This window comes from Poecilia formosa, unplaced genomic scaffold (assembly GCF_000485575.1).
Source record: "Poecilia formosa unplaced genomic scaffold, Poecilia_formosa-5.1.2 Scaffold63, whole genome shotgun sequence".
In the NCBI taxonomy this organism is placed as follows: Eukaryota; Metazoa; Chordata; class Actinopteri; order Cyprinodontiformes; family Poeciliidae; genus Poecilia; species Poecilia formosa.
In genome coordinates this window covers 1-144,179 of record NW_006800002.1, presented here as the reverse complement: position 1 = coordinate 144,179, position 144,179 = coordinate 1, and the positions used below count along the sequence as shown (strand labels likewise).

Here is a 144,179-nt window from a genome sequence, read left to right as displayed (position 1 = left end):
GCATTGCCGTCAAATTCGTTGTCGTGGGACACTTGGATGCGGTTCCCCACCAGATGGCTTCCAAACGTGCCCGATTCAGGGAGGGAGTCTCCCTGCACGGTAGAGCTGTGGGCGGGGGCGGGGAATGGGTTACAGCCAACTTGTCTGCCAAGGCCAGAGGAAGACGCTGGCTCCAGCCGGGAGGACGAGCTGAGGCTGGTCTCTGAGGTTCCCTGGCTCAAACTCTGAAGATAGGACTGGGCCAGTTGCCAGACGAGTTCATGATTTGGGACCAGTTTCCGAATGGCAAAGTCACCTGTTGACAGGATACAGAACAATGAGCTGTACCACCAGAGAACCTATACATTTAAAGAAAGAACATTATGTTTTGTCCAGGCACATAGAACCATTTTACAATCAAGTAACCATGTTCACTTCAGTTATAAAATGGAGTATATATATATATCAAACATGACGACTTCGTATTTGACTACCATTACTTTTTCCGACACTCCCTCTTCAGTGCATCATCACAGCAGTGCTTCTCATTATGCAGTTTACAACCCTTCTTATGAGCGTTGGACTGAGATGACTTGGTATGATGACCTCAGCAGACTCGCAATTCCACCAGGAGTTTGCTAATTCTCAAATCACATTTTTGATTATGCATAAATAGGAAGAATGTTTTAAACCCTTAATCTCCAGTTGAAAGACCAAACGTCTACCTCTACTAAAGGACTAGCAGCAAAGTTTTTCTCTTGTATATTACATTTTCTCAATGTCAAAATCAGCAAGTCAGACCTCCACAAAAACTAAAATACCCTTTCATCTCTATATTTATACACACAACTTTAACAAATGCCCTTTCTTCTATTTTATTTTCAACTGAGGAATGCGTTTTGTCAAATGATGAGGAAAGCGTTACCTATGAGACAGTAGAAGGGGATGTAGGAGGCATAGGCCATCTCGGGGTTAAATACGGTGTGCAGCTCCTCCAAGACCCCCGTCTCATACGTCACATTTGACCCCTCGGGTGTACAAACATCCACCAGTGTTACTTCTCCCACAACTCTCCGTGGGGCATGATTTAGCTGCAAAGGTAAAGAGACAATGGTGTCACTCTACTTGGAATCAATTTAGTGTTATTAAAGAAAAATAAAAAAATTAAGTAAAGGCATGTCTGAAATTCTCTTTTTCTTTCTGGTTAAACTTTTATATTAAGTCTATACTTATTGAAAACTAGACATTTGTTAGTTGATGCAAAAGTATTCAGACCCATTTTTACATTTTATCTCATTACAACCACAAAATTACATTTATTTTACTACAATTATATGTGGTGAACCAAAATAAAATGATTGTGGAGAAACAAAAATGATTTGTGGTTTTCAATTTGTTTCCCACATAAACAGAGTCTGGCGTATTTATGGTCAGCCTCTATCTTGGTTTCTAGTCCTCTACAGATTTCAACAAGTTTTATTCCAGAGTCTACTTGAATTAAAACCAGTCTTTTCCAGTGTGAGCTGCCTATATCTCTAGAGCTACTATAGTTGGCTGCTTCTCTGATTATCACCGTCTTTGTCTGATTAATCAGTTAAATATAGACACCAATGTTTTGCTAGTTTTCTGAATAGGATTTAACTCGAAAGATCGATCAGCCCTTCAAGTTCAAAGCTTTTAATATGATTTTATAACCAATCCATAAATTTCTCCACAATGTTAATCCCAGATTAAGTTTTATCATTTATCTTCTTTAGTCAACATTTGAAGCAATTGGTTGCACAGAATTTCATTTTAGGGTATTGGCATTAAGAGCAGTGAATACAAAAGGAGACCAGATTTTTAATTGTATTGTTTGTTTTTTTTCCAACAAACATGTACCATGTTCTTCTGACACTACCATGATGTGACCAAAAACCTGAATGTTCAAGGAGTATGAAAACATTTGCAACATACATTTACAATGGGAGTTGAGATATAATGTGACTTATTTAAGGGCTTCTGGAGTCTGACATTTAACTTCCATAAAACTGTTGTCATGAATGGTTGCAGTGCAGCTGTACCTGGGACTGGAGAGAATGCAGCAGAGAAAAAACAGCAAAGAAGCGACGCAAAGTGTCAGCCATGTGCTGCTGCACCATCTCCCTCCCGATGCGCAGACAGATGAGAGCCATTAGGCTCAGCGTCTTCAGGCAGACAGCAATGCGGGTTTGTACCCCGCTGGGGAACCTACCCAACAATACAGAAGTGAAAGAATCGATCAGAGGATGACTGATATCTACATCGCATGGTTTCTGATTCTATTCTGTTCAGTTCAACCACAAAAAAAATTCTTTAAACTTAGACACATTTTTTTAGGAGCAAACGACAAAGATAAACTGTATTTGGGATGTTTTGGCTGTACAACGTCTGTAACTGTAATCTGAAAACTTCTTGATCCACAATGTATGCATGTTGTGCTTTACCCCATTCGCGGTGTAGTAATCAGATCTAGAAGCGGAAGGAGCACATCCTGATTGATTTTCATAAGCATGTCCATTAGCGTGGTATCCGAGAGAAAGACAATGATCTTCTGGGTAAGTGCTACGGCTCCGAGCAGACTTGCTTCCTTGCGCGTGTTGAGACGCTGTGAAGACGGTGGAGACACCTGGAAAACATTTGAGAAGCATAAGCCTTTTTGGCTCCTTTTTAGAATAACTTTAGCTTAAGCCTGGGTAATATTTCCTAAAAATAAAACCTCAGATTTCTTTTTTCATACCAAAACCAGTTTTCTTTTCTGACAAATAAATTATAAATGACAAACCTGCTTTTAATTTAATCATCCCTTCTAGGAGTTAATCTGAATTCAAACTCCAAATAAATATGTTGTAAAAAACTGTTTGTAAAACAAGAGGACAAAAGGCTCTGAGTGGGCTAAAATCACTGAATTATGGAAGTCCAAGGAGTGGGTTGGTGAAAAATGAAAAATAATCAAGATTTTCCAAAAATTAACTCGTCATAAACAGAAAAAGCCATTAATCGAGAAGACTGATTTTTCTCTTAGCGCTGCTTGTTTGTTTTTTTTTCGCTATTGTGCTTGTTTCATTTCTCAAAATCCAAGCCAGGGACAGGGGTTGCAAACTAGCAGTATCCGGCATAACATCTACTTTATAATATACATAGGACAAATATTCCCTGTCAAACAAACTAATGAAATAAACAAAATATCGTGATATTTGGGTACTCTAAAAACTAAGATTTCAAGTTGGAATACAGAATATATATATATATATTTTTTTTAGTCTTACCAGATATCCTATGTAAGGCAAGTACTGGTAGGTGAGAACAGGTTCTCCATAGAGTTGAGCTATGTATATGAGACAGTCTAAAACAGGGCCTGCTGTTTGATCACCAACAACAGGTTTTTTCTCATACACACTGCCCATTCCCACACTCTCCAGCTGGCTTTCCACAGATGGAGGGGAAACAAACTGGTGATTTTCAGATCCTGTAAAGAAATAGTAGTTGATGTAAAATGGAGACCATTTCTGTTGATATTGAAATAAAGCAGCAAATATGTTTGATATAATGAATTCACACACCAATGTAACAGTTTGTGAGCAGTCTCAGCAAATTTCTGGCAACATATCGAGACGTCACTGTTGGGCCGAGTTTTGCTGATAGCCATCGAACCGTTTTGCAGACTGTATCTGTGAATAGCAACACAATTAAAGCATTAAACATTACACAGCAATAAAAAAGAAAAAGCTAGGAACAGGTTCATTACTGGCTCACCTAAAAGAATCTTTTGCTCTTTCTCCTCTGACTCCTCTGATGGATCTCTGTCGTCTTCCTCTTCCTCCTGATCATCTACAATTCCTTTGTCTGTCTCATCAAGTCTCATCCCGTTAACAGTCTCTCCTTGAAGAGTTGTGAGAGTGGAACCTGACTCTGTGAGGTCAAGATTGAGGGACGCTCTGTGAACTGTCCCCTCCTTCCCATCGCTGGCTAGCTCTTCTTCCTCTAACTCACCGATTTCCTCTCCCTCACTAGCATGTTTCAGATCCTGGCTGCTATCTGCAGATTTCAGACTTGCTCTGTCCCTCATGGAATCATCACCCAGAGAGAGTTCACTTGTGCTGCTTTTGTCACTTAATTTCCCCACACTTAAAGATTCATGATCTTGATCCTTGCTTGCAGAGTTCTGGTTTTGCTGCTTCCCACCACCAACACCGTCTCCACTGTTGACATAAAATTCATTCTGAAAGTCCTCAGCTTCTGAAAGAAACACTTGGTCATTGAGACTGATGCCAGAGGAATAGTCAACTAGTCCGGTGTCTCCGACAAGCCCAACTCCTCCACTCACCCCACTGTTACTGCCCATGTTGCCACCGACAGACGCAGATGATGACCGCGCTTTGCCATCCTGGAAGTCCTCTTCCTCCTCCTCTCCGAGGTTACAAATGCCAGTTCTCAGGCCTTTAAAACCTTCTCCACCAGTGCCCGAGCTTTCGAAGCCAGTTAGAACTTGCAGCACATGTGGGAGTAGGCTTGAGAGGAAGGCCTGGAGACCAAGCCTCATAATCAGCTGAAGGACAAAACAGTCAGTGTAGAGATAGAAACGTCCTTTGAGACAGTGGGGGTTTTCATAAACGTTGATCAGCGGCTTTAGTAAATACTTGTTTGCATTTCTGGGACCTAAGACTGTAGAGATGGGCTCAAAAAGGTACCAAGCAGCATAGACCGCAGTGGACTCCTCAAGCATGAGGGCTAGAATGAAGGGCAAGAGAATCTCAAGACCTTCAGCAGTGATGTTAGTCTGCAACAGTGCTTCAAGCTGCTGCCACAGGTGGAAGACAATGTCTCTTCCCTGAAGGCTACACATAGTACCCATCTTGCCGTGGTAGGAGAAGATAAAATCATGAAGTGCAGCAAAATAGGAAGGGAAGGGAAAAGGACTAATGATGGAATTCAACAACTGGTGAGGGCTTGGAGGAGGGAGGCCATCGTAGATAGGGTCATAATTGAAAACAAGAGGCTCTGGGCAAACTGGTTCTTCTCTATGTGCTACTTTAGCATGCTTTTCTAAGAGCAACAAGGACTCAAGAGCATGGTGCAATGACAGAGGCACATCACGGAGGTTTGCAGAGCACAGCTTGAGGACGGCCTGGAAACGCTGTCTGAGTGGAGTGTCTGCTTTCAGGCCTCTAAGTTTGGCGGCATAGAATATCTCTGCAGTGAAAACACCGAGTGCCTGCACATCTCTTTGGAAGAGGTTGGTGAGAGAAGGTCCAGTTTCAGTTTTCAAACCCTCTCTTCTTGAGACAGAAGATGTTGAAGGATGCAAAATTTCAGCATGAAGACTTTTTACCAAGAAATTATTTAACTTCTCCAGTTCTTCTAATGGTTGAAATGGGCTGAAACCTTCAGGTAGAATGATTTTGACTTCTTCTGTGTTGGCAGTAACAACGTTTTCTCCATGTTTTTTGTTCACTGAGCCACCTTTTTGTAACACTGCACTTCTTAAAGCAGGAGCTATGCCACTTGAGAAATCATTTGTCAGTGGACTTGGAGACTGAGATGCATGTGCTGTGCGCTCGCCGCTAATTTTACCTCCCCCTGTGCCGATAGTTGGCAGATTGACAGGACAAGGTATAGAGGTGGATGAGCCAGTGGAAGCTAACGAGTCTATAGCTTCTGTACCTTGTTCAAGATCATCATCCTTATCTGCCGTGGTCCAACCAGAGGACTCGCACCCTTTGGATTCTGGTATCATTCCATCCACAGTGTCGACAACGGTGTCAACAGAAGGGATGTGTAAGGAAGGCACATTAAGAGCAGCAAGGCCAAGAATAGGAGGTTCTGCTGGGGCATATTGGGAAGCAGATAAGCGCGGTGGGTGGGGCTGGTCAAATAGCTGAACTACACCATAGGTAGTCAGATTTGTGTGGTTGTCCACAAGGTGTAGGCACACATTCTTGGCCTTGATAGCTTCTTTACCTGACAGCTTATAACCAAACGTGAGATCTATCCAGTGATGCAAATGCTGGGAGACATCTCTGCTCTCCAGAAGGTCCCGATGGACCTCAATAAACTCTTCACATGACTTGCACCAAGAAGGCACATCCAGATCAGGCATGTCTGGGTGGATTGAGCTGAAAATGGATGGATCTGTGTAAAATTCTGGAATGCATTCATCAGGAGTCCAGCTCTGCATGCGCTCCATAGTCGCTGGGTATTCATTAGGCTCCCACTGTGACCTAACATGGCTACAAAGCACTGACTTGGGTGTCTGCCTGGCTTTGTAGACATAATAGGTAATGTCTGACAGAACATCAGATATGTGATGAGGCACATGCAGGTGCTCAGACTGTGCAGCACCTCCAACACCGACACTGAGATCTCCACCTACCCCAATTCCATTACCCGTTGCAGCTGCCAATGCCTCTTTGGTCATCTCATATGTGAAGTCCAGCTGCTTGTCCCCCTTGTTGAGCCTGAACTTTGACCTCCTGAGGTCCCGAAATTTCCCAAAAGGGACAGTAAAATCCACGACCCAAGGTAGCACTGGGTGATAGTTAGGATCCCCTTCCCGCCGTCCGGCCAACCTGTTCAACTCCATCAAGTAATGGAAGTTACTGACTCGTCCATGAACCCAATCCAGAACCAGTGTCTTCAGCTCATCAAAGCAGTCTTTACACAGTCTATTGTTCTCTTGGCTCAAACACTTAATTTCTGTTGGCAGGGCATTTTTTGGTTCTTGGCTTACACGATCATCCCTGTCTGCCTCTTCTGATCCCAGGTCCTCATAATGAGAAAGGTTGAGTTTGAGATGGCTGCAGAGTTGCTCATCGACTGCTATGTCCTGAAGAGACAGCTCTCCACAAGAAAGGCCCGCTGTATGGCATGCCCGCATAGCTACTAGGACCTGGTAGATGATAAACAAGACTTTGGCATGACTGTTGGCAAGCTTTGCTGGGCTGAAGGACACAATGTCGTGAAGCGAATACTGAGTGTACGGTAGAATCACATACATCATTTCTGCTGTCTCCAGCAGACATTCTGCAGGCAGGACGTTAGGGCAAAGATTGTCTGACTGGGACTTTGAAAAGCAGGATGAGCTGGGTGGCAAAAAGATGTCTTTTTCCTTCTCTCTGGCTGGAGAGAGGGAAGGTGAACCTTTGTCTGGTGAGATAAACGTCAAATTGAAGAGTTTCTCCAGTGCGTGGCGTACTGCATCTACAGCAGTAATATGCATTTGCTCACTGGGGCCTGTATATGCTTGCACAAGTTTGTAATGAGCTTCTCGCCACAGATTTCTAGGGGAAAAGAAAAAATAGAGAAAAGACCAGAAAGTCAATAAAAACCGTGTCTTGTAAATGTGTATTACTCCATGAAGATATTTAATTTACAACTTTCATACATTTCCACAGAAGAAAAATCATTGCATAAATCATTAACTGTCTTTAAGTAATCGTGCCTTTGACTGTAAGAAAACATTTAAAGAACACAATTAACAAAATATTTAAAATTTTGAGTTAAGTATGCTAAAAGACAACTGTACATTATTGCAGGTCAGAAGCTCACACAAATGTTTAACGACCATATCATAACTTCATCAGTGGTGCATCTTATATACAAAGTATATCCATATGAATAAACAATAATGGTTATATATTTATAGCTTAGTATAAATGTGTGGTTTATTTGCAACTTGGAAATGGGCCAATAACATGAAATTCAACACAATCATAAATGAAAACTTCCAATTAGAAAAGTATTTCCAATTTAGATACCCAACAATTGATATTTTTATTAACATGATATATTTACAATTTAGAAATGTATTTGAAATACAAAATGACTTCTTTACTGATTAAATTAAGTAGGTCACTAAAGACACTTTAAAAAGTACTAATATATTTGTTAGAAAATTATCTCTGGATCACAAACCTTTTAATTTGGCCTAGTTCGAACACTGAAGCAGAAATGAGATTTTACTGTACCTGACATTGTGCTGCGACACACTCTGCATGGTTTTAGCATACGAGTTCTGCGAGAGCAGTTCCATTTCACGATGGCACGGATCCCTGGCCAATCTGTAGCTCAGCTTGCTTTTCCTCAGACCCTGAATGCACACTCGTGTCCAGCCAGGTGGCAGCTTTGTCTGTGAAGACCAGAGGTGTGTGGAGATTTCTGTCGCGCTGCTGCTTTCAAAGCGAGCACAGCGCAAGACCCTCTTCTCCCTGAGGCCCATCACCCAGCGAGTAGGGACTAAGGCTACGAGCTCTCCAGGACGGGGCCCCTGGCCCTGCTGCCGCCGGTCAACTCCCAAGTCTCGCTCCACTGCCTGCATCACCCCATCCATGGTGAGTATTTAAATGCTGGTTAGCAGTTGCACTCTCACCACAGTTTCTCCCACTAGCTACAGGATTCAGAGCTCCATGGAGAAAGCTTTTAGAGCCGAGCCGGTCTCCTTTTACCCCTGCAGAAACGGCAGACAAAAGAGAAATACGACAAATATGTGAAAAAGGTACCAACGATGATTTTAAAGATCAGTAAAAGTACCTTAGAATTAACTTTGACAACATACAGACACTCTAAAATGTGAGCTCTTTAATCAAGTCTCTGTTGGGAAAGCAGTATCCAGCATCCAAGCAGCATGCAAGAATATTAATGGGAAGTCAAGAGGAAGAAAAAAGTGCGGGACGAAAATTGTATAAAAACATATAGTTATATGACATATCTGGGGATTAGGCTACATATTTTTGCACTCCTTGTGTTAACCCACTTCCAAAGAAAGTCTTGTCAGGGTTAGGAAAAATTGGTAGACTATTGATCAGTGGTTCTTTTTAGATTAAGCTAACTTTTGTATTTCACTTGGAAATCAACCCCCACCTACTGGTGTTGCATACATTGTTAACACAGATTTATACCAGGATAATTTAGAGTAGTTAATACTTCCATCTCCTGAGAAGAATTGCAGGACTTATTTTTTTAGCAGGACTTGGCACCTATCCAGTCTGCCAAAGGAACCAATGCCTTCTTTGAATGAGAACTGTATCATTGTGTTTGACTAAACAGAAAGCTTTCCTAATGTAAACCTACTGAGAATCAATGTGATATCAAATGTCAAGAGGAAGATGACAAGACACCAGATTCAATAAAATAAATGACCTAAAGGTTTCTGTTAAAGCAACCTGGGTTTTCCTTACCACCTCAGCAGAAACAAAGGCTGATGGTTTCCATGCCGTGATGCACTGATGTAATCATTAATCCAAAAAGGACCCCCAACCAAAAATTGAGTTCGTTACATACTTTCAAGCAGGCTAGCATTTCTGTTTTGAATTTTTTTATTTTAAATTCATCTTAGCATTCTAATTTTAGCATAAGCCACCACATCAAATGTAACTGAAATAAATTTGAAGTTAATCACTCTGTTTAATGAATCTAGATCTTCTTCTTCACTTTTAGAATAAAATTGCTGATACTGGTGATATTTTATCCTATTGACATGCATTTGCATTAAGATCTTTGCACTTGGCCGTGAAGAGAAATGGTCAAACTTTGCAAATGTGGGGCAAGATACTTTCCGTTTCTTAGAGATAAGCAACTTTAAAACATGATCTGATGCCAATAAAAGAGACGAATAAAACTTTAAGTCCAAGGTCTTGTCTTGCATAACTGCAGTAGCTCCTGATTAGCAAGCCATCTATTTAAACTAAATTAGATGTGTTTAAATAACTGCCTCCAAATTTGTCTGGAAAAACCTGAAGGTACTTCAGCACAATGAAAGTTCTACTCACTGCATCTGACCTATAGAACATCTCTGCATACTTCAAGCAACATATATGCGTTGACCACTAGACAATACCCACCAAAAATTACCAATAGTGCAAACTTGATATACTTCTAAATCATTGTTGAGTAAACGTTAAAATAAAGCACCTACAGCGAGCTGAAAGGATGACAAGTCTTAAGAATTTTAGGGAAGTGAAGCTAGCTATCACGTAGCTAAACAAAGAGGCTAACGTTACATCAAAATGAGCTACAAGATAACACTATTAAGTCAGTTGCGAACAAAATAGACGAAGCACTTTAAATGTTAACCCCACTGTAATTACAGACACCAGCAATTGCGCTAACTCCTCAACGCTTAGCTCACCTCTCACCACTTGTAGCAGTTGACAGCTAGTTGGTGTTGAGCTAACTGTGTGTCCCCGCTTCACGCATGACGGCTCTGTCACGCTATGAACCCGAGACACACTGCGAAGGTAGCCGAGCTTGCTTCATTTTCCAGCGTTTTTCCAGACGTGAGTACGGACAAAGAGATAGACGGACGGACGGCCGAGAGTCAGTCAGCCGACAGTGTTTTGTTGTGAGCTAGTCGGAGCCATATTTCAGAAACGGCGCCTCACGTGACACAGCACCAGCCCCGTCTCATGTGATTCCAGCTGCTGCCCTTTAGCAGGCAGGATCAGCTTCCTCAATGACACCCATTCAGACGTCTCCGAGGAAATAAAAGAAGCTATTCATGCCTATCTAATTTAGTTTAATACTATCTTTTTGTTGTTGGTTCGTTTCTTTGTATGTAATCTAGTTTTCTTCTTTTCTCCCCCCGCCTTCTTCTTCTTCTTTTTTTGTTTCTTTCACTTACGTGGAAGCAGTGCGTGCTGGCACTTTTTCCAAGTTGGGAAGATTTTTGATATCGACGCCATATTTGTCGATATCAAAATAATATATTTTGTATATATTATATACAAACTATATAAGCCTTATATATATTATGTAAAGCCTCTTTTTTTAGTAATAAACAAATAAATAAATATACAAATATATAAACAAATAAATAAATCCAGATAATAATAGTCATGAAACACAATTGCATATGAATTAATTTGACGTAGCAAAAACGAAAACAAGCTGTATCACGAGGTAAATGCACAGTAAATTATTCAAACAACCTTTATTAACGGAACCCTCTTCATTGAGTCAGGCGTAACACAAATTGTTTAAAAAAAAAAGATATAGGCTATATTTAACCGACATTCACATAGCATGATTGAACTGATTAAACCAATAGCTATGTTATCAAATCACAAGTGTGGATTTTAGGTTACTGCCAATCCAAATAATTTGTTTATTGTCTTTATGTAGTTGTGCAGAAAATGAATACATTAGTGATTATTAGCTGCTTGAAAATATGAGCTGCATTGAAAAATAGCACCGGTGAATTTCCTTTTTTTTTTTTTACTTGCAATTAAAGAGTAACAAATTAACAGTAATTTATTACCGTCGAAGGTCCTTTTGTACTCACCTGATTTAAATTCTCCAGGTTTTGACTATACATGCATTTGAGGCTCAGCCAAACGGCTGTCGTTCTTATGTTAAACACTGGAGGGCGCTGCAGGTAAATCCTGTCTGTATATTCAACAAGTTCCTAATAAATCTTAAGAGATATGTTGTAGGGACAAGTTATTAGATAACAAACATATGTCATTACGTTTTATTAATAACATAAATTGTGTCCATTAGGTCTGTGGACACTTAAAAGTCTATTTTGAAATGGATTTTTATTTATTTATTTTTATCTTGAGCAGAGTGGGAAAATATACAAGAAACTTGGAACTATTTAAAAGCCAGTAATGTAATGATGTAATTTTTTTTTCTGTGCAGTTAACAATCTAAAGTTTTGTGGTCATTCTGACTATTCTTCCATTTAGCACTTTCTGTAAAAGTGAAAAAAGTGTCAAAATGAACAAACAGGAAGAAAAAAAGAACTTTATATACACTTTAATTAGTGTACTTTGTTATTTGTGTTTATTCTTAAAGCAGTCACTGGCTTCACATAATTAAATGTGCTAAAATGTGCTTAAATTTAATCTTTTTCTTTTCCCAAATAAGATAATTGTGATTTCTATACAATTTTTTTCTTTTACATAGAATAACCTTTTGAAGTCCTGGTTCTGATAAATATCTCTGGTCTGAATTAAATCCAAACAGGATCCAGAACCTTCTTCTAATAATAGTGCCCTGGATTTAAATAATAATAATATAAAAAGCAAAGACAAACCTTTACACTTTAAACATGTTTTTCAAGCTTTCTGAGACATTAAATGGTAAAAGGCGCCTGACTGGGGTGTTGTGTGAGTTTTGTCCACAAGGTGACAGTATAATCTTGCATACAAACTTTAGTTCAGGTTTCAAAGTGAAGCTTCCTGTCTTCACAAAATGTTCATATCAGTTTCATATTTACTGCAAAAATAATAACTCTGACATATATACTTCCATTTTAGTGTCCTCTAAATTTAATCCCAAGATTTAGTAGATCTTTAGTAAGGATGTACTAAAGATCTTAAATACTTTTTTAAATGGAAGTAAACTAATTGAATTATAGAAATTAGCTGTGCTTCTTTAACAAACATTTTTGGATATTAATTTGATCTTCAGTCACGTTGACATACTGGCAACCTGTGCAGTGTGGGTGTGTAAACACTGAATAGATCACCATGAAGTCATTTAGTCTTTGGATATTTTTGGAGTTTACATAGACTAATGTTTTCGAACTTTATTTTTGTTGATCGTGATGACCGTCCACTTCCAGCTAATGAAAATTTTATATTTAAGATTAAAACATTACATCAGAACAGCGAATGTATGTATGTATCATTTATTTAACCAGGGGGGGAAAAAACTAATTGAAATGAAAAAAATCTTTTCCATGAGTGACCTGGCCAAGACAGTGTCATGAAACATACAACAAATCAACAACAAAATACACAACAAAGAGAAATGACATAATTACTCACCAGGGCAGAGACAGAAGCCAAGTGATGGGGTCTCTTAGTCCAGTTTCCCAAAGGTATACAAGATCATTTCCAGTCATTCTGCAAATGATTTCAGGTGGAAAATTGAAGAATCTTTTTTACCAAGTTCAGTTCTGCAACGGCAGACCACATTTCTGAATTGGAAAAAAAAAATAAAAAAATCAAAGCAGAAATGTGGGCTGAATGAAGATTATGTATTTTACCATCAAAACACTTACATGTAAGTGGCGCCATGGCGCCACCATTGTTCTCATGACAGTTAAGGGGCTAAAGGCTATTACTTTCACAAAATATATACTCTAAATTTGACAGACAAGTCTCATCAGAGTGCATGTTAATTCTACTGAACATGAATGAACTTGGTAGAAGTCTATCAGCATCCCACATGTTGGTAACATTTTTCTGCCCCATCTTCAAAAAAGTCTCCAAATTTAACAGATTCCAAGAACATCCACAGTCCTCCTCAGGTCATTGCTGAGACTTTAAATGGATTTGGTTCTGGACTCTGCTAAGGCTATGGGGAAAATGTATGTTTTCTTCTTTTGAAGCCATCTTCAAGCTCATTTGTAATTAATGTGATGTTGAAAAATAAAATAAAATCCCATCTTCACAGTAAGGTTTCCAGCAGACACCTGTAGGGTTTGCATAAAGACAATTTCAGACCATGGTCAGAACATAAAAGGTAAAGTAAGGTCATTTTATTTGTATAGCACATTTTTAGCAACAAGGCAATTCAGAGTGCTTTACATGAACTAGAAGGAAATACAACAAAACAACAAACCAAAGGAAAGAGCAAAAGAAGAAAAGAAAACAAAAAAGTCGAACCCCATGTTTAAGAACAAGTAATCTTTGTTGATCTAATACCTTAGATCAACTTTCCTTAGATAATGTTGATCTAAGGCAGTGTTTCTCAACCCTGGTCCTCACCGCCCCCCTGTCCTGCATGTTTTAGGTGTTTCCCTTCTGCCACACACCTGAATTGTATCTCTGGGTGGTTAACAGGCTTCTGCAGTACTTGACGGTCATGCAATCATTTGAATCAGCTGCTCTGGAATAGAGGCACATCTAAAACATGCAGAGCAGGGAGGCGCTGAGGACCAGGGTTGAGAAACACTGATCTAAGGTAATAAGTAGTTGCTCTAGATAAACTAATCAGAATTTCTCTGAATTATAAATTTGCTCTAATTCTAAAACAGAACAGTCCCACACAAGATCTCGTAAGATTTTCACCAAAACTAGGCATTTAAAAAAAAAAAAAAAAAACATAAATTGCTTCTCTTTTGCAACTTCCCTCTTTATTTTAGGCACACAGAAAACATATCAGATTTTTCTCTTTTAGACAACACAACCTAAACTTGCTGTATCTTCTGCAGCATCTTTAGAAGGATTTCACGTACCTTGCACAGAATCAAAAACCGCTCAGGGTTTTTGACTCTGTCATCCAATATTTTCTCAGAATGCTGAAGACTATCTAAATATTGAGGTTTTTCTGATGTCCTTCTCCTGACTGATACATTTGTACAGTGAGATTTTGTTTTTCCAATTTAACAACTTTTATATCAGAAAGTTCTGTGAGATAAAATCTTTTTCAAGGGAGATCCAGTGAAGAGGCACAGCGTTGAACAGTATGCAGAACAATAATTTAAACAGTATGCACATTTAAAATACTATAAAATCAAACTAAATAAAAATGTATAAGAATAGAGCACAATTGCAAGAGTTAAAAAATAATATCTTTATTATTTCAGTACTTTCTAACCTCTGCAAACTGTGGTTTTAGCTACAGCACGTCAAAGAGCATTTGTCAGCGTGGCTCAGCCAGGACAGCAGAACCTTACTTCAGATTCATCAGATTCACTATAATTGATGACAGCAGTTAAAACATAGCAGGTAAATGCTGAAATGAATTAAAAATGTGTTTTAGCAAAGTAAAATTTCGAGGGCGCTAAAATTTGTGACGAGGTTATTGCAGTTTCCTACTACAGAACCATTTTGACAGTAGTTCGTACACTCACACTGTATGTTTGCAAAGAATATAACGCACACGTGTCAAAATGGCCCGGGGGCCAAATTTGGCCTGCTGTAGCATTTTATGTGGCCTTCTAGTCTCCAAATTACATCAATAACTCTCTCCAGTTTTTCACAAATCCACAAAGTTCACGCAAAAAATTCACACAAAATTCAACAGATTCCCACTTTTTTCTCATTTTGCTGACATTTTTTTCTCAAAATTGGCCAACAACACTGGGTTTAAGTGACTGCTGCCTCAGCCTCACTCACACCTCATAGTCATAGACTGTGACTTGATGTCAAGTCACAGTCTATGACCGACGCAGCGATTTATGAAAAGTCACATTTAACATCATACATTAGCACAAATATCGTAGAAATTCCTTCCAAAAAATTCTAAATTAGGACTGAAAAATCTGTGATTTTGACTGCAAAAAAGAAAAACACAGAAACAAACGCAAAATCTTGGATGGATTGATCAGTGTGAAAAGATGTTCAATATAACACTTATTAAATTCTGAAACCGCTATTTATTGATATTTTAGCAATTTAATGGGTTTTATCAATACATTCTGGCACAGCTGCCCCTTTTAAGAACATTCAGAGTTTTGATACGACTCAAAATGAAAATGAGTTTGACACTCCTGATATAATGGGTGGACAATACATATTTTAATATTTTAAGCAAAAAAACAAAAAAAAAAGATGTAAAGCAGCTCAGGAGCCAGTACAATATTCTGGTTGCTACTGACTCATGGAAAATCTATTTTTACGGACGGGAGGGGAAAGTTCACCTGAAACTGTGTCAGTGCATTTATATCAGTTGTGTTTGGATGTAAAGTGCGCTTGTGGCAAGTTGAGTGTGTAATGGTGTTTTTTTTTTTAAACCAAAAATCCAAGCAAAAGGTAGAAATAAAGCAAATTCTACCCAATTTCAGACAGCAGACCGTCCAAAATGAAACGGCCGGCTGCTGCTTCGCATTTCATTCGGCCTGGACGTGGCGTTTATGCACAACCGCAAGAGGTTTGAAACCCTAAATTACAGGCGCATAAATTAAAAGCTTCCCTCGTCCGAGCATACCACCAATGCAAAATAATTACTGTCAGCACTTTTACAGTCAAAGATGCAGCGGGAGAACATGACATTCTTTGGTTTGGTATATCATGTTCAACTTTTCTTTTCTTTTCTTTTTTTTATTTTGTTCTGCTGCTGGTGAAGTAAAATAAAGACAAAAAAAAGCTGTGTTAAAAGTACATGCAAAAGTGCACTTTTCCCTAGAGCCAATCAAATTCTGATTATGTGTCTCTTGAATCAATTTCCACTGATTTCCTTTGGCTTCCATGAATACTGGATTTGAAAGCTGCGTAAATGATAAAAAAGATATTTAACTATCATAATGAAAGTGTTTCATTTTGAGCAAAAATTACCTGTGTGTGTCGTCTTTAAATAATATCCAGAGTAACAAGAATCTTCGTTTGCATTCGTCAATGCCTTTTATTAAGGTTTTATTGTACATCTCCTTATAGCCGACGTCACATAGAGCTGCTGCAAACATAGGCAATCTGCCCATATTTATGCTGTTTTTGTAACATTTTTATCTTATCACTTCAAAACATATTGCTAAATTTAACATGCTAGCTTTCTAAAAAAAATCACATTTTAGAAAACTAGAATTGCGGTGAAACGTGTAAGGAAGTGGAGGCAACAACGGGACTCAAATCTCCTGGACAGCTTCAAAACGTAGCAGCTCTGTGAACACTCGCTTGTTTTTGACGACAGGCTGACAGTCTTTTTTACATGGATGAATGTAAAATGATGTCTATTTTGGTGTCTTTTTTTTATTGTTTTCACGCACAAGTTCTATGACAAAATAAGTTGGGCAAAATGAAAGTAAATTGATGTTTTCAGAAAAAGAAAATTTTTCCTGATAACACGTGACTCTCATACTGTACTGGCGACGACTCTTCTTAAGAATCCTCCCATTTTCTCCATTAATGTGATAATGATGATGATGATCACATTAGTTCACAGCTATTGATGGATTAATGACATAATACTGTATAGTGACAGAGATGACCACCCACGTGAAGTCATGAAGTGACCAGTGCACTGAATCGACTACATTACAAATTCCTGACAGCGATCCAGAAACAAGATGATATTGCAGCATTAAAATGTGTCATTGTGTTGATTGTAGTCCCAGATTACTTATCTAATAGTTAGAAAAGATGTTCAGCTTAGCAAAATGCCTTGCTTATTATTTTTTTATTTGACTATTGCTTAGTTTGTAAAAAAAAAAAAAGAAAAGAAAAGAAAAATACTGGTAATTGATTTAGCAATAAAACACAGATTAAATAATGAGCACAGTTAATGCAAAAATAAAATATCTACCTTTTTGTGTACCTGAAGATTACAACACTTATTTGAAAAAAACAAAACAAAAGACTGCTGTAGTAAAAAGAAAGTTTATTTTAAAAGAAAAAGGAAGGTAAAGTGTTTCTTTCTTGACTCTAAACTTTGAGGTCATTAAGTTCAAGGTATGCACATTTCTCAAGAAGGTAAAGGCATTAGTTTGGATCTGCCAAGGCCATGTGTAAGGCATCAGAAGACCCGATACTGGGTAGATCAAAAGCTCATTATTTTTTTGAGTGTTTAGGATCAAGGTACTCGCATGCAAAGCGTATCTCAAAGATAATTCACGATGATTAACGCTGACGTACGTTTAAATACAAATCGCATTTGGTATTAATTTCTAAACCTTTTGGTGTTTTTACCTGAAAAAAAAAAATCCTAAATGTGTACCTTTTGTTTTTTTACTTGCTTTTTTTATTTGGACCCCACTGACAAGTACAAGGAGAAGAACCTTTATGTGCAGTGACAACCCAGCACACGTGGGTTGATAACCTTGTGTTAAATACCACACTTTTGCTCTATTTGCTCAGAAATTCAAAACAAAAGTGAACGCCATAATCTCACAGAAAGGCAGTTGTTCTCAGCATGGTAACAAGCTGACCGTTAAAGTGCACACAATGATAACTACACTACATATTATATATATATATATATATATATATATATATATATATATATATATATATATATATATATATATATTGAATTTAGCACATATTTTATTATACCCTGGCTAAATTTGCAGCTTTCAAGGACACTTGAAATGTTTCAAAATGTTGTTTTGTTTGTTTGTTTGTTTTTTGTGCGTGTCTTTGCTGTGGAAAAACGTGCAGCTAAAGTGGATTCACTTATTTATTGTGAATCATCTACACCACAAAATTTATTAATAAGTAACACCTATATTACAAAATTTAAATCATTTTCCTCCTCTGTTTTTTAAACCAATGTGTCATAAATGTGAGTGTGTGTGTTTTTTTAATACTACTCCCACAATTAGCTTAAAATTGTTTACTCACCTCTTGACACTGCCTGTGTGCTTATGCACACAGGCAGTGTCATAAGGGTTGATAGAGTCTTATCATCATGGATAAACTGATAACATTCAGATAACCGTGAAGAAATGCATTTTCCTTATTTTTTTCCCCTCCTTCTTCTTCTGATTAGACCGAATCAGCACTTTCTCTGCAGGTGATCAATTTGGAAAGGGGCTTATTAGACAGTGTGCAAAAGAGTGCACTAATTATGCGGAAAACTCACTCTGCTGCTGACTAGGAAGGCCTTTAAAAAAATCTCTCTCACTCTCAAACTCTCACTCCTCATTGTGATTCGGCTCCCTCTTTCTCTCCTTTATTCGCTGAGGGACTCTCCTCCCCTCTCCTCCTCCCTCCTTCCCCTCTCTCCCTCCGTGCGTCAAATTCTCGACCCATGGTGCTCAGGCTCCCTGTTTCTCAGTTTTCCTCCAGGATGGGTTTCTTCAGGTTCCTCAGGTCTGTTAAGAACGACTGTATCCTCTTTTTAACTCCGTGCGCTCTCCTTCCTCTGCCTTTGGTGATCGGGACATCGGTATGTACTGATTTGATGTGTCAATAGATGGTGCACTGACTAATAAAACTGTTTCAAAGAAAAAAGAAAATGTCAGGACAGAACGTTGTTTTGCTTTTATTTTTCTTTCTTTTTTTAGTAATTGAATGAATAAAATGAAGCAGAGATGGGATGGAAAAGTTCTCTCTTCGTTTATTGTTTTTCGGGGGGCGCGGAGGGGTTGCACCTGTTGTTACGCACGAGCGCTGTGCGCGAGGCTCCCGGAGGCTCCGCGGTGCACCCCACGGTCCTGTTGTTTTAACTTCGTATTTTTGTCAGTATCAACTGTCAAGTGCAGCCTTGGGAACTCGCAAAGTCAAAGGGGTTCTGTCCACATCGCCACCTCTACTTGTGACAGAGACACATACGGTCTGCAAACATGTTATGACAGCAGGGATGGACTTTAATAATGCGCAGCGACCACAGGCAGGAACACAAATTAGTTTTGGACCAGCAAACACGCGCCTATTGCTTCTGAGAGCAACAGAGCAAAACATTTTAAGTGTTTTAATTGTTTAAAATTGTCTGATTAACAGGTAAAATAATATTAAAGAGGTTCATATGTGCCGCTTGAAAAAACAACAACAAATTATTAAAGGGTCACTTAAATGTGTATGTTTAAAGTTGGGATTAGACCGAATCAGCACTGCGAAGTTGTGAGAAGGCAAATGTCCATTTATGGACATTGACTTTTGGACTTTCTCCCAAAAGTCAATGTCTTGAGTCTAACACGTTTAGTCCTCTGTATGCATTTGGTGTTTGACATTTTTAGGGTTTTAATTATATGAACGTTTGTAATGTTTGCAGATGACAAATATTTTTTGTAAGGTAAGGTAATTTTATTTATATAGCACGTTTTCAGCAACAAGGCAGTTCAAAGTGCTTTGTGGTCATTTAAATTTAAAAAAAAGTTACCCGATATTAAAGAAAGAGATAGTTTGACACTGACAAGTTATCACTGAAACTATACAGAGCTCCTTCACTGACAGTCTGCTGCATCCTAAGTGCACAAAGGAGCATGATAGGAGATCCTTCCTCCCAGTAGCTGTTAGACTCTGTAACCATCACAGCTCCCAACAAAACCAGTAAGTGCTTGCATCCCTCCTGGTATTTGAACAGTTTTACAGCCCATTATACTTCACTTTGTTTCTATATATTTAAATTATTTTTTATTTTTGTGTTACCATGCATTCCTCAATGCTGCTGTTACACCTGGCTTTCCCTATGGGACAATAAAGGATATTTATTGTACAGATGTAAGGGGAAACAGTTTTGCAAAACAAAAAAGTAATATCAAGTAATATCAAAATACTCATGATGATCATAAGAACAAACTATGTTTAACATCAATATTATTAAAATTAACTGATCTGCTTAAAGTTTGATCAGCATAAAATTGTGTGGCTTTATGCTTTTTATATATATATATATGTGTGTGTGTGTGTGTGTATGTATATTCATATACATGTTCAAATTGTTAAGTATAAGCATGGAGCCACAATCAGAGTTTAAATAATTTAGTGGGCATTGCAGAACATGAACTTTGAGAAAAAAAAAAAAAGAATAAATATTGATATAATTCAATATGGTGTAGCATATGTACATAATTTAATGTTTTTATCTATTTATTACATTGTGGCACTTTGAGCACTACATAACTTTCTGCGAGGTCTGCAGTGGGAAAATGTTTGTGTAATATAAATGCATGGATATGTCATAACTTTAGTTAGTACTAAAGTTATGACTTTAGTTATTACTTTTGGATCTAAAGAACAATCTAGTGTCAGCATATATAAATATTTTTCTCTTGTAAAGCACTTTGACCTGTCTTGTTGCAGAAATGTTCTACACAAATAAACTTGACTTGTGTGTGACCAGAAAGAATAGAACACTCTAATCTTCACCCTTTGAACCATCATAACATCCAGTTTAAATGTTTGTTGCTTTTTATTGGTGATTTTGTCTGAGAAGTTTTAAACCAAATTAGCCATTGTACTGTAAAAATATACCCGTTTTTTTTTTTTTAAGTTTTACATGTCTTTATGGGTTTTCTATACAGGAGGCAGAATGTGCGTATGTGATCATCTTGATGGCGGTGTACTGGTGCACTGAGGTACTTCCACTGGCTGTGACATCACTTCTCCCAGCTGTCCTTTTCCCTTTGTTTGGCATAATGCAGTCTAAAGATGTAAGTCAAACAACAGGCAGAAATCTGGTTTTGAAAAAAAGAATTAATTTGCCAGAAATTGAATCAACTCCCATATGATCTACCGTTCCCAGGTGGGCATGCAGTACTTGAAGGACACCAACTTGCTGTTTGTGGGAGGCCTGCTGGTCGCCGTGGCGGTGGAGCACTGGAATTTGCATAAACGCATCGCTTTAAGGGTGCTGCTTCTCGTTGGTGTGCGTCCAGCGCTGTGAGTAGCTCGCTGACAGACTCGCATCCGCCGTCTTAATCTTTCAGACCTACATGTCCTAAGCTTATCTAATCGGCTATCAGAAGAGCAAGTATACTGAAGATTAGGGCGCTATGTTCAAGGTCTTTACTGCATCGTAAAACTTTGTCACTGTGGTGATAAAACACATCCTAAGTTTACGACTTCAGTTCCAAACAACTTTAATTTTTCAATTTTGTAGGAATACGAGGCTAAATTCACCACTCAGTGGCTAGACAAGATGCTGGGGCATCATAGGACACGTTTACTGGTTTGTTTTGTTTTTTTTTGTCTTGTTTCTGCAAGGTTGATGCTGGGTTTTATGGGTGTCACTGCGTTCTTGTCGATGTGGATCAGCAACACGGCTACCACGGCTATGATGGTGCCAATTGTCCAAGCGGTGCTGGATCAGCTTAACAACAGTGACAGAGAAGTGCCACAGATCCTCAGTTCAGACGAGCATGTCCAGACATCAGACACCGACTGCAAGCCACCTGTGCAGACAGAAAAAGAGGCTGAGGGAAACGGTGAGTGAATGTTAAATAGGGTGGCATTATGTGAAATCAACTTTTTTTGAGTTTACATCATCACACAAAGTTATTCCCTCATCAAAAACATACCCAGAGTGTTGCCTTGATTCTTCCTCTTCAGAGCTGCAGTTTCCAAGCTTCTGTAACTCCCCCCACTCAGCTCCTACAGACTAGCCAGCAGCAATTAGCAAACACCTGGTGGAAATGCGCATCTGCTGAGCTCCTTATACAATTTGCGTTAGGTCAGTCATCCCCAACCCCTGGGCTGCGGATCAGTACCAGTCCATGGACCAATTGGTACTGGGCACACAAAAAATAATTAAATATTCCTGTTATGTATTATCCGAGTCTAGAGGATCTTTTATTTTGAAAATTCTTTAACCGGATTCTCTTGGTTACGTCTTGCCATCGTCTTTGGAAAATTTATTTGCAAAGGGAAAAAGACCCAGAGAAGAGACAGGAGAATGGCTTTATCCCGGTAGGTGACTCCCACATTCCAAGCCCACACTGCATGATATGCGACGACCGGTTCGCTAACGACGCAGCGAAGACTTCAAACTGCTTTGCCATGTAGAGACCAAGCACTTTGTGCTTAAGCAACACTTTGGGTGTCATTGTTTCCCATCACTCCCTGATGGAAGCGTCTTGTTGCAGAGAAACAAGCTCAGGGCTCCCATTAATTTGTTGTTATTGTGAGTTAAAATGTTCATTAAAGTAAAATGTTGGTTTTTGTTGCACATCTGTATCTTACTTTTAAGGTGTAAATGTTACCATAGCAACCAGAGTCAGAGAGTGTTAGGGCAGTGGTAGAGACGAGAGGAGTGGAGTAGAGCTTGTGAGTCTTAAGGCTTAAGTCTGGTTCACACGGCACGATTTTAGAATTGTCGGCCGATTTTCCAAACCTCTGTGACCACACACGAGCCTTGTGGACACACAAACTACTGTTCGTGCTATTGACACACAAACTAATGTTCGTGTGTCCACGAGGCTTTTATTGCCTTGTGTATAGTGTTGTTCCAGCCACACGGCAGGAACAACACACCACACACGAACCAACTCCAGTCACGAACATCCCGATTCCAGAAGGAAATCCCGTAAAACCCCCAACATACCTTACGTGAATTTAGAATAAACAAACACGGGTGACGATGTAGAAACAATAGTGACAGTCTGTGGACTGATTTTAAGTGAGCTAGTGTCAGCGTCAAGTTCTGACTGAATGAATAGCCTTATCTTTATAACCTATTTGTGTCGCGTTAATGATGAAAAGTTACCGGGTTTATCAACTGCGGTACCAGTTTCGCTCCAGTTCCTCTCATTATTGTTTCGGTTGATATTCCTTGTACAAAATGCTGAATAAACATTCATGCTGTTTCCACATATCATCTCTGATGTCACGGACTCTCGGTTGCGCCATGTCAGCTGTTTTGGATTCCCCTCTGTGATTATGTCACCGAGCTTTCTGATTGGCTACCTGTCACATTCAATAGGTTGCGTTCTCGCTCCCGGTCCAACATGTTGAATATGCCGGATTATAGATCGGAGCGGTCCGACATTCTACCCAACAACACACCACACACTGCAGGATGATCGGTTACGAAATCACCAGCGACCAACGTTCTAAGATTGTCGTAAGGGGAAAATCGGGGCAAAAAATTGTGACGTGAACTATGTTTTAGTGGACACGCCAACATGCAGAAGCCTTGTCTGACGGTTCATCCCCCCCTGGGCCGCAAAGTCTTGACCGGCCCGTGGTGATAAAAAGGTTGGGGACTACTTTTTTAGGTTACTAGAGGAGCGATGTTGTAATGACTTCCTGAAGGCGCAATTTCAGAAAGAGCAGAAGCTTTTAATGACAGAGGCCCTATTTAAAGGCGTCAAGTTACAAAGAAGTATATAAATCTATATATATATATATATATATATATATATACACACACACAACATTTTTCAAACAACCCAAGGCAGCATGGTAACAAATTGTGCTACAAAATAGCACTATTTGGCCTGAAAGTACATAATATGACACCTTTGAATGTTTCAAGACAAGAAAAAAAAAATGCATTCCATAACTACTGATGCATTTCTTTGCTATACTGTTTCTTATGAAGACACCTACATCTAATGTAGTCTAACATTGCTTAGCATCAAATTCTTTTTTTTACATTTTAAATCAGAGTTGGGCAGAACTGAAAACTCTTTTCATTCCTTCCTCTTTGTTTAAAGGCCCAGTGGTTGTGACTTTCTTAGATGCCTCAGTCGAAGTTGCCAGGCACAAGGAGGCAATGGAGAGGCGAAGAATGGGTAAAGGGATGACCTTGTGTGTTTGTTACGCTGCCAGCATCGGAGGCACCGCCACTCTGACAGGAACTGGTCCCAATCTGGTGCTTAAGGGACAAATGAACCAGTGAGTGCGTAATTATGATTTACAAGCTCAACTTTTTTTTTTTTTTTTTTTACAGCACAGCTGACTCTATTTCCATGTGTCTTAAAGGTTGTTTCCTGAAAATGAAGAAGTGATTAACTTTGCCTCCTGGTTCGGATTTGCGTTCCCAAACATGATCCTTATGCTGACACTAGCCTGGCTCTGGCTGCAGTTTGTCTTCATGGGGTTCAAGTGAGTCTGACAGAAAATGCAACGTCTTTCCTGCGTTAGCATCATGTTTGACAGTAGAGACGACATGAAAATTCTGACTCCCGTGCGATTCCTCTAGTTTCAGAAAAACATGGGGCTGTGGGGCAACCAAAACAGAAAAGGAGATTGCTGCGTATAACGTGATCCGTGAGCAGCACCGTCAGCTGGGGACTATGAGTTTTGGAGAGATAAGTGTGTTGAGTCTCTTCGTTTTGCTGGTAGTCCTTTGGTTCTCCAGAGATCCGGGTTTTGTTCATGGCTGGGCTACAGAACTAAACTCCACAGCAGAGTGTGTACTTATGATTTTCATTTCTGATTTTACACATTTGCACAAATTTGTACATGAATGCAGCTGATGGCAGAATCTCCCTGGTCTTCTAACCTCACAGATATGTGACAGATGCCACAGTAGCGATCTTTGTGGCCATCCTGCTCTTTGTCCTACCCTCTGAACCACCGCGATTCTGTTCACGCAAGACCCGAAGTTTTGATACAAGTAAGGCATCATTCTAGAAAAAAAAGCTTTAGTTAAAAGGAGGCAATTTCTGTAATGTTTTGTCTCTTGTGGGTGTTTTCATTCAATCTCTAGCTACGCAACAGTCCTCTACCTCAACACCCCGACTTCTAACTTGGAAAGTTGCCCAAAAGAAGGTGCCATGGGGCATTGTACTTCTCCTTGGGGGCGGGTTTGCCCTCGCCAAGGGGAGTGAAGTAAGTAGCAAGAACAGTTACATTTCTATGTTATATTGTCACACACTGTTGTGTCAAGCTAGATTATGCTATTGACCCTTTACAACGACATCACCAAACCCCTTGACAGACATCAGAAGTGAAGATCCAGAGTATTGAAAAGAGTGACTGCAATCGTTTTCCCAAGTTATTTTTGCTAATATAGCCATGGCTTCTACTTGTTCAAGTCGAGCTAATTTATCTGTGGACTTAGCACACTTGGGGCTCATAGGCAGTGGTTTTACGGAGCGGACTTATGAGCATACAGAAATCTAGTTGCTTACCAGTATTTTTTGATGGGGGGCATTCTCTCCATGGTTACTGATGATTAGATGAGTACCTTTTCCTTAACACAGTATCTGATTGCATCGTACCGATCTTACTTGATTATGAAGTACATGACCGATAACCTTTTTATCTTGAAAAAATTGTTAGCTTCAAATCAACAAATACAGGACTGCCAATCCTTCCAACTGAATTCTGCTATCCATCGCCATCTTCTTCCCTTAACAAAAGTTATAAGATAAAAAATGACAAGTTTGGTTTGTGTCCTTGTCTGTTTGTTTGCAGTTGATGGCACATCATCTAATGACCATTTGTGAAATAATCAAAACAAAAGTGATTAGACACCAACTGTCTGTTTTTTGACAAGCTTTACAAAAATCAAGTGCAAAGGTTCCATCATGGCAGAATGGGCTGAAGAGTGTGACATAATATTGACCCTTATTATGACACAGAGAGCATTAGAGACAAGAGGAGAGGAGTAGAGCTTGTAGAGCTTGTGAGTCTTAAGTCTGGTTCACACGGCACGATTTTAGAATTGTCGGCCGATTTTCCAAACCTCTGTGACCACACATGAGGCAATAAAAGCCTCATGTGTTCGTGGACACATGAACATCGGTTCGTGTGTCCACATGGCAGGAACAACACACCACACACGAACCAACTCCAGTCACGAACATTCTGATTCCAGAAGAAAATCCCGTAAAACCCTCAACATGCCATACGTGAATTTAGAATAAACAAACACGGATGACAATGTAGAAATAATAGTGACAGTCTGTGGACTGATTTTAAGTGAGCTAGTGTCAGCGTCAAGTCCTGACTGAATGAATAGCCTTATCTTTATAACCTATTTGTGTCGCGTTACTGATGAAAAGTTACCGGGTTTATCAACTATGGTACCAGTTTCGCTCCAGTTCCTCTCATTTTTGTTTCTGTTGATATTTCTTGTACGAAATGCTGAATAAACATTCATGCTGTTTCCACATATCGTCTCCGATGTCACGGACTCTCAGTTGCGCCATGTCAGCTGTTTGGGATTCCCCTCCATGATTAACCCACCACACTTTCTGATTGGCTACCTGTCACATTCAACTGGTTGCCTTCTTGCTCCCAGTCAGGGAAAACCCCACACGCTGCGATAAAAGGGCCAAGACAATCCAACATGTTGAATATGCCTGATGTTAGATTGGTGAGGTTCTACGTTCTACGTGACACACCACACAGTGCAGGATGATCAGTTACGATTGTCGCCAGCGACAATCTTAGGACTTGGAAAGTCCTAAGATTTTCCAAGATTGTCATAAGGGGAAAATCGGGGCAAAAAATTTAAAATTGTGCCATGTGAACTAGGCTTTAGCGGACACACCAACATGCAGAAGCCTTGTTTGACGGCTGGTGTAGTGTATACTTGACAGGGGCATTAGAATCGTTTTACTGTGAACACTGTCTACAATATTGTGAGCATCTAAACAACTTGAGCAACCTGGTTTAGTCACACCAAATCAGCACAACCTTCAAATTACTGAATTTATTTATTTTTTTGTCTAAAAATAAATTATTTTGTATGTGACATATAGTGTTTTTATGGTTCGTTCAACTTTTTTTTTTTTAAATGCAGATGAAACTCAATCCCATCTCACAAACAACGGTTAATTTGGTCACCCTGTGTTGAGATGCATTGTATTGTGTCATGTTGTGTTGCACCTTAGCTTGCCTTATGTCATATTTTTCTGCTTTCAGGTATCAGGGCTCTCAAAGTGGATGGGGGACCAAATGGCTCCTCTGCAGAACATCCCTCCCTGGGGAATAGCTATCATTTTATGCCTATTGATTGCTACTTTCACGGAGTGCACCAGCAATGTGGCGACTGCGACACTGTTCTTACCTGTCTTAGCCTCAATGGTAAGAGCTATCACAGAGACAGTTACATGAGATATTGGAAATCAATGTAAAAACTGGCTGGAGACACAAAATCATGCCTGACCGCAGTGGTTCAATTAAGTTAAGGTCCGAACTGGAGTTCCAGCACTCACATCACTCCCAGTGAGAACTGGCCTACTTTCCCATGTTTGGCAAGCTCTCCAGTTGGTTATTCGGGGTGAATATGTTCTGCTCTCCTCAGTGGGGCCCTCCTCCCATTAATAACCTGCCAAGTACACCAGAGCAGCCCACTGCCCTGTCTGGCTGTCACAAAGCAACTATAGAATGACATTATTGTGCCTACTGACTGACCACTACACAGAATTACAAAGATCACGCCACAAAAGATAGTTTCTAATTGGAACAATTAAACTAATATCTATAAAAAGCAAAGCTAAGAATATGTACCAAAAAAGTGACTTGTAAAAAAAGTATTTATACTTTAGTTTTTTCTTTCCCTTTTTACATTTTGTCATGGTTAGTATATTTTTATGTGGTAAACCAAAGTTTGTGGTTTCAATCTGAAAAACTGTGAAACAGTTATAGGAGAATGTATATTGTGTCGCCGAATGTGAAAACTAGTTTTATGTAAAAATAGAGGGAATGAACAATTCAATCCAATAAGCAAAGCTAAAGCTTTGGAAATGAAAAACCTGGAGTAATAATGGTTTTACGGTTCATTGCATTGTGTGCCATGATGTCAAGGAAATCTAGATGATTAAAACAAAATCTATTTACATAGACAAAACACTATCATTGCGGTGACCTGATATACAGTTTAAATGTGAAGTTTAGTTCTTTTCACTGTTTATTTTGAGAAACAGAAATTACTGTGCACTTGTTCTGAGCCTCTGTGCCTCGTGACATGTAATTCAGAAGCAAATTCCACTCAGCAACGTTCCCTTAGTTCCCAGCAGTCTGCCATTATTGCGAACACATGTAGCGCCGTTCTATTTTGGACGTCTTGACTCAGCACAAGGCCAGCAGGAATTACATCTTAATTATACCCACTTAATGAGAGTTTTCACTCCGGGCAGAACTGCAACATTTCATTCAGAGTTATGAGTCAATGGTTGTGGTTGGAGGGAAAAATAGCCAGATAGAGTAGCAGAAGATTATGCGATCACGTCTGTTTTCATCCCAGCCTTAGAGTCTTAAAAACCTCCTTTGTGATTACTGCAGTCTCAGTCCATTGGAATCAATCCGCTGTACGTCATGGTACCCTGTACTCTGAGCGCCTCGTTCGCCTTCATGCTGCCCGTCGCCACCCCTCCCAACGCCATAGTCTTCTCTTATGGACACCTCAAGGTTGCTGACATGGTGAGTAGGACGGTTGATTGTGGGGGTTATTTTGTAAATGATATGCTGAATCTGATGGTGCTATGACTTTTGCTGAGCTGTTATACAATTAGGACACAAGAACCTGTATTTAATGTCGTCTATAGTTGCAACCCAAGCAGTTTTATAAAACGTGGTGAAAAGCATATATTTCCCACAATGTTCCAAACTGATAAAAGATTATAAGTCTGATAAAAATTTTAGTGACATCTTGTCACTAAAATGTAGCTTAAAAGGAAATAATTACCCTAACTTTTGTGCCCGTGTCTCCTTCCAAGCGTGTGGGAGAAACTGTGCTGAATACTGCAAATGAGAAGGACCTATACCAGGGAAGCCTGATAAAAAAGCAGCCCCTTGTTTTACGCTTCACTTGTACAGAGTCTGGTCTCAGCTATTGAGAAATGATCGCTTCCTGGAGGCGTGGACAGTGTTGAGATTTTAAATTCTACCCATTTGCTAACTTTTGACGCTCCATTTCGACTCTTAAGAAGCTTACCGGAAATTGCCTGCGCCGTAAACAACCATCCTCCTCTGCCAAGAGAGAAGTGCCGGGTCGAACAAGTTGGCTGTTAATGCTAATTCAACATTTGGAGGCGTGGCTAGCACGGACAGAACGACTTCGTTCACCTCCACATCTGCCATTGCTGAATCTACAGGTAGACTGGTACAATTCTAAAAACCGCGCAAAAAAAAAAAAAAAAAAAAAAATCAACTAAAAAAAAGAGAAACAGAACATTTAGACACCGAAAAAAAAAAAAAAACTGACAATAACGTCATTCACAGCTTCTGCTTCTGTTTGCTAATTTGCCTGGTTGGTACTCATTTCTCAAGAGCCCAGGCCTCCTGTACATAGCGAAGTGTAGGACACAAGTTTGGTTTTTACGTTCTCGTTCTGCGTTCTCATTTGTCCTCGTTGAACACTACACACCGCAAAACTGAAAGAGGACATAATTTAGTTTTACCATTTTTAGCCAATGGAAACTTTTATGTGATGCAGGTAATTTATTTATTTTTTTTCTGTTTGAAATTTGTTTTATCAAGCTAACCACTCAGCGGACAGTTTGGACAAACTGTCACTGAACTGAAAGCCTTCAATAAATTGAACAGAGCAATATTTTCAGATTTATTGACTTCAGGTAAATAAAGCACACCTTTAAAAAAAGTATTTGTATGTATTTTTGTCCCCGACAGGCTAAGACTGGGATAGTTATGAACATTATCGGCATCATTTGCATTACACTGGCCATCAACACCTGGGGCAAGGCGATGTTTCAGCTGGACACTTTCCCTGCCTGGGCCAATGTCACAGGCGTCTGAACGACTTCTGCGACCACACACCGTGTATGCATGCCCTCCTCCCCCAGACCCCGTCCCCGGGTGACAAACACCTGAAACCAGATTGAAAGCATGGGACCAAACAGTGAGCTTAATGTGTTGTACCGCTGTCTGGATTTTATGAGTGTTTTGTGACGGAAAGTGGAGGGAAATTTGACTGGAAACGACACACGGCAATATTTATACATCACAACGAAGGGATACTTGAATGAAAGCCCCTGATGCCTTAAATTACATGGCACAAACCAAATGCTGTCTATTAACTTAAAACCAGAAAATATGAATTACCCTAGCAGCTAGTTCTGGTGGTGTAATTGAAAACAAGTCTTATATTTTGTAGAAGGCATTGAATTTTTTCCTTTTTTTTATTTTTTTGCAAACGTAGCCAGATGTTTTTAGAAATTCTTTATTTTTAACATACTGTATATACATGGTCTTGCAAAATTATTAAAGCAGCTTGAGCTTTTGTCACCAAACCACAAACATTGATGTTTTAAAATTGGAATTTTTTTGTTAGATTGAAACAAAGTATCACGTAATATCTGAAGTCAAATGAAAATGCAACACGGTCTTAAATTTTTGCTCTGATTCTGGAAAGTGTGGAGTGAGTATGTTTTCTGACCTGTGTGGTGTGTCTCTGTTCTCTAAACAACTGAACATTAAAATCACATTATTGATGTATATACTGAATATATATGCCATACTTTTAAGACTAAGGTATGGCATATACTGCAGTTATCTCCTACTGTGTGTTGATCTATCAAAGAAAAAGTTTGTGGCTGAGATATGACAAAATCTAAAATTGTTAAAGGGATATTAATATTGTTGCAAGGCACTGTAATTTATTCTCAAGGAAGCATTGTATACTTAATATTTTTTATGTAATTCACTAAGCAAATTTTCCTGTTTTATTACTTATAAGGTCTGACAACCTCATTCTTCTTTCTCTTCTAACTTGGAATTTACACTGAAAAGTCTACATATGTTTTTATTGCTGGTGTATATAAATTTTCCCCCAGTGCGACCAAATGAAATATTAAAATTCCTTTTTTAAATGTAAATAAATTTCAGATCATATTCAAGACACTGTGACAAGAACAATTCAACTTTATAAGCACTTTTAAACTATCAAATGCTGCATCTCCAGTACTGTTATACATGTTTAGCATCTGATTTTGCCACCTTCCTTTAAATTAAAGCATATTCCACCCGTGAGTGTTTTAAGCTTCTATTTTCTGAATATGGTAAATATTATGAAGGTTATCAATGAGCTTGGTGTGTTTGTTATATGGGAAAATGTGTAAGTATATATGAGACTTTATTAAATAAATGAACCCAAGCACCATTTGGACTTGAAAAGCCTATGTTAAAAGTCTTATTTGTCTCACTGTAATTGTGATTTTGATTTAAAAAAAACAACAACAAAAAAACACTTTCACATTGTATTTGTGCATAGTGGTTTTATACATATTTTGCACAGGAAATAAAACAAAAAATGAACAAAGAAACTTTTGAGTCTTTCTTAGTTTGCAAATGTATGTCGATTTATCAATCTAATTTAAATTCATGATCTGTGCAGTCTGATTGGCTCAAAATTAATCTTTTGTTTTTAAGTTGTTGACTGGTTTCATTCCTCCAGAGACTTTTTCACAACACCGAGGCTTAAATTGGGCAGGAATAATGAGAAACAAAACTCAGCCGAGTCACCGCCGGCTTATCGTCCCAAACAAAAATTAATCTCACTTTTATCATCCTCTGCTGTTTCTCAACCATACACGACAATTATCCGTGTCTTTAAGCACCTAGCTGTGTCTCTGCGTCTTGCTAACTGACCTCTTGTCTCAAGCACAAATCAGACCTAATCCTGTAAACACTGTGTGGAAAACCACAGTCATCCTGGACTAAAGCGCCACACCTCATGTATGTAGGCATGCCGCCATGTGTCATTGTGCTGCCGTGAGACGTTGTGTAAGCCCAGAGTCAAAGCGGCAATATAGTACTCCATTGTTTTGCGTCATAAACATTATGGGCTCAAAGATGACATTTCATTTGGGTTTTACGGTCCCATTTTACACCCTTTGATCATTTCCACCTAAAGATAATTTCCTCAGATTTTTATGATAAAGCAACACAAAGAAGTGTTTTTTTTAAATCATGTAATCTGAAAAGTTTACATAATTAATGTAAACTTTGAAGTCACAATAAGAAATTGATCACTTGACATAAATTAAAATGACCTCGATAATTTCCACTGTGATGATTAAGATTTTTTTTTTAAGTGCAATTTTGCTCGCATAGATTTCATGATCCATTTTATTTATGGTTTTGGTTCTAAGTGGGGTTTTTTTTCCATTTTATTTTTTGGTTGTGTTTTATTTTGGATCTTTAAAATGGCTTCCTGTTCCGGTGTTAAGTGTTCTTTAGAAAAATAAAGTTGATTGGTCTTTGAGAGAGACGAACTTGTATTATCATGCCATTGTCATTGACTTAAAAATGATCCCAAAACAACAATATTATCGTTTATTGCAAGGATCACTAGAACTATTTATTGTGCAGCAAATTTTTATTCATGGTGACAGGCCTATCTCTTGACACCCATTAATAATAAAAAACAGGCCGTCAGACCTTTGAAACATGGTGGAAGAATAGATCCAGTTGGTATTGGGAAAATAGATGGAGAAAATGCAGGATAATGGTAGAAGAAAACCTGTTCGAGGTTCCGAAGGTTTGAGACTGGGTCAAGCTGGATAAAGACCCTAAACAAACAACCAGAGCTACAAAGGAAACGTTATCGCCAAGTTTGTTCCAGATTTGTGGTGTAGAGGAGCTGAATGCTGCTTCTCCATGTTTGGTTCTGGGGATGCAGAGCAGAACCAGAAGACCTGAGAGATCTGCTGGGAGGTTGATACAACAACAGCAGATCTTTAATGTAATGCGGTACTAAGTCGTTCGTTTTTCTTTTACTCTATGGACCTATTTTGCGTCTTTAAATAAAGTTGAATAAAGTTGATATAAACGATCAACAGTATTTTAAACTCTGTTCTCTGAGCTACAGGGAGCCAGTGGAAGGACTTCAGAAATGGGGTGACACGTTCCATCTTCCAGGTTTTAGTGAGAACGTCAGCAGCAGCAGCTGTGCCGTCTGATTTTCTCCGGCTGAACCGTTGAAACACCGCTGCAGCAATCAATGCGACCAAAAGATGAACGCCACATGACTTCTCTGAAATTGCAGCAAACTTTAAACTCTCGCATGTGACAGAAAACTGCACCTGACCTCGCTGCTGGCAATGTGCTCAAAGAAAACATGAATGCAAGGGTTACAAAAAACAACAACAACAAAAGTCCTGAACTCTCTGCTGTTGGACAATTATCAGACGGTCGTCGTCTAACAGGCGCTCGAGTGCAAAGAGTCGTTCAGACCTCTATGATCTCGGATCCCAATTGGGAAGAATGCTTTTGTAATTACAGTGCCTTTCTCTTTCTTTGCTGCCTCCGTGCCACCCACTCATTATCCAATTCCAACACATCCCTATGTATTATAGTCCACTCTATTGACTAAATATACATGGGTGGCTTTGAACTCCTGCTTGCTTTGATTGGATTTCACGCAGCTGAGCTGACATAAGCAAAAAAGAAAAAAGAAAAACAACAGCTTTTTGTAACCCAAAATGACTCAATGAGGAATTCCTTTTTAGTTGCAGAGTAAGCAAGGAGCTAGCTTAATGAGTGACCACCACACAAACAGGCGTTTTTTTGTTTCATGCACCTGTTGTATTTTAAAAGTATCTTTGCAAAGAGGATGCTTTGGAGCCACCTTCCCGTCTCCGCTGTATCGGTTACGCCCAGGCACAATGCGCTGCTTGTCTGATAAAAATCAATCCTCGGCTGAGGATAAAGACGTTTGTGAAAACACGGGCCTCTCTTAGCAATTGGAGAGCCCAATTTAGAGGCTAAAATATCCAAGGGACAGGACAGAGATTCTTTCTTCCTTTGTCTGCCGGGGGCCAAAGTACATTCATGAACATCCTTCCAGCTAATGTTCCTTTTATAATCATTTACCTCGATGGGATTCTTGGTAAATTATTACACTTTAATAGATCTTAAATAACAGATAAAAACCATAAATACTCACAAAGACAAATACAATAAAGAAAAATAAAAGTGCTCAAAAACTTTTGATTTCATTGGTTTATGATTAGTACAGGATTAGATTTAGTGCAACATAAGGGCTTATGCGTGTGTTATCGCCACAAGGGAATACAGAGTGAGATTTATTAATATAGTGTTTACCAGAACATGCAGATTTTTATTTAAACAGCATCACCAATAAAACCATGAGGAATACAAACTGTTTAAAATGATCTCCATCTTTACAAACTTCAACAATCCTTATGTTTTAGTGAAATATTAATGCAATACATGCAGAAACCAGAAGCTATGTCCTGCACTATTGCCGTTTTAGTGCTTTAATCATATTTCTGCCTTTTATTTGTTCTGGTTAAAATTTGCTATTAAATTTTAAGCGTAGAACCAGAGAACTATTAGTTATTTGTCATAGATACAAACTTGCAGGTCTTGAGAGTTTTTCCCCCTACTGCTCAATTCTATTCAGTTCAAACGTACGAGTCATTTCAGATCAGTTCAATTAAATTGAGTTCACTTCAACTTGACTCAGTTTAATCTGATTCAAATTAATACAGCCTACTCAAAGTGGATCAAAATTCTAAAATTAAGTTGAATTCTGGAGCACAATATGAATTTCAATCCGATTTATAATTCCATCAATTTAGTTTGGTTTATTTTTGTAAATAAAGGTAATTTAATCAAAATGAATTTCCCACAGAGCTTAACTAAACTGAATTCAATTTCAGTCCCCTAAGTGAACAACAAATGTCATTAAACCTCATGGTTTAAAAAAAGTCTTTTAAAAAAAGGTCTGGAAGTGAACTTGTATGAGATACAAGATCATTTCCAGATTCTGTTCAACTATGTTAGAGAAAATGTAGGGCAAATGTGGTTGGAGTGACTTCTTAGAGGGAAAAAGAAAAAAAAAGCCTCCAGGAGTTGCCGTGCTAGGGAACGTTCCGTTTCTGGAGGCGTGCTTTGCCTGCACCACAAAATTGCTCAAACACAGGGTAACAGATGATCGTATAAACACAGTTCATTTATGTTCTGCTCCGCAAACCTTCCACTAGGTTCCTCGCCCTGAGGTTCTCAGTATTGTTTTATTTAAATGGCACTTTTACCAGCTCAGGAGTTAGAGTTAAGCTATATTTATGTAAGCGTCTTACTTCTTTTAACTTTAATCATAAAAAAACGTGCAGGCATAGGTCATCTCTAGCTGAAGTTCATCAACCTATCTTTATTTATTTATCTGTATCTACAGGACCGATGCAGATAAAAAAAGCGAGATGAGCTTCTTTGTTCTTTTTATTTTTTTTATATGCTCTGTTCTTTTGAGAAAATGTAAATGTAGCTAAAGCGTGAGTTGGTGTTTGCTGCAAAGCTCCAACTCTGTGATAAGTTTTGCTTTTTGTGAATTTTATATCGGCTTGAATTCACTAAAAAACCTGCATTTGTGCCACAAATATAAAGTTAACATATTATGTTTCCTTAGTCTAAGAGAAAACTGGCAAATACTTTCAGATTTCGGTAGCGCAGCAAAGCTAGCATATTATTGTTCAAAACAAAATACATTTTTTGCTTACCTTTTTGTTTAAAAACGTAAGTCATTTGAACTAATAAACACTCAGATGATTAAAAAGTATACTTTGAGATGCCTCTGATGTACACAATATTTCATCTTATTCAATTTCATAGATTCTTTTCTTTACCATATTAAAGTAGTGCACAGTTGCAACAGTCATTCCAAAAACTAAAATATACTAAAAATACTTTTTTTCTACAGTCACTACTTTACTTAGTTATGAAAATTAACAGCATTTTTTTTAAAAATTCAAACCTTTTTTTAAGCAATTATGAAATAAAATATGGTCACTAAAGAAAGTTAAATGAAATTAAAATGTTTTTTTGTTGTTTTTTTTTACATCGTATTTCATTGAAATGTGTAAATAATTTTAGAGAAGTTATTCGCACAGATTTTGACTGAATGAAGCAATCATTTAATTCAGTTGAAAAGTTTTTCCTGACTCTAAGTATTGTTGATGTTTTGTTGACATCCCAACTTGAATCTGTTGAGAGTCGGGTGGGAGCTAAAAGTTTGGGTGACGACAAAGGTCTTCCAACCTCAAAAACTGGAAACATTGCAGAAAATCTGGTCAGCTATTATTGGGTGCTTCATTACTGCAATGATGATTTCCAACTGATTATTAAAAAGCCTTTATGAACTTCTTGTTGAATGAAAATAACTTCAAATCAAAATCTGTTAAGGATATAAGTAATTTTGATTTTAACCATAGATGTGATCAAATTATTAAGTAATGTGGTGCTATTTACACAAGTGATTGGGTTTGTTTCATTAGGTAATGTTTTATTGGTGCTGATACGAGCCTCATAAGTTTCTATGAAATTAAGCAAATTCTCTAGGAAAATTGCGCTTATATTCGTGGCTTTGTTTTATTTTTTTTTTATTTTTGAACAATTGTAAACTAAATTAATCAATTAAAACTACTAAATCATTATTTAAACCCACCGTAACATGGGGTAGCCTACTGTAAGGTTGGTTAGCTGGCATTTAGCTCCCTCTGGTGGTCGCTTACAGTTGCTACAGGAAACATTTCTTCCCCAGAATTCGTAGGATCACTGTAATACCTTGCTGCTCAGAGGACGTTTTGTTTTACTGACTTCATTTGTTCAATTGTTTGTTAGTATACCTAGCAAATCAGCCAAACCATATGGCATTATCTATAATGTCTTTTAAACTGAATGATGTGGGCAACAGGCTCAGCAGACAGAATCAGAACAACAAAGCATGTGTTCAAATTCTGTGACTTGGACATTTTGGTTAAAATGTTTGTTTTTTCCTTATTCATTGAAGTTGGGTTGAATATCCACAAATTTTACTCAGGTAAGAATAGTAATGCTTAATAATAATATTGCATCTACTGCTACAGCTCAGTCCAGCTCTCCAAATAAAGGTTAAACGATATTAAGAGTAGCATTTGTTGTGATGACATACTGAAGCGGGAATGTTGGAAAGAGTAGGAGCATCTCAAAGGGACATAAGTCAATTTTAAGGAGTCAGCTGTGCCGTCAAATTTGTTTTAGGTTATGTTTGATACATACAGTATGTTTATAAAAATTCTGAAGACAACATTGTATATGTTCTGTAAAAAAAAATACATACCATCCCTTTATAATTTATTGTAATAACTATATCAATTCTATTTTGCGAAAAGAAAGAAAGAAAGAAAGAAAGAAAGAAAGAAAGAAGGGAAGAAAGAAAGAGGAAACGAAAAGAAGGTGAGTTATGATTAACTTTCATATCCACCGGAATTGTCCTACAATTTAGAGGGAATGGTTCACCCGCGTGACGTTATACGACAGTTTACACCGGGTTTCATCAGTCGTCGCGTTTTTTCACGTTCACATTCCGCATCTGACCAGGAGAGCTTTCAAGGAATCGTGTACGCTGTTATAACAGGGCAAAAAAACGTTCCTGGTAGGCGAAGTCACGGGCGATAAACTGGGTCACCTGGCAACAGCTTCTCACAGCTGACCCACATAAGAGGACCACCTATAACAGCGGAAGACCAGAGAACTAGCGGATGTGCGCTGACTTCTCCAGAAGCTCTTCCTTGTCATTTTTTCCTCATAAGGAAGAGAAGCTTAACGAATCAAAAGTTCTTACTAAAGACGCGCCGAGAGACTGTGAAGCTAGTTTTGATCTCAGACATGGACGGAAGCGCTCAGAGGACACCTTTTCCTGCGTGGACCGAGTGTTGGGCAGTAAGACAGATCCGCACGCTGGTTCCGTTGGGTTTTAAAGGTGAAATTAAAGAGATGTCCAAGCTGGCCGCACCAGTGGTAAGCGTTCTGTGTTTAAATGAGCCGTCGCCCCTTTATTAGTATACGTTAACTAAATCATTTTCTAGCCCTCTCTTGAACTTCTCAGTTCAAGAGAGAACTTGTAACTTCAAGTTCTCTCTTGAACTTCTTAGTTCAAGAGAGAACTTGTAACTTCAAGTTCTCTCTTGAAGTTACAAGAGAGAACTTCAACTTCTCTCTTGTAACTGAGAAGTTGAAGTTGCTGAGAAAAATTCTTTAGGAGTTTTGTAATTGTAGATTCTCCCACCCTTCATTCTTTCACAAATACAAAACAGCAGTTACAACCATTCCCCCTTTTCAGCACAAAACACAAATTATATTATTTGAGTCACACTTAAAAAAAAATCTTAGTTATGATCCAAATGGTGCAAAATTAATCTGCATTCTTATGTCAGAAAAAAAAAAACTTGCGAATATTTCTTTATCATTCACAGACACAAAACTATACTGTTCCACTTCACAGATTATGTTCCACAAATGATAAAATGTAAAAGTATTGCTCTAATATTTTTTGCTACACTCAGTCCAATACATTTGCAGCAAAACTAATGTATAATAATCTTTCTGTATTAAAATCTTCATGCAGATATTTATTTTGTATTTTTTCTTTTCTTAACGCAGACACAAGTCAGTGAATGCAACTCCGCAAAACTGCATATGCGAGTCACTAATCCTCCACAAATAGTTTTGCACCAAAAATACCTCTGTATGTGTGTTCTATGAGAAAGGTTAAGCAATCTACATGGGTACAATTGTATTCTAAGTAATAACTTACAAATATGTTTGAGTTGTCTCCGATTTCTGTGTATGTTGACTTTCAGATGTTGGCCCAATTAATGGGGTATGCTTTGAGTTTTGTCAGTACAGTTTTTTGCGGCCATCTTGGGAAGACAGAGTTGGCGGGAGTGTCTTTGGCCATAGCTGTAAGTAAAAAAAAAACAACAACAACTTCCTGTTGAACTAAATGTCATGAACCAATTAAATAGTTCAGTCCTTGTTTTGTTTTTTGTTTTTTGTTACTTCCGCAGATGATTAATGTCACAGGTATATCCATTGGTTTTGGGTTGGCATCAGCATGTGATACGCTGATATCACAGGTATGAGCATCAACCACTAATAACTAGACACATGTACATATGCATAGGCCACACAGAAATATTTTAACATTTAATGAAATATGAATCGGTAACACAAATATGTACAATAAGTAGAGATGCACCGATCCACTTTTTTGACTTCCGATACTGATATCTGATGTTTAGTATCAGGCAATACCGAACCTAATCAGTGCTAAACTGACTTCGAATGTCTCTTTTTAAGAAAAACAAAAACACAGACATAAATGTACCAAATTACAAATTTATGTGCCAACTTTGCACCAATCCAGCAGACTTAGATTCACCAACAGCTTCACAAGCTTGGTCAAACATGTAAAAACAACAAAACTTTAGTTTTCTCAGTCAGTGCAATTAGGATTATAACAGCCAATGTAATATAAGAAACTGATGAAAGCAATAGATTGACTACCTTTAATAAACCTTCTTTCAAATGGTTCAGAAGGTGGATTAGGAATTCTAAGTGAAATAAATAAAGCATGATGTTGCTCAGAGCACAAAGCATAGATTTAGACTGAGTAGATCTACCCTTATAAATCAGGCACGTTGTCACCAATACCTGATCTAGTATTAGTATCAGATATCTGTATTTGATACTGATACAGATATCGCAAATGCGCATTGTTAAAACCGTGTGAAAAATGTTGCAACTTACAGTCCGTACATATTATGTACATATTAAACAAACTGGCATGGCTGAAGTTTTCTTAGCATTCTGCATTGGATTGAAACATCCCCTCTATATTTTTAGACCTATGGGAGCGGTAACCTCCTGAGAGTCGGAGTCATTCTGCAGCGGTCCATCCTCATTCTGTTGCTGGCTTGTTTCCCCTGCTGGGCCATTCTCATCAACACAGAGCCCATTCTCTTGGCGGTCAGACAGGAGCCAGAAGTCGCCAGGTCAGCTAGCTGTCTCTTAGGAACCACTCCATCCTTTGCTTCTTGGACTTGATAATAATGCTTGCTTTGATTTTTGACTGTGAAATCTCTCCATAGTTTGGCTCAGATGTATGTAAAAATCTTCATGCCATCACTTCCAGTGAGTATGTTCTACATTCCAGGCCTCCAATTGGCTTATTTAAGATAGAAAGTCCTAAAAGTTTAGTACTGTCACAGTCTGGATGTTGGGCAGAGAACAAAACATCCATAAAACACTAAAACTTTGGTCATTTCTTAATTCACACTATGAAGAAAGATTCTTTTAGCTGCATTAAATGTTCCCCAAATTTAAATAAAACGTGCAGACATGACCTGCACTGGTCTGTCGGTCAAACTTCTCTCATGGGAAAGTAGAAGAGAATAGTGGTTCTTTGCTGGGGTAGATGAGATCGATGAATAAGATTGGCTTCACATGAAAGTATTGACCGATAACAGATCTCCCAAAATTAAGGACATTGGCGCCGATAACTCGGCTGGCTGATAAATCAGTGCACCCCTAATCTGTTGACTTGTTTTGCGTCCATATGCTTGTGTACCTTTATCTTCTGTACTCTAGTCTGACCGGGAAACAGAGACTACACAGTTATATAAAGTTATATATTAACCCTCTAATCATAAATGAAATTTGTTTCATAAATGAAACAAACACTGTAAAATCATAAAGCTTAGAGTAGTTCCATATACTTTACACTATGGGGCTTAAGCTGCCTCTTCATGTCATGTAAAGTTCATACGCTAATGTTCACATTTGTTCTCTCATTGCTATAACCCACATAAGTAAGCTACTTTAAAAGGGCAGTATTATGTACAATCAACTTTTTTTAGCTTTACATCATATTATAATGTTATTTCTTCATTAAAAACACACCTGAAGTGTTGCCTTGATTCTTTTGTGCTTTTTTGAGAAATCCTTTAATCTCCCATGGTAACCATTCAGCGGTGCAAAACGCCTTGGTGGACCTAGTCCCCCCTTGGAGCTGCATCTTTCAAGCTTCCTCCTCACCGAGCATATCTCCCACTCGGCTCCTTCAGAGTAGCCAGCAGCAATTAGCAATCATCTGGTGAAACTGCACATCTGCTGAGCTCATTATACGAGCTACTTCTCAGTGTAATGCTGGTAAAAAAGTTGCTAAAGGGTTAATAGAGGAGCCATGTTGTGATGACTTCCTGAAGACAGAGCAGGAGTTTTTAAAGAGACAGGCCCAAATTGCAAGGCGTTAAATTACAAAGTCAAATTTCTTATATATATATTTGATATATACAGCATTTTTATAACAACTGAAGCTAACAGTTATTTGATTGTGCTACAGAATAGCACAATATAATTGTATAATACATAATACTGCCCCTTTAAAACGTTATGGGGAAAAAAATCAATGAGTCATATCTATTACCATCATTCACATGTTATGAGAACTACAACATGAGACACTAAGAACTGCCAGACAACAAACAGAGCAACAGTTGCATAGTAAGGACAAAAGATGATAACATTAGGGAAGACAGTCTGACTCCTTTTGCAGATGCTGAACAACATCTCCAGGAATGTAAACCTTGGCATGTCGGCTCAGACAAATTCATTCTGTGACAGTTCACAAGCAATAAAATAAAGACATAAGAATCAGATTAATAAAGTCAGTAGACGTTATTATCCTGTAATAAAATTGTTCCGGCATAAAAGCAAAACCTGGTGTTGATGCTGATTAAAGTAGATCTTTTGAAATTATGCCAACAACTTCAGTAAATCTTTTTTTTTGTCATATTACAGGCTACTTTCATGTTTTCCTTAGAATCACGATATCTCCAGAACCAGGTAGGTCCATTATTTTAACCCTACATAAGCTGAAATATTGCACTTAGATCTGGTGGAGTTGAACTATATAGTGATTCACGTCCCGTTTCCTAAAAGATTAGACGTGCAAAATGTGATATTAATTTATTATGTCAGGTCAGATATAAAGGGGTTTTTGTCAACTATGAATTCAAATAGCAAAGAGGTCAGAGCGTCCTAAATGAGTATGGTACAAGAAATGAAAATAAAAAAGAAAAGAGAACAAAAAGTAATTCTATCCATCAATTTTTATGTCTGCCGGATTACAGATGGTGGATGGAGTGTATACGATTGAATTTTTTATCAACTTATGTCCTTTCTTTGTTGGAGACAAGTCACTTTGAACGTGCTAAGTTGCTAATTAAAAACATGTGGCACTTTTATTTCAGGGCATCATCTGGCCGCAGGTCATCACAGGTCTAATTGTCAATCTGCTCAACGCCCTCATTAACTACATTGTGCTCTTTGTATTGAAAATGGGAGTAGCGTGAGTGTCTCACACATTTATTATTGTATTTTACACAAATGCATATATTTACATATTAAACAAGGGCATATTTATATGATCTTCAGGGGCTCCGCTGTTGCCAACACTTTGTCTGAGTTTGCCTTGGCTGGATTCCTTTATGCTTACATCATGTGGAAAGGTCTTCACAAGAAAACCTGGGCAGGTGACTAAATAATTGTGATGTTATTTAATGGTGAATAGCAGGACCCAAATGACAGGAGGGGAAAAGCAGCAAACAAACTATTTTACTTGAAAAGGGAATTCAAATACTGGGAAAACCAAAATTACATATCACTACAGGACCATAAGAAACTGATTGGTGAGAAACAGGATGAGCTGACCAACAGAGATATTTAAGCTGAAGAGTTAATTACAGAACAAGGAGCCAATGGTTGATTAGAACAGGGGAAACTGAGGGTGGAAGGGGCGATTAACTGAAGTTGAACTGAAGAGATGGATGAATGGCTGACAGAAGCTGTGTTTCCATTACAAATGTGCGGACATTTTTGTCAATATTCTGTTAATGTAAAAAAACAAACACCATTTTGCAATTGCATTGTTTCCACCAATTAAGAAATAAAATTAAAATTACATGTGAATAAGACTGTGAACATAAGTCATTAAAACGCATGGTGGTGACAGATGTAAACAGGCTAGCTAAACAGACACTTAAGCAGCCAGCTAAACAGCTAAGCAGATACTTAAGCCAGCTGGCGCTCATCATCTGTCAACCATCAGCGGTTGGCGTCTTATTCAGGCGTTGGCGTGACAAACCCCTTATACCTGGGAGTGTCAATAACTGTTTTGGGTTATTGTAGTCTGCCAATTTACAGAAAAGCTGTGGACTCAATACACTTGAATGACACGCAATTTTTCATGAACTGTGATGCTAAGAGAGCTCTGGTGGAGCCAGCTGAACATTGTCCAAAAAAAACTAATCATTATCCTCCTACTACTTCCTGTTGTCGTCTTTTTCATCATTTTCACCAGTTGTGACATCCGGCTGTTGATCATGTGACTTGTGTGATGCGAACAGAAGTGTTTCCATTGCAGTTTTTCCGAACACATCTAGTTATGGGTTTAATTCTGTCTTCGTCTGGTCACATGTTACTTACTAATCTGCGTATCAGTGTGTGAATGTGGCTCTGGTCTAAAGTGCTTTGAGTGGTCAGTATTGAATACATAACACCTAACGGTCATGCCAATCTTATTTGTTAATAAATTAGCCTAAATTTGAAACATGAATGTGTTTTATTCATATAATCCATGTGAGCTGAAGAGTTTGAATAAGTTTTTGTACAACACTAACCATGTATAATATGCATTTAACTTCCTTTCTTCTGTCATATATAGGCTGGTCCAAAGAATGCCTCACCGACTGGAAATCTTATATCCAATTGGCTGTTCCTGGAATGGTCATGATGTGTGTGGAGTGGTGGACATATGAGATTGGAGGTTTTCTGGCAGGTAATGGCCTATCCCAAATTACAAATGTGAAGATGTTTTACTTTCTAAAACAACTTTGAAATCTAATACCTGTATCGGTTTGAAAGGTCTGATAAGTGAGGTTGAGCTTGGAACTCAGTCGGTCGTATACCAACTGGCAAATATTGCCTACATGGTGAGCTTTTTGAAGCTAGCAGTGAAGAAAAGGTTTTCAAATTGGTAACGTTTTTACGTTGTGGTAGTTCCCGTTGGGTTTCAGCGTTGCAGGCAATGTGAGAGTCGGAAATGCTTTGGGAGCCGGAGAAACGGAGCAGGCCAAGCTGTCTGCGAAAGCTACAATATTCTGTGGAGGTCAGTGAGCACTTAAATCATATACGCATTTAGACTTCTTTCTCACTTTTTGAGACATTTTAAAGTGATCCAATCATCTGTAGTAAAACGCTGAGTCAATGCTAGGGCAAAAGAAAAAAAAATCTATATATATATATGAGCTTTTTACTGCAAAAACACAAAATAATGCCAAGTGTTTTGGTCTAGTTTCTAGTGTAAACATCATAATGTGGTTGAAGTACGGTTAAATTACATTTTGGTCCCTCCCCTCCACCCCAATTTAACATTTAGACACACATGTGGAAATGGGTGCAAACGGATGTGAAATTATACAACTGTAGATCTTTGAAAAGCATTAGTTGAGCCTCCTGCACAACCAAGAAAACCAGCTTTTCGATGTTTGGTAGCTCTTGGGCTGCCTTTATAAGCAGTAGAAATCCAAATGGAAGTATAAAAAAGTGTAAAATTTCTGAATTTGGTATAATATGTCCCCCATTTAGATGCCTTGAGCAAAATTATTATGGCATTCATTCACATGATGAGTTTTTTCACAGGATCTGAAAGCTTGGAACCTTTAACGTAATATGTGAAAACATGATTTAATAAAGTAAAAGTTCGTCTTTTCCCACAATCTCTATACATGTTCTTTAGCAGCAGCATAGTAAGTGTGTGTTGTTAGCTCACTTGGCATGTTGCCCTTTACAACAGGATCGGTGTCCGTTTGCTTGGCAGTCCTCATCGGGTGTCTAAAGAATCATATCTCTTACATCTTCACATATGATGAGTAAGTACATGTTTAACATTAAACCAACTGGAGTCAGTCCTGTTTGTGAAAGGTGAAGTCACGCTCGACTACTGAAGAGATAACTCAGAGTAGGCCGCATCTAATTGTAAACCTGTGAACCTGGCTGACATACTGTGCGACATAAAAACTAGGTCCAAAGGTTTGTGTTATTTGTAACCAGGTGCTCTACACCAGTGTTTCCCAACCCTGGTCCTCAAGGCACACTGACCTACATGTTTTAGATGTTCCCCTGCTTCAACACACCCCAATCAGCCATCAATTGAAATCAAGTGTGTTGAAGCAGGGGAACATCTAAAACACCAGGGTTGGGAAACACTGATCTACACTGTGCAATTTCAGGAAGAAAAACAGTCACTTTTGTTAATGAGATTAATAAGAATAGCTTTTGTATCTTCATGATTATCATAATAGTACTACAGTGATATTTACTATATATAATTTTGTTTTCAGGCAAATTAGGGAAAGGGTTGCAGAAATTATATCTTTTTACGCTCCATTCATCATCCTGGATGCCATGTCTGTAAGTATCTTTGTCATTTCCTACAGAAAAATGTTTAAAAGATCACAAAAGTATACTCAAAGAAAAGCAGATCTAAAAAATGCACATACCCCTGAAGCCTTTGTGATGACAATTATATCATTGTAAATCACTGAAAAACATTTTAGACCTTTTAATGTATGTGTTCAATTGAAAAACAAATCTGTTAACGTGAAAGAGTAAAGAAAAGATTATGCTAAGATGACTTGTTTGCATAAGTGTGCACACGTTTTATCCCACCAAGACAAATGACTTAGACTAATGTCTTTTCTCAGATGTGCATTGCAGCTCAAACCACAGTTTGCATCAATCAGGAGAGGGTTACAAAAGAATTAACAGCATTTCAGTGTATGTACTCTGTGGCAAAGTGAGAATAGTGATCAGTAAAAAAGAACGATGTTGATGATGCTGACATAACAAAAACTGGCACAGATAAAAGATAAAAACTTTTTGGCGAATCTTCCAATCGTCCAACAGGAACAACGAAGAAGCTGTAGGACTTTTGGGCAAGCGCTGGTTGTGTTCCTTTAGAGTAAACGTTCCCTTTGCTCTCCATGTGTACTTTTGCTGTATTTCACCCTAATCAGTCTAAATTTTTACATTACGAGAAGCTGCCATTTTTAGAGGGGTGTGTAACTTCACTTTTTGTGAAGTCTAATCTTTTCTTTTACACACCACACAACCAGGCTGCCTCTGGTGGGATCATCAGAGGGGCGGGTAAACAGAGAGTTGGGGCTATTTGCTACTTCTTGGGATTTTATGGCATCGGATTTCCTATTGGAATCCCCCTGATGTTTGCTGCCAAACAAGGAATAAAGGGTAAGATTTAAAGTTAAAAAGTGTCTCAAAACAATGAAATTCTAAGTCTTTATTTAGATTTTAAAATTGATCCGACATGATGTATATCTTTTTTTACCAAGGTCTATGGACTGGGCTGTTTACCTGTGTGTCACTGCAATCCACATTCCTGATTTTCTATCTGCTCAGGATGAACTGGAAGACGGCTACAACAGAGGTTCGCATTTCAAGTTAAAATGTTGCTTATTCTAAAACATCAAAGATTTTTTTTTTCTTCAATAACATTTGATTTAAACATGATTTTATCTTTCAGGCTCGGATCAGAGCAGGCGTGATGGGCAGTTCTTCAGACACAAGTAAGAAAGAAATACTTTACTACTTTTCTCCATTCATGTAGAGGATTTCTATCAATGTGTACCAATATGAGACCATCAACACAATGCAGTCACGACTAACAGACATTTATTAATCAAAGACAACAACAGATTATTCGTCATTAACAATCACCTACAACAGCCCAAAGAAGGTTGTAGAATCAGTTTCCCATCTATAGCCTTAACCCAACAACAAACAAACAGGGAAAAACTTAAACAAGGCCAACAATCAGTATTATCAGGAAGCTTGAAAAGAAGAGAGCAATAGTTCTCCTTTTCCTTTGGTTTCTATCATGTGGTCATCAGACCAGGGTCACCTATAGGAGAAAACAGACAAAGTGATACGTGATCACCTTCAGAGGGAAATGATTATTCATTGGATAGCATCCACTGTGTGTGCACGGGTGAAACCAAGACAGTGGGAAGCAAGTTATACTGCAGGTTTAAATGTAAGTTTCAGTCACAGGAAAGTTGTCAGATGCTTCATAGGCATCGTCTCAAGAATGGTTTAGTTCATACAAATGTCTCATTTTCTGCAAATGTTATGATTTTCAGTTAAAGATTAAAAGAAGTCGGCACATAATGTTCCATTAAAGTTTCACTTCCCTAATGTTTAACACAATTTACTGTGTTAAACATTTTTGCTAAGTCATCCTTATAATAGCCCATAAAGCCAGACATCCCTAAAGACACTCTCTGGGGCTCCAATATTTTTCCAGTCCAGAAAGAATATAAAAATATAAGAGGGGTAGAATTTAGTAGACAAGCCAGGTTTTCAGAAGTAATTCCTAATATCTGGGAAGTAACCTCTAAGTTCAAGAACTATAAGTACAGCAAAGTAAGCTCCAAGTTCAAAAAGTATAATTAAAGTTCTAGAAAATAAGCTCAGAAAGTACAGTTTAAGTTCAAGAAAAAAAACCTCGACACTTTAATTCTGGGAAAGTACAAACTGCATCGTGTATAACTACCAATGCTTACTGTACAAACGTTTGCAACAAGGCAGCCAGAAGGTACTTTCCCCAGTTGACTTCCCCAAAATAAGCAGCAGCTCTTCCCATGGTAAAAATGCTAAAGGCCTGTACTTGTACACAAGTCCAGAGGACCTCAAAGTGCTTCACACTACATTCAGTCATTCACCCAGCCGTCTCCACATGTATCTTGTGGCACATCAAAAGAACTGTTCTTCCCCTCAGCTCCTTCTCAAGCATGTTGACGAACAGTGTAAACGAGCTCAAACCCAATGCTTCCACAGAAAATACCCAGCAAGCAGCTCAGCCAAAAGCCTTGCTCTCTCTGTGGGTAAAAATATGGTCTGTTGTTCCCTAACCTGGGGAGAAACTACTTTGCTTTTCCTACATGTAAAATTTTCACAACCATTGGAATCACTTTGTCGAGGTCTCTGGGTGACGCTTAACAATGGACTCCTGTCTGTTTAGTCCTCATTAGCTGGTCTCTTCTGTTTTAATAAAGCTTCAGACAAGCTAACAGTTACACATCATGTTCCAAAAGAGTCTAAATGTGCGTCTTTCACATTTCCATGAACAGGTCCCCAATCAGAAGACGCAGATCATTCGCTAAGCGTGAGAGACGCCATGTATCTGGTTGACACAGAAGAGGTTTCGCTGGAAGTCCAGCCCTCCTTCAGGAGCCTGGTTCTGCGAAGAGGTTTAGCTCTGGCTGGGATGCTATTGATCCTGGCTGCTGGAATCATCATAAACCTGCTGATCACGAACTTGACTATGAGTAAAGTGTCATTGCAGTGAGCGAGCAAAGTTCTTTGCCTCAACCGGAAAGCAAAACATAGACGTCTGCGACTCGGGACGCAGCCTGACAGGGGAAAGGTGTAAGATGATCAGCAGGAAGCAAAGAGAAAACAGACAGAGCAAAAGTAGCATGATTATGATTTTTAAAGCGAGATTGTTCTCTAGAATGACAAGAGTTATCTCTAATTAGTATATGGATCGTTACAGTCACATATTGTCAGAGAGAGCTGAGTCAAACTGAAGACTGTTCAAACATCAGCTCCGACTCACTTTGACTGTCCATTAGGGACCAGCACAGTGGAGAAAATTGGATCAGGCGGATGCGTTGCATTGATCCGACCTGCTGCGGTGCGGTTGCCCTCTGCAGACCGGAACTCTGGCAAAGGAACAAGGAAGTGCACGACTGCTCCGACAGCTAGCAGAGCCACCGCGGCTAACACGGCGAGGCCTCTGCGGACGATCAGCTGGGTGGTGGAGAGGTGGCCGTCTGTCCGGCTGACCTCACGGCCACCTGGCCTTTCAGCATGTCCGTCCTGATCCTCTGTACCAACACATATGTATCCATCTGCTGACTGTGGAAAAGAATACCATCACGCTTCTATTAATTTTCTTCTGCTAAAGACCAAAATATGGGTGTTAATTTATACAAAGAAATTAAACTGATAAATAAAAATGTTTTAAATTTCAGAGTGTGCTTACTTTTCCATTCCAGGCCATCTGACCTGTTCCCTCAGCGTCTGCGAGGCCAGAGGTGCTTAGTAATGTCATGTTGGTGGTTTTCTGAGCTCGTTTCAAAGCCTTTAACAGAAGAACAGAACGTCAGAAAGTTTCTACGCTCAAGCATAAAGGATCACATTCACTCTGAGGTTTTACGTGATCCTTGAAAGATTATTTTCACCCTGTGAACTTTGTTTTGCGATTTGTCACACCGCAACCACAAACATCCACGTCCTTTATTGGCAAGTAGCAACAGAAAAGTGCTACACTGAGAAGTGATCATGGTTTTCCTGTTTTGGAGGGATTTTTTTGTACAAATATAAAAACTTGAAAAGTGTAGAAGGTATTTCTAGCTAGCACACCTGAATAAATACATTGTACACGACCCCATTACTTTAATTACATGTGCTTTGTTTGTCTTTTCAAGTGAGGCTCTACTTGGAGATTGATAGATCATTTCTGCAAAGAGTTCAGTTCTAGTGGATAGAAAGCCTTTGTGAACAAATATTTTCAAAACTTTGTCACCGTTTCCAAATTTGATTTAGGTTTGGACTCTAACAGAAGCATTTATAGCTAAAAGTAAGAACTATTTTCTGCTGTGACTGCAGTTTATTTCATGTAAAAAAAATAAAAAAAAAAATCTTGGATTTTGCAGACACTCTGTGGCAGTAGAGATGATCATACTTCCGTCTTTTTATTTATTTTCTGTAGCCCATAGCTTTAAGTACTAAAAATCTATCCATGTTGTCTCTGGTGTAGGCTTGGTGAGGTTGGTTAAATGTTTGCTGTTCTTGTTTGATTATGTTCCTAATGTTCTCAGCAAATTTTTTCAATCTATCTTCCCATACGCTCTTCCCAGCTGTTGATTTTGCCACTAATAACATATAACCCTCCTTGTTTAAGTTGAACTTCAATAACCTACTTTAAAATTTGTGGGTGCAATGTGATGTGATGTTTACCATACCTCCTCTGTCACTTTCTCCCAGTTCAGTCTGAAGATAACGATAATGTAGAAAGTTGATTGCAAAATGACACAAACCAGCAGTCCCAGCCAAAAACCTGTGCAGAAAACAACTTGGGTAAGTTCAAAATGGCTTCGTTCTCATAAAAAAGAAATCATAATAAGAAATCTACAAACAAGTACCAGAGTTTAAATACCTAGAACTCTCAGTTTAGCAACAAACATGAAAGTGACGCTCAGTGTAAGGCCTATGCAGTAGTATCCCACGAAGTTAGCCACAGCAGGTATCTTCTGCTTGCCTGTGCCCAAGAAGATGCCAGTGCAAACCCCCTGCAGGTATGAAACGCATGTCAGTCTGCATGCAGCTTTACTTCCTGACAGTTTCAGGCTGGACATTCCTGAAGTTATGCGCAAATGTTTAAGAGTAAAAAAAAAAAGAAAAACAGCATTAGAACTCACCACAAGTCCATCAAAGAACTGAAGGAAACAGTAGGCATTCATCAAATGAGAGACCAAACCTATGATCTTCCTGAAAGTAAGATTTAGTCATTTGAGTATGTGACAGTGTTTTAAACAGAGTGTTACCGTTATTGAAAAGTAAGTAGAGCTGAGTGAAGGTGTGAAGTTTGACACAAAATTGGTCTCAAATTTTTGTTCAGCAAATTTGGCATCAAATTCACAAAATTTGACACCAACATTCATGCTGCAAAAATGTTTTATGCTGCTGTCATTTTAAAGATATTCATAAATGTTTCTAGAGGTCATCAAAGAGGTCACCAAAGGTCATCAAAGCAGTCCCACCGCATTTACAAAATCAAGCAAATTTGGTTTATTTTGCCACTAATATATTTATTAGTGGTGCTACAAAGGTTTTAGCACAATTTATATCACTTTTGTTAGAATTTTTTTAAATCTTAAAAATCATAACGCCACAAATGATTTTTGCTGCGCAAATGTAGCACAGTTGCTTGACCCTGTATTTCATTTGATTTTGTAAATGTGCGAGGGAGGCAGGTTGACCTTTGATGACCTCTGGAAACATTTATCACCATCTTTAAATTGACAGCGTCACAAACAAAACATTTTACAGCACAAACATTCCAATTAAAATGAAATTTGGTGTCGTTAAATGGAACTAATTTTAACGAATCGTCCAGCTTCACTTAACGACGCCAAATTTCATTTGGTGTCAACATTTGGAGGGCTGGGGGAGTTACTAGCAGAGCTGTCCAGACTCACTCGTCAGACGTGAAGATGAAGCCGATCACCGTTTTGGAGCACCAAAGCACAACTCCTTCCACAACCGCAAAGGTAGCTGCACGACAAGAGTTGAGGAATCTAAGAAGCAACACCCGTGAGAAATGGAAAAAGCTGTAATAGAAACGTTTTCACTCACCTGCGAGACAGAGGGACACCTTGCTGGTCAGAAGGGCCCTGGCGTGGTCTCCTGCGCCGAGAGCATTCCCCACTCTAGCGCATGTCGCTGCTTGAAGGCCGAGTGGAAACTGTGTGTTCAGGAATTACAACAAAGTGTTTGAGTCGATAACTGTTGAAAAACGAGTCGGCACTGCTCTGAGGTCCAGTCGGTCCTACCATGTAGGTGATGAACGCGATCATTATCACAGCATGCTGGGCTGCCAGCTCGTCCTCACTCAACATTCCTGATTGTTACAAACAAACAGGAATGTCTTATGTTTTTTGTCGTTATCATTGTATACGATGTGAGTTTATGCGGTATCTATATTACCTGCAAAGAAGCCACCAAGTTCATAAACCCACCACTCAAAACACTTCATTAAGGTACTGGGGAGGGCCAGTTTCATGTAGGAGCCCCACTCCTGTAGTGATTCCACAGACCAGCCTGCAGGGGGCGACACAAACCCATTTATGTCTTTGAAAAATTTGTTTAAAATCTCAAAACATTTCGAACGCTGAGGGTGATACTGTCCCTCACCTTCCCATGTTTTTACATGCAGCCTCTTCCACCGGATATAAGCGAACAGGAAAGAACAGATGTATATCTGAGACAGAGTGTTTGCCGCAGCAGAGCCACTGCAACACACACGCAGCAGCGAGATAATGAGAGTGAGCGTTATCGTCCTGTTCACATTTGTCTGGAAATGAGTGTGCATGCTGACCTCACTCCCAGGTTCAGGCAGTAAAGCAAGAGGTAGTTTGTGGCGACATTCGCTACGTTTGCCACGGCGGCTGTGTAGAGCTGTGGCAGGATTATACCCTAAGTACGCAAACAGAAAAATAAAAAATAAAAAAAAAATAAAAAATCAGCATGAATTCAACAAGATTTGCGACATTTCAATAAGCAGTGTTTGTGTCAAACCTCTGGACACACCTGGTTCTGCAGGTAAGACACTTGAAGGTTGTGTAGAAACATTGCCTAAAAAGAAAGATGCTTTATTTGTCCTATTAATATTTTATGACACAGACGCTGGTAAAAAAAATTAAATCATTAATGAAAGCTTGTGTTTGTTAGAATAAATGTGTGACTCACTGGCACAGCGGGGAGGAAGGCTGTTATATACAGCTGAGCAATTCTGTCAACAGACACAACAGGGTTTGCTTAGGAAACAGCTGGTTTTTATTCAGCTGAAAAGTCTTTTTAAAAAATCTCCACTGTATTGTTTAAAAATGCTCTCAAATCTAAAGAAAATATCATTTGATAAACAGGGTAGAATTTTACACAGAAATACATTAAAAATAACTTGATAGAGAAATTGAGCAAATTCCATGTGAATGTGTTGAAACTCTTGGTCATAATTCCAGTTTTAAAATTCTTGGTAAATTCTGTCCATATGCAAGATTGAAAAGCTCTGGTGTTCACGTTTTAAAGAGAATAATATGTATATTTTTTCATTATAATAGATAGAGAAAAAAACAGACTTGTGCCTTCGAAGTAATTAAAAGTTACTTTCTGTAATTTATGAAAAACGTTTCTGTAACTTGGAGATAATTTATTTATACCAACAGTTTACGTTTTGGGAACAAAATGAGTTCTTTATCTCAAGTAACATATGATACAAAATTAATTCCCAGAGAGTACCCAGTAATTACTGTAATTAGTAATTAGTGAGCTGTAAGCTCCAGAAAACTATATGAACTAAGGTACCAGGACATTAACATGTTAATTTCAATAAATTCGTTACATCGATTTTGACCAATTAAATGCATTCTTTTATTCTGGGCGGAACCTTTGTGTTTGTGTGTTTCAGGTACACCTGTAAATCTGATGCACGAGTGACATCCTTTATCAACAGCATTGGATGACACAGGCGCTTCTCTTCTCTTGGCCCACAGAGGGTTAATTTTTGCTTCATAAAACAGTCTGATGGGACGCAGTGCAACATGTTTATGTCAGTGAGGTACCTGGCCACCTCAGGGTCCTGCCCCACACACAGCAGGACGGGCTGTGCGTTGATGAGCAGCCCCCAGCAGGGCAGGCAGAACAGCAGCAGGATGATGACGCTCCTCTGAAGGATCACGCCCACCTGCAGCAGGTTCCTGCCCCCAAACGTCTGTCAAACATCACACACATTTTAAACTCCAGACCTGAAAGAAGCTCTGATGAAACTGACATATGACAAAATGGCTTCCAGACCTGAGATATGAGAGTATCACACGCCAGGCTCAGACCATACCCTGTGGCTGCAGTGGTAACGTTGATGGTCTGAAAGGAATCCGCAGTGTTTTACGTGACATTCCTTTCACTTTAAAGCAAAAGGTATGATGCAATACATTTAGAAACAACCGTCATTTCTGTCCACTTGTTGTTAGGATATTATATGACGAAATCTTACAAAGTATTTTTGGTTTAGCGTCTACTGTAAATATTTTAGTACAACTGAAATAAAACAAAACAAGTAAGTTTTTAGTAAAAGATAGAAGCTTGTTTTAAGTAAATAACTCCTCAACATTGATGAAACAGTGCCAGGTCCACTAGCAGATTATTTCACTTATAATAAACAATTTTCCCCAAGTTATAAATGTAAATAATCTGCCAGTGGAATTAGCACTTTTACATCAAGAGAAAGGAATATTTGACTCTCAACATGCTCCTATATCTTGCTGAGAAGTTACTGAAAAGTTAGTAAGTGTACTAAGACATTTGCACTAGAAAATGTAGACCAAAAAATACCTTTTTTGTGTTTTGGCAGCGTATAATCATTGTTTCATTTTTCTGATCACTTACAGCAGAAGCCAACCCGTAGCCGGCCATCACGTTGTTCCCTAGACGCCCACAGAACATTGTGACCACAAAAGGCAGGAGGTAATTGAGGATTCGAGACAGCAGCTGGAAAGAAAAATGCTAACATCAAAGGTGAAGCAGCCACCAGTGACAGATGATATTACAGTAAGCACAAGTTGCAATTAATTATTGTTGTCAACAGCTTTGGATTTGATAAATGAGCTTTGACAATGGCATTTTCTTTCCGCTCCTTCATCAGTCAGCGACTAAATTCTGCCAGATACTGTCCTGGCTGTAAGGCTTACACCTCTTCTGTCTTTCTTTGGCCGAGAACATCGATCGTCTGGTGTTACCTACGCGGTCAGAACGGGGCATGCAGGCAGTGCAGGTCCTTACCAGAGGCCCCGTCATCCTCAGGATGTGGTACAGTTCCTCCCTGTGGAGCGAGGGAACCCTGCGGCGCAGCCAGCTACAGCAGAAAAGCCTGTCGCTGGACGCTTCCATGTCTCAAGTGTGCATCCCTCCAGCGCAGCCCCTTGTTTTTCCTCCAACATGCGTGTCTTTGTTGTGTTCTGGATGCTGCCAAGGATGGAAATCTTGCTGTGATCACAGCTTCCCTGGAGGTAGGCCAGAGCCGGCTGAAACAACAGAGATTGAACAACAAAGACGAGAAAACTCTGTAATCACAACAGAGAGCGAAATGGGGGGGAAGAGACTTGAAAGTGGGGAATGTTCAGACCTAGGCAATGAAATATGTAAGGGACAATGAACTTGTTCTGGTGAGGGGAGGGGGATTTCTGGCAAGAATCTGATTTTTATCACTTCATTCGAAGGTTGGCTCCTTATCTAATCAGTACAGCGGCGACAGAATTAATGTGACCTGATGCCACATGCAGGAATGAGATGAAATGCCCCCCTCAAAACATTCTTTCAATCATAAAGGAAGATGGGAAAGACAAAAAAAACACACTTTTAAAGTAAGGCAGATGAGTGTTGATCTTTATGTGTAAGGATTTTGCTGCAGTAATACAGGTACATAAACTTGCCCACATCTGCAGTCAGAACTATCACCACAAAGTTCAGAATAATTTTAACTGTGACACACGAGGTTAAATGAAGACATTTACTCACCAAATGCCATCAGCTAACTGTTGGGGAATTGGAGCAAAGAGTAATATGTTACCATCTTAAAGTGTGTGATTTTTAAAAACAGGAGGCCCCACCATCCTCAGGATGCGCTGTCATTTGATTGACATCGCTAAGACCCGCCTCCTGTCTCTAATTGGCTGTTCCTGACCGAGCTGCAGAAGGCGGCAGAGGAGATCCATGCTTTCACAGATTATCTGTCTCATACTTTATTGTCATGTCATGGTGACAGTTTTAATAAATAAGTGCATTAAAACCAAACATGTTTTCTAAAAGTTACATACTGCAGCTTTACTGTCTGTAGCAACTATAAAATGCTGCTTACCAAGTTTCCCTTCCTCTGTTTGCTCCAACTGTAGGAGAATGTAGTTAGTGGTGTCCTACAGGCAAAAGACGGTAGTACAACTTAGGCAACGGTCTCAAAAAGTTTTATAATTCTCCACGAAACAAATACACTCAAATTGAACACTGAAAGGACAGACAATGTCAACTTAAAACAACTAGTTTTTATTGGCTCAAATAAAACAAGTGTTTAGATATTTTTTTTTTTTACAAATTACAGGCTAAATAGAGATGCATTTTCTTGTGGTCAGGTTTTGGTATTTTTATAGTTGCTTTGAGGAGTCCCATAATCACAAGCATGACACAATCTCTGCATAATGGATCATCAAGGTTAAGTTCGTCTTTTGTTAGGTGACAAATGTGATCATCCATTTAACCTCTTAAAGTCCTAAGCAGGATAAAGTGTCTATGGAAATATCTTGGAGAAAAACATTCTATTTTATTTCTAACAATATTAATTCTCCTCATTTTGAAAAAAAAAAATCTGAAAGCACTTTTTACCCTTTGGCTCACAGTCCATAAACATTCAAATCTGACTGAGAATTAAGATACCATATTTCATTTTTAGAGGACAGGTGAAGAAGTTGTATGAGGAGTAAATGTTGTGTTGATCCCGTCAAGAGTAGAGTTGGTTCCCATCTCTGGCAAGGGGACCAGGAAGTGGACGGCTGTTCCCACCGCCAGAAAGGCCAGCGCCGTAACCATGGTGAGGCCTCGCCTGATGATCAGCTGGGTGGTGGAGAGGTGGCCGCTCTTCTGCTGTCTCACCTCTTGCTCGACCCATGTCTCACTGTTCCCGTCATGTTGCTGGATTTTCACAGGTGTGTACCCATCGGTGGACTTTAAAAAAAAATATATAGGGAACTGATAGCAAATCAGCTTAGACTGTTAAAGAAGCAGTATTGTGTTTTCCAGACAGATAGTGTTATTTTATAGTAAATAAAGTAACTGTTACCTTCAGTAGCTATAAAAATGTTGTATATGTCTGTAAAGAAATTTTACTTTGATATTTAACACCTTGAAATTGGGTCTCTATCTCTTTAAGAACTCTTGCTCTTTCTGAAACTCCACTTTCAGGAAGTGATCACAATATGGCTCCTCTATTAACCCTTTAACAACATTTTTACCAGCGTTGCACTGAGAAGTAGCTTGTATGATGAGCTCAGCAGATGTACAGTTCAGCAGGTATTTGCTAATTGCTGCTGGCTAGTTCGGTAGCTCCAAGGAGGACCTAGCTCTTGAAGGCGGAGCTCTTGAAGGCGGAGCTAGGTCCACCCAAGCGTTTTGCAGAGCTAAATGGTTGCTATAGGAGAATAAGCGATTTCTTAAACATGCATGAGAGTCAAAGCAACACTCCAGGTGCGTTTTTGATGAGGGATTAACATTATAACGTGATGTAAAGCTCAAAAGAGTCGGTTTTACATGATACTGCCCCTTTAAAAATAGCAGTTGACTTACATTTCCATTGTTTGATGCTTGACCGTTAGCTGTGCTGTTGTCTGACGGGTCATCTGCTCCTAACAGAGTCAGGTGAGTCTTTTTCCTGGCCCGTTTTACAGCCTGGAAACAAAAGCAAAAAAGCACAAAATTTAGCAATTAGCCTTTTACTGTATGCTTTATAATTGCATAATGAAGGAAGAAGGATACATGGTTTTCTTCTTTTTTTTTTTTACAATAAAAGAAACAAGTGTGGCATTTATTTGTATTCAACCTCTTTTATTCAGATACTCCTAAATAAAATCTAGTGCTACCAGAAGTCTTGAACAGCCACTTAATTGGTAAATAAGGTGACCCTGTGAGTAATTTCATGAGAGCAGGGAACCCGTTCATAACTGCTTGCAGTTCTAGTTTAATCTTAGTATTAATCCAGATATACTGTGAAAGCTTCTAACATTAGAAAACAAATAGAATTAAGAAGACCAGTGAACACAACATAAAAGTTAAGGGTCAGGTTATAAAACATCCCCACATTGAGACATCTGACAGAGAAATGTTCAAACCATCATCTGAAAACAGAAGCAGAATGCCAAAATCGCACACCTATCAGAACATGGCTGTCCACTTGAACTGACAGGCTGAGAAAGAAGAGCACCGTCAGAAAAGCCACTCTAACTCTTGAGAAACTGCAGAGATTCACAACCTGGGTGGGAGAATCTGTTCATATAACCAGTCCTGCAGTCCACAGGTCTGGCTTTTATGGAAGAATAGAATTGTCAAAAGAACTGGAACTGAATACAAAGCTCTCATGTGACATCACATTTCTGGGAACTTTGTAACTGACAGCCATCTTGGTAGGTATCTGTAACTTAACTGTCATGACGGTTGCTATGGAGTTGCTCGCCTCGTTCCGATTACAACCTGCATTACAACTATTACTCTATTGCAGAGGAATTAATGCTTTTGCAGGCCACTGTATGTTAGCAATACACTCTAAATTTGTGTCCTGCTGTATATTTTGGTATCGATCCAACAACAAGTAAATACGTAACCAATATGACCGATACCAATACAGATACCAACACTTGTTATTGAAGTATATCATCAAAATTAGACTTTCACACTTTTTTTTTCTTTGAATTGTTTTGCTAAAATTGGGTGTCTTTATAGTAGACATCCAACAAACAAAGTAATTAGCCTTTTACTGTATGCTTTATAATTGTGTAATGAAGGAAGAAGGATACATTTGTAGACACCCAAAAAACAAAGTATTTTTGGGTGTCCACAAAATTCTTTAATATCATATTTCCATGACAAACTGAAACGTTTTCTAAATAAAGTGTTAAAATTTTTTTGTTTTAGAGCAAATCAAAGCAAAATCTGTTTTACAGAAGAGATTAGAGACTACAACGCAACAATAAAATAACATTTCAAGAGGGAATTTAAAACTAAAGAATTGATTTTATCTCAGTAGTGTCAATCCGATACTGATACCGACTTGATATTGATATCATCCACATTTTTGATAAATCCACCCACCTTCAATATGCCTAATAACTGTCAAACTGCTAGAAAGATGGAATACCTCCTCTGTCATTTTCTTCCAGTTTAGCCTGAAGATCACAATAATGTAGAAAGTGGAATGCAGGACAACACAAATGAGCAGCCCGAGCCAAAAGCCTGCAGAGAAAAGACAAATGGTTCTGTCAGAAGCACAGCAGGCCTCACTTGTTACGACCTTCGTTTCCTGTGCAAACACTAATTTGCCCCGAACGCTGACGAAAACAGCAAGCCGGTTTCACTTCACAGACTTACCTAAAACTCTCAACTTTGCAACAAACATCAGAACCACGCTCATCGTCAGCCCCACACAGTAATATGCAATGAAGTTTGCCACAGCTGGTATCCTCTGTTTGCCTGTGCCCAAGAAGATGCCGGTGCACACACACTGAGAGGACAGGAGACGCTCATGTGAGACTTTTGGCTCGGTACGGCAAACAGATTTGCTCTGCATGCAGTGACTCACCACAAGGCCGTCAAAGAGCTGGAGGAAGCAGTATGCAGTCATCAGGTTCGACACGATTCTTGCAATATTCCTGAAAAAAAAAAAAAAGGATTACATTGAAATATTCACTTTCCATTACAGAAAGATTTTTTTTTTTTTACAAATGAGAACAGTTAAAGTTGCAGTATGTAACTTTTATCTTTTAATGTAACCCCACGCTCTCTGCTAGTTTCAGCTAGCATAGCCTGTTCTGAATGTTCAGGCTAGTTAGCATGACCACTGATGAAGGTGGAAAAATGCTTTTCTTGTGACAGTAAGTTGCCTCTCCTCTAGTGGCACATTTAGCAGCGCATTCATGAGGATGATTGACAGCGCTAAGACCCTCTTCCTGTCTCTGATTGGTTGTTTTTGGTAAGGGGCGGTGCATTTCTTCAGCACAGGGAGAAGGAGAGGGAGATCGAACTTTTCACAGATTGTATGTCTCATGACATTCTGTCACAACATACAAATATGTAAAAAAAATAATAAAATAAAAAATTAAATTAAAGTCACATACTGCAGCTTTAACTATACTCACTCATCAGAGGTGAAGATGTAGCCGATGACTGTTTTAGTGCAGCCAAGCACAACGCCTTCAACCAGAGCAAAGGAAACTGAAAAATAACAGAAGAAATGACAAATTTATCAAAAAGTATAAAGAAGATCAAGAAAACAATATGATTCATTTTCCAATGTTTGACCTCACCTGCCAGACTGAGCGACAGCTTGCTAGCGAGGAGAGCTCTGGCGGTGTCTCCTGCACCCAGAGCGTTACCCACACGCGCACAGGCCGCAGCTTGAATTCCAAGAGGGAACTACAGATCCCAAATTATGGAAAAATAAAACACATAACTGATATCAGTCATTAACAATTGGCTAAAGATGACCCAGAACTGCACTGGTTATTTAATATTAAATATTAATATTAAAAGTAATTGTTTTGATTCAGTATTTTTTAGTACATTTTTGATCATTTTATTGTATTTGCTGTTTACTGTTAAAAGTCCTTCAAGCAATGAGTGTTGCGAACTAGCCAACTTTGTCAACATTACGCTAATGTGGAAAAAAAATATTCACAATTGCAGTGTTTCCATTAAATAAGAAATGCAACTAAAATCACACATGAATAAGTTTGTTAACGTGATAAGTCATTATGTCATCCTCCATCTACTTCCTGTTGTCATCTTCTTCGTGGTTTGTGCTGGTGAAATGTCCGGCTGTTGATCACGGGACTCGTGTGAAGCAAAAAAAAAAAAGTGTTTCCATGTTTTGTGAAATAAACAAATTTCAATACGGACAACAAACAAAAAAAACAAAACAACAACAACAAAAAACACCATCCTAGTGCCAAAAAGTTTTAATCAAAGAAAAAAAATGTTATGAATTTATCTTTGAAATGTCAAATTGTGCAATTATATAGTCAATGAAAATTCAAATAAAGATGAAGGCAACATGTTCTCTTGATTTATGTTACTTTATGTATCGTACCTATTAAATAAACAATAACATAAAAATAATTAAAATAAACACATAAAAGGTTTGTCTGCAAATGCTGAAATCAATCTCCAATTAATGTTCGAGAAATCTACGATTCAACTCCCTAAAATGTGAGATTTTAGAATGCCATAAACCTTACCATGTAAGTGATGAAAGCGATCATTATCACAGCATGTTGGGCTGCCAGCTCATCCTCACTCAGCATTCCTGATTATTACAAAAAGTAATAAATATGAGAGATAAAGGAGAGACTGAGGTAAGTTGAGCCACTCCTTGTTGCTAGACAACATTGATCATGTGACCAAATAGTTAATTGCGATTGTGAAGGTAAAATTGTTAGACTTTTATTCCTTAAAAAAAGAAAAAAAAACAAAAAACATTTCCACTCTTAAAAGTGAATTTTGTCAATCATAATTTTCATAAGAATCATGTTCAGATATTTTCAAAATTTGTTTGATATGTCAATTGTGCTATATGTGAGCTACAACATATAAAAATATAACATTTTAGCTCTGGACACAAAGTTGAAATTGTAGTTTTGGGGGTAAGTTGAGTCATTTGACAACTTGTTTGGACATGCTTTATTACCAAAACAGTTAAGTTTCCACTTGTTCTGATTATCTGAAGGGATGAACAACATCCTCAAATAAATTCAGATATATAAGCTAATGACCAAACTAATGTCGCCTTCATGAAGTGTTCCTAAATATGAAAAATGACTCCTCATACCCTCAGTCTCTGCTACTGGTTTTCAGAAGTGACAGAAGTGAACTGGTTGATACTGGCTGTCCGCTGCAAAATTACCTGCAAAGAATCCCCCAAACTCATACACCCACCACTCAAAGCAAACCATCAACATGCTGGGGATGGCCAGCTTCATGTAGGATCCCCACTCCTGCAGCGATTCCACAGACCAACCTGCAGGGGGAGAAAGACTCCTATTTATCCTTCGATGAGTTATGTGAAGCCAAAAACAAACAACAAAAAGACAGTAGGTCAAAGCACCTACTGCTCACCTCCCCATGTGTTCACATGTAGCTTCTTCCACCAAATGTAGGCAAACAGAAAAACACAGATATAAATCTGTGAGAGAGTGTTGGCCGCTGCAGAACCACTGCAAAGAGAGTCAGGTCACACTCAGAACCTTATGTGATTGTGAGTAAATGTTTTGGGACGGTAAGCAACACCTACGCTACGCCCAGACTCATCCAGTGAAGGAAGGCGTAGTTTGTCACCAGGTTGGCAATGTTCGCCAACAAAGCAGTGTACATTTGGGGCATGATTATTCCCTAAAAACGCAAGCATGCAGGTGTTAGTAGCACCACAAGTTAAGACGACATTTTTCTTATAGAAATAATAAATACAACGTCATAGCTTGCCTGGTTCTGCAGGTAGGATACCTGAAGGTTATACAGAAACATGGCCTAAGAGAAAAGGAAAGAATAAAATTGGTGTTGTAGGCAGGATAGGGTCTGCATGTAGAGCCTAACTAAATTATTCATAACCCCTTTGTCAGTTCTTTGTACCTCTCGCTACAATTGGTTTTTCTGAGGTATGCATGTGTCTATGAGCTTTAGCCATCCAGGAACTTATTTATTTATTTTCAAAGAAGAGCATCTATGAACTTCCTTTAGATGAATCTCAATAAAATTTAGCTCTGGATGTTAATTTGGACCTAAAGATTCCTGGATTGAAGCCATTCTTTTTGTAGCTTTGGCTGTATGTTTAGGGATGTTAAGGTAAAACATTTGCCTAGTATGAAATTCCTTGCAGTTTCTCCCTGGCTTTGTGGCAGGACTGCCATGTTTTTAGCTCCATATATCTACATTTCAACTCTGATCAGCTTCCCTGTCCCTTCTTAAGGAAAACATCCAGATGGGACTGACGAGGTTCATTTTGGTATTTTGTTTTTGACAAGATCATATTCTTCCACCTGTTTGCTCTTCCAAAAATTCAAATTGAAAAAAGGATCCAAGTGAGTATGGATCTCTCAAGTTTCTCTAGAGGTACCAGTGGATTAACACGTGGTGGTCATTTTGCAGTTGTTCCATTTTCTAATAAACTCTTTGCTGCTATATGTTTAGGCTGTTGGATGACAAACTGACCACTCACTTTTCCTCACTCTGCTTCCTTCTTCTACAACTCTGCAATTTGCATTATTTTCTGTTATTTAAACTTTTTAAAATAACAATTCAGTTGAATTTAATTGAATAGGCTGCACAGTGTGAGATATTTCATTTCCTACTGACTCCTGTTGTCAACTGATAGTTGTTTCCTTGGTATAGCTGAGAAAAAGATAATGGATAGGAATGCACACAACAATTTGAATTTTCAATTTGTATTTGAGAAAAGTTTTAAAAACCAAGCTATTGGTTTCTATCCACTTCACAATTATGTACTTCTTTTGTATGCATGATTGAACTGAATTTTTTATTTATATATTTTTTTTGGTTAAGTGACAGCATTTGTTGTGATTTGGCACCATGCAAATAAAGAAATTAATTTTGTGTTGGTCTGTAAGTCAAGGCTCAACGTGTTAAAGAAAGGCAAAAACTTACTGGTACTGCAGGAATAAAGGCTGTCATATACAGCTGGGCTACTCTGGAAATAAGAAACAGTGCTTAAAACTAATTACCAGATTTTTTACAGCAATATTTCAGCACACAGAGCTAATCTTAAAGTTCACATTTTGCTACAAATAAAGAATGACTTGGTGTTTTGAGCAGCCTCAGCTGCATGTAGTTACCTTGCCACCTCGGGTTCCTGCCCCATGCACAGCAGGATGGCCTCGGCGTTAATGAGCAGCCCCCAGCAGGGCAGACAGAACAGCATCAGGATGATGATCCCCCGCTGCAGGATCACTCCCACCCGCAGCAGGTTCTTACCCCCGAACGTCTGGCAGCACCGCAGAGGCAGCAGTAATCATTCAGCGAAGCACAGTAATGAATAGTTAGGATGTGAAGTCAGTTAAAAGCGAGTCAAGAAATATTAACACCAAGTTTTCAAACCTGGGACACCAGCGTGTCGCATGCCAGTCCCAGACCGCATCCCGTGGCTGCCGTGGTAACGTTAATGGCCTGGAATCAATTCAAAGCATACTTTTGTACACTTTACTTAGGCGGTCCTTGTTTGTTTGCTAATATTTTTGCTACTTATGACAGTTTATATTGATTTAAACATTAGTTTTAAGCAGTGTCAGTAAAACGTGAGTCACATTTTGGTCTTTTTTTGTGTTTATGCTTCCAAACCTTATTTAAAAAATATGATAGAATACGAGCACTTACTGCGGAGGCTAATCCATAACCAGCCATCACATCATTTCCCAGGCGCCCGCAGAACATTGTGACAACAAATGGAAGCAGGTAATGGAGAATTCTGGAGAGTAGCTACAAATACAAACATGATTCATGGAGCAGGCGGCACCAACACACGTATAAGGTAGAAGGTTTCATATTCTATCTATTATAACTCCAATTACTCTGCACAGCTGTCTTTACACACACATGCACATTTGTGTTTTCATGTCTTGTGGGGACTTTACATTGACTTCCAATCATTTTCTACAACCTGACCATTACCCAATTTCTAACCCTAACACCTAGCCATCACATACCCAACCTCTAGCCCAAAATCAGCATTTTCCCTCATGTGGACCAAGAAAGGTCCCCATAAAAAGCAGTGGTCCCCACAACCTCACATTGGAGAAAGAGATAGGTCCCCACAAGGATATAAAAACCTGTTTCACACACAGACACACACACACACATGCACACGCACACATACACACAGTCAGGAAAACCCCACTAAGCATGAATCTAGCCGTGACTAAAAACACATCATTACAACTCAATCTCCTCCTAGAAAAATCTTGATCCACTCAAAAATGAATATATGAGTTGAAGCGTTTCTTACCAGAGGCCCCGTCATCCTCAGGATGTGGTAGAGCTCGTCTCTGCAGGCCGTGGGAACCTTGTTGCGGACCCATCTACAGCAGAAAAGCCTGTCACTGGAGGCATCCATGTTTGCAGCAGCAGATGTTAAAGCAGGTTTTATTTGATTTTTTTTTTTTTTTNTTCAGACAGATGTATCTGTCCGATCTGTCATCTGCTTAGGTTTTGATGCTGTCCAGTGACAGTTCCTGCTGCTGCTCTGGAAAGGCATTTCAACGTGGGGGAAAAAAAGTTACTAATTGATCAACTCAAGGTCGGCTTAACACTTTGTCAGGTTGAACTTTCTGGGAGAAATAACCTGACTGACAAAAAATTATTAGCAATTGCATACAGTTGGTGATTTTAATTCTTTACGGTAGATCTTCATTTGTGTAATAAAATTGCTTGCAAAAGAGTTCAGGCACTTTAAATTTTATACATTGCGGACATTTTATGGGATAGGCTAAGGGTATTCAACTTGTGGCGCTGGAGCCATAAGTGGTTCTTTGGTCCTTCCACATTAGCTGCGTTTCCATTACAACTGTGTGAAATCTGAAGACAGTTTGCTGCACTGCATTTCATTTAGGAGTTTTAAAGTAACTAAAACCATGTATTGTAAAAAGCTCTATCACACTTTCCTTTCACTTTAGAGTTTTTCCACTACTTTGTGTTGGCCTCTCTCATGAAATCTTAATTGGATACAACATGTGACAACATGTAAAAAGCAGACAAGGAGAATGCTCATGTAAGCTAACACAAGAAATGTGGTGTAGAATTTAACTTCTAATTACACACAGCTTTGATTTAATTTAGCATTTTTCTGCTATCACGTTGAAGGTAATTTGAAGGCAATTAGCTGCTACTGTGGTTAGCATACTAAACAAGCATAACTTGCCCTGTCTTCACCCCTGTTGTTGTGGATAATGTGCGAACAGCCGCTAGAAGTGAGAGTCATGACTATTCATGAAAACCCTGTGCATTTTAATGGTTATTCCAGCTTCCTTTGAAGGAAGCGGATAATCCTAATAAATCTTCATCACCGTCGGCTAACATGTTCATTAAAGTGTTTGGGAGTATAAAACATTAACATGTCAGATGGCTCGGAGTCCCTCTGAAGAATACTGGAGTAAACCAGTGAGTTCTTTGGCAACATGGACAATGAGATGCAACCCTACACTAGTATCAAAATAAAAAAAAAAGAAAAATCAGCCATCTGAGGCCGAGTCATAACATGTAGAACAGCTGCACTGCCTCGACTAACGGGATCAAATTCTGGAAAACACTTTGAAGGATATGAAGATTTTTTGCTGGATTTTTAAAGTGCAGTTAATTCATATACTAATTATGTAAAAAGTTGCAACAACTTTTTATAGGCATACATGATATACATCGGAATCAGAAAATGTTGGTCTTATTTTTCAACATATCGGTATCGGTTCTATAAATAAAACTGGTACTTATAAGTAAAACTGGTACTTATTTCCATCTTATTGCCGTTTGTTTCTGGAGGGGAAGGGAAGGAGGACGGTCATGTGGTCATGTGATAGCAGTAGTGATGCAGCAAAGGACTGTGGGAGGACTAACTTAAGGTGTATATCTTTATATACAATATATTTGTGTTCAAGCACTTTGTGTTCTTGCCACTGATAAGAATTTAAATTTATTTCTGTAATATATTTTTTTCTTTTTTTACAGTCATTTTTAAAGGTAAAAAATTATTGAAAATAAATAAAAATGTCAAATTTCAAATGTCGGGTTATCGGTCATTACAGCAATATTAATGTTGGATATCGACATCAGCCCAATTTTTCATATTGGTGCATTTCTAATTTTTTATGCTGTTAATATGAATGTTCTTAACAAGAACAAGTCGAGAAATATAAAAACTATTGCATATATAATTTTTTCCAACTAAACAATGTTAGTTGTTTCATTGATTGTGAGTGGCTGATGTGCAAGAGATCTTCAGAAGCTGTTATGATTAATGGTCTTAAAACTGAGAAGCAGAAATTTGTAATCAATAGGAATTTAACTGGTAGACAAAGAAGCTGTTGAAAAACAGCTTCACAGAAAGATATGATTAATGGAGAGAGTTTTAATGACAAAACGATGAGCGAAGATGAAAAATGTCACAGAGCTGAAAATATGTTCATTGTTTTGTGTCTTTAAAAAGAAATTATACATTTCTGATGCAGGAAGCACACAAACTCCTCAACCTATAAGGAAGAGCTATTGAGTTAATAATTAAAAACTGTCATATTAAATGTTGGTGATGGTTTTCCACCCTGATGATGAGTTCTGTTTTGTTATTAAGTTTTAAGAAACAGGTTAAAAACAAGGTTTAATTTCTATTAAGAAGCTACAGAAATAGTTGGGAAAATAATATGGTTGGATTTGGTAGAAATACATTTGGGTGTCATTCATCTAGCAAAAAACATCAACACTTTATTTGAAAAAAATGTAGTCAAGGAAAGGGAGCTTTGAAATGAAAGGCCAGAGAACAGAGCCCTGAGGTACGCCAGATGGAACTGGAAACAACTTTGCAGGAGGAAGGATATGAAGTGGATCAGCTGAAATGTGATTTAAACCAGCTGAAAGTTGTGTTACTAAGATCAATAGTAACTGATATAAAATGACATTTTTCTAAATCGTTACTTTTCTAAGTCATTTTTTGACAAAAATTATATTTTAAAACTAATTTATCTTTTATCAAAAAATGACTTGGGTCATTATTTTAGTCAAGTGACAAAATCTCCAATCAGAAGCAGGATAAGAATACCCAAAAGCACAAATCTTAAAGTTAAAACTGAGATTATATGTATAATTCAAAAAATACGAGTGAAAGTTGTCTTGGAGTTTAAATGGGTCAAGTAAGATGTTTACTTTTTCATTTATAGGGTAGATGGTGAAAATTATATTTAAAAACAAATAGAAAATAAATATTTGTTTTAAATAATAAAAAAATAAATAAATATTTGCTAAGAACTCTTATAACAGTTCTGCTAAGAACTGTTATAAGAGAGAATATAAACTAAACACATTGTTCTCGCAATTTTAGTAATGTTTTTGTTATGTTCATCGAAAATTTGGTGTTACACAAAACCAACATAACTAAGATGAACATTTTTGCTCATCTTGTAAGCGACCCCCCACCCCCATAGTTCTGATCTGGAAAAAAAAACATCTGTTCACTGAGCCAGTCATATAAGACCATTCAATCTTAAACATGACTGTAATAAAAATGAAAAACAAAGACCAAAATGTGATCATTTTCTCATCTCTATGTTCAGGTTTTCAGTCTTAGTTTCAGGCAGACCGATCTCCCCTCAGTGTGACAACACAGAGACCCCCAGGCTTTGTGTTTGCCAACTCAATCCAGCTGCTACAATAAGATGCCTTCCCACTGATTTGTATCTGTCACTTATTATTTCTTCTAACTGCATTACCTCAGTGTGTGTGTGTGTGCGTGTGTTTGTGTGTGTGTAGACATCCTATCATACATCATATCTCTACCTGTCTCTCGACATCCCTGCCTCTTCTCTGTATTAACATTCTTGCCTTTTTGACCTTCCAGCTCCTTCACCGTATTATGGGAGAAGCAAATCTTTACTTTCATTACTTGAAGACTGGATGAATAACATAACTTTAAGAGACATGCTGTTCTTGAAAGCTCTCTAAGATCTGTGCTTTCAATACCAAAGGAGGAATTTCACTTATAATTAGTGGATTTTTATAGATATGTAAGCTATGTTTGAATTACAGAATGTCAGTTTTGAAGTTTCAATATAAAGAAAGTGAAGTTTATATACATTAGACTGTCGCCTTTGTGTTATTTTTCTTTTCCCATTTTGTCACCCTACGACCACAAGTTTAACGAATTTGATTAGGATGTTTGATAGAGCAACACAACGTCCATAGACAATAAAGTGGTGTTTGAAGGATTTTTTGCCAATTCTTGTTTGGAAAGTAGCTCAAGCCAATTCAAATTAGCTTGATAATGAATGGCAGTTTTATAAATCTATAACTCAGGTTTTCTGGGGCAATCTAAGACATTAAAACCCTTTGTTCGCACTGGATTTCATTTAGATGAGGCTAAATACAAACACATGCCACATTTTTAGATTTCTTCATTTATTAAACTTTCCATCATTTTCTTTCTCTGATTGTTAATTTGTTACATCAAATCTCAACAAAACAAATAGAAGTTTGTGATTGTAACATGTAAAAAATATATAGAGAGGTTACATTACGGCGCAGTGTAATTAAAAAGCATCATAATCAACATTTGACTGACAAGATGTTTGTCAATCAAATTATGCCGCTTCTGTCAACCAATTTCTCATGTTTTACTTCCTAAGCCAGGCTCAGACATTGAGTTTTATCATTAAATGGCTCCGTATATTTTGGCAGGCGTCTTTAAAAGCTGATGTGTGACCCATCCCAGTTAACACAGCTTATGTATTTACAGTCTACACCTTGCTGTTAAACATAAGCCTGTTTGAGATGTTTTATAATGGGTTCATCATTCTGACTGATGATTGTTTACATAAACCGTTGCTGCATCTCCAGCTGTCTACTTCCACCTCTGTACGTGTAATTTTTGACTTCAGAAAAAGCGTATGGGATAAATTCAGTGTTTTTCCTCACTTTTAAATAATAACAATAAAAATATCTAACATTCATCATGTTCATTGGGTGTTTATCTTGGTTTCATTCTTCTGTCATATGTCTGGAAAGCTCTAATTATCAATTTCTATGGTTAGAAAAAAAATCTTCCAAGTTTGCCAAACATTAACTGTCTGCCTCTGTCTGCCTGTTCCTAAAAATCTAACAATGATAAACGCAGAACTGCTTTTGTTTACATGACTCATAAACATTAACATGTAAACACAAACTAAAGCTGTCACCAGAACACCAGCAGTCTGTTTTATTTTTGCCAATATATATTTATTTTGTAGCACACAGTTTTGCATTTTGTCTTCGCACTGAAAAAAAAAAAACATCAATAAAGGAGCTTTTAGTGAAGCCCACCAGTACATGGAGGTGTTATGTTTCGAGGAATAAGTACGAAATCTTTGCCGCTTTTATCTCTGCAAACAAAGAACTGACCTCATACTGAAAGCTTCCTGCCACACATATTTTTGTAAAGAAAAGATGGTTATTATTCATCCATTTTCACAAGTCAATGGAAAATTAGCTCTAAATGATTTTTTTTCTCTTTTGCTGAAATAATATAGACCTGCTGCTTAACTCTGCAAGAACAAATATATTGATAAACATATTTCAGTCTTAATTTCTTATGTAAATTATTGATAAGTCAATCTAAAAAGAAAATACTAAATATTTAAAAAGTAGTTCTTGATGTTGAAAGGGGCGGTATTATGTGTTAACTTCATTTGTTAAAAAAATGCTATTTATGACTTGAAAAATATATTATATGACTTTAAAGAAATCTGACCTTGTGATTTAACACCTTGAAATTGGGCCTCTGTCTCTTTAAGAAACTTCTCTTTCTGAAACGCCGCCTTCAGGAACCTACAACATAGCTCTTCTATTAACCCTTTAACAACGTTTTTACCAGCAGTGCAGATGCTCAGTTCCACCAGGTGTTTCCCAATTGCTGCCGGCTAGTCTAAAGGAGCTGAGTAGAGGAGTCGCAGGGGGAGGGCTGCTCTGTGAGGGAAAAGCTCTGTAGCTTGGAAACTGCAACACGGAGGAGGAGCTGTGCGTTGAAGGTGGGGCTAGGTCCACCTGGCGTTATACACAGTTGAATGGTTGCCACAGGAGACTAAAGGATTTCTCAAACATGCACGAAAGAATCAAAGCAACACTCCAGGTGTGTTACTGATGAAGGAGTAACATTGCAACATGATGTGAAGCTCAAATAAGTAAAATGTACATAATACTGCCCCTTTAAATATAAATATATAGCAATAAAGTATGTTAGTTGCCCAGTTCAGGACTCATGGGTTTGAAAAGTAGAAGGCATTTTTGCAGACTTTGCAAACTGAGCTGACTCTTGAATTTAAATAAGTTATAATCTGAGGAGACTCCATTGACGTCTTGGGCTCAGTTAAATATTCTCTTTCATGTCATCTTTCAGAATCCAGCAGGTTAAACACAGGGGGCGTTAATGAGCTACCAGATTGGCTGACAGGTCTGCCTGAAATACTGAAAACATTGAAACTGTACCAACTTTGATTGGAAATGCATACTAGCCATTTTAAAACACATATTACATGTAAAACATACATATTTTACAACAAAAGAGAGAACTGGATGAACTGTCAGTAGCCTGCTGTGGCACAGTGACAATTAAGCCGAGTTAAATATTGATGACTTTGGACTTTGCTCAGTGTAAGATGTGAGCTGTGCGTTGAGGGGACATGGCCTGTCACATCTGATGCCACCATGAGCTGTAATATGCTGACCTGCTCTTCCTGAGGCCATTCTGGATAATTGCTTCCAAAAATTCAATCTTCTGACTTTTCTCTCTTTTTTCCCCCCGGAAGTAAACTTCTGCAGCCAGTTTTATGAATCCGATTTTTCACTGATATCAGAGGACGAGTTTGAGCGAATAATTATAGATTTAGAAAGTGTGATTGAGAGTAATGTGTTCATGTGAAATTCTTTTGCAATTACTGTTTTAATAATCTAACATCTTTAACTAAATTGAACTCATTCATACAAACAAGAGACATTTTGAAGTTGTATTTACAAAAAAAAAGCATTTTCTATAAAAGCTTTAATAAATTTCCACTCTGCTACACAGAACCAGATTAAGGGACTCTCGTTTTGATTTCTTGTTGATTTCTAGGGTTAATTCTAAAACCTAGGAAGTTTCATGTCAATAGACACATAAATATGTTTATTGAGGAAACTAAGTAACTAACACATTAAAGTATTTTCCAGGCAAATAGTGTCATTTTTATAGCACAATCAAGTAACTGTGTTTTCTTCAGTTGTTATAAAACTGCTGTATAATTCAAACATAAAATAAATTTGACTTTGTAATTTCATGCCTTGAAATCGGGCCTCTGTCTTTTTAAGAAACTTCTGATCTTTCTGATAACGCTCCTCTGTTAAGCCTTTAACTTCGCTTTTCAGAGTGTTGCACTGAGCAGCAGACTCCCCCACTCAGCTCCATAGCAATTAGCAAACACCTAGTGGAACTGCACACAGCAGCTAAGCTACTTCTCACCGAAACTCTGGTAAAAATGTTGTTAAAGAGTTAATAGAGGAGCCATGTTGTGATGACTTCCTGAAGGCGGAGTTTCAGAAAGAGCAGGGGTTTCTTAAAGAGACAGAGGTCCGATTTCAAGGTGTTAAAATGCTAATTAAATTGTCTTTCAAGTGATATCTGATAAATATGTAGCATTTCTTATAACAAGTGAAGATAACAGTTACATTATTGTGCTACAAAATGGCACTATGTGCCTGGAAAATACATAATACAGAGTAATAAAACATTATGTTTTAAATATTTTAGAATAAAAGCATTATTATATGTATCTAGCCAAACTGTAAGTAATATGTTTGTGTGCACCGTAGTCATCAGAAGGGACCCTAGCTAAATTAAATGTTTTATTAGACTCTTCTTTGGCATTGTAGCATAGAATTGCTCCATTTTATGTCGAGTTTATGCCTATTTAGTGAAACCAAATGAACTATAAACACTCAGAATAAGAGAGAAAACCCTATAAAAGCCCAACACGTCCTTTTTAAAAACTCGATTTGGCCTAAAATGTCAGCTGAATAATGAGCAGATGCTTTATGTGTTTTGTCCTTCTGTTTCCTCGCTGGCTCTGCGTCAACAGAAACCAGACTTGTGAATGTTCTGTCTGGGTGATCGGCTGAATGTGAGGATGAAAGGCCTGGTGAGGCTTGTAGAGGCTCGCCGTGCTTCTTTTAGTGTTTGATTCAAAAAGTTTTTCAGAGCCTTGCAAATGTACGGGTATATCTTTAGATTTTTCACGTTGTCAGAACATGTTCTACGACTTTTTGTGTTTTTTTGTGATGTGAAGCATCTGGAACTGCCTTGTTACTGAAATGTGCTGTACAAATAAACTTTATTTATTATAATCACAACTTTCAACGTATTCAACTGGGGTTTATGTGATAGATTAACATAAACCATTGAATATTTAAGTCGTAATTAATATACATATCATTTTTATAACAACCAAAGGCAACATATTTACTTGACTGTGCTTTAAAATTATGTTATGTGGCTAAAAAACACATATTACTGCCCCTTTTAATCAATTATTTGTATGCTGAATTATTTGGTAATGCACAGCAAGTGTAAACGAGTAAAGTGAGGAACATTAAAAATTCCTCCAACATTAATTATATGCATTTGTTTTTTGTATTACAGAATCTGAGTCTCCTTCCACCATCTAAACATGAATTGTCTGAATTTCTGCGTAACTTCCTCTGAAGTGGTGATCCTCAAGAGCCAGTATCCTGGAAACCTTCAGGTGCAATTCTTCTCAAACAATCAAATGAATACCTCGCTCCCAAGCCTCTGCAGAGCTGAACAACGGCTGTAGAGGAAATTGAGCCATTTGATTGAGGTTTGTTGGAGAAGAGACTGGGGTTGGAGACCTGCGCTCTAAAGTCCCTGAGTCAGTGCAGCCTCAAATAGATCTGAACGGTTCTTTGAGAACAGTTGATTTGAAGGACCATTCGCGACCCTGAAAGCCTTCAACTCAATCTGTAACTGTAAAAAAACAAAGAAAGTCAGTGAATCAAAGTTTAGTGGCCACGCTCGGTGTGCTTCAGTCCTTCAGTGTTCAGTCTATAGTGGTCATGTTCTGATTTACCAAGAGTATCAGTCTGAACTCTGTTGGGAAGAGAGTCAAACATCTGCAGAATATTGCTCCAGTTATTCATCTAATGTATTGATCTGGCTCCGTAGAAGAGCAGAAGTCCTGCTTAGGATTTGTGAAACGGCACAGAGATGAAATCAATCCACAACACTCTCTTTCATCTATGAAATATCTTTAATTATGTGAAAGATGGACCGAGCCCGAGAAACACAACCACATGTTCATCGTAACAGGAGATCTGTACAAAAAATAATTTTGTAGATTTGAGGAATTCTACTTTTTTGTTTTTAACACGGATTCAAAGATTAGATCACAGTAAAGCTCACGTCATGTGTCGTTAATAAATGGCAAATCACCAATAGTTAAGTCATGAGGTGTGAATAAGTTGACAACATCCTTTATTTGATATGTGCTCGATAATATTACTTGACATTATCTGTAGTTCTATGAGATTTGTATCTGTACTGTAGGAAGTAAATATATATGTTTGCAAATTAAATAAGTTTGAGGTGAAACTAAGAGGTAACATCACAGTAATGCCCTTGTAACAGAAAGATATATATATTTTTTCATTTTAAGACTCACTCACTTGTAGTAAATACAAGTTCTAATTAAGATGTTCATCTTACTGGTTTTAATCCCTGGTTTTCCAAGAATTTTGTGAAATTGTGTTTGCTCAGCAGTACCACAAACACTAAAGAATACTGAATAATGAACATTTATGCTACAAATAACTATTAGATTGTTATTTGCCATTTAATAACTGTAATTTTAAAATATTTCATAGCATAAAAGTTTTAAAATATGCATCACAGGTTGCACAGGATCTATTTGTCTGTTAATAATGGGAATGTTCATTTGGCTGCTTCGGTAACAACACGTACAGTTCTGGTCAGACATTTACATACATTCATTATGGGTGAGAATCTACTGTTAATAACAAAGCATTCACACCTTTTCTTTTTTTGGGGGAGCAGCGATTATACAACAAACAGCTTCACTGAACACTATGTTCAGGACTAACACATTTTGGTTAATTAATTACACCGATTTTAACATGTTAAAATTTTTGTTTCCAGCCAGAACCTTTGCATTTGTGTGTTTCTGGTTCGTCTGATGCAGAAATGATTGGAAACAGCAGCGATGGACAAAAAAGCTCCTACTCTTGGTCCACCAGGGATTAAATTTTGCTTCAAAAAACTTTGTGATGGGATTCAAATGAATAATTTTGGTAATACTGAGTTTAAACAGAAGGTTTTCTTTGATTTAATGTCAGAAAGCGAGGAAGAAAAGATAGTGTGTATTTAAGTATCAACCGTATTTGAGGCTGTTTTCTTTAACTCTGTGCCTATGCATAAAAAAAAATCCACAATTCAGGCATTTCTTGTTTTTAAAATCGCTGAAGTCGTTTGTTGTATCATCATTCCACGCTGAAAAAAGTATGGTTAATATGCATCACTACGAGGTGGAATATCGTAAACTTCTCACTGGAACTGTACATCAAAAACAAAAACATACATTTTAAAGTTGTTGCTTTTTTTTTTTTCTTACAATAGCATACATTTATCCATAAATAACTGGTGCAGTGTTATTTCAGAGGCAGCACTACACTCAGTCATACATACATAGCAATAATCCAAAAGTCAAACTTTATGCAGGCTACAGGAAGAGAAAAAGATTTGCACGATAATCCTCCCTTCTGGATTGCACAAATCATTTGTTGCACAGATTTTTATTTAAAACAAGACACCATAAGACCGCATAATCCCCTCTCCTTTCATAGCAGGTATAAAAGACTCAGTTGAGAAATCCTCCTGTACCCTACTGCTTCTTTTCAGGGCCACAAAAATCCATGCGCTGTTCTTAAAAAACTGGCAGTGGAGCTGCAAAAAGAACATGCAGATAGATCCTCATCAGTTTCTTCGTCCTCCTCCGATTCCTCTGCAGAGACATTTACACTCTCTGAATATTCACCAACATACACTCACACACACACACTACCACAGCATGTAAAACCTGTCAAACGTCAACATTAATGCACTTTATGCCAGGACTGATGGTAGAAACGAACGCTCCACAAAATAAGTAAACAATTTAAGGCTAAAATGAAAAGAGTGAACAGTTCCACACAGATCTAAAAACATACATTGAAAATATCTCTATTTACAGTATTTCCTGATAGAAAAATATGCACAGATTTTTCCAAACATAACCACGTATAACTTCAAGTGCACAAGACTGTCGGATTTCAGCATAAATACTCGAGTTTTCAGTGCAGCAGTAATAAATAAACGCGGGCGCGTTCTGGGCGATTTTAAAGTGGAACAAAGTCCGCGGGCTTAGCTAGCTAACGCCGTTGAACAAGTGAGTGAACTAAAGCTGCTAATAAAGCTAGTTACAGTCAGAAAAGCGGCTCTCATCACTTGTCACTACCGCTTGATAACCTGTAAACATTTTTAGACAATATTCAGAACATTTATTCTTTCAACCACCAAGCAGCGACTGTGCAGAATACGGCTGTTTAGTGCAAAAACCCCCAGAAAAACAAAAGTGACCTCAGCGGGAGTGGAACTGTACGTGCCACGTCTCTCTTCGAAGACTCCAGACCAGGGAGTCTGCGCGATCCGCCGTACTGGTTGAAGGGAGGCCTCACATCACTACCGTGATGTGAGGCCACATGCAAGCGGGAGTAAAAAAACAAAAAAAAACAAAAAGAGTAAAAAAACAAAAAAAACAAAAAGAAAAACGGAGGCAGAGATTGGATACATGGAGCACCGCAGGCCGCAGAACTCATGTAGAGAGTTCTGCGGACACAGGAGTACTGTGACAAAATGTCACAGTACTCCTGTGTCCAGAGGCCCAAGCATGGGGGTGTGTGTGTGTTGGGTATTTACATCGGCAGAGGGGCTCTGTGCTGGGTGGAGTCGGCCAAGGCGATCAACTTGCTGTAGTGAACAGAACCAAAACGGCGAGCAACGTTCCATATTCTGGAGAAAAGTCCACCGCTTTCATCCCAGGTTTAACGCTCTTCGGCGTCGGTGTGCAATAAATACAAGATGCGAGGAAATTCATAGTCATAAACACATTGGTCAAATTTTACATTTAGATAGCATTTGCGCTCAGAACAATTATTTGCCGAAAGAAAACAACTTTGCAACTGTTTTAAATTCAGAAGACTGAACTTATCTACAAAGAATATCACGAAACGAACTCCATCAGGTGGAAAAAGTGTAGAGGGCCAAGCAGGAGGTAAAGCTTCGCTGTAAGGACTGCCAGCAAACTCCAATGTACAGCAGACAGAAGTGTACAGCAGACTCTGCAAAGTAAGAAAAGAAAACATGTTAAGAATTCAAGAAACCGCTTGAACATAGTTTTTAAATCTAAATGGATAAATACAGTAGGGGGAAAAGTATGAACGTTTTTGTCGGTAAATATGAGTCTGTTGTACCAAGTGATATAAAATTCAGAAATTAAGATGTTAACAACCTAAAGTAATAAAGTTAGACCATAAACTTTGTTAGATAAAGTGGAATTATAAAGAAACATATTGCTGTAAGAGATATCCTGGGTGTTCAAATTCAAAGTTTGACTCAATTTTCCAAACCAAAGATCAGTAGCTGCGTTTCCATTACAAATGTTTGTAAAACTTTGTCAATATTCCACTAAAGTAAAAAAAAAATGATGGCTGCATTTATTAAAACAAACTCATTTTCATTTTGGGCCAAATCAAAAATCTGATTGTTCTTAAAGGGCCGGTTGTGCCAGAATGTATTGATAAAACCTATTAAATTGCTAAAATATCAATAAATAGCTGTTTTAGCATTTAGTAAGTGTTATATTGAACATCTTTTGCAGTCAAAATCACAGATTTTGAGCTACTAATTTAGAAATATTTGGAATGAATTTTTATGATATTTGTGCTAATGTATGATGTTAAATGTTACATTTTATAAATCGCTGTATTGGTCATAGACTATGACTTGACATCAAGTGAGGCTGAGGCAGAAATCACTTAAATCCAGTGTTTTTGGCCAATTTTGAGAAAAAATGTTGGTAAAATCTGAAAGAAGGGATCTGTTGATTTTTGTGTAAATTTTGCAGATTTGTGAAAAACTAGAGGGAGTCATTGATGTAATTTGGAGCTACGACGGGCCAAATTTGGCCCCAAGACCTTGAGTTTGACACATGTGGTCAACAGTAACAGAAGAATTTGAATTCATACGAGATACAAAAACATTTAATTTCCCTTTTGAATCAATAAAGTATTTTTGAATTTGAATGTAATGAAACATGATAACGATATGGAAGTGTCACATGACATACACTCCTAAGACTTGGTCAAACATTTAAAATGATTTTTCTGTGCACTGTCAATTAGAAAAATCATTTTAGATATTTGACTAAGTCTGAGGAGTGTCTGTCATGTGACACTAGAACTAAACCAGCTGTTATTAATCTTTAGTTTGGATCTACTTGTATGTGTGGATGAGTTGAGCTGCTACTGACATCTGGTGTGAATTTCACGCATTAAAAATGTATTCACTGGAAAAAATATTGACATCCTCGATACTTATTTTCCCTGCTGTATGTCCAGAGGCTCTTTGCCATACACACACACACACACACGCGCACACATATAGCAGCCATGCTTGCATATTCACAACACTTTTTAAAAATCTGTAAATGGCTTGAGTTTAAGCCATTTGGAAGATGTCACAGTTGCACTTGCATATTTATTCTCATGGACAAATTTGCATTCGCTTTCTGCTTGGGAACCGGAGCTAATAATAGCATCTGTTCCTCTAGTTGCCACGGGAATATTAAATATTGAGGGAAAAATTCTAATTGTCTTGAAATTTCATGTCACGCTCCTGTTGTTCTTGTCTGATTTTATGTCCCGACAGTATGTGTACAGTATGCGAGTATGTGTTCATACAGTGGTCCATATAGAAAAAATAATGAGGTCTCTGCCACTGTAGCATATCAGATGGAGCTCAGAATGTAATTTAATCAATACAGACATTTATTGACTTTGCTGGAACTGAGCCCTAGTGAGCAAAATCAATCTGCGTTTACGTCAGAGCCTCGGATTCTCAAAAGTGGATCAGATTAAATAAAAGCTTCATTAATCACCAAGAGTCTGCTAACTTCATTTTAATATTATATTTTAGTGTTGATGATGAAACTTACATTTACAGCGCCTTGAAACTGTTTAGACCCCTTGCGGTTTGTGCTTTACTACGATTTTATGCTATAAAGCAGGGAGGGGTTTCAAATGTTACAAATGTTAAGCAGGAAAAAATGATTGATGGATTTCGAATTAAAAAAACCTGAAAACTCCTCAGTTTCTGAGGAAAAATAGCTGAAGCCCAGTCAAATTGGATATTTAGCATTTACAAACACACATTGCTGCAGATTCTAAGTTAACTCATCACGATGCTTTGATCTAAACTATTCCACTGCTGCTCTGACTGGAGGTATGTTTAGGATTGTTGTACCTCTGTTCCAGCATCAGGTTTTCTGAATCCTGCACTGTCAAATGAACACAAATCCTTCAAAAATCCTGTTCTACCTCTCGGCTGTGGTGGCGCTGCACTAAGAACCACTGAAGGAAACGAAAACCTCTGAAGAAGACACTGAGCACAACTTTCTTCTTTACAAAATGTAAACCAAAATGGAGTGGCGCCAGATTTTAGTGGATGTAGGATTTCTTTTGCCATTTCTTCTGCAGACCGTTTGTTTTAGTCGTGTTTACCCACAATTCCCTGCACTATAGGCCATTTTCTGCTTTTGGAGCGGCCTCAACAAAATTATTGCTATCTCAATAACTTCTGGGACAACTTATTGTCGAACAAATTCTTTTTCATGAACAAGTGAAACAATATAGTAAGGACTGTGAGATGACACTATTGCAATAAGTGAAATTATCCTTTGAATTCATCTTTAGGAAAATAAAAAAAACAAGATGTCACCTTGGCCCTGGACACCAAGACCCATTAGTTCTCTTCTTCTTTCCTCCTGAACTCCTCCCATGTCGGTGTGGGTGTCAGGGCGTGGTGTCCCCGCGGTGCATGGAGGCTCGTCCCCATGCACCCTGCCCGACTCCCCCGCCTCCCACTGACCCTCCCCCGCCGTGGTCCTTGTCCGACTCTGGCTGGCTCTGGGCTCGTTCTGGTTTGGGGTTGGGCGCACATGGCGGGTCGGGCTGCTGGACCGACATCGTCCTCCGCAGGTGGGTGCGCTTACACAGGAAGTCGGGCTTGGCGGAGAGGCCGAACGAGCCTTTCCTCAGCACCATGCGGACCGACGGGGACTTCTTGGGCCGCGCTCTGTGTCCAAACTGCAGTGTGGAGAGGTGGGCCGCGTAACCATCGCTCAGAAACTGAAACGACAGACAGGAAGGGGGAAATGGGTGGGAGGGGAAGTAAATGAGCAAAAAACAGGGAGAAAATTGAAGTCGTTGGAGTGGAACCCCTGGAATGAAACACCACTAGGAGGCCAAACGACCCTTCAGCTACCTGGCATTGATTCTGGTACTTCTTTGAAGGTCTGCCCACGATGTAAATCTGCGAGGGGCTTAGACCCAACATGTTGTAAACAGAGATGTCCTTCATGGAGCCATAAGCAGAGTTTATCTTGATGTGACACTAATCAAAGGCAGAAAATGAAAACAATCATCATCAGCTTGTGGATGTGTTTGGCATTTCAGCTGCAACAGCAAAGACACCGAGTCTGTGATTCTCACTTCCTGTATGAGGTTTTTAAGGAAGATGGTCTTCTGTCGCAGGGGATCGTGAACCAGCCCTTCAGAAAAGAAGATCATCCCGTGCGGGAAATTGTGCTGCGAGAGCCAAGACACGACGCGCTGCTTCTGCATGTCAGGCCGACCGGTGATGTAGATGATTAGATACCCGAGGTCCTGCCAGTGCCTGCAGGAAAAACACACGACATCAAATAGGAATAGGTTTTTTTTTTTTTCTAACAGTCTCTCAAGGACTTGTGCAGAGAGAGACATGGTAAAAAAAAGTTAGCTTTTCATGAAATTTGGATTTCCTTCATAAACAGAAGGAAAGTTAAAGCTGCACTATGCAAATTTTATTTTAAAAACCCCACAATCTTACATATGTGTTAAAACTGTCACTATGTCGTGAGACTGATAATCTGTGAAAAATGAAGCTTCTTTTCCTCCTCACTTTACTACTACTGCTATCTGTAGAAATACATCACTACCAGTCAAAAAATAACCAATCAGAGCCAGGAGGAGGGACTTAGTGCTGTCAATCATCCTCATGTAGTCGCTGCTAATGGTTCTAATCTAGTGGGGGAGAAAGAACTTACTATTCCAGGAAAACTGTTTATCTGCTGTCATCTGTGGCTATCATAACTAGCCTGCTAACTGTAGCGTTACACATACACAAGCATGATTGACACCAATAAGAGACCCTCCTCCCCGCTCTGACTGGTTGTTTCTGACTAAGAGGTGTATTTCTCAGGTGGCAGTAGGACTTATTATCTCTCTCATATTTTACCGTCAGGACATAGTGACAGAAAATATGTAAAACAAATATGTAAAAATCTTTTCTATTTTTTTTTTTTACTGAACATTACAAACTGCATCTTTAACTTCAGTTTTAACACTTCAGGAAAACTTTTGAGACCAAAAATATTTGCACCCTCCAATTTTCTCACGCTACAGCTGTAAAAGCAGGCCATCACAAACCGCAGCATAAAAGTGGAAGGAACATTGGACACGTTCTACAGATTATCTCAAAAGTGCATTATTTATACCGTCTCCCATTGACTCTGACGCCCCTAGACACTTTTCATATCAATCCAATCCAAGCAGATGTCTTTAGAAGACACCTAGCTGTCAAACACAGTCACTCTGTGTGAAGTTTAGAAATATAAATCCATCTGTTCTTTATGTAATAGAGCACTCTTCTATTCAACAGCCTCTGTCCTGGTTTTTACGCCTCGGGAGAAGAAGCTGCAGAGTTAATGCAGTGACAGACGGAAGTAACGACTAGTACATGGGAATCTTGCAGGAAAACCTATTACAGGCTGCAAAGACTCAGAGGTTCACCTTCCAGCAGAACAACAACCTTAAACATCCAGCCAGAGCAACAATGAGACGGAACAGACCACAGGAACAGTACTGGTCTGCAACCGATCATCATTTTAGAAATAATTATTCTGATGATTAATCGATTAATCGGAACATCCTGCAAATTTTTCAACTGAGTCTTTTCATGCAATTTTAGAAATACACTAAAAGAGGCAAATTAACAAGTAATTCAATTTCTCTTAAATAAGAACACAGCGTACCTTTAGTGAATGATTGGTCATTTGTAGCAAATGATGCATTTGAAGCTGAACAAATACTTCTAACATCAACATGTGAAAAAGCTCAGTGCTTTCTGTTTGACTTATCAGTGGAGGGCTGATCTGACTGTTTTTTGGATTAAACGACTTGGATAGCAAAAGATTTTTGATTGTTTCTGCAGTAATTTGAAACCAGTTTATTTTACTACACAAACAAAGTAGTTTTTTTTTCTAATCTTACAATAGCTATATGTTTTTAACAGTTTTGGTCTGAATTACTGCCAAAATGGCCTGACTAGCAAATGGGCTTTAGTGTCTGCATATTCAAGTTAACGATTAATCAAAAAATAAGTTATTTCTGTAATAAATTCATTGTTTAAAACTTTAAAAAAGTACACATATCTTTTTGACTGAATATCTGATTGGAGCTACATCCAATCAGAACAAGTTAAAACTAGTTTAAAAGAGGGTGGAGCATATCTGAAAACCATATATTATTTTCCTTTCTCACAATTATGTCCTATTTATCTATCATACAAATTCCCAATAAACCACATTAAATGTTGTTGTTATCTAACAAAAAAAGAAAAAGCTCAAGGGGTGTTAATATTTTTGTAAGACACTTCTGTAGTCACTTATCTGACATTACTCATTTTAAAGTTTCCTTATCTAAAAATGTTTGGCTGAATTTGCAGTATGAACAAAAAACAAGGTGTGTGAAGTCAGTGTCAGAGAGCATCAGAGAGCAGAGTGTCACAGCAATAATGGAAACAACACAACAGTCACAGTGATAGCTGTGTCATCCAAACACCAGACACACTCTGGTTACTGCACACACGCTGCAGGAACTGCTGAAGCAGCTACTGCAGGAGAGCCTGACAGACACGTCTGAGGGCAAACTCACCTGACTGCCAGATGAAACTCAAGCTCCTCTAAATGCTCTATGAGTTTGTTTGTTATTCTGGAAAATCAAAACCAGCTTAAGCAAAAAGAAATCTGTCGTGTGTAATTGGAGAAGTGTGCACTCCATTCAGACTCTACTAACAAATTCATCGACTTCAGTATCAAACTGATGAAACCGCAAAAGAGTCGAGTTGGATGTTACCTGGGTCTGAGCCATTTGAGGCACAAATGATTGATAGTTTACATCCAGCAGAAAACATGGTAAAACAAAGCATATCCAGTAAAGACTTCATGAATCAATGAATGTTTTTATGATTTTACTAATTACCCAGAATTCCCAAATTGAACGCAACACACAGTTAGGTTGCTGAAGAAAGGAATAAAGAGGTATAAAGAAATTAGAAAGAAATTACCTAGTGTAATTTATTTGCTTACATTAATTCCAAGGTGGTAAACGGCACATTAGCTTCAGTTTTCAAAATTAGTGGATTGAAAATTACAAAGGCAGAGGCACTTCTGTGGACATATAGTGGTTAAAGGTCCTAAAGGTGAGAAAATATCAGCCCAATGCCTCAGCTTGTTTAGTCAAGGCATCAAATTACAAAGTAAAATTTTGTGTTAGTCATTTTTGATACAACATTTTTATACCAAATGAAGGTTGCACACTGACTTGATTGTGCTATACAATGGCACTATGTGCCTGGAAAATACATAATACTGCCCCTTTGTAGAAAAAGCCCTTCTGTTAACTCCTAACCTATGTCATACGGACATAAGTTAGGAGTTGAACAACACAATGGACACATAAAATTACTGATATAACGATACTGGTTTAATATTTACAGTGATACGAACATCAGACATCAGACCTCATTCTATTTATTTATTCGTTTACGTTTTGGATGTTCGATGCCACTTCATTCTTCCTTTACCAGTTGAAATCTCCAGTTGCAACTTGCTTAAGTCGCATTCGTAATGTTTGGAGACCGTTATTAGTCTATGATTAAATCAAATATTGGGTCATTTGAACTGGTTTTAGATTAAAAATGTAAACAGAATTTGGGACTTGATTCTGGATTTTGACTTTGACTCACCTTGAGACTCCTATATCTTTATGTGTGACTTTGAAAAAGAGTAACCATGGGAGCTGGAGGACTTTTGATAGGAAAAACAATGACTGGGTCCCTCCTGCTTTTGCTGATATTAATGGTAGGACACACACACACATGCACACGTGCACCCAAGCACGCGCACACATCTGGTGCTTGTGCGTAGTTACCTGACAACATCAACAGCTCCAGGCCGGACCTTGGGGTCGCTGCCCATAATGGACACGCTGGCAGCAAAAGACCCGTCGATGCTGAACACCACACACTCCATGCCCCGCGGCAACACAGTCAGGTAGGCCTCAGCGCTGGTCTGGTCGCCCCTTCGGATTGTAAAAGAAGAAATGTCACACCCAGCACATGACTGTGTCTTTGCACTTCAAAATTTTAAATGTCAGTCGACTCTCCGGCTGCTTACTTGACCACCATTTTTACTGGATACACCCCCAAGCCGAGCTTCTTGCTTTTTGGAATGGTGTAGGTAATCCTGCCACTGCTGTTGGTCACCTCCATGTCAAAGTGCACCCAGCGGCCAGACTGAGGCTGAGTCATCACCAGGATGTCCACCTGAGGTTTGTCACATAATTAGACGGTTAGAATATGCTACACTTGGTTAGCCATACCTTTTGTTCTATCTTTATTCACCTTTTCTCCAGTTAGAGTAACCATGTCCAACGGGCCGTACATGAAACGGCCGACTAAAGTCTGAGGTCCGTCCTCTGTTGCTATGACATCGTTCACCCTGTGGTTAGCAGTGACGTTCTGTAGTTCATGAGAGAAAAAAAACAGAAAACAAATTGAGTTTTAGCTAAATCCGCAAACAAATAAATAAAATAAAAAATACGAGCAGTAGCAAAGTTTAAAAAGAAATAAAACAGAAACAACTCCCATGGCAAAGTGGTGGCCAGACAAAAAGCTACTTCTGGAGAAATCGTTGTTATAGTTTACTTTTTAAATTAATCAAAAAAATAGATAAGAGTTTTACAAAAAACAATTTATACCAAATCTGTCAAACTTACAGATTTACTGTCAATAAAACATTATTTTCTCAGTAAACTAGTACACAGTTTAATTAGGTAGTTGTGCAGTTTCAAAGGTCTGTTAATAAAGTCCAGGAAACGTTTTAAAACACACAAAAGGAAATGAGATATTTTCACTGCTATTTTCAGGTTTGAATCTTATTAACTTCATAAGTGTTGTTGTTGGGACAGTTCAGAGCAGCAGGATAACTCCTTCTGAATTTTTCTTCTTCTTTGACTTCACTTCAAAGGAGCCAACCAGCAGAGAAACACTAATCCTTAAATCTGATTTCACCAAGACGGCTGCATTTTATCAACCAGTAATGAGAACATTAATCTATAATTTACTAACTCAGTGGTGCCCCTGCATGACATCAATTCTGGGCTTACAACCAACTCTGTTGACATTTTTATAGCTTTCACTTCATCATGTAGTCACTATGAAAGTATTTTACTCATACATGCTGTTTTGAGTCCAGATTTCTGGTCTCAAACTGAATTTCTCCAGAGAGAAAACAGGACAAATACTAACTGAGAGCAGAAGGAGCATCAGGGCATCAGGCTGAGGAACCACATTTTGTTTTCAATGTAGTTCAGTTACAGTTTCTGCAGATTTATCAGCTGTGTTTTCTTAATTACTTGTGGCAAATAAAAAAAAAGAAAAAAGAGTTGAAAGTCTGAATTAAAATAACTTGCACAAAAGAAAAAAAAAACTACTTTTGTAACATAAACACAAGAAATAGGCAAGTGTAAGGCTTCTCATGAAAACACTAAATGCAAAAGGATTTATTATATAACGCTTTAAGGTAAGCTAAAATATGAAACTGCAGATGACAAATTAAGTGCAACTTATAACTAAAGTTATAATTTTGTTATAACTTTTCATTATAAATAAAGTCTTCTAATTATAATGAGATGAAAAGCCCCCCCTTTTCAACAAGTCATAATTAGAGATTTGTAACAAGATACAAGATTTTGTTTCTTGTTGAAATGAGAAACTTTGTTGTAACGAGATAAAAAATGTATCTAGTTTTAACGAGAAAGTTTCTACTTTGGACAAGTTTTGTGTCTCATAAGATTTTCTTGTTCTAACAAGAACATTTCTAATAAAATATATAAAATTAATCTAGTTTTAACAAGAAAGTCTTATTAAAATCAGAGGTATAAATCATCTCACTATAACAAGGAAACCTCTTGTCATAAGAAAACTTCTCGTCTTAACGAGTCTTGTATCTCGGTTTAATGAGAAAGTTTTCATTAAATCTAAGTTTTATAAGTCTCTATAACAACATCGTTTCAAGTTTTAATGAGTTTTGCGTCTAGTTAAAACTAGAAAACCTTCTCGTTATAACGAGAAACTGCTCCAGTATTCATTTCCAAGCTCTGGAAGATAAACACTTCCGTACTTAAGAGGCGTCCAACAGGAAGTGTGTTCCTCATCTCAGCTCCCTTCAGGAAGAAACTGGTTTAAAATTAAGATGTTTCCCAGAACGGGACAGAACAGATCAACGAATCTACAGAAGATTTACAGTGTGGAGGTTCCTCCACCTTTTCCTCAGTGTTAGTATTTATTTAAATGTTTTCATATAATATATTTAGATTTTCACTTTTTTTTTGGTGGGTTTTCTTTGGTGGTGGTTATTGCATTGGGTTGTTTACTAATTTGGGTGCACACATTTAGTAAATGCCTTATGTTTTTTTAAGATCATTAATTATGTTGTTTGCTGAGTTTAAGGACTGGCTGACAGAAGGGGGTTGGCTGAAAGGAACACCAGGAAGTGGAACAGTCCATCAGGCTGCTGGAAGCAGGGGACGTGATGTGGAAAAAATCTGCCTCTCTCCACTAATGGCATAATTGTTAAAACCTTTTTTGTGTTAGGTTATTTGGGTTTATAGTGGTGTTTAAGTCAAAGTGTTTTAGTTTAATTTAGTCATTTATGTTTATATATTATTTGTCTTTGTCTTTTTCCCTACCCCTCCTCGTTTGTGTAGGCTAGCCTGTTTGTATAAATTCCCCTGTGTGTTCATTGTGTGAGGGCAGTTGTTGGTTTGTTATCTTGAGTTAGGTTTGCCTTAGTTGATTTCTTTTGGGCCCATTTTGTTATATTTTTTTAGATTGGTTGTTGAATCCTTTTGTTAAGATGTTTTTGGGAAAAATAAATAGAAGATATTTTTTTTATATATGCCTTTGTCCTTGTCCTTGACTGGTTGGACCATCACATACAGAATAAGAGAGAAGCAACTTCTTTCAAACATCTAATATATTTATTTATTTCTTGAATGTTTAATTGAAAGTAGCAACAAAATGTAATCTGTTTTAGCTCATTATGGATTAACGGTCACAGTAAAAAGCAAGACACACTGAATTTTGTTTAAAAAAAAAACCTTATATTATTACCACTGGAATTACCACGTCAAAAAAACAACAACAAAAACCTTAAGAACCACAGCACAGCCCTCATGTGATCAATTGTGTTTTTGTTGAACTTCATTAGATCAGCTAATGACGACTGATCTAAAGCAGGAATCACCTCACAAACAAGTTCAGCGTTTCCAGCCGCTCCCCACCATTAGCTCTGTCAGCAGCTAATTGTTTGACAGCGGGAGCTCTCTGTGGGACGCTGTGACAGCAAACATGGAGACGACATGCACTAAGTATGAAAAAAACAAAGAAACCCCAGCTGAATGCAGATATGAACCATGGAAAACGCAGGCAAAGTTCAACACCTGGTCACATTTATTTCGGACAGCTCCGCTCTGCGAGGTCACAGGTGATAACAACCCAAACAAGCAACAGGCGTCTCAGTGCGACTCTTCACCAACAGAAAGACTGAGCTGTGAAGAAGCAACATGATGAAAAACACACGTCTATTCCCCTCCAGCAGTGACGAAAGGCCTCCTGCCTGGTCAAGTCACCTCAGATGTTTATGTCAAGAGTCTCTGAAGCAGCTAACAGCAGCGGCTATGCTAGCAGCGTGCAGACTGATCCGGGTGAAGCTGCTAAAAATCTCACTGTACTCACCGTGAATGAAGAGATCACAAAAAGCTCACTTAGTGGAGCTGAACAAAAACAAAAAAAAAAAAAAAGGAAAACTATTTAAACTCAAATATAGCAGCGTTTTTTGTATTCTGCTGAAAAAAAGGTTTATTTTTAGCCGTCTGAAAAGAAAGAAAAAAAAGAAAACCTTCACTGACTCTGATTAAAAGTTCGACCTTGGTCGTTCTGCTCGACGAGGCTCGGGCGAATCGTGCGACTATCTGATTCAGAGCTTCAAGGTGAAGCTGTGGGAGAGTTTTCAGAATTTCAAGTCACAGAGTTAAGCTAGCACAATTGCGGCATCCGTGAGAACTTTATTTTTAGACCGAGTGAATGAAAAGGCATTGTGGGAGACGGATCCAAAGAGGAGATAAAAATACAGCAATAAAAAAAAAGGCCTCTCTTCACTGAAGGGAGAATCAGAATAAGTGTAAATTTAACTGCAGCATTACTGAGCGCTAAGGAGAGCATTTCAATACCAATAACCATCTGTCTTTACAGTGAACAGAGAAAAGTTGTACTGATCTGATATTGATATCGGCGTTCAGGTCGATATTTCTATCCAGCACCGATTGTAACCCACATGCAAACCCACCGGTTAATAATAAATGAGTCAGTTGTTCTCATATATGCTGTTGTTTATCACTTCATCAAGCCATTTCTAACATTCCACACAACAAAATGAGTAATAAAGTACCTATGATTCATGCTGATATTGTATCGGGTCAGTATCGGTATCGTACCGGAAGTGGAAAAGTTGCATCGAGACATAATGATACAAATACGTTTGTGTGGAAAACCCACCCTTAGCTTGACATGCGTCCTCCGCCGGAGCCACTTCTCACGTGGGCTGGAAGGAGAAAACGGAGCAGAGTCCAGGCGGTCTGCTTCCTGGGTTCGCATGCAGTCGCATCGCATGAGCTGTCAACAAACACACAAACATCCAGTTATACCAACATGTACAGTAGAGAATGACACTTAAACTTTTTTTAACCCTCATTCTCTGACATTAAATCTGAATAAATGTTTCCTTTTTAAAGTCGATTAGGATTTCCAAAAATTACTTCTATTTGCTAAATGCCAGAACAAGAAACTCTGGGCCATATCGCGAAAATTGAACGACACCGAAACTTATAACAATGACTGAATGTCATTTTGATAATGTGGATGTTTTCTGTATTTTAAAAAAGTAAAAAGTCTTTTTTGGCTGTGTTTAGCCAGGCTACGTGAACAGTCATGTGACCCCGCCCCGTCCAGTCTGTGACACAACGTGAAAGAGACTGTGAGGTTGAGAAAAATGGGGCGGTGGCATTGCAGAGCTGGTCGAGGAGCAGCTCATCCAAAAAAATGTGTCAAAAATCGTTTGTCAAGATTTTGGATTCACCAAGGACATTGGAAGTTATTTTATTTTATTCTTCTAGTCTTGTTCAGTTGTGCTTATTTGTTCAATAACATGCAAGCACACATTTTCTTCATTTATTTGTAGACACTGTGGTTTTAAAGTCCCTTGAAGTGGTCATGAAAATAGAAAAAGAGTAAATAAGATCATTTGTTTTATTAGTTTCTTCAAATTCAGATGTTTGCTGCCAAGCTAATGTTTTGTAACATTCTTTGGAAAATTTGTATAAACCCGTCTCAGTAACATTAGTATATCAGCAAACTAATAAACTGATGTTAGACTACTATGCTAGACTCATAGTAGTCTAGCAAACTACTATGAGAAGCCAGTTGTAGATTACTCAAAAATATTTTTATAAAATTTCTACATTATACAAAGGCTATTCCATCAAATATGAACAAAGTGGATCTTTTGAATTTTAAGTAATGTAACAAAAAAAAAACAACTAAAAAAATACTTCTTTCCTTATTCTGGTATTTAGCACACAGAAATATTTCTGATAATACATTTTGAACGTCGATAAGTAAAAATCTAGTCTAATTTATGTCAGACTCAAAAAAAAAAAAAAAAATACACACATTTATATTCCCTCAAATCTACAGAAAACTCAAGTTTGTGCATCAGTAATGACTTAGAAAAACACTAGGGCAACACTGTTGTGAGAGGTTTTGTGAGCTGAAGCCTTGAAACTACATTTGCAGTTTGAGTCCTATAAATCTCAGTGCTAATAGAGAGAGCAACAGCAGCACAGATTAAGTGCTAAGAGGGGATTTCGTAAAAAGTCGTTAGATGAAAGAAGCCCTGGATGTGATTTCTGACTCACTTGAAACTTGAGATGCTCTCAGTCTAAACACATTTCCAGAAACTTGTCAAACTTAAAAAAGAAAAAAAAAAGCGCATTAATAAGCTTGATGATTGCAGGAAATAGCTTTTTGCTCTTATCGTCAATATGACAAAACATCAAGTGAAACTGACAGCTAAATGATTCGCTTTTGAAGAGAGCTATTTATCCCACTCCTGGTCCACTCATGTGTGTGTGTGTGTGTGTGTGTGTATATATATTTATTTTTTTTTTTTTTTTTTTTTTTGTTTTCCAGAAAAGATGACATGTCAGAGCTGACGGTGAAAGCAACTATTTTCTTCATCTAATAGGAGAGCCTGTCCGTTCGAAGCAGACAAATAAAGCTTTCTGGCGTTTTGTTTACCTCTTCATTTGTTGAAGTTCCTTTCAGGTAACAAAGGATCCAAAGATCGTCTGAACCGAGACGGGCTTAAGATTTATGATACTTGCAGCCAGAAAATAATTACATGCCACATTTTTATATATATTTTTTTATCAACAATAAAGAAATGCAAAGAAAACAATGAACCAATTTCCTTCCACTTCATAGTTAATTCCTAACATGAAACACTTGAAGCACAACCAACGAACAAAGATTCCTCAAGTCCAAGGTTTGACCTGAAACTGATAAGAATTAACTGGCTACAGTGTGTAGATTCATCCATTAAAGATGGATAAAATGTTTACATTTTATAGTTAGTTTGCAAATCACATAGCCTAAAACTGAACTTTATTTTTGGTAAATTAAAAAAAAAAAAAAAAAAGTAAAAAAATCAGTTACCAAGTATTAAGTATTAACTTGTTTTCATTCAACCACTGCTGTTCTTCAAGTCATATTGTAAGTATTATGTTCCAAATAAAATATGTGCAAAATGAAGTATTTAGCTCCAATGTTCCAAATTATCAATATCGGCTGCAAAGAATGTTACTTTGGATTAGACAAGACTAAGTAAAACATCACAGAAATTCCTCATTGCCTTCAAGGTGCAAACAAAAGCAGCACAATCTGTCACAGAATTTCTGGATATTTTTTTTTTTCCATCAGAACAACCGTGTTATGATTTACCACCGGGCAATTAACGCTGAGCATATATTTTCACTCCAATACATCATAACAACTGGCTGAGTTTAGATTGGCTAATCTAATTTTCAGTTCCATAATTTAAGTGGTTTTCTTCCCATAGCCTAATGAGGGAAAAAAATCAATTATTCATTATATTAAGAGTTTCTGTAATATTAAACTTTCCTTTTCATGTAACTGGAGATTCATTTACGACCACTGCTTTTATGAAATGATATAAAACGCAAGAAAATCCACCAGATTATAAAAGGATCACACAAACAGAGCCACATCCGTTCACATATTCTTTCTTGCCGTTGTTTTCAGACAGTGTTCTCCGTTTGTTCTCCGTCTTACTGTAAATATGTTCCGCGCGGCTTTGATGTACTTAAACTAACATCGTCTGTTACGCAATTAATCTCCCGACCTTCTGTCCCTGGCACCACGTTATCGTTTTGAATGAGATAGATGAAGCTCTGCGCTCTCATGGGAAGATGATTAATTGAAGATTTCAGTGTTTGATAACAGTCAGGACGTTCTGTGTGTGTCTATGGGGTGAAGGGATGCTACATTACTAGAACAAAGAAAAGGCTGAAAACTTAAGATTACAGCAAAGTGGTTGCTTTTGTTTTTAACTTTCGACTGTTTTTTGGATTCACGAATACTTTTTGTTTCGAGATGTGAAGACATTTCACTTTATGGTTACATTAAATGTAACTTTAGATTCTTCATTCTTTTCTGCAGCAGCATTAAGATCAGCATGATCCTTTTGCACATCAGTTTGTGTGACAGGAGAAGATTGGTGATGCTTTATTAATGAGACACAAAACACTTTTTTCCCTAAATGTTTTCTCATTAAATTGCAGAAGTTTCAGAAATGAAAAATACTCCTGTGGCTTTCACTGTTATTTTTCCTATAATATCACACAATGACAGCAACTATTTAAAAGCCCAATTTTCACAGCTCTAGTGAATATGGATTACAGTTTTAATTGACGAATAATTACTTTGAAAAAGATAATAGTCTGATTGGTGCACAATCACTGCTTCACACAAACAACCTTTTGAATTTTCTAAATGTTGTAATAGTTAAAATCTCTATTGGCAGATTTTTCCCCCCTAAAATCAAGGACACAGGAAATCAACATTCAATGCAGAAATCGTTGCATGACTTTAAGTCTTCTACCAGCAACTGGCTTATGTTAGTGCTGCTGCTCTGCTGCTCTGGCTTCATGCCATTTTTCTCTTTATGTCTTTTTTCTTATTTTTATAATTAAGACATCTCAATTTCTGTAAAACGTAAAAAAAAAAAAAAGAAAAAAAGAAAAAAAAAAAAGCCAGGCATAACATCAGCGGGGCTCTGCTACCTGACGGAGAACAAACGCGGCAACGTCGGTGGACTCCCAGTAGGAGGCGTGAAAAAGATGAGGCAGAGCTACCGTGGGGAAGGCGGTGAGCACGTCAGGGCAGTACAAAGCGAAATCCAGCCTCTTGGAGCCCCACCAGCTGCTGGAAACTGAGACCAGAAAACACGTTATGAGTTAAAGACACGCCGAGTTCTGGGCTGTTTTATGGCTCCGTTTGCCTCCCACTCACTGTTAGCGATGGTGTTCCCTAGTTGGCTCATGGAGCACATTGACATTTCGCTTTCCACGCTGGTCACGCTGCCTCTACGACCTCTCGCCTCGCCACCTCCTCCTCCTCCTCCGTCCGTTTTCGTCTCATAGGAATGCGGTGAAGCTGGACCGCCGTGGGATTTGTCACCTTCCAGAAACACGCCCGGGTTGCTTTGGATGCTTTCTCCTGTAGGTGGAAAAAAGAAAGAGGACAAGCAGAAAAAAAGAAGATGAAAATACCTTAATGACAAAGCAAATTAGATAGGTTCATGCAGGATTCTCCAATACTTTTAGGACCTTCATAAGACCATAATGAATCAAATTTAAAACAGCAAAGATGTACAAAAGAAATGTAGGGGACCAAAACTGTGAAATTTTGGGGGGCAGTTTTGGCTCTTGGTAGCAGGTTTGTGCTTCTCACATGGCAGAGAGCTATCTGCCAGCTACCGTTAGCTAGGTGACAAATTTGATAAGTCTATCTAGAGAGCTAGCAAATACTAGCAGATTCTTACCTTTAAACTAAATTTCACAAAGCTTCCACTTATCCTGGTACTAAATCATTTAATGGCCTAGATTAAAGAAAAAATATTTTTCTCCTAAATTGTAATTCTTTAGGTTGGAATATTTTTTTCAAACATAGCTTTTTAGAAGCAACATGATGAAGCCTTATGGGAAAATAAGCCCCATCTTCAGAGACAAAGATGTTGAGGCTAATATTTTCCAGCTCACACAAACTTCATCTTTTTTTAGAGAAGGATATCTCTACTAAAGGTGGGCAGATCGATCCAAAATATCAACAACATTGATACCAGGTTGGTATCAGTATTGGATCTATACGTGCATGGTAGAATCGATACTTTAGGTTCAGATTCCCTCTTGAAATGTTATCTTATTTTTGCATTATAAGTTCTTAACTCTACCTTAAAAATATGTAGATTTTTTTATTTGCTCTCATGACCCTTTTTTGCACTTTGCAGTTTTTGTTTTTCTGTTTTTCTATTGTTACTGTTAGTCATTTTACTATGTTAAAGTATTTTGTAGAACCCACAAACTGTCCAAATTTCGTCAAAGATTTCAACAAAATAATTCAGAATACAAACAAAGATGAAATCACCTAAATGTCAGAAGTTTGACAACATGGAAAAACAGAAAAAAAATATCTGTTTTGGTGACCTTGTATTTACTAGATCAATACCAAAAATATGCAGTACTGCACACCTCCAATCTCTCCAAATTAGCGAGTTACAAATTATTAACAGGAACTATGTCACTAGAGTTATTTGAAGTTTCAACAAAGATGATAAAACATTTGTCTTTGTAGTAAGGCACATCTAAATTACACCTTATTTGTCAGTTATTGAACAAAAAGCCCTGAAAATTAAAAGGAGCCCCAAACTACATAGAGAATGATTTAAATAAAAAAATAGTTTCTCGAGGCACAGCCTACATAAAACCTTATTTTAGAGAAGATTTCCTGTGAAGACGGTTTCACCTCTCCTTCAGCTTCAACTTTCAGAAAAATGAAAAATCTTTCATCTACCGTCAAGAACTTTCAATATGAATGCTCAGAGCTAAACTGCTGCACATCTGCAGCACCGGCTCTGCGTTGTGACCGTGACATTAAAGTGGAAGCTGATCTGGAGCTACATTTATTTAATAAATGTTACACGCGGCAGAAAATATAACACTGCAGATCATCCTGAATCCTTCCACAGTGAGACATGGCAGGGATGCTTTCTGTCAGCAGGGACAGAAAAGCTGCTAGGAGTTAATGAGAAGATGGATGGAGACAAATCCATCCAGGGGAGGGGGAGGCGCCACAATGACCCAAAACACACAGCCAGAGCTATGGTGCACTGGTAGACATCAGATAAATTGAATATGTTTAGATGGCCCAGTCAAAGTCAAGACCTAAAAACACCTATGAGACAACTCGTAGTGTTCTCCATCCAATCTGAATAGTTTGTGAGCATTACAGTCTCTAAGCTGCAAGAGACATACCCTAAAGATTATTCCAATTCTCAATTATTCACTTTTTTGTGTTGGCCAAACATGTAAAGTTTCAATGAAACACTGAAAACTTGTTGTGAAATGTGTGAAGAAGCAGCTGAAACATACCGTACCCTCTCCCTGGCTGTTCTCACAGTCATTCACACCTTTAAATCTGTCAACTCAAACCTCCCATCTTGGAAACCGTTCGACAAACGACAACAACAGACGACTCCGGAGACAAAGCAGATCAGTCGGTCACTCCTGCGACCTTAACAGTCAGATCTAAGCGATTGTTGTAAGTTACATCCTTCCAGCTCCAACTCATGATCGCTGCTGAAGCTAATTTTTAGCTCCATTTCAAATTGTGTTAGCTGTAAGCTCAGTAATCGTTGCTAAATTCTCTCATTACTACTTGGGTTTCTTGTTCTTAAAGTGAAAATAGGTAACTTTTACAGAAAATATTCTTTATACATATTTAAAAAATAAAAAAAACTGTCACCATATTGTGACGGTATAATATGAGATGGGTACTCTGTGAAAAATTCTAACTCTTCCACTTCTTTCCTCTGGTCCTGCTGCCATCTGCAGAAATACATCGCTCTCAGTCAGAAACAACCAATAAAAGTCAGGAGGAGGGGCTTAGTGCTGTCAATCAAGCTTTTCTCCATTAAACAGCTTTTCTGTGACAGTAAGCCGGTTCTCTGTAGCACAGCTGCAGTGCATACATAACGGTGACGGTGCTGAGACCCTTCTCCTGGCTCTGATTGGTTGTTTCCAACTGAGCTGTGTATTTCTGCAGATGGCAGTTGGACCACAGAGTTAGATTAGTTAGATCTTTTCCCTGGAGATTTTCTGTGCCATAAATACTGTCACAATATGGTGACAATTTTAAGAAATATGTAAGAAAGTTACTTGTTTTTGCTGCAGCTCCTATTTTATACGGTGCCGTATTCACCACATGGTGTACTGTTTTCTTTCGCTCTGTCATCTCTAAATGCTTCCAGGAGCCACAAGCTTTCACAAACACTTTGATCTGTTCAGGTCTCAGCAGAGTGACAGCAGCAGGTCATGGATGTCAAGAATGAATTAATCAAATTCCGCTTTCTAGTCAGTTCTTTCGTCTACCAATCGACCTCCCAGACGACAGAGTGCACGTATGATTTAAAACTAGAATTAAAACGAAATTTAATACTGATCTGACCTTCAACCTCACATCAGTAGAAACACAAAACAAACAAACAACAAAAAAAACAAAAACAAAAAAAAAAAAACAGTGCTTCTATTTGTTCTCTCGTTTTATTCTGAAGGAGCTCTGGAAGAGCTTCTCAGCTCTTCTCCTTGAATCCCAGGATGTCTCTGATGTTTGAGATCTCTAATCAACCTGAGCTGAATCTCTTCAAACAGCAGGACAGTGAGAGCTCGCCTGAGGGTGTGTTGTTAGCCGGGTGCACACGGCTGAACCTGGAGCAGAAAAACTGATTTGGTCAAAACAAATTCTGTACAAAAACTAACATGACCAGCCTGCTATCTCACAATATCATCATCATAAAAATATACTTTCATCGCATATTCCTGCCATTCCTATAAAGTAGAGTACAATTCAGGCTCTCTTACAGAGCGCTTAGTTCTCTAGAAGAAATTTTGAGCTTAAAACAAAAGCGGTGTATTGTATTTCATGCAGATATGGTTTTCGTTATGTAAACAGAATTTGATGTGATTTAGGTGTTGGACAGAGAGGAGGACGTCAGATAAATTGATTTAAACTGAGAACTCAGAAGACGGGAACAGATTGGTGACAGCAGGATCTGACAAAGAAGGGACCAAGTCACAGAGTATTTACACTTGGGAAAGTGATTACTGAATCCTGAAGAAATGAGGAAAAACCCCAGAAAGATTTACAAAGCGACTAAAACTACCAAACTAAACTGAAAAGCCCACCCATCATGAATTTTATGAGTCCTTAAGGATACTACTCACAATGTGTGTATTTGATTATAATTATTCTACTTCTACACAAGAACCTTTTGACAATACTTCATCACTCTCTCAGCTTGTTGTCACTAATAATTGTCGTCTGTCAGATTGTCTTTTCTTCCACATGTAAATGTTCGTTACTTGTATTCTTCATATTTTGCTCAAAATGAGGCTGTTCCTGGATTTGCCCCTTTTATTTACTACATTGTCTATACTTGACTGATATTGATCTTTTTTTTAATTATTTGTACTTTTTTGGACTTTATTTGGTTTTTAGCTCTGTGATAAACACAAGCATCATATTTCTTCATAAAATATTGAAATGATCAACTATTTGTCCCTTTTATTATGTCTTCTTGAGGCCAAATCAATCCTCAATAATAAATATCATTATGAAAACCTCACACTTCTGTTTCGCACTGGTGATTTTTTCCTCACAGTTATTGACTTTAGATTTATCTGGGAGTGGATTAAGTCCCAGATAAACACCATAAGCATCATCCTTCATATGGTTTGTTTAAACTTAACTGTTGATCTCACCGACAACCAAAAGAAACGAGGATATAAATCCAGCCCAACAAGATGTGAACACTTCTCTTCATTTTAACATCAGTTTACCGGGATGTGTTGAAGTGGATAACGGGGTGAAGAGAGGAGTGGAAACCCGGTTTAGCATGTTGATGTGACGATGTGTGCCTGCTTGCTAATAAGAGCTATCATGTCTAAATCAGCTTTTTTTTCCTTTTTCTTCTTCTTCGAAAGGATTCATCTGCATCTGTGGAAAGAATAGATTCCCCTAAGTTTCCCCCTGACACGGCTTTCTAAGTACATCACATTTGTTCTCGCGGAACAGAAAGATCGGCATTACGTGAATTATCTCCACACAAAGAAGCAGAGTGAGGCAGCCAGCCATCAACCTCTGCATCTGGAAAATAAAGACTAGCATGCTGGTTAGCTCTCTGACTGGAAGGTTAGGTAAAAAAATAAAAAAATATATAGCTATCCGAGGGATGCGGCAATATGTGTGTTGGTTTTGTGAAGGATGAGCCACAGCAGGAGAATACAAATCGACTCCGGCTCCCACAGGCGTGAGAGAGAATCAGACGTGGTTAATAAATCCCCTGCAGTCGAGGCAGAGAGCAAATTTATTTGGGATTTTTGCCTGTTTTTCTGGGTTCTTAGTTAGAAAGAGAAAACTATTTTCTTTTCTTTGAATTATTTGTTTTGTATCTAAGTTATTTGCTGTAAGGTAAAAGAAAAAAAAAAACATTTATTGAGTTTCCTGTTTGTGTTTACTCAGACCGGCATTCCTAAACATTTTAGCCCAAAAATCTGTTTGGTTTATTTTTTTACTCAAATTTCCAGAGTCCCAGGTGAAACTGTAAATGAAAATAATAATAACAACAACAACAACAACAACAATAATAATAATAATAATAATAATAATAATAATAATAATAATAACAATTATTATTATTATTATTATTATTATTATTATTATCATAATAAAATAAGTAATTTATGGAAGATATTTCTAAAGTAATCAGGATTTAATGGACACAGATGGATGGACAAAGTGACAGTTTGGGCATACAAATAATTATTTTACATATTTATCCAGACTTGGAAGAGGCCATTTTAAAATCATATTTCATACTTTTCCTTACTGCAATCCTGCCAGACTTTATTGGACAATCAAAACTAATTTCAAATTCAGATGGTTTAAGATTTCGTATCTGAAGCAAAATGACAAAATATTGCGTTAAGAGCCGCTAAGAAAGCCTGTCTTGGTTTTGAGTCGCTATGTTTTGAGTACACAGCAACTAAAAGGTTAAAATTGAACAGACGCAGCAAACGTATAGTTTACTCAATGTGTTGACAGTGACTCACTGCTGAAAAAAATAAGATAAAAACTAGAAATGACTAGTGTTGAGCAGTAGCCTATGGTAGACAAATAGATCGCTGTGACTTTTAAGTTTCTCATCTGTTCTTTACGTTCTATAAACTGGGGCGACGTGTTTCGCTTTCAGAGATATTTTACCCTACTATAAACTAATGTCTTGATTCTACAGGTCAGACAGTAACCAGGCCTCAACCCGTTCTGTACTGTAATTTGATTGATGACCTGAAAGGTTTAGAAAAAGCAGAAGAAGAAGCAGAAATCTGTGAGGGGGTTTGAAGTTTTCCACAGATCCACTGTTTGCACCAGGAAAGCAATATTATCTGCAAACAGACTGCAGCCTCACTCTCATCTCCACTCCCTGCAGTCTGTTGTCATTAATGAGCCCCATGCTAAACATCTAACAGGAAGCCTTATTCTCTTTCAGCCTGAAGAAAATTTGCACATTTATTTCCCTTTTTGTTTTCTTCTTCACCACACAATGAGCTGAGAGAAACGGGGAGATTACTCTGGCAGTGATTGAGAAATGGAAAAAAGGGGGGGGGGGGGAAAAAAAAAGGCCGCTGACGTATTTTGTAAAAACACACAGAAATTCAAATGATTTCTGCTGTCAGTGTTTTGGAGAAGACGAGGCTCGCATGGTGACAAGACAAAAAAACACAAAGGAGAGAGAAAAAGAAGAAAGTCCTCTCTCAAGGCAGAGCGATTGAGACTGAAACGGCTGATGACAGTAATAAGGATTCATGTGTGTGGAAGTGATTGTGAGGGAACATTTCTGACATTGTGAGGGAGGAAGGAAAAAAAAAACTCATACCAAACAGGATCCTCTCAGCTTCCACATCTATTAATAACAAAGAAAAAATACATGTAACCTTTACACTAAAACACAAATATCCAAACAATCACCACTGATTGATGCCACCCTGATGCCATGTGTGTAGCATGTCATGTTTCCTTCTGGCCGAACAGCTTAAAATCGATATCAGATGTCTCCTCCTCTGCGTATCAGCAGCATTCGTCATAATAAATGCTGCACAGTCGACGGTAACTCATGTCAAAGTCGTTCCTGATTGGCACTCCATGCCTTCATGAGCACTAATTGCTATATTACAGAACAGGAAACGGGTGGCGCGTGCCACAGTTTCCGCGGCGCGCCTGCACCTGCCCGTTGTTTTTTTTTAATTCCACACGCAAAGTCGACAGCGGCACACGGCTGATCGATGGAAACGAGATGGGGACCTATAATTAAAACCTGGCACAGCCGCCAGTCGATGCTCTGTCTGCTGTTTACGCTCCGTAACCTTTGTCTGCACCGCCGGCTCAGAGAGGCGTCACGCACGGTGTCACGTGATTGGCTGAGCAAAGAAGTAATTAATATAATAGGGGGAAAAAAGAACATCTTTGGCATCCAAATTAATCAGGTGAAAGCAGGAAGGTGTCATATAGTTTGTACGCAGGCTCTACTGGCGGTAAGAAAAAAAAAAAAAAGCAAAGATCGCCCATGGGATTTGTGCTTTTGAGCAACATCTGCCGCGTCAAACATCAGCTGACTGATAGAATCATTGTTGCTGCGTTAGTGAGTAATTAAACCAGATTTAGAGATAGAAAGTCAAGCAGGCTGTTCATTAAGGGAACAAACTGTACCAGCATGAAGAACAAGTCATTGTAAAATATTTTTTCTTTTTGTAATTAGGGCTGAAACAATAAATCTTTCAGCAATTAATCTTTCAGCTCTAATGAAATAATCATCAACCAACGATTAATCGTTAACTTGAGTATAAAGACTCAAAAAAAGTTAAAGTCAGGGCAGAAATTAAGCCAGAACTGTTCAAAAGATAAGTTTTTATATTTGCATTTAAGATTAAAATATATGCTAACTCCTAAAGTGGCATAGTTTTCTGTTTCTGTAAACAGCAACAACAAAAAAGAAAAAACTCTCACATTGATCACTTTTTGCTGACCTGTTATGAATCAGTTAATTCAAAATTAATCAACAGACAGACAATTCCTACAACTGCATTGATAAGTCAAACAAAAAGGTTGGAATTTTTCACATGCTGATGTTAGAAGGATTTTTTAAAAATGTGTATCCTTTGCTACAAATCATCAAGTGATCACTAAAATAATGGTATGTTCTTGCTTTTTATGCAGTAAAATGCAATTTAAAAAAAAAAAAAAAAAGTAATTTGTTTATTTGCATCCTTTAATGTATTTCTAATACAATATTGAAAAAAGGCATTCAATTGCTTAAATGAAAAATCTGCAGAATGTCTATTATTTAAATCTAATTAATCGATTAATTGTCAGAATAATCGATTAATAGGTTACTAAAATAATCATTTGTTGCAGCTTTACCAATTGTTTTTTTTTTGGTGCATCATTATTTTACAATAAGCTAGAAAAACCATATTTTGAGCAAAACACATAGATTTCACATTATTATTAAAACACAGATGAAGCCACAATAGAAAAGCTGCTTGTGACAAACAAAGGACCCTATAGCTGCTGCCTGGGAGATCTGGAGCAACAGAATCAGCCAAGTGGTTCTAATCAAACCTACTGATCATCAGAACGCCGTCGGCGTGGCAGCCTCTGTGAAAGCAGGAGTTTTCCCTGGTTGCTGGTCCGGAACATGCGTGTGTTGACACGATGCCAAGGTGGAAATACATCAGCAATGACCTTAGAGAAGGAACTGATGATTTCTTTGCAGAGAAAAATTATTTACAAGTGTGAAACGTTAGGACAGCTGCCAATCTGTCCAGAAGAGGAAATGCAGGTAAATTCACCCGGACATCTGGCTGTGCAACGCTCAGAGAAATTTAAACAGAACAACAAAACAAACGCTGCTCAGCCTCAACAGCTGTCACTTTGCCTGTTAACTGTTAAATGTGCATTCTTGAATAATTTGAAGAAAACTAAACAAGTTTTACTTGCTTAAAAGTTCTTTTGTGAGGTCTAGGGAAAAAAGGCTTTATTTCTGGAAATAATATGGCAGCAAATAATAGGCTCATGAAAATGTATCTGAATCAATCAAGAAAGCTAGAAAAAAAAAAACCACAGCAGAAATGTCTGACCATGTTCTACTGCTGTTCAACTAAAACAAACAGAGAATACAGCAGGAACAAAACCAATGCTTTCTGCTATAGAAACATTCATAGTGTCAAAGGGTTTTGTTTTATACCATCTCTGGAGATTCACTATATTGCAAAAATAAAATAAAGTATGGGTGAAAAGAAGAGGAAATGTTTTAGCTGTTGTATAATGTAAATAATCTGAGGTCTTGTACACATGCAGCGGGTCTTTATGAAAACAAATATCTCCACCACAACTTTTAAAAACATAATATCATATATTGGATCGCTTTCAGGAAAGTCCCATCCTGCACAAATCCACCCCTGAGTGTTGTTTTAAACATGCCAAACCCACAGGGGGCAGTGTAGCACAAAGCTAAAACCTGTCAGCTAATCACATTGCTTCAAAACAACCACAGCTTCCTTTCAGGAATTAAACATGGCGACAGGATGTCCATTTGTATGGACAGATATGAATAGCATATTAAAATATAAAGTTATTAAGACACAAGACGATGTTAATTGGGAATCATGTCAGTGCTGCTGTGTGGTTATATTAGCGCACTTTTTGAATCATATTGTAATGGACTTTAAATATCTGTTTTACCATGTACACACTCACAAATACGGAGTTTTCGCAAATCTTCACTTTGGTTAGGGTTTTTATAATTAATTATTTTTAGTGATGTTAAACAGAGTTTTTATGTGAACGAGAGGACAAAACGCAAAAATCTGTTTTCCCAGAGATCGCTGTGTGGATTAGGCCTAAAATGCTATGTCATATACCTGCTTTGTCAACCACTTTTATTATCAGCATGCTAAGGAACAGGATTTTATTTTAAAAATTACAAAGCCCTATCCTAATAGACAGGACTTTGTTGGCTGCAGTCTGCTAGGATAAATTGTTGGACTCTGTCCTACTTTCTTCGTCTGTAGGTGTTTACAGAGGCAGAGAATAAGGCGATGCATCATAACTACTGTTTAAAGAGAGTCTCTGTGTCCCACAAGTGGGCTAAAACATCCTTCAAATAAATTTAGCAACTCATTAAGGACTGAGTCTGCACGGCTAAGTCTTTCAGGGAGATTACAGCAGCACTATTTCCTCTCCTACCTGGTCCTCACAGAGCAGAGCCAAGCAGAAGGTACCACACCCCGGCAAGATCAAGTATAATTGCTTCAAACCTCTGGCTTTTCTGGCTCCAGGCTTGGATTTAGCTCTGCCTCTGCCGCACAATCAGACTAGAGATGGGATTAAGGCTGTGTGTGTGTCCTCCATCTATATTTGTGAACGTGTTTACCCGTCAAAAATTCCCATTAGGATGTCATTAAATCCCTGCGGAGCTCAAATTAATTCTCCAACCAAGTGATTTCCTTGAAGCTTTTAACATCACTTTTGAAAGGAAAATAGCCAAAAAATATTTATCCCATTGTGCAATCATGCAAGAAGACAAGAATAAGAAGCAACATTTTCAAGTGACTCTTTCAGCATGAAATCCCAGGTCTTACCGATGAGCAGCGAGCGCCCGTCTCCAAGAGGGTAGCGCTGGTAGCGCGGCACGGCGAACGGAGGCAGCTTGTGGAAAAGAGGCTGCAGCAGCGGCTCCAGCCTGGAGGCTGAAGGATCGGAGGGGTAAAACAGGTTGAAGATCTGGGAGCAGGCTGGGCGAAGCTGCCCCACTGGGGAAGAGAAAACAGCAGAGGTATGATAGCAAGTACAAGTTATCGGCAGGATTCAGTAAGTCAAATTTTAGACTTTTTAAGACCATGCCAGCTTGAAAGAAATGTTTATGATTGGCAGATCTTATTGGCTCATACGGGCTGGCAAAAGAAGTGTGCCACTGGCAAACACAAACATTGTCAACCCAACTGGTGATATATGCACCTGTGTACAACAAACGCATAAAAGACAGCTAGCTAGCAAGGGTGTACTAGCAGCTAGTTATGAACCGTTGACTAGCTGCTAGCAGCATGTTATAACACAGAACGCGCCTCAGACTTCTGCCACATAGAAAAGACGCGCAAGAAAAAAAGAAACTACATATGAGGTTATAAAATCCAGTCATCCCAAAATGTAAGACCTGTAATTGACATATTTAAGCCCAACCTATATTTTTCAAAAGAATTTAAGATATTTTAAGATCTTAATTTTAGATACATCAATTTAAAGTTTTTTAAGAGTTTTTAAATAGGACACACTGAGGCAGGTAATTTTAAACGTGTATCTTACTTAGAGAGCGAGTCTGTTTCACTCTAATGAAATGAAGTTCAGTCTATATGTGGATGGATGGAAATATGTTTTATACTCAATTTTGTTTTATTCTCTTTGTTTTTTAGAAGTGGAAAATATTTCAATCAAATTCTATCACTTTCCAGACTGTAACAAACACGGCGAGCATCATGCTAACAAATCAGATTTTAGTCCATTTTGAAAATCTACTTAAGATTTTTGCGCACTAGAGTTCACCAACCAGGTTTCCAGAACATAATGGCAACAATTCTCAATAAGAAAATCCATTTCAGTCCTTCATGTCTGCAAGGGAAAGTAGGACTCCCTTTTGTTCTACTGCAAACAGAGTTTAAATGAAAGCAGAATGCAATGTTTTATGTGGTACATGGTTGTGGTTCTTACCGTGAATAGCGGGCAGCACTGTGCGTCTCATGGCCAGCACCAATCCCAGAGGGCAGCCCAACAGGAAGCAGTCCGACACCTCAAAGTCGAAGCGGCCTGGATTCAACACCAGACTGGTGCTGCTGCCACCGCGCACCTCTACACCCTCCTTCATCAAACTGGACCATGGAGAACAAAAAAAACAACAAAAAACAATTTATAGTAACACAGGAAAACGTCTGTGTTGTTGATTTTCTATGCAGCTACCAGAAATTTGTCCAGGATTAATCTGAAATGTTAAAAATCGATAAAGCCTATGCAGAATATTCAAATTCAATTTCTCTGTCTTGACTCGGATGAGTCAATAATCCTTTTTCTTTGCCCTGATTCAGATGTTTTTGTGTTGGTTTTATCGTGTGGTAGTAGCTGTCGGCACCGAGCCTTTATGACTCAGCCTTCACAGGCCGCTCCGCGCCGACAGCTGTTTGAACAGTCCAGTCGGTCACCGCCATGTCGGCATGCCGACCAGCTCCATCCCTGGGCTTTAGCAGCCGGCCAACATTTCCCCATTAAGTCCTACATGTGGAGGGAGGATTAGCTAGCAGTCTCCAGCTATCTGCTGAAGCCAAATCAATGGCCCTTTGATTGCTTTCTGCAGCTGTTTTGGCTTTTGTGTTCTCTCATACCCACTTCTGCACCCTTTTTACTTCTTTTTTTTTTCTTTTTTTTTTACTGCAGTGGAACATTGTTACTGTTACAATCTTCTTTCAATTTTAGAGGAAGCAAATCTAATTTGCTGCAGTATTTTCTTTTGGATAAACATGACATGGACTGTAGCAAAGATTATTGCAGCAGGTAAGGGAATCTTCTCCACTCCTGGCATTAACTAAAAATACAAACTCATGTTTACATTTTACACTTCAGTTTGTATTCAGTTTACATTTTGGTTTTCTTGGGTTTCAGTATTTTTCAGGGGTTCTGTATGGAAGATTACTGCTGTCAGGGAGGACAAGAAGTTTTTAACACCGTCTCATAATAACATGATGATTATAGTGAACAAACATGATAAATATATTGCATAAACACGTATAAAAAGTATATCCAATAATGTGTAACTGTGATAATTATATTGTGTAAACTGCATAATTGTATTGTAAAAATGTGATAATATATTACATGAATATAATGTATAAATGTGAGAATTACATTGTACGAACTTGATAAAATTATTGTAAAAATTTTATATTATGCAAAGATGGCATACTGCATGAATGTGATAATTATATTGTACACATTTGATAATATATTGCATAAACTTGATAATGCTATTGTAAAACTGTGATAATGTATTATACAAACATAATACACTGTATAAATGTGATAATTACATGACAAAATCTAAAATAATGATAATAATAATAAAAAATGATATCCTACTGAGAGTTCAAAGTCAAAGAGCGCCGCTGACTAAAAAACAGAAGAAGAAGAACACCGTGGCCTATCTCACATTTACTAAAAAGCATGATCCAACGCCTGTGGAGCATCAAGGGAAATGTTCCAGTTTTTGATTTGTTAACTAAAGCTCAAGCGAGGTCGGGTTAGATGGGAGAATGAACGTTTTGGAGCGGTCTAGTTAAAGTCTGTATTCAAACTTGATTAAGATGTTGTGGTGTGCCCTCAAACAAGTCAAAGGTGCTCAAAAACCATTCACTGTGGCTGAATTTAAACAGTTCTGCAGGGAAGACGGAACTAAAACTCACCATAATCAGGGTCAGAAACAAACCAGAGTCTGATGCTCAAATTAATATATTTAATGATATTTAATTAGCCATCATGGTGAAGGAGATTATCTACAGGGATCTGTGAGGAAATAGAGAAGAAGCAGAGGGAATTCTCCATGCAGCCTTGCTCAGGTTAACAGGGCGTTTAAAAGGTTACAGCTCTGCCGTCATAAACCTCGTGTCATCACTGGGAATTTATGGGACTGAAGACTGAAGAGTACTTTATCTCGGGTGGCTGTAAGCACTAGAGGAGCGTGTAACCTGGAATTGAAACCATTTCTTTGGACAGAGTAAACATGGCAGCTGGAACTCTTCCAGGCTCATTCAAGCTTGACCAAATGAACCAGTGGTTCCCAGTTTCCATTCGACTGCCTGAAACGGGCAGAGAAACAGAGAAACACGAGCTGCAGATACAGCAGCAGGTCTGTAATGACAACAGACTTTGTTGAATGATAAAATTCTCCCATAAATGATTGTGATAAATGATAATATTGTTGTGTTGAGGCAGTTTTACATTATATATTTTGATAATGGGTTCATAATTCAAGTTCGCCCTCTCAAACACTAATGAACTTTAATTTTGTAAAGAACACTCCACCCTGGGGCTGGAGGACATTTTAAATATCCAAACAAAAAACAAAACAACTAAAAACAATACAATGCAAATAAAAACCACACACAACAGAAACCATAAATAAAATAGATTATGATGATGTCTCTGGAAACATCGCACATCTGGTGCAGTTCTACCAGGTGTTTGCTAATTGTTTCTGGCTAGTCTGAAGGAGTTGAGTGATGGAGTCATGGGAAATGGCGGCCGGGCTCCCAGGAGATTAAAAGATTTCACAAACATGCATGAAAAAAAATAGAGGCAACCCTACAGGTATGTTTTTGTTGAGGCAGTGACATTATAAGATGATGTAAAGCTCAAAAAAGTCACATTTTTATAATACCGCCCCTTCAACACACCCATATTAACTTAATAAAAGTTTAAAGGCTTAATTGCTTCTTTTTATTTTCAATCAAAGACCATGCTTGGAAAACAAACTTTTGTATTTACTCTGGTTCTCTCGATCTGATGTTAAAATCTGTTGACCCAAAACAGACAAGTGAGACCAAAACAACAACAACAACAACAACAAAAAACAGAGGAATTATATACTGGACAAATCTTAAAACATGGGTCGTGTTTTCCACCTGGAAAAAAAGTTGTGCTGGCCTGTGGAAGAGGTATCCCCGTCGTACGAGTCGCTCTGCTTGCGGCTGAGCGACGGGCCGCCCTGGCCTTCGTTGGGAGCAGAGATGTCGATGTTGCTCTTGCTCAGCCTCTTGCTTGAGCTCAGGCCGGGACTCGACTCCCGCAGCCGGCACGTGTTGTCCTGAGGCGAAGGAGGAGAAAGTCAACACAAGAGCCTCCAGATGGGACCGGAGGCTGGCGTGACCTGATGGGAACCGACGCACTTTCCCAGGTGAACCGCCAACATGTCAGATGGAGACAGCGTGTCTGAGCACGAGTGAATATTTCAGCGGTGAGCATGCAGCGCATTACCAGGAGGGAAAACATGAAGCACAAGCAGCTTTAGTGAAGCAGTTCAACACTAATGTTTGGATTAATATTTTACACACACACAGACACACAGGGGCTACAGACGGTGTTCAGGAAGTGGAAAAAAATCCCCACAAAAACCAGAAACAGAAAACAAATTGTGAGCAACACATGCAGATTTCACTTCATCTTTTATTCCCCCGTTTTGTTGGAGGAATAAAATACTAGGCACTAGTATTAAAACCACTGTAGAATAGCAATGTAACTATGTAGGTAGGCCCGTCACAATAAGCAATAAATCAATAAATCACATGGTAAATTAAAAAAAGCTTAAGAATTTACATCTATATGATTTATCTTTTTTTCTTTTCTCTCTTTTATTCTACCAAAAACTGGATGATAAAAGTCTTCAGTCTGGTGTTTTGGTCTCAACTACCCCAATCCTCAAGGACAATTTTGTTTACAGAGATTCATAATTCACTTTATTTTTGTTATTTGTTTATTTTGAATATTTAAAATGTCTTCTAGTTCCAGTGTTAAGTGTTTATCATAATTTAAAGCTTCTTAATATTTCAGAATGTGTTCTTGCATTATTATATCGTTATCACTACGTTACTTGAAAATGGTCTCAAAAGAACAATGTTATTGTTTATCACAATAACGTCTAGGAAAATATATCGTCCAGGAAAATTTGTTATTGTGAAAGACCTAGATGTAACTAAAAAAACAAACAAACTGGCAGAATGAAGACAGAGTTGCTTTTGCTTCTCTGGGAAGCAACAAAGTTGTGCCAAGGACGTTGCCACAGCCGCGCATGTTCTCTCTGCTGCACTTTTAGTCGACTAATGAATACGAGAAACAACAAAAGCATGTAATCTTGATCATGATTCTGTAATCATGCGGTGCCAGGGAAAATTTTCTTTCATCAGCTCTTTCAGTTCCCCTCACACACACACACACACACACGCACACACACGCACACACACACACACACACACACACACACACACACGTTTGTGTTGATATCTTTGTGGGGACTTTCCATTGACTTCCATTCATTTCTACAGCCTAAACCTTACCTTTACCCTTTTCCTAACCCTAACCATCCCATACCTAACCCTAACCAAAACTCAATTCATATCTTAGCCCTAAATCTGACCCCTGACCCAAAAACAAGGTTTCCCCTTGTGGGGACCAGGCTCCGGTCCCCACAATTGGTCCCCACAATGTAGTATATGTCAGGAAAATCGTCCCCACAAGGTACTACAAACAAACGCACACGCACACACACACAGAGACACAAAGCGATGCATCATGGGTGTGTCATCGCTGAAGCGCTGAGGCCCTACCTTCAGGCTCTCTGTGCTGTTGTTCCTGCTGCTGCTGTTGGGGCTGCCGGGCCTCGGGTGGTTGCTGAAGCACAAAGCGTCAAAGCACAGCACTCCGCCCACGCAGTCGCCCATCAGGCAAACCTGCTCACAGGACACACACACACACACACACACAGACACAAGTTCAAGCACCTCTCTTCAGTCGGTGACGGTCTCAACAGGAAGACAGCTGAAGAGGAGGAGGACGAGTGCATGGAGGGTCACAAAGACATATAGGATGAGATAGGGCTGAAACGATTAATCGTGATTAATCAATAACCATGAACTAATTTAGTAATTGATTAATCGTTAGCTGGAGCATACAAAATCAAAAAAAGCCCATTTTGCTGAAAGACCAACACCCTCAGAGCAGTAATTAGGCTAAAACTCTTCACTTATATACATTTATACATATTTACATTTTACATTTAAGATGAAAATCAATTAATCAACTTAGAAATCAACAGAATTATCTTCTTGTCGAAAGAACGTTCTCTAATTTTATTTTAACATATTGTGCAAAAATGCCACATATTTCTTGTGAGTGAAGCTTAAGTGAAGTTTAAGTTACTTAAGTTAATCTGCAGTGAATAAAACTGTGTGTTAAAACACCAGCGAACGAAGCTCTGGTCCAGATTTCCTCTTTTCTTCTCGTTCTTTTAACGCAGCACTAATGCGTTAGTGTTACAACTCCTTTTTTAAACCCGTGTTTGCTTTGTCGATTAAGTGCACAAATAATCAGAGCGGGAAACGTCATCGTCACAGGAGAGACAATTACTGCTCAACTTCAGGGAGAAATTATATTAGCAGCAGGAGGAAAGGACAAGATATGGAATTTATTCATTTTAGACTCAGACAAAAAGAAAATCAGAGGAAGTCAAAACTGATTAATCTAGCATATTCTTTCAGCCACAAAAATAAATAAATATCAGTGTAATTATCGTCACTAAAAGACACTTGTTGGGGCTTTTTATGATTCATCTAGACGGCTTTCAGCTCTTAATTCGTGTGCTAACAAGTTATGAGTATTATGTCATTTTAAAATAAAACCCAAAGCCGGGGATAAACAGTAGTAATGAAACGCTGGAGAGTGGGGGGAGAAACCCTCCCATATTCAACACTACTTTTCATTTCTAAGCTAGCTTACTTAACAAAATGACTCTGCTTTTCATGATTAATGCTGGACAAAAATGATTCACTTCTCACAGCTTAAACCTCAGAACTCATTGCCTCACTTGACAATTAAACTTGTTATGACGAGCCCAGTGCAGGAGGCAAAAAGTGATGCCTCTGAACAAGCCGTAGACTACGCAGTCCTCTGATAAATTATTTTTGCTTCTCTACTTCACCGATGTGACATCATGACGCTCCGTTCTCCTTTAAAAACAGAAGAGGAAACAACAGACCTGGCCGCTAAATCCCTGGCCGTCCTCAGACTGCAGAAAGCTGTGGTAGACCTGGTTGGCTCGGTTGATGACGGTCGCCACGGCGTCCTGGTAGCGCGGGGACACGATGGCGAGGAGCGGGAGCGCCGCCAGAGGCAGGTGGTCCACGCTGCTCGACACGCAGCTCTCGTCGTAGCTGTACGGGTTCAGGCTGAGAAAGGAAACGGTGGAAGTGAGTTAACGTGGAATCAGGAAGTTTTAGAGAAATGGAGTTCCAGCTTAGCAGAGCTCTAGTTTTTAATGAGCTATTAACTCAAAACAAAGGCTGGGAATCATTTGAGACATGCAAAGTTAGTGTTATCTTTAAAACAACATCTTTTATTGAAGATGTTCTCCATCAACAGGAAGCTAAAGGTACATGGTTATATTCATGTACAAAATTGATGTAATAATATATCAATGACTAGTGGATTCAAGTTAGCCCATTTCGTCCTTTTCAATTGGGGAAGTGTGAACACTGATTAAAAGAGAAAAAAAGCAAACTCTGGTCTCCCTAAAAACCCTTCAAAAGCAGGAAGTGGATTTTAGCGCAGGGCATTGTGGGTAAAAACATCCTAAACAAACACGAACCTAGTGCCAGAAGTTAAAATGCCCACTGGTCTTTTACCAAAGACAAAGGAGAAATCCTACAACCATTTGATGCCCCTTCCGTTTTTGTTTACATTTTGTAAAGAAGGAAGTTGCGCTCATGTCTTCTTCAGAGGATTTCATGTCATTTTCTTCGGTTGTTCTTGGTACAGCGCCACCACAGGTGAGGCAAAGCATAGGTTTTTCAGAGGATTTGTTTCATTTGACAGTGCAGTGTGAAAGCGAACTGCACCAGCTGAAAAATGTAACCAATGCTTTGGTTAGGCCTGTCACAATAAGCAATAAATCGATTATTTGCATGCTAAATTAAAATGAGCTTGATAATTTACAGTAAACAGTCATTAAAGAAATGCTCCTCTTAAATATTGAGAAGCTGCCATTTTGAAATTACTGCAAACATTTGATACCATATATTTATTTTGAATGTCTTTTGTTTAAGTTATTTTTAGATAACAGTCCCAGCTGCCACTTTGACCTCTTTTCCGTGTCTAAACTAAACATTCAACATTTATAAAAATGCAATTTTAGTTAGAGACCCCATAATCCATTTTCATTATTGTTTAAAAACCTGTTTCACTTGCTTTGTTTTTTATTTTATTTTGGATATTTAAAATGTTTCCCAGTTGCAGTGTTAAAATATTCTCTAAAAATTAAAGTTCCTTTGACCTTTGAGAGTATTATTTTATTAGTTTAAAATAACAATATTATTTTTTGTCATATTAATTCCTGGAACAAAATTAATTCCAACAAAATGTGTTATCATGACAGGCCTAGTTTTGGTCCCCAGTCGAACACAGTCTACCGGACTCACCATAAAACACAAACAAGCTCAGATTATGTCTTCACTAACATGTCAAAGTACAAGCATACACCAAGAAAAACACACATTGTGAGAATAAAGGTAAAGAGATGACTTTGCCCAGAGTTTCTTTGAGCAGCCATCTTGTCACCATCACTCTACTGTATTAACAAAAAGGCAGCATTTAGAGCTAAAATTAGTTGGTATGGAAAACTTGTTGACTAAAGATCTGTAAAAAGCCTTAACATAAATTCAGCTTTTACTTTCAAGAAAAACAATCTTTGGTTTGAGTAAAGTAAACCCACAAATACCAGAAAGTGCAGCCAACACTCTGTATGCAGATTTTAAGGAGTTTATCTGTTTTTTATTGGGGAATAAAAAGGGAAGGTTACTTTTCATAGCTTGGTCACTCTCTCCATCCTTGGATTGTCTTGAATTGTTCAGCATTAGATCAAAGCGAAAAGGACTCCCTATGAATTCAATTGCCCAGTTGCTATCCATCAATCAGAAGGTCAGCTCTTTCGATTTCCGGCCTCTTCAGCATCTAAGTGTCCTTGGGCCAGATACTCAGCTTCACAGTGGCCCTGGTATGCTCAGCAGCGGAAATAAATACACAGTATGAGAAGGACAAAAAAAATCTGCCTGCAAAGGGAAACTATATATAAAATGTTGTCTGAGGAGGAGGACCGTAAAGGGTGTCATAAGAACCAAGCCAAGGTTACAGAGACGCACTGAGTGTCAAAACATTTACTCCCTGTGGACTGCTGCTTTTCAGCCGAGAGGTCAATTTGCTCTAAAGAGTCAAATAAAGTAAAGAGTTGTGACACTTTTTCAATTAACATTTATAAGAGATGAGAAAAAAATAAAATCACCTGTATGGTTTTATGCTGCGAAAGAAAACCAAACGCAGCGTTGGGTCTGTGAGCTTTTGGAGAATTGGATTAGCGAAGTGAATGTCAAAAGGAGTTACTCTATGTCTCTATCAATTCAGAAAATGCATAAGACACAATATTAGAGTTGGAAATTAAGAGAAAAATAGCCGTTGGTCAAAAAAAAAAAGCCTAAAAATGAAAAGGCAATATAGCTAAATTAATCTTTGATTCAGTGAGAGTTACGAGCATGTGAGTCAAAGGTGTAGCAAGGTTTTAAATGTTGTTTTCATTCTGTTCTTATGATTTAAAATCCTGAAAATAACAACAAAAAACGCCAGAGAAATCAGCTGCGTTTCCACTGACCATAAAATTGCGTAATTGGACATTTCAAAAATAAATTAGCTCTTTATTTTGAAAACAGAAAAAAAAACTGTCATTTTATTTGGCTCTAGGATGAGGTGGTTTTTTTGGTCATATTGAAATTGGTTTTATTTCACAAAACTGCAATGGAAACAGTTTTTTCACATCACACCAGTCACTTGAGCCACAACCAGATGTTGCCGCTGGTGCAACTCACAAAGATGACGACAAGTGGTTGGAGGATGATGGCGCGGCATGTTTCTATTGTGTGAACAAACTCATTTATATGTGATCTTAGTTTCTTCTCTTATTTAATGGAAACGCGGCAATTGTGTGTGTGTGTGTTTTTGTTTGTTTGTTTTTTACATTGGCCGAATATTGACAAAGTTTTCTGCACATTTGTAATGGAAACACAGATAGTGACAACATGCATAATTTTCTCTAGTTGTTTGACAAAGTGGTGTGCTATCTAGAGGTGAGTGGTTTGATAAAATATCAATATAGCATGGAAATAACGATGATCGATTCCTTCTTAAAATTTTATTTTTATATTGTAGTTTCTCAACTGTACAGTAAAAAAATTATTTTGCTTTGATGATATTATTTTTACACTTCATTTAGAAATCAATGCACACACATTTTTGATTTTCTATTGAAAATCAAAAATGATTGAATCGACTTTCCTCACAAAACTCAATCAGTGCAAAAACAAGATGGCTTTATACAAGTAAAACTAATAAAAATCATGGAGCATTTACACAAATCTTCTGGTCCGACTTAACTAAGTCAGCAGGTGTGTTTATTTCCCCAAAACAAGCGAAATGTTCTTGTTCTGCTAATTAGACTGTCTGTATTTATTTGTAGGTCCAGTGGCATCACACAGCTAATAATGTTTGGCTCTAATTAAACAAGCTTGATAAACTCCAGGGGACTTACAAGCTTCATGTTTGTCACTGGTAAAATGTCACTGAATTGCTCTAGAGACAACAGGCCACAAAATGAAAACAAGAATGAAGAACATAATATTTATTTTTCAGCTTTCTACCAGTCACTTAACTTTTTTTCACCATTAATAAACTATGCACAGCTGTGGAACAGTTTTCATTTTCAGATCTAAGCATAAATTTGAAATGCCATTAAAAGGAGCCATTACTGGTGGAGAAGGGAACAAAACGTACCTCCATTATCATCTGTTACAACTTCTACATGTCAAAGCCAACTGTGCAGAAATGACAAAATGTACTTCTGCGGGATTTTAAGAAATCTTTCGGGAAGAACCGAGTCATGTGTGACTGTTGTACTTCCGGCTTCATGACATTAAGCAGGAACAGGTCCGCCTCCACACCCGACGCCACGTCACCCTGACGGATCTGCGTTGGAGGGCAGCTCTTTGCCTCAGATGCTTACGCAGATGAAGTAAAACTTGTTCAGTCAACTTATTCTGCTCAGCAAGCTCGTATTCTCACATTTACATGCGGAAACGTCTCCATTTGCTTGTAAAGGCAAATAAAAATGCACAAAGCGTGGCTGTGCTGAGAGCAGAGGCTCGAAGAATCAAAGGGAGTGTAGAAACGTCTCAGAGAGAGATGACTGAGAATAATAATTGGGACGGCGAGCTCATGTTCCCCGCTGCATCCGAAACCATCAATAAATATACACCTAACTTAACTTAAACCACCCATATCTAAACTGCAAACAGTTGAAGTGAAACACTAACTGTGTTTCCATCAATCAAATAATTGCTCAAATTGAAGATATGCTAAACAGAAACAAGCTAATTTTGAAACATCTCATCTTTTTCAATAGAAAGTTTTTGTGCTGGGATGAGGTGGGTTTTTTATCGAAATAGATGTATTTTGCATCACAAGAGACACGGGATCAACAACCGGATGTTACTACTGGGGAAAATGACAAAGACAATGACAGGAAGTAGCATGAGGATGATGTTTTGTTTTTTTCTAAAATATGCAGCTGACTCCACCAGAGCTTTCACAACATCACAGTTCATAAAAAGTTGTGTGTCATTCGAACAGCATCCAATCCATAGCTTTTCTGTAAAATTGCCGACTACAATTTACTTAAAACGTCACATAGGTAGCTGCACACAAGTATGAACAGCTTGATGCTCCATTGTCTGAATGAGATGCCAACGTTTCCTATGATGGCTGATAGATAATGGGCACCATGGCTGAATTATGAATATATCTCATTTAACTGTTTACATCTGTCACTGCCATGATTTTTATTGACTTATCGTGTGAACAGCTTGTTCATGTGTGATTTCAATTAAATTTTTTATTTAATGGAAACAATGCCATTGCAAAATTATGTTGTATTCCCCCCCGCCCCCAACATTAGTTCAATATCAACAAATACTTGCGTTAAATTGTAATGGAAATGCAGTTAGTTTCACATATAAAGCAAATTCCCACACAACTATATGGAGGGCTGATCCTACCAAAACTGACAACAAATAAAACATATGTATTTATTTTCAGACATATTTAGTTTTCATATTCATTTTTACCATACTGGTGATTTGACTGAACCAAAACACAGACAGGGATCCAAGTGAAAAAATATCTAATGATGAAAACAAAGAAACAACTTCTACAATTAGCTAGCTAAAGCAGGAGCAACAGAGGAGGGAACAGGAAAAAATCAAATGAAACAGACAAAAGCACACTGTTGGTAACGGAGTGATCCAGCAGTGAGTGAAAGGCAAAAAGGAGTTTAAATACTGAGGGAAAGGTAGAAGTGACCAGAAGAGCTAATGACGGGTGAAGGGACGCAGCTGGGATCAGGGAGCAGGATGGTAGAGAGTGAGGAGGAAAACAAAATAAACAAGACCAAGAGAAACGAGGAGAGGGGAAAGAAACTTAAATCTAATAAATCAGTAAACAGAAAGAAACATTCATCTGAATAAACAAATCCAAAAACAACAAGACTGACTGAACTGACAAGGGACATGCTGAGATCGCAGAAAAGGAAAAAAGGAAGAGCAAAGAAACAAACAGAAATGAAACTAAAAGTTCAAACATCTACAGATCCTAATACACACACACACGCAAGTAGTAGGGCTACTTCTTTTACATATTCATAGTTCATAGTTATTGCTTGTTTATAGTGATTATTTTACATTATATAGCCTGTAGCATCCAGCAATATATACCTGTTTATACGTAATAAACAGGTAAATATTTGTATATCATATGTAGTTTATACTGCTGAAGTCTTTACAGTAATGAATACTTAATATGTAGCCATTTTGTTGGCTTGAACATGTGACACAAAAACAACAAATTGAATCTGAAAAATAACCTGCAATTCTTTTGATTTATTTCATTATATTTAAAGATCCTAACAATCCATATGCCAGTTTTTGTTATAAAAAACGGAGATAGCACCTGGTATGCGAGAGTCAGAACGTTTTCAGATGGGAAGAAAAAAAAAAGATGTACTAAGCCTGTCTCAGTATTGCATGGTCTATAATGGTGTTGTGATTGTGTCATGGTCTGGAGGTTTCCTGCTGTCGACTTGTTTTTCTTAGGCAGAAACAATATTTTGTGCCCCCCGGGGTTCCTGAACAGCCTTTTCCTCTCCAAAACAGGGTTATCTGTTGTTGTTGTTTTCAACTACATTGTTTGTACACTTCACCAAAAAGACACAATACCTGGTTATTTAATTCTGAAGCATAATCTGAGGTAAAAGTATTGTTCTCTCTGTTTTAATGTGATTAATTAATCATTTGGCTCAATACACTTTCTCTGTGTGGTTCCATTTAATCATGTGCAGAGAAAGCTTAGAGAATTTGTTCCTCTGTTTCATAAATTAATAACCTTGACTGTGACTTAAAAATAACGTGGGAATGACTTCTCATTGAGCAAAGAGCAAGATCCAGCACTGGACTTTTGACAATTGCTAATGTTGGTGTCTGTATTCACATGCATTGTACCAATCTAATTGTCAAATATTAAACATCAGAAAGTTTGCCAATGACGGTTCTGAGTGCAAATAAAAGTAAGAAGAATCAGTAGACCTGTAGAAACTCTTGGTGGGGGAAAAAACAAAACAAAAACAAAACTACACATCAGTACTTATCAGGAACTTTAAAGTTCTGCTGGGGATTTTCAGGATCACAAAGCTGATTGACTTTTTACCCGAGTCTGTCGCGATGGTAACACAGGTTGAAAACTAACCTGTTCCAGAGCAGGCTGTTTTCCCAAACAAGTAGCTAATACACCTGAAAGAACTAAGTGAGAAACTATATACTATACATACTATATACTGAGAAACATCTATGTGAGAGAAATTCCAGCAGAACTAATTTACATACACTAAAAAAGACATATTATCATTAAAATGTTACCACACAACTGTTTTAATGAATTAAGTTTCTTAAATGGGCAGTATTATGTATTTTCCAGACACATTGTGATATTTTATAGCACAAGCAAGTACCTATAGTACTATCAGTTGTTATTAAAATGTTATTTATATCAAGCATTGTTGTGATCTGTGTTTTTCTGTGTAGTTATTTTGAGATTTTCTGTGTTAAGTCCTGTTTCCCTGTGAGTCTCTGTCCTGTCCTCCCTGTTGATTGGTTTTAGCTGTGTCTAGTTTACTGATTACCCTCCCTGTGTATTTAAGTCCAACTGTTGTCTTTGTCTCTTGTCGGATCCTCGTCGTGTGTACGTCTTGTGTGCATCTCTGTCATTCCCGTTGCTTCCTGTGTGGCCCGTTTGAATTCTGTTCCGTCTGGATTATTTCATTATTAAATCATCTTCATCTTCATCCTGGGTCCTTCCTGCGTTCTCCCTCACCACCTCACTTATACTACAAATCATGACAAGCATAACTTCAAACCTAAAATAAATTTGACTTTGCAATTTAACACCTTGAAACTGGATTTCTGTCTCTTTAAGAAGCTCCTACTCTTTCCGAAACTCTGTAAAGAGTATGGGGAAAAACAAAAAATGGCACTTTCGATCAGAAAATTACATTATAACATGATATGAAGCTCAAAGTCGATTTTACATAATGACCTCCTTTAATGATAAACCTCTTAACTTTAAAACATTTTTTTCTAATAGCAAATTTGTCTGTATTAAATTGTCACAGCTTGATCTTACAACATTTTTAAGAGTAGTTAAAATTATAGAGTCCAACTATAACACATTTAATGCAACATGATTCATTTTTAAAATGGCTCTGCCAACAGCACTGAATTATTTTCAGGTTATTTAGTGCAAAGAGCGTTAAAGGGGTTGAGATTGTATCTCTGGAATTAAGACTCGACCTTTGCCTCAGGTCTTAATAACAGGTGGCCCCTGCTGTACATTAATTTAATTAAATGCACTATCAGAAGTGTCAGAGCCATTCATACTTTAATGCTCTTCACTGATGTGGCTGTAATATTCATTAGACAATTAATTTTGGATTTTTGCAAGCTACCTTCCGGTTTCTTCATTGTGGTTGATCCTTTCATTAAAACTTCTACTGTGACACATTTCCTTCATCAATTTAGTTACTAGGAAATGTTTCCGGTACCAAAAGATATGGACAATCATGGTGTGGAAACGAAAAAAAAAATGACAATGTTTTAAAGTTATAGTTACCAAGCTCATCATCATTATCATCAAAAACTTTATTTATAAAGCACTTTAACACCAGCCACAGCTGGAACAAAGTGCTCAACATCAGTAATAAATAAATATGACAAACTTAAAAAAAAAAAAAAGCTAAGAGGGTACAAAAAATAATTAGAAAAAAAAAAAAGAATTCTAACTTTAATCCCATAATTCTGTCTTCACTTTTCTGAGATTAAAGTCAGAATTTTGAGAAAAAAGTAATTTTATTTTATTTTATTCCCCAGTAATCCTCTTCTGCAAGAGAGGCGTGTCAACCAGGAGATAACCAATAATTAATTAATTTATAAGGTTGTTAATTTATGTTACTCTTAATGAGTTAAACGTCAAAAAGCTATGCTAACATCACTTTGATGTGACGGAAAATGTCTAAAGGTTCATTTCATTAATGCACATCAACTTTTTTTGCGGTTGTGTGTCAGCGTAGAAACATTTGTTTGTGAAAATGGAAAAAAAAAAAATTGCTTTTACATTTTCTTTTTTCAGGCATCAAAGCGGCCCCTAAAAATAAAGGGGAAAAAGAAAAGAGTCAACCTCTTAGAGTGTGACTCCCACAGCCTGCTGCCTCCTCTTTCTTTTCTTTGTGTTCTTCGTGAGCGCTAACATTCAGGAGACTGGAGGACTGGAGTCCCACAGCTTTACCAACTTCCATAATCAAGAGCTTTACAAGCACTCAGTGCTGATATTTCCGTTCAGCCGGATCTCCTGCCGAGAGCAGACCTGAAACATTTCGGAAAATGGTTGGAGCTTTAGGAGGGTTTGAAATTACTGACTTTTTGTGTGTGTGTGCGTGCGTGCGTGCGTGTGTGTGCGCATGTGTGTGCGTGTGTGTGCGCATGTGTGTGTTGTGCTACCTCAGGAGGTTGGCGCTTTCAGCTGGACAAAGTGAGCATTTTAAAGGTGTTGCTATAATTCAGTGACTCTTTTCAGTGGCGTCACATCTCATATTCCTTTTAGGCCGACTCAAACACATACAGAAACTACCCATGCATTGAGTCGAGGACGGAAAAATACTCATTTAGAGACTTTTGAAGCTACAACATGAAACCGTCACAGACTGAGGAGTCACGTCTCCTACAATAACCCAACCTAACGCATAAACCTTTGTGCCTTGTAAACGTACCCTTTGTCACCATTTGTCACATTACAGCTGCAAACTGCAGGGAATTTAATCAGGATTTTATGTCACAGACCAACACAAAGTGGTCAATAATGGGGAAAAAAAAAAAAAAAACACTTATATGATATGGCTCACTGCCTGGGGCGGTATAGCCTACGGGGGCGTAAGGTCGCTTTAAAAATAGGAATTTATTAGTTGCAATCAATGAATTTCAAATTGCTTAATTGTTTGTTAGCAACTAATCAGTTAATCAATAATTGCTTGATAAACTAAAATTAGCTCGATAATTTCCATTCTGATGATTAATATTTTCTGAAGGGAAATTTTGTTTACAGAGTCGTCATTGTGTTTTTTTTTTGTGTGTGGTTTTTATTTCCATTTTATTTTTTGTTTTTGGTTGTTGTGTTTTGGGTTTTTAGAATATCGTCCAGTTCCAGTGTTTAGTGCTCTGCACAAAATTAAAATTTTTTGTTCTTTGAGAGACTAAACTTGCATTATTGTGCCTTTATCAATGTATTATATGAAAATGGTCTCAAAACAATGTTACTGTTTATCTCAATAATTTCTGGAACAATTTATCATGCAGCAAAATTTGTTATGACAGGCCTAGTCAGATTAATAAAGAATTTTGCGTCATGCATAATGCGACAATATGGCAGAATGCTAAAACTGGCTTAAGAAGCTGAAAGTCATGTGTGATTTTGCAACTTTAAAATTAACTCACTCACACTCATAATGCGAGTTTGGTTGTATGTGGGATCTTACATCTTACATTTTATATTTTATGCATTTATCTTATTTTTATTTTATTTTTCATATTGTAATTTGATCTGTGTGTATGTGTATGCTGCAACTGCACAGTATCCCTGTTGGGATGAATAAAGTACTTCTATTCTATTCTATTCTATTCTATTCTATTCTATTCTATTCTATTCTATTCTATTCTATTCTAGAAGGGTGAGCTTGTTCAGAATGTTATTATTGCAGGAAATAACCTCCGGTCCACAGATTGGACTCTGTTGATTTTAACTTGCAATTAAAACCCAAATTAACTTTCATTAGTTCCTCAGGTTTAAAATGTCAGAGCTGAGAACAGATTTATCCCATTCTGTGCTGATCTTATTAAAGTGGTTAATAAAGTGGCTTCTGATTCCATCATTTCCCGTATCACTTCATCATTATGTCTTTCTAAGTTCTTTGAAATGCAGAAAGAGATTCAGATCGTTTTATCTCACTGTCAAACTGACACCGTAAACTGAAATGCATCTTTCCATCGCCACTGTTCTGAATCTAAATCTAGTGTCATTTCTCTGCTCTCTCCTTACAAATCTGCAGCTGCTGTTTAACATCTGGGGGAGTGAGTGAAGAGTCATAGTGTTGTTGTCAAATCTGTTTGTAGTTCAGTTTGGAGTAAAAAAAAAAAAAAGCCAAAGAACTGCAGACTGTACAGCATTAATGGTCTCCATTAACATCATCGTCATTAGCAATTTACAAAAACGTTATTAAGCCGGTGGCTCCAGTGTATCATCCAAACTCCATCAGCGTCTAATGGATGGACTTTATCTTAAAGCTCTAAAATATTATTTCCTCTGTGACTGGTGAGCATTTAAGCAGCGGCTGTGAAGTCAAGCAAACGTTTCTGTTCCAGATGGTGCAGTTTGGATTTTGTTTTGCATTGTGCCTTTTTTTTTTTTTTTTTTTTTTAAAGCAAGAACACGTCTATCAGAATGTTCTCTAAAGGGCTGCAGAAACCAAACTCGAAGCCCTCTGAGAGGGTTTATCGGTCAAAGAGAAACGCTGACAAATCCTAGCAGCAGTGTGCACGATGTATTAGCCTAGTTTTATCTCCTCATGGTAATATGCAGGAGAAGCTGATTGCAAAAAGTGATCAGATGCATTGCTGTTTAAATTGCAAATGTGTTTTAGAGACATAGAATGCATAATTATTTTTTAAGTGTAAAGCATAAATAATTCAGTCTGTTTTTATACTATTTTTCAAAACAGATAAGGTTTTTAAATCCACTTTTGTTTTCCAAAAACTGCCTTTTGATTAAAGTAGGAAGGTGCCACCATATCAGAATGATGCTTTTGGGAATTTCATAATAATGAGAGAGAAGATTGTCTTTTTGTTTGACAAAAAATGCATTTTTATCAGGAATATATTAAAAGTGTGGTCAATATTTGGTTATGATTGTTAGGGCGTTTTCACACCTGATAGTCCGGTAGACTGGGTTTGATTACGCTTTGTTACAATTTCAGCTGGTCCAGTTGTCTTTCACACTGAATTGTGTAAAATAAGAAAAACCCTTCGAGAACCCTGTCCCCCTCCTCACCTGTGGTGGCACTGTACAAGGATCCACCGAAGGAAATGACACAAAAAAATCTGAAGACAAGAGCGCAGCTTCCTTCTTCATAAAATGTAAATAAAAATGGAGTGACATCAGATTTTAGTGGACTTCTGTCTTGTCTTTGCTAAAAGATCATGATTTCTCAGGCCAGCGCTAGACTCTTGTGCTAGTTTAGGTTGTTTTTACCCAGAATGCTTCCTGCTCATCTCCGGTCCACTTAGAACCAGAGTTCAACCGAACCGAGACCGAAGTTTTTAGGGAGAACTAGCTCATTTTCAGTTGACCTTTTTGGTCCGTGTCAGAGTTCAGTTGGGCATTCACACCTCCCCAAACAAACTGGACTTTCTAGACTTGATTTCGATAAAACCAAACCAAACAGGGATGGTGTGAATGCACACTTAGTTTTAACAGACAGAATAACCTAAAGCTGAAGGATAATGACACTGCACAGATAACACCGTGGCTGCGTCAGGTAGCCAGTCAACAGCAAGACCACCGAGGCATCTGCACCTGCTTTCACTGATAATTACGTTTATCAGGTAAGAAAATACCTTGAAGAGTTGTTTAGTGTTGTTACGGCCCAAGGCCTTTTCCTTTGGGTCTCTAACATCCATGTTTTGGACTCCTTAATTGGTGCTGATTGGAAGTGGAGGCAGCTGGCCAGTGTCTCCAGATGACGTCAGATCCACCTTAAGATGCACCATTTTCTCTGACTAAGCAGCTCATTCTTTCTCTCTCCCTGCCACTCTCTCCCCTTTCTCCCTTTCTTCCTCAATCAGTTAGAATTTTTATTAAATAAATTCCCTTTTAAGTTATCCCATGCGTTGCTTCCCTTTTATTTGTTATGGTTTAAGAGCCAGACCATAACAGTGTGCTAATGTTCAAATGTCTCATAAAACTGTATGCAGCATCAAAGTGGAGTCCAGCAACAGATCCTGTCTCAACTAATAACCTAAAACTAGTATTTAAAAATACAGACTTTGTCAGAAGCAGCCATCTTCCACTGTGATAAATTTCTCCATTGAGAGCCTGTTTCATGAAAGTCTCCAAGCTACTGCCAGCAGACAACATTTCTCCTTCCTCCCTCCTTCTTACTGGATAAATCAATGCATAAAATTTCCCTTTATGAATTCAAATTCCACCTGCAGACGTTGTTGTCGCTCTCTTTGTCTCGTTTTGCCTTGTATTACCCTCTGTGTTGCGTTCAACGTTCCACATGCAACGTCATGACTGGTTAGCAACTCTGTTCCCTGCGGCCTTGTGGTCACTTTTACACTTTTTTACATTTGTTTATGGAAAATAAATACAATTGTAAGGTGAACGTTTGAGAATTATTAAGAGGGAAAAGTTGAAAAAAATGCTTGAAAAAGAAAGAAAAAAGTAATTAGCTGCCTTGAGAGCTGATCTCAGATCAAATGATATCAGAGATACAATCTCTTGCACACTCAGTCAATAACACCTGTGATTACAGCACAGGTAGCCTAACACACAGAGAATGTTTCTAAAGTCCACCTCTAAGTTTTATGGCGATGTGATGATGAAGAGCTCATTAATGATAAAGCCAAGTGAGCCAATTAAAACCACAATCAGCCTCATCTCATGCTGAATAACCTTGAGATTTAATCTATTTTGCCGCCATGCTGCCCTGCTGGCGCATGATGTCAAACCGAAAAACTCTAAAGTCTGCTTGATTGTTCCCCCCCCCGCCTCGGGTTCGTAAAGGCTGGCTTAGCATGCCATGATTTATAAGCAATTAATATGGCCAGCAATGGCACTTTGCACAGTCTATGTAATTTAAAAGAGGAACCAGAATAAGGAACCGCAGCGTGTCCCCAGCCACCAGGGTCCGAAATAATGAGCCACTGCCTCAGAGAGCTGAACCGAGGTCAGGCACTGAGGAGACAGATATGTGGACTCTATGAATAAAAACATGACGGGAAAAAGAAAAAAAAAAACAAGGCAGAAAATCTGGGAATATAGAAATGCAAGATATTCTCTTGAAATGTTGGCAGTAAACGGACACTGCAAAAACAAATATCTTTCCTGTCACTAATAATTGGTGCATTACAGCTTTTTAAAGGGCGGGCATATGTCGAAAGTAACTTAAAAAAAATACATAATACCAGCCTCTCCAGAAACTTCAAAACAAAGTCTTCTGTCAGAAAAAAAAACTTTTAGAAGCACGCCTATTTAAAACTGAAATGCACTACTGTATGCTGATAATAGCATCTCTTCTGGAATCGCAGAACATGACAGTCTACAGTCGAAAAGAGATAATTGGAAGAGATGTATTGGAAGAAAAGACAATTCTAATCAAAATATCTTAAATGAATGTCTATCTGGATTTTGGTAACAGAGAAAAGGATGAAGGGAGCACTTTTACTTCACCCAAAGACCAAACTCAGAAAAAAACGAGTGAAATTGGTGGAAGTACAGTTCAACCGGACAAGTTTCTTTTCATTCATCAAAAATAGACTTTCTTACTGCCTTAGAATTGTGATACAACTGGAAGTTTGGCTTCAAGTGAGCCCAAAAAAACAACCCAAAACATAGAGAGGAGGCTGGACAATCGAGTTGACCACGGTTGTTATTTTTGAGCATGAAGAAATAAGATAACATGATTAACATGGTTTTGACTTTCCCCATTAGTACAAAATGTCTCATGACATATGACAACCACGTTACTAAGGCTAAATTTACACAAGAATGATGCCTGGAACCTGCCAGTATTTTCAGGTGTGGATTTGGAAAAAGTTCCACGTTTAGATGGCACCGCCAAGATCCTTTAAGTCAGCTGTAGTTGTCATGACAGGCCACTAGATGGCACTGTAATTTTGACCCTTCCACTTTCCACTAGCTTCCATTAAAAAGTAATCAAACAAAGTGATCATGTAACATGTATTGTTGAGCTAAACTGAACAGTTTAAGTTGCGCAACGCAGCACAATGCTAGCCACCATTCTTTTGGTTGTCAGCTGCCTGTTCCATGTGTAGAATAATCCACATGGCGTTCTGTGAATGTGTGCTTTCACACAGGCAGAGAACTTAACACCTCTGCAGGGTGTGTTAAGGAAAAGCTTCACTCTGAGACCCAGTTTGAAAAAGTGCCATTGTGAGAGGCTCTGGTCACTGGTGTCGTGTAAACGAGCAGCAAAAACGTTGAAGTGAAGAGTGGCTCCAAAATGAAATAACTTCTTTGTTTCTAACATTTCTCCTCATACACGTTTACTTTCAAATAGGCAGCAGAAGTCTTGTTTTATAGTGTCTGAGCCAAATGAAGAACAATTTCTCAGCTGCTGCCTGATTGTTGTTACTGCCTGTAAGATCATTTCTTCTGACAAAATGGAACATCACTCTCCATCCTATCTGTTCACATTTGGGATTTAATCTTTACTGTTTTGGTCGTTTGGTGGCCATTGAGTTAGCTGTCGATTCCCAAATTAGGAGTTTCATCCATAAGGTTATCACAGCAACCTTTAACTCTGCTTTCAGCAGCCTTGTACTTGTTTTTTCTTTCATGATTCTTTGCATATTTCAAAATCCAACCACTGATGTTGATATAACTATGACAGGCTACAACCTAAACCCAACAGGAAAGGAAAAAAAAATGAAAGAGATAATGATACATGCACTTAAAACATTCATCTCTCTCCTGCTCCAACTGATTCTGTGTGGGAAGTATTTCACGAATCACAAATGTGCTGAAACTCGGCTAACGGCCGTCACCGCTAGGTATGATCCTGTAAGCCGACAGAGCCGCCGTGTTAACGAGCTCCACCGCGTCCCCCCGGGGCAAACTACGTCTTCTCCAAGCACACCATCAAGGACGACACGAGCAGAAAGGCAATTTCATTGTCCATAAGAATCTCCAGCACACATCAGGAATCAAGAAATGACTCCAGAGTTTGTTTACGTGGAAGTTTGTCTCTCGGGTGCGAAGAGGTTTTGCCGCATCCACTCCGAGGTGTGATTTTTCAGCCAAACTGTTACCCAGACTGAGAGCGAATTATCCACACAGTCACAATTCCTTTTCCTTAGATGTTTATGTTGGCATTCGAATAAATGAGTCTCTGAACACCCACAAGCCCAACACTGTCATTAGAGCTCACACAGCTAACTGACAAAAGACTGAGTGTTGTGTGTGGGGTGTGTGGGCGTGCACGGATGCCCACTGACAGCACATATTGTGAGAGTATGCACAGGATCAGCAGCCATCTGTGGAGGAATGTAGCCTTTGTTTAACTTAACTGGAGAGTGAAACCACCACACCATTGTCAGCAGAATTTTAATTGCCTGTTTAGGCATATCGCTGTGCCTAAACAGGCACGTTAGGACTAAACTGGGAATTAATTATGATACGAAGCATATACAGCATATGATAGAGAACGGTCAAATAAGAATGACTTAATACATGTTGTTTATGCTGTGAAAATGTAAAATAATAACTATAAAAAAAACAATCAGATATTAGCAAATAAACAGACATGTGGAATGTTTAAATGTTTCAAAATGAAAGTGATGTGACACAGACATGACCATCCGAACGGCGTAGCCCACCTCGTCATCTGAACTCTATTCACAGTATGTGATGCCTGGGCAAAAATAATAGCTTACGGTGATCAATTTAACATTTTTGTGTATTTTTATGATGTTTTAGATTTAGAACAGTTCCAAAAGGAGCAGGCCGTTCATGCTGTAGCGGACGCTAAACTAGAGTTCAGTCTCTTAAAATCTCATTCTGGGGAATGTTTTACAGTAATAATGTTGAGCTTATATTTTTACGCAACTAAGTTACAAAAAAAGCCCCTAAAAAGTTTTAAGTTGTCCCATCGTCTAAAGCTAACAGCAGCTATGATAAATGTGGGTAAAGGCCAGAGCGTTAAAAGCACAGCTTCTTGCTAGTGCAGCGACTCTTAGACAATTAATATAGAAATTTACAGAGTTTTGGACTTAAAAGAGATACAGCAAAATGTTTATGTTCATTTTTATATTCCCAAATGATTAAATTATCGATCATTGCGGTAATTGTTAAATAGATTAAAAATCAATCCACCCAAAAGGTTATGAATATTCTAAATTAGCCAAAATTAATAAGAAAATACTTCTTCAAAATAATGTTTCATCTTTGCATTGTGAAATGGTTATTTGGAATATTTGTTTTCACCCTGAATAAATAAGCTCATAATACACATTAGATTTTTCTTAATATTTAAGTTTTAAAACATGCAACTGCAATAAAAGATGAATTCGTTTTAAAAAATTGTTTTACTTCACCAAAGGTGCCAATAATCGTGGATAGCCCTTCTCTGTGCATACTGTGTATTTTTTGTGTCTAGGCAGTTTTCATATGCTTTCACTCACTTTGGAGCTAGAGAGCTTAAAAAAAAACAGAGTAGGTAGGTACCCTAATTCCTTAAATGCATTCAGAAGAAAAATCGTAAAATCTACACAAATCCTTGATCTGGAAACTGAAGAAAGCACTGATTATGATTACCCCAAATTAGCTTTTACAGTAGAAGATATTGCAACTTTGACGATGTTCACGAAATCCTGCCAAAACATAGAGAAAATTATCTGCTGAAAGTTGACTTCTCCGTCTCTTATTTATTTTTTGTTTGTTTAAACGAGCAAACACTTGAATAAATTCGATGCATTTTGATTGCAATAATACATCTTTGGTAGCTCGTGATTGCTTTCTAGTGCAAAAATAATTTTCAATAAAATCCAATTGATTGTTCACAGATTAAGTTCTGCCCCATGTGTCCTGACAAATAAAATACAGAAAACCGGCGGGCGTGCCAGCAGCTCAACAGTTGCTCGGATCCGACGGGAGCTTGTTGTTTTGAATATTTCATCTAGATGTGCAAGAAGCCAAGTCGATGTCAAGCTGCCGCGCTCTCCCACCGCTCTGCTGCCTTTTCACATTCCTGGCCTTCGGCACCAACATCAGTCACAATCCAAATACATTCTGTCAGCCGAGGTGATTGGTGACATTTCAGACAAAAACATCCTCAGCATATAATTGGAGAGCAGTGAAAACTAATTGACGCTGTCAGAGATAAAACCAGTGACCACTGGGAAATGTGACACTGAATGTAAAATGAAATCATTAGTTACACTTGAGCAGCCGCCTCAAAGGCAGCAGTTGGGAGAAAGAAAAGCAAACAGATAAATACAGACATATCTTTACCTCTTGTACATCTGAATGACCCAGACATGCACACTACTAGCTGACAGAGATAATTGCAATGAGCACAAGTGTTGTGTTACACTTGTGTATGATTCATAATTGGGGCGACTGTTGTTTACTATGGAGCTGCCTTCGCTACATCAACAATTAAGCTCTTTTGTAAAGCTTATACACAAATGACACCTGAATGCAAAGTGGCAGTATGTAATGAACCAGACAGACTACAAAGAATCCAGGAATAATTGATAATATATTGTAATCTAAGTATTTATCCAAGGTCATTCACATTTTAACAATTAAAAAAAATTGATAATATATTGTAATCTAAGTATTTATCCAAGGTCATTCACATTTTAACAATTAAAAAAAAACATTTATAGCTTTATATTATGTTATAAAGTTATTCCCTCATCAAACATATACCTGGAATGTTGCTTTGATTCTTTCATGCATGTTTGAGAAATTTTCCATGGTAACCATTCAGCTGTGCTAAACGCCTGGGTGGACGTAGCTCCGCCTTTGAGGACAGAGTTCCTCCTACTCTCAGCTTCTTCAGACTAGCCAGAAGCAATTGGCAAACACTGGGCGGAACAGTATATCTGCTGAGTTCATTCTCAGTGCAATGCTGGTAAAAACGTTGCTAAAGGGTTAATAGAGGAGCCATGTTGGGATGACATCCTCAAGGCAGAATTTCAGAAAGAGCAGGAGTTTTTAAAGAGACAAAGGCCCAATTTCAAGGCATAAAATTATGAAGTTAAATTTCTATTAAGTCACATTTGATACATGTAGGATTTTTTTAACAACTGAACGTAACATAGTGACTTGATTGTGCTATAAAATGGCACCATGTGCCTGGAAAATACATAATTCTCCTTTAAAAGCGTTTGGAAATTAATGTTCAACATACTTTTGAGAAATAAGGATTCTCCTCTGCACTTCAATTATCTTCACACTATCTGTTTACGAGGTCTTAATCAATAAAGTTTTCCAATTGCCCTTCGCTTCCCCAGTTCTCTTGGCAGGTTTGCACCTTAATCCCTGATGTTTGAAGGCTCTCCAAAGTCAGGTAATGTGGTGAATATTTAAGTTGGTGTGCAGAAAAGGTTCTAATAAAACATTTTTTTTGACTACTTTTTATTTCCTCTTAAAGACTTGGGTATTTGATACATTTTGCAAGCAGTGACTCAAACAAGATGGTAGGAAAATAGATTCAATTTGTGTGTTTGACAGAGTACAATTTGAATACGCAACTTTTTCATGTTGGATGAGTAAAGCTAATATTCATAGTACAAGCAGCAAGGTCACCGTCAGCCCCGTCAGGGTGCTGGTTGCTGTTTGGAGTATTTCAGAGGTTTTCTTTGAAAATAAAACAACAAAGGCTTTCAAATGGATCTGTCTGAAGGACTTGTTTGTGTTTAAATAATACGTCCCTTCTGACAAGGAGAAATAACAACAACAAAAAAAAAAAGGTAAATACAAATCTGTCTCCTAAGCTTCTTGATGTTTTCTGGTTCCTGTTCATTATTCTGTGATTTAGAATGCATTCACACCAGCCCTGATTAGTCCACTTTAATCGAACTCTAGTTTGTTTGCCTAGGAAGTCTAGTCCAGATCAAAAAACCAAACTCTGATCTGGCTAAAATCCAAGGTTGTGGTTCGTTGAAGTGGACTCTGGTCCATAAATATGGATGTGAATGCCAAGTGGATGACACAAGGAGCACAGGTCATCAACTCTAGAGAACAAACATGAATTCTTTTAAAAAGCACAGAGTTACAAACTGACTCCGTGTTTTTGGGTGTTCATCTGTTAGCGGGGCTGCATGCTGATCCTGATTCTGACAGAAATATCATCAGGTTTGACCCAGTTCCTCATTCAGGAAACTGTTCTGGCACACTTCGCCAGATCTGGGGAAAGGACTGCGTTTCTAAAAGTGTCTTCTTTTTGCTTTTTAAATGTTTGGGAATTATGTGACATAAATAACTAGTTTGTCATGTAAAAAGTTGGAGATATGTAGCAGGAGCTACAATGTCGCATTGTTCTCTCATCCTCTGTGAAAAGGCTGAGCATTTCATCGCGACCGCCCGCAGCTACGTGTCGGCTTGTTTTCTCCTTCCCGCGGCACGAGGCGGAGGGCGGATCATATTATCCTATTAAACGCTTGGAAGTTTGGATTTCCACATCAAATTGTTCACAAAAAAGCCTGTGGCAAAAACTGGTGTTTAAGATTTTTTTTTTTTGGTTTTGTACCCAAATTGAGACCCCAGCAAATTTTTATTTGCATTAAAATACATAAAAGATAACTTATTCCCATCCTGAAATAGTTTGTATGGCCTCCACCAACCTAGAAAAGCATTTACAGACAGGTACACCTCAGACAATTTGAATACTGTATAAAATGGTGATATTTCTGAGTCATAAAGTCAGAAAGTGACATTCGTAAATCAAGTCAAAATGCTAGTTTCATTCATAAAAATGCTGTTTATATCAAACATAACTCAAAAGAAATTTGACTTTGTAATTTGAGACCTTGAAATTGGGTGTCTGTTTCTTTGAGGAGCTCCTGCTCTTTCTGACGCTCCGCCTCCAGTGTGACATCACAACACTGCTTGTCATTATGACATTTACAACCATTTTTAGGTGTTTGCTAATTGCTGCTGTTAGTCTGGAGGAGCTGAAAGGGGGAGTCACAGGGAAAGGGTGCACTGTGAGAGCAAACGTGAAGGCAGACCGACCCCAAATGGTTGCCACGGGAGATTCGAGGATTCCTCAGACATGAAAGAATTAATGTGTTTTTGATGGTGGAATGATGTTATAATATGGTGGATTTTATGTAATACTGCCTCTTTAAAAGCAGCAAACAACTCAAGACTGAGATGGATGTTGACCTTCTCCCAGTTCTTCATCTTCTTAATCTCAGCAACTTGAACTACGCAAAGAAGAACGAGCAACAAATTCACTCTCTAGATGTACAAAGCTTGTAGGATTTACAGATGAGTTCAATAAGTATGGATTCTAAAAGATACTGACAGAATGGCCTGATTACTAACACTTTGCAATTATTTACAGCCTCACAGTGGTTTCCCACATAAAAATATAAAAACAGCTACTAAATTAAAATCTCAGATTTCTTCATACCAGATCCAGTTTCTGATTTTAAATTATCCTTTTCTTGCTCGCTCTTTTTAAACAAAGACATTACAGAAACAATTTTTCAAGCAAGTTGTATGATGGAGTACTAGGCTACAAAGATTTATGTATATTATGAGAATATAGTCAACAATGTCAGAAAAACTCACAATTTTTCCATAAAAAACATCTTAAAATTACGAGACAAAACCAGTTATCAGTATCTGAGGTGAGCAGTTCAATCTGTGTCGTTCTGTCTTCAAAATGTTTGGATGATCGTTCCAAAGTTAGGCTGCTGATGATAATTTGATGCTGATGTGTTAAAAGTATTTCTATAAGCATTAAGTATTATCTGTATAACTTATACCAAAGTAAAAATGAACAAGATGCTCAACATTCCTCATTTACATCGTTTTTTTGTTGTTTGTATTTTGTGTGTTTGAGTCCTCATAAAATTATGACTGTAATTTTAAAAAGATAAATCTTACACTGGCCCTGATATTCCATCAACTTCCATCCAAGAGTCACAGAGTTGACTAGAACCGAAAGTCTAAATTAAAAAAAGTTGTAAAACCCACTTTACGAAACAAGACTGTGCCCCAAGGAGTGCATTGGCCACAAGAAACACAGATCTTGCAAAAATGAAACCTTCAAAAACCCAAAATTGGATTGATTCACAAAATTCCCCTAAGAACACGCTTTGGGGATTCCCTATTTCTTCGGGAATATGAGTATTTTTGTAAGGTCCCACGTAAAGAAAAAAATAAAACCAGCTGTAAGTGACGTCAGGGTAAGCAACAGTGCTACTGATGCTACTCACTTGGACACCAGAGAGAAGGCTTCGGCGCACACGGCCGGACACGGCACCAGTTTGATCATCACATGCTCCTCGGCGGCCTGGAAATGCACCCGGGTCACCTTCTCCAGCACCGAGGCCAGCGTGGCCACGTCGCCAGCCTTTGTGCTCGGGTCGCCGCCTGCCGTGTCCAAGATGTTTCCACCGTGTACCACCAGCAGCAGCACGTGGGTTTTACATTTCCTCTACAAAAGAAGGATGGGGAACAGGGAGAGATGCTACAAAAGCAAAGAATAAAAAAAAATAAAAAAAAGAGGAGAGAAGAAAACACTCACCTCTGCATCCTCCAAACCTTCAATGCTGCTCTGAGGGGCGCAGCGCGGACCGCCCAGCTGGTACAGACCCTCTGGATTGTGTAAAGAAAGATGAGTAAAGTAAAGAAGCAGGAGGTGGTGAGAAAGGAAGGAAGGAAGGAATAAAGAAGGGGAAAAAACAGGGTCACTGGAGGAGCAACTTCACCCAGACACACCTATAACAGCGGCATAAGTGGATATCGATCGACGAATATACTCGATATTACTAATGCCTCTTCATCTCTCTTCATTTCGGCTCTGAACTGCATGCTGCCTCCATGTAGCCGCGGGCTGGCGTGGAGAAACCAGCAGATTCAGTCAGTTCAGGCTGTGGACAGCAGCAGCGTTATTGTTTTCTCTGCTGCAGCGTCTATTACCATCACACGTAATTACCTTTTAGCTGCTCTGATGCGATAAGAAGCAACAGACTTGTTCTCCTAAAGATCAAAAAACTTGATTTTTTTTATATAACAAAAAGGAGTGTCCCTTTATCTGTCTGGTGGGGGCATTACACAGGAATGTCAGCCAAACTCATTAGCCCATCCAAACCCTCAGCATGCTGTGTCATCTTATTCCTCAGCGCTCGCTCTCTCTCTCTCTCTCTGTCTCTGACTGTCTCTCTCTCTCTCATTTCTTTCTTTCTTTCTTTCTCTCTTTTTGTCTTTCTATTTTCTCTCTCTAGGATCAGGGCACGCCTCTGTGCTCTGCTCACTGGCTTGTTGTTTATTTGACCTCGTCTGGGACCGACTGTCATGGGAGGCTCTCACAGGCTCGTTCGCTGTCGGTTCCCCTTCTCTCCATTCCCAGCCTGCCAGTGCCCCCCCCCCACCGACCACCTGCTTGTCTGGAACAGAGAAGCGTCAACTAGAGACCCGACAGTGCGCTATTTCTGGTCACAGAGAAGCAGGAAATCAATGCAATGAAGTTTTCTTGCTTTGTTTTTCTTTTCGAAAGTGCTGCAGGAATGTATGTGTGGCAAGAAAGTTTTAAGAAATACCATGTGAGCAAGCAAACACTGATGTACAGGGGGAGAAAAACTGACATCAAGAATTTCAGAAGGTAGATGTGCTACCTACGCTAATTGATAGAAGCAAAAGTATAAATGTTGAGGTTGTTTGTGATGTCATTATGCCATATTTAAATTTACTTAGCTGAAATGATTGCTTATTCTGGTGATGTTATTTTGTGAGTTTTGACCCACTTTCCAAGAAGATAACTGCTTTTGTAAATCAGAAAATAGTTATAGTTAGCTTGTTAGCTAACTAACTTTAGCTTGATTCTTGTTTGGGGTTTTTTGGAGGGGGAGCTGACAGGTGGTGATATATAGAATAGCAGATTTGCATCTTGCTGGTCAGTTGTGTCATTTTCCATTCATGGATTTTATTCGTTATGATCCATAGGTGTTTGAATGAACACGAAGCATCAAGATAGGGAAGAAATTAGATTTGAGTAACTTTAAACATTGGACAGTTGCTGCTTCCAGATGGGCTTGGTTTGAATATTTCTGAAACTGATAAATTCACACACAACCATCTCTTAGGTTTACAGAGAATTTTTATTTTTATTTTTTTTTAAAAGACAGAAAACCTACAAAGAGTAGTAGTTGTGATGGCAGAAAATGAATTGCTGATCACGTCGGAGGAGAACTGACAGACTAAATTGAAATTGCATAAAGGCAGCAGCTGTTCAAATAACTACTCAATACAACTGAGGTATGCAGAACCCCAGCTCTGAAAGCACAGCACATCAAACCTTGAAGCAGATGAGCTACAGCAGCAGGATGCCACACACTAGGTGGCGCTCCTGTCAGCTAAGAACAGAGAAATTAGGCTGCATTTCACACAGGCTTACCAAGACTAAGCAGTAATCAATCAATCAATCAAATTTTATTTGTATAGCACATTTCAGCAGCAAGGCATTTCAAAGTGCTTTACATAATTAAAATAAAAACAGCATGTGACATTGAATAAACATTGAGAAAGAGAAAGACATTTTGAAAAAGATTAAAAAAGATAAAAACATTAAAACCCGCAACCCTTTTAGGACTTCAGTTAAACGTCGTTTAACTGGGGCTCTAACCCTCTGGGACTTTAGTCAAAAACACCGTTTGACAAGGACTCCAACCTCTAGGTTTTTAGTTGAGACGCCATCAACTGGGACTCTAAACCCCGTAGGACTTTAGTTGAACGTTGTTTAACTGAGACGTTTTCCGGGGGGCTTTATATCATTAAAACGTAAACAGTGAGAAAGAGAAATAAAAAGAAATTAATAAATAGATAAAAACTAAAGATAAAACAATAAAAACATCGAAGACATCAAAACCCACACTCTAATAATAATTTAGCCATAAGCAACTCTAAACAGGTGGGTTTTAAGTTGAGATTTAAAGGCACCCAGTGTTTCAGCTGTTTTACAGTTTTCTGGAAGTTTGTTCCAAATCTGTGGTGCATAGAAACTGCACCACAGAAGAATGGACAGAAGAAAAATGTTGCAGAGTAACAATAAAATTGCTTCAACAATTGGTAACAGATTTGAGATTTTTCCATTTAAAACTAAGACGTGCGACGTTTGGCTTCGGAGTGCACGGCTTTCATGGGCCACGAAGAGTTCAGTAGGTATAAGAACCATCACAGGTTGAACGTTTTGGTCATGCAGCAAGAATACAGCTGAACCACTTGGTCTCCTGTTAACTAGAATTGTGGGATTTTCAGAAAACCTGGTTTGACTCAAAGTCCAGCTAATCCAAATCTCAAATATCTACATTTTTATCGTCTTAGGACAAACTCCAGTGTGTGATTTTTTTCTTTCTTTTTTCTTTTTTGTTAAATCTTCAACAAGGTCAATTGGATGCCAAAGAGGCTTTTAAAATTATTCTCATCTCATGACTCAAGAACAGACTAAAAGGTTTTTAATAATAGTAGTAATAATAATATACTTTATTCATAAGCACCTTTCAACAAGCAGCAATAAAAAATAAAAATTATGCAGAATAAAATGGGATAATGTGACTACAGAGAGAACGCTGTCGTAAACAGGTGGTTTGAGTCTGGATCAGAACAGAGGGAGTCAAAATTTCGAGTGTCCAGTGGGAGTTTCAGGTTCAGACAGCAGAGCTTTCAGCTGCTCTGCTCCCCATGGAGATGAGGCGAGGGGATGGGAGGGAAGGAATATGACAAAAAGGATGGAGGAGACTCAGCTGTGGAGAAGATCTGCCAAAATAATTTAAAGTACACTTTTAAACAGGTAAAACAAGATGTTTACCTTTATTGACACTTAACAAAGCCCACTTGGTCAAACTTAAGAATTGAAACAGATAAAAATCAAAGTCAAAATTTTATAGTTCATTAGTTCCCATTATCAAACTAATTTGCAGTTTGCATGCAGAGCCGTTCTCACTCACCGCAGGTCTGGCGGGAGAATCTGCTGACAGTGCAAATACTGGACCTGCACTCTGCAAAGTTGGACTTTATGGCATAGAGGCAAGAAAAACATAATGGGTGAAACGAGGCCAGAAGATGTTGCATTCGCAGTTTCCCACATGTCATGTAAGGGCAAAATTTGTGAAAAAGGTATGTTAGTAAGATGATTTTTGGAATAAAAATATGCGTGAGGTAAAAATAACAATGATCACAATTCCTCTGTCAGAGACTTAAAACAGCTCAGGTGGGCTAAATAAAAATACAACTTTAAATTTTTTATTGTTGCAAAAAAATTAAAATCTAAGTATTAGGATATTTCTAAAAGCGGGAAGTATTTCCAGGTGCAAAGTGCCATTTTATAGCACAATCAAAAAACCAACTTACAGTCAGTTGAAAAAATATTACGAGGTTTGTGGGTGTACCCTCGGAAAATGTGAAAAAGTTAAAGGTATTATGGGTCTATGGGTGTATGTCATAAAAGTGCAAAATGGTTTCATCAGTAATCACAAAGGAAGAGAGTAAGCTGGTATTGAAATGATGCATTTCAATCGCAGCATTGTGTTGGAAAGTACAGCGACAACCAATCAGGAACAAAGCAGCTGCTTGCAGCAAACGGCAGGAGTCCCAGTCAGAAGAAATTGTAGAACTCAGTCAATTTACCATTTGTCGGAGCAGCTCTCACGCTGGGACTCCTGCGTTTCATGTCAACTGTAACATTTGTCTGATATTGGGGGAAACCGACAATGTTGGATTTCTATTGGCACAACAGTGACAGAAACAGCCGTCCCTGTGGTTAGAGGCATTTCACATAGTTTTTACTCTGCACGGTCTGTCTGCATTCATGCTTTCATTCTCCTCTCAGAGGTGAGTCCTGCTTTACGATAAGCTCTTCACGAAGCTCTGTGGTATTTAGCAGATCTCTCGCTGGAGTCATTCTCTCCCTCGAAATGACCCAACGTAGCAAGGATCCAATGACAAGCCGAGAAAAGTCATAGTTCAGTCATTTCCAGCGGCTTAAAGCCTGGTGAGGTGAATGTTGGTGCATCACAGAAGGCGGGGACGCGACACGACTTGGCTACAAGAGCGAGGAAGAGAAAATTGACCCCAGAAAGTGGGTTTTGAAGATGAAAGGGCTCAACAGAGAAGTCTACTACAGCTGAGAGCAGATGGATGAAATATTGATCCTTCTTGTGGATCATTCTGTCAAAGGAACCGTGACTGAAACATCACAGCCTCAAATAAAAGCCAGAGTTGCAGAGTTTTGGTTTTCTACCACACCCTCAGAAAACCTCTCGCCTCCAGGGTCTCTACTGTTAGGACACTTACCCATTTATCACCTGCAAATGAGCAGATGGGGAGAAAGACAAGCAGGAGAATTAGAGCAACAGGCAAAAATGTTATCTTCATCAAACAGAAGACTGGCTTCGAGGCTACAGGTTCATGTTTTCAGAAGGATAAAAAGAAAAAATGGCAAAATGCCCTCTGAGTTTCCTGACTGCTGGAGTGTGAGTCAACTCATAAGAGAGCTCCAATCTCAAAATCTATCTTCTGTATTGCTTGAAGACGTGCACAGAAAACAACAGCATGGTTTTCCTGAAAATTATTTTGTGCTCGATTTGATGAAGTCAAGCTGTAAAAGATAAAATGCAGACTCAAAGACCAACCTCTGTCAACTTCAATTGAGACTTTTAGAGTGTTTTCACACCTGACAGTCAAGTAGAATAAAAGTCCTAACATGTGTTGCATGTTCAGATGGTGCAGTTCGTTTTCACACTGCACTGTGTCAAACCATCCAATCCAATCCTTTGAAAAACCTGTTTACCCTCCTCGGCTGTGGTGGCGCTGCACCAAAGGACCTCATGAAGGAAACGACAAGAAAACGTCTGAAGAAAATTCTTAATGCAAATACTTTCTTCATCATTCTGAAGCAGAAATTGAGTGGCATAAGATTTTATTTCTGTGATGATGAGCCATTTCTCCAGCTAGGTGTAGACCTGCACACTTGTTTTTTGATTGTATTTACCTAGAATGCCCTGCACAATAGTCCACTTCCTGCTTTTGGAGCAGTCTCCGGTCCGCTTGGTGTTCCACAGTTCAACTGAAGTGAACCAAGACCCAGATTTTTAGGAGGGCCAAAGTTTGCTTTGTTGGTCCACACTGGAGTTCAATTGCACATCCACACCTACCCCTGCCAAATGAAATGAGCTGTTTAGGCAAACAACCTAGAGTTTAATTAAAGCAGACTGGTAAGGGCTGTTAATATACATTTGTAGATGAAGCTATTAGAAAGTGGCAAGCAAGTCCATGTAGAGATTTGCTGTTTGTGTGCCAACCACATTTGTTTGTTTATATTGCCAAACAAAAATTACATCTTTTCTCATGTATTACGGCATTTAATGGTCTGGAGTGCTGCGACTTTTTTCAGATCACCGTGGTTACAAGAACAAAGAAGCTGATGGATTTACCTGCTTACAGATCAAAGGATTTTCTCTTGTTCTTTATTTTAAGGGACAGATTGGGGAGTGCAAATTTTCGTATTTTCAAACTGATCTTGTGCTCAGGCAATTTTCACTTTCATCAATAGAGGAACCAGCAAAACACGCTAAAGCAAACATCCGTCTTCCACCATTTAGACAGTCATCAGATAAAACAATACCTGAACATATACATTTTTGGACGACCTTTCTTTCACTTTTTAGGATTCACAGCAAAGCAAGCCCTGAATGAAAATAATCACCAGCTTTTTTTTCTTTTTTTTTAAGTAAAGAAAGATCTGAAAACTCAAAAACAATCAAAGTAATCAGAATATTTCTACAGAGAAACCATGCAGTTCAGATGGATACTGCAGCACCAAGGAAGAGCTTTGTGGAAAAAGGCGGGGCTTGTTGGAAAGAGGCGGGGCTTTGTGGGAACAAGGTGAATGGTTGCCACGAGAGATTCAAGGATTTCTCAAACATGAATGAAAGCAACACTCCAGCTATGTTTTTGAGGAGCAAATAACATCACCTGATATAAAGCTAAAAAAGAGCATCTTTTAAATAACCCCAGCCCTTTTGTACATGACAAATGTGCATGATAAATGTACAGATCATAATTGGTTCTATGTCCCAATTTTATTTGAAGAATGAGAAGGAAGCGGTTCGGGAGGTAAAACGGGTGTTGGAGCATGAAGTGAAGATGCTAATAAACCTGACTGTGCATTTCACCTTAACAGTGTTTAGATGAAGTATGTCTTCCCACAGCACTTGGGCTGCTGCCAACATCTGGTGCGAGTTTTATTTCAAAAGATATATGTACTCAGCAGCCACTTTAACGGGTGGACCTGTTACATTGCTTGTTAATATTAATAGCAAATCAGGACAACAAATGAAAGCAGTTTAACGTCTAATATACACAAAAAATGACTTACTGAAGTAGAAACCAAGCATCAAGATGGGGTGAAAATGGGATTTAAGTGACTCTTATGCAACATTGTTTTTGCTGCTGCATAGTCTGAGTGTTATAGAAACTACGGGGATTTTTACACAAAGCCATCTCATCAGCTTACAGAGAGTGATTTTAAAAAGCTTAAAACAAGCTCCTACATCTTACTGAAAACTTACTTGTAAGTTAGTTCTGTCTTATTTGAAGCATATTAAAATATTTGGTAACACTTTATTTGAAGGGGGTTTGAATAAGACTGTTAATGGAGTTTCTTCATTAACAAGGAAACTTGTCATTTCTTTGTTAATGACAAGTTGTCATAACGAAGACATTTTGAATCATGTCAACTTTGTATTAAAAGTGTCATTATTTACCGAATGACGCTTTATGACAACAGTCATAACTATTCATGAAGACTTATTGATTTTCATGACAGGTGTTATGTCATGTTTATGACAGTGTCATGTCAGTCTTATTCAACCCCCTTCAAATAAAGTGTTACCAAATATTTACACTAGAAACCAGACCAAAAATACTTGTTAAGATTTAGTATTTTTGCTAAATACTAAATCTTAGTATTTAGCAGTGTAATGTTCCTCATGCTCACAAAATCTCAAACTAGTGGAGTAAAGGAACAGGAGACTGATCATGGACAGCCAAGAAATCTACTGAAATTCAGTGATGCTGTCATATCGATATGGAACTAAATGTCCCAGGAATGGTTCAAAAATTGTGTTAAGAAGAGCACTAATAAAGTAAAAATTCTAAAGATAAAATAGAGTATAATAAGGTGACTTGCTGGTGTATATTTGTACACATATCCTCATGAAAGCTGCATATTTATTTTAATGTGGACAATATGGCATTTCTAAATGCTCAACCCACTCGGCTTTTACCTTGAAGCAGCAAATAATTGTGATTTTCCCTTCACTGTAAGACGCTTGCATGGAAATTATGTGATAATTGAAAGGGTCGTGCTACCTCCACGCTGTATTTTGTTTGGTGCTAACAGGTTAGGGTGATCATTTGGGGGGGAGGATGTTGTCTCCTGACTGGATAAACAGCCTCTTCTGACCCCTGACTTCTCGTAGGCATGCTAACACACTCGCGCCATCTGTTCGCCGCCGCCGCCATCAGGTTCCATCATGTTGCCCTCCGGTACAAAAAAGACCCCAGGGGACTACACCGGCTCAGCTGTACGGCAAACCCACGGAACGTAATCACAACCCCAGGCCCACGCTCACATGAAGTGACTCTGGCAACACTCACACGCATTTATGCCATAACCCTAACAGGCTGTTGTCTGCTTCCTGATGCACTGCAACAAACTGCAGATGCAGGACATCATGTATTCAGCAAATAAGAGGCAAGGCTTCCACGGATGGGACGGCTTCAACCCATGTTTTATTTAAACCCGTCTGCCTGAAGCGCAGACGTCCGCGAAACTTAAACTGCTGCGATCCCACTACAAACTATTGACAAACACTCCCCGAAGGATTCTGAATTATTCATCGGGAACTGGATGTAAAATTTATCAAACGGATTAAAAAAATATTACAGCTTGACAAGATGTCAACATTAAAAGTATAGCAAGGGAGAGAGGGGAAAATGGCCGCAGTTTTGTAACTTGTTCTCTTTAAAAACTGATTTAAACGACTAGCAGAGTGAATTTTTAAAGTGTGAACCGTGAAGAAGGAATTTATTTGAACAATCCAGCAGAAAAACCACATTTGTCTCCAAGGAGGGGGAATGAATAGCAAAGCAGCGTGTAAGTCGTCGTTAAGTGTAACAAGTTGTTGCCGCACTGACTGTCACCATGGTAGCTGCTCACGACCAAGACGGACGAAGTCAACATAGAATCACTCACAATGTGTCACATTCATATACACCTGGGTTCTGTAGACTGTGGTAGAAAATTATACAGCCTTATATAGATTTTTATAATGTTTGGAGGATAACAATTGTTTTCAAGTGTTTGATACATGGAGTGAGTTTTTAATGCGACTTTGGAGGAAACTTTTCTTTGTAGAATTGCTTTTATTTCAGCTGCTTTTATTATTGGAAGGATTTGGAGCATAAATTAACCATTTAAGGTTACACCACAACATCTCAATCAAAGTTTTGTTCCAGTTTTGACTAGTTTTTTTGTTTATATCTTTGGTAGAAAGTATTGAGTTTTTTGGTGTCCTCCGAATCCTTGCAACCCAAGTGTGGCCAAGTAGACGGTCACAAAATGACTCCCAGGACTTTTTATTCCTTTTGGAAAGATTAGAATTGTTGGTTTATTTGGTCGACTCTCTATGACCACCCTGACATGCACCGCATCCCTTTATGATGTTTTTTTCCCTCTGTATATAATATATTGTTTTGAAAATGTAAAGTGATCTGAAAGAGTTGTGGTTACTGATAATGTAACTTAGGCTACATTCACACACCCAAAATCCGCTTTTTTTTTTTTTTTTTTACACATTTGCCACTCATATCTAACTTTTTCCTAACATCCCAATTCTGATCTTTTCATGGCAAAAAAAAAAAGTTTTATACCACTTCCATAAGTGATGCTGGTCACATGAGATGTAATCCTGCACCAGCAGAAGACGTTACTCCGACTGCTGAATAAACCTTAACATTGATCCATGAATGGATCAGTTATTACATCCAGTAATAATGAGCTGCTGTGTGGCATCTACATTCTTCTTCTGTGAATTCAAGTTGCTTTGAGGTCGTAAAGCTTTAACACAGAAGTCTTGTTGCGGTCACAGTTAATTAGAAGTATAAAAGATGACCAACAAAAACTGCATGACTGTAGCGTAAGGAAGCCAAAACATGAGGTTAATCAAAGGTAATGATTGATTTACCAAAAGGGAGCAATTACCGTTTCATATAGTGCCAGGTTGGTTTGGACAGGTTTTTTTTTTCTTTTTTTTTTTGCTTATTAAATAAAATTATAATTTAAAAACTGCTTTCTGTATTAAAGCCAATTATTTTGGTCTGATATTAAGATTTTTATGGTGATTTCAAAACATCAAGTGAACACGAAAAGTAAAAACTGTATATTGACCAAAGAAGTGAGTAAGTAAATTTAAGTTAAAAAAAAAAGAAAAAGAAAAAAAAAGCAGCAATTAAAATCAAACCTTACACTCTTTGGAGATCGTTACCCAGAATAATCAAAGCAAATGGTTCCCGTAAGCAAAAGATTAGCTTTGAAGCCATGACATTACGCAAGTGTTTTTCTTTTTTCTTCTTCTTCTCCTCACCACCTCCTTTCTGCTCTTCTCCCCTGAGGTCCTCCAGGCAGCAGCAGCAGTGTTGCTGGGTTGTGATTATCTGTCCTCAGTGTGCCATCACAAGCCATTTCTTGCTACATATTCTGCAAAGCGGCGATGCTCCAATGCGCTTTTTAATGCACATGCAAACCATTTCACAAAAGAGTATCTGTTGACAAAGGTGCAGATGAAAAATACCAGACTAGATGATGATGTGTTCAGTACTGTCTTTAAGAGATGTCACTTCTAATCATGATCATGAACCTTTATCTCCCCCACTCCCCCCCACTCCCTACCCCTGCTGCTGATTGTCAAATTAGTGAGGAAAATTTTTCTTTCCTTCTTTCAAGCCACTTCAGCAGCTGTGTTTTCAGGAGAAGCACAAAACATTCATTTAACAGGAATTAAAACAAGTGCGAGGCTGCCTGCGGAAGAACTGCGAGTGAAAAATGACTTGACTTTAAGGGGGGGAGCAAGGGCGGAATGCAGATGAGTCTCATGCTTTAATTTTATTTATTTTTCTTCCCCCCCTTTCTATCTCTATGTGTGCATCTCTGAAACGAGCTGCGGGGCGCACGCTGAGAAGAGGACTGTGGAGAGCCGTGGAAAATGAAAAATCATTCACGCATTCATCCGAGTTATGTGTTCTCGTGTGCTGCATTCCCCTTCTAAAAATAATCAATGTCAGCTTGTTTGGCAGAGCTTTATTGATTAGTCATCTGTACCGAACTGTCAGCGTTCTGTGACGTCGCCACGGCAAATGTTTTTGCCAGTTTGGCAGTTGGCATGGAGCAGCTAGCCAAGTTAGAATCAATCGCTTTTATTTATCGCAGAGTGGCTCGTTTTCCTAAAGGATTAGTTATGTAATGGCGCTATTTTAGGAGAGAGCGCATTATTTTGCATGAAGAAGGAAGTCGGGAGTGAGCAGAGAAGCAGCGTTTGGGAACACAAACAGAGGAGGTCGAGTTCAAATACGCTCGTCTACCTCAGATGAAAACTTTAATCCGCTTTCAAATTGCACATTTCTTGACATGAAGCAGGAAGTGATCTTTGATTTATATGTCTTGACTGAGCGGCCTGTTTAAATTCCTCTTCTCTCAATACTTTTATTTTGCTAATCTATCAATACAAAAAGCTTTAATACTGTGTATTTCCTGATTAGTCATAACTTTACATTTCAATTCTTGTCAAACTCTGTATGTGAAGGCTGCACCAAGCTAACAATGGAATTATGTTGTTGAAGTGTAACTAACCCAAAAAATGTACTTTTCTTTTGCTGATGAACTGTCTACATATGTTATTTATGGTCACATTTTATGTTTCTGT

At 38.2% G+C, this 144,179-nt stretch overlaps 6 protein-coding genes across 7 annotated transcripts in view; 2 read left to right on the top strand and 4 right to left on the bottom strand.

The window, feature by feature from the left end:
- wdr81 (WD repeat domain 81) overlaps positions 1-10,425 on the bottom strand; it is a 14,397-nt gene extending 3,972 nt beyond the window's left edge. Inside the window, exons 1-9 of the mRNA XM_007554342.2 lie at positions 10,124-10,425; positions 7,965-8,443; positions 3,754-7,277; positions 3,561-3,668; positions 3,267-3,466; positions 2,445-2,626; positions 2,043-2,208; positions 905-1,070; positions 1-295 (exon numbers count right to left, since the gene is read on the bottom strand). The exon at positions 1-295 is cut by the window's left edge and continues 518 nt beyond it. Of these exons, the coding sequence (XP_007554404.1) occupies positions 1-295; positions 905-1,070; positions 2,043-2,208; positions 2,445-2,626; positions 3,267-3,466; positions 3,561-3,668; positions 3,754-7,277; positions 7,965-8,326 (5,003 nt within the window). The 5' untranslated portion in view covers positions 8,327-8,443; positions 10,124-10,425. The remainder of the gene's footprint in view (positions 296-904; positions 1,071-2,042; positions 2,209-2,444; positions 2,627-3,266; positions 3,467-3,560; positions 3,669-3,753; positions 7,278-7,964; positions 8,444-10,123) is intronic.
- An 8,147-nt stretch (positions 10,426-18,572) lies between these two features.
- slc13a5b (solute carrier family 13 member 5b) lies at positions 18,573-31,403 on the top strand. Its single transcript, XM_007554340.2, has 12 exons — positions 18,573-18,771; positions 20,849-20,977; positions 21,070-21,206; positions 21,531-21,751; positions 23,981-24,161; positions 24,249-24,371; positions 24,469-24,678; positions 24,779-24,885; positions 24,979-25,100; positions 27,144-27,305; positions 28,506-28,643; positions 29,853-31,403. Exons 1-12 carry the CDS (start codon positions 18,634-18,636, stop codon positions 29,976-29,978), a joined length of 1,794 nt encoding a protein of 597 aa, XP_007554402.2. The 5' UTR covers positions 18,573-18,633; the 3' UTR covers positions 29,979-31,403.
- Positions 31,404-37,498: 6,095 nt separating this feature from the next.
- slc47a3 (solute carrier family 47 member 3) lies at positions 37,499-48,557 on the top strand. Of its 2 annotated transcripts, XM_007554339.2 has the most exons (17): positions 37,499-37,982; positions 38,825-38,926; positions 39,032-39,100; positions 39,870-40,018; positions 40,115-40,157; positions 41,826-41,870; positions 42,278-42,375; positions 42,462-42,559; positions 43,750-43,863; positions 43,950-44,017; positions 44,085-44,193; positions 44,881-44,956; positions 45,428-45,497; positions 46,202-46,334; positions 46,436-46,530; positions 46,627-46,669; positions 48,233-48,557. In XM_007554339.2, exons 1-17 carry the CDS (start codon positions 37,851-37,853, stop codon positions 48,448-48,450), a joined length of 1,662 nt encoding a protein of 553 aa, XP_007554401.1. In that variant the 5' UTR covers positions 37,499-37,850; the 3' UTR covers positions 48,451-48,557. The 2 variants fall into 2 exon arrangements, with proteins under 2 accessions (XP_007554401.1, XP_016528128.1); XM_016672642.1 differs by lacking the exon at positions 39,032-39,100.
- A 98-nt stretch (positions 48,558-48,655) lies between these two features.
- Positions 48,656-55,669, bottom strand: LOC103139614 (multidrug and toxin extrusion protein 1-like). Its single transcript, XM_007554338.2, has 18 exons — positions 55,461-55,669; positions 54,726-54,967; positions 54,333-54,434; positions 53,742-53,810; positions 53,510-53,658; positions 52,638-52,680; positions 52,479-52,523; positions 52,267-52,364; positions 52,083-52,180; positions 51,876-51,989; positions 51,722-51,789; positions 51,525-51,633; positions 51,368-51,443; positions 50,588-50,657; positions 50,326-50,458; positions 50,132-50,226; positions 49,150-49,248; positions 48,656-49,022 (listed from the first exon to the last, which is right to left on the bottom strand). The coding sequence occupies exons 2-18, from the start codon at positions 54,831-54,833 to the stop codon at positions 48,717-48,719; spliced, it is 1,782 nt and encodes a 593-aa protein (XP_007554400.1). The 5' UTR covers positions 54,834-54,967; positions 55,461-55,669; the 3' UTR covers positions 48,656-48,716.
- Positions 55,670-55,961: 292 nt separating this feature from the next.
- On the bottom strand, positions 55,962-65,744 carry LOC103139613 (multidrug and toxin extrusion protein 1-like). The gene is made up of 17 exons (XM_016672641.1): positions 64,708-65,744; positions 64,080-64,181; positions 63,804-63,872; positions 63,542-63,690; positions 63,354-63,396; positions 62,175-62,219; positions 61,987-62,084; positions 61,812-61,909; positions 61,600-61,713; positions 60,935-61,002; positions 60,005-60,113; positions 59,837-59,912; positions 59,281-59,350; positions 59,070-59,202; positions 58,840-58,934; positions 57,276-57,377; positions 55,962-56,657 (listed from the first exon to the last, which is right to left on the bottom strand). The coding sequence occupies exons 1-17, from the start codon at positions 64,813-64,815 to the stop codon at positions 56,382-56,384; spliced, it is 1,755 nt and encodes a 584-aa protein (XP_016528127.1). The 5' UTR covers positions 64,816-65,744; the 3' UTR covers positions 55,962-56,381.
- A 10,957-nt stretch (positions 65,745-76,701) lies between these two features.
- pitpnm3 (PITPNM family member 3) lies at positions 76,702-132,905 on the bottom strand (the record flags this gene model as incomplete). The annotated part of the gene is made up of 17 exons (XM_016672579.1): positions 76,702-76,871; positions 79,528-79,937; positions 80,074-80,202; positions 80,301-80,484; positions 84,060-84,209; positions 84,305-84,453; positions 84,532-84,648; positions 88,747-88,863; positions 92,610-92,758; positions 92,839-93,045; positions 103,302-103,472; positions 104,425-104,582; positions 107,382-107,563; positions 109,080-109,202; positions 110,507-110,696; positions 132,417-132,637; positions 132,728-132,905. Coding segments are annotated over 16 exons (2,761 nt in total), but the record flags the coding sequence as incomplete, so codon positions are not given.
- Between the last annotated feature and the right edge of the window lie 11,274 nt (positions 132,906-144,179).

Coding starts and splice junctions, on each gene's coding strand:
- slc13a5b (XM_007554340.2), top strand. CDS start 18,634: ATGGTGCTCAGGCTCCCTGTTTCTCAGTTTTCCTCCAGGATGGGTTTC. Junction 24,372..24,468: donor TTTGTCTTCATGGGGTTCAA/GTGAGTCTGACA, acceptor CGATTCCTCTAG/TTTCAGAAAAACATGGGGCT. Junction 27,306..28,505: donor TACCTGTCTTAGCCTCAATG/GTAAGAGCTATC, acceptor TGATTACTGCAG/TCTCAGTCCATTGGAATCAA.
- LOC103139613 (XM_016672641.1), bottom strand. CDS start 64,815: ATGGATGCCTCCAGTGACAGGCTTTTCTGCTGTAGATGGGTCCGCAAC. Junction 57,378..58,839: donor GGAAGAAAATGACAGAGGAG/GTATTCCATCTT, acceptor TTTTGTTTCCAG/GCTGTAAAACGGGCCAGGAA. Junction 56,658..57,275: donor AAGCATCAAACAATGGAAAT/GTAAGTCAACTG, acceptor TTTTTTTTAAAG/TCCACCGATGGGTACACACC.
- slc47a3 (XM_007554339.2), top strand. CDS start 37,851: ATGGACGGAAGCGCTCAGAGGACACCTTTTCCTGCGTGGACCGAGTGT. Junction 42,560..43,749: donor TCACAAGAAAACCTGGGCAG/GTGACTAAATAA, acceptor TGTCATATATAG/GCTGGTCCAAAGAATGCCTC. Junction 45,498..46,201: donor TCATCCTGGATGCCATGTCT/GTAAGTATCTTT, acceptor CCACACAACCAG/GCTGCCTCTGGTGGGATCAT.
- LOC103139614 (XM_007554338.2), bottom strand. CDS start 54,833: ATGGAAGCGTCCAGCGACAGGCTTTTCTGCTGTAGCTGGCTGCGCCGC. Junction 50,658..51,367: donor TTCATCTTCACGTCTGACGA/GTGAGTCTGGAC, acceptor TCTTACTTTCAG/GAAGATCATAGGTTTGGTCT. Junction 49,023..49,149: donor AGATGGCCTGGAATGGAAAA/GTAAGCACACTC, acceptor TCTTTTCCACAG/TCAGCAGATGGATACATATG.